A 144,179-nucleotide genomic window follows, 5' to 3' on the forward strand; every position below is an offset into this window, starting at 1 on the left:
TGAATTTTAAGCAACGTCCAAGGAGAGAAAATGATGAACTCTAGACAAAATGTTACTTTCGAGTGAGAAAAGGTATCAGGCATAATGGTATAGAGAACATTTAATAGCACACATGATAATTTTCTTTATATAGCTTTTATTGGTATATTCTTATTGTTCTAACAAAATATCTGAAACAGTTTATATTATAAAGAAAAGAGATTTGTTCACCTTAGAGCTTCGGATGTTCAAGGGCTTGATGTCAACTCTGCTAAGGACTTCATTGTAGATGAATCACAAAAGGTGACTCACATAGGAGAGGGACAGGTCATTTGTCCAGGTAGGAAACCAGCAAGCCATTCAGCAGTTCTGCTTGGTGTTATGACACCCTGCTTTTGTGCAAACCGCTTCAAAATCTCACAAGTTCTTTCTTACTCTCATTCAAGAAAGAGTTCAGTCAATGCCTAAAAAGGCCCCACTAAACCTCTGAGAAGTCCACATCACCTCCCAATATGCTCGCTGTAAGGCCTAGAGCTCCAACTTCTGAATCCTTGGGAGAAAGAGCCAAAACCCATCCAAGCCATTGTACCCTCTTTCTCAGAGAAACTATTCTGTAAACTACATAACACTGTGTTCTAGTAAGACTGTGAGTTATTAGGAAAAATAATGGACTTCAGTTACTGTGCCAAAACCAAGATTTTGCAATTATTTCATTCTTGTCATAAATTTTTAGTTAAAGCCTGGTATGTGACCCCTTCATTTTCCATAAAATTTTATAATTTTCCTAGATATGAAAATCATGGAAAAATAAAGTGTCCTGTGGTCTAATGCACATCCTGCTCAAAGATTAAGGGGTAACTGTTGGTAATTCATAGTATCTGTTATTTCCTTAAAGCGTAACAATATATTTTGAGTAGATTTTTTAAAGTACCATCAATAACATTTTGGGGGTTTGTTTGTTTATTTGTTTTTTGCTTTGGTTTGCTTTGGTTTTTTCGAGACAGGGTTTCTCTGTGTAGCCTTAGCTGTCTTGGACTTGCTTTGTAGACCAGGCTGGCCTTGAAGTCACAGAGATCCTCCTGCTTCTGCCTCCCAAGGGCTGGGTGAGATTCAAGGTGTGCACCACCACACTCAGCTGTATTTTTTTAACTACTTATGGTGGTAACCTACCTACTTAATGGTTTAGAAACACCTTCACTTATATCACTTTGCTCTGTCTCAAGAAAATAGAGCTTATTCTTATAAAATAAAACATATGATTAGGTATTGGTAAGGACTGTTTGGAACTAAGATTACTGGTCCATTAATTCAGGCAGTGATGAAAGGCCAGAGAGCAACTGCTGAGGGTAGCAGATTCTTGAGTCTCTGAACAAAAAATTTCAACCAGAGTCTGTGAACAGTGGTAGAAATTTAAGCCGTTTGTTACGGAAGAGAACAGACATGTGTAGAAGTGGAATAGAGAGCTGCCAAGGTCCTGGGTTCAAATGTCCTGAGCCACAGGAGTAATGACTGTTTATGGGTCACTTGCAGCCCCCTCCTTTGCCCACATTTGTGTGTTATGTGCTTTTCCTGCCCAAGAGTCCTGCCTTACATGCAAGCCTGCTAGGGAGGGGCTTTCAGATGTAATGTACACCACTGTAGCAAATTTCCATGTGCTGTTTGAGCTCACTGAGAAGCCAGCTCTGGAAGCACGCCTGTTCCCCTATTCCCATGTCAGACCAAATGCTTGCTTCAAAGAGTCTTTCAAGGACCACTTGTCCGGAGATGGGACAGCTCCCCTAAGTCTCTGATAGAAAGGATAAAACAGCCCAAGAGTCAAAAACATCATGTCCCTGAAAACAGCTGGAAGGTGAACAATTTCCAACGGATGTTTTCACTGTTTATTCCGTGTTATAAAAGTGTCTGCAGTGGGAAAGAGATGCTGAGAGTTCAGCCACAGGAAGCTCAGGCATGGAGAAAACTCAATGAGAAACTTTGTCAGACTGCCTCAGCTTCCCCAGGCAGTATCTGCTGGACGTGAGGCCCTGAGCCCACAGTGTAATCTCACTCTTGTCTGTTCTTTTCCCTGGAAGCTCTGCCTATAGGGACACAGAATGAGGAATTACACCTGGAACTCTACCTTGATGGGGTAGCCACAGACCGTTTCTGCTGCAAGATCCCATTCTGAAGATGCTACCTTTCTGCAGTCTGTTTGCTTATTCGTTTTTGGCTTGGACTCTTCATGTGAAGGAACATTCTATCTTGTCTTAGATTCTCTCCAGGGGCAGTCATAAAGAGGCTTCCCCAGTCAATTTCTGCTGGATATTTTGAGAACACAATTTGACAGTATTTTTCTATCTGTCTGTCTGTCTATCCATCTATTGCTTGTTATTTATTTTTTTGACTTGCTATATACTTAATAAACTCAAAACCAAAAATCAAAAATGGCTATCATAGACTATTCTTCAGACAGTACAGCATACCAGTCTTTCTACCAACAGGCTTCTTTTTAAATATTTTATTAATTTATTCATATTACATCTCAATTGTTATCCCATCCCTTGTATCTTCCCATTCCTCCCTCCCTCCCGTTTTCCCTCTACTGCCCTCCCCTATGACTGTGACTGAGGGGGACCTCCTCCTGTATATATACTCATAGGGTATCAATCTCTTCTTGGTAACCTGCTATCCTTCCTCTGAGTGTCACCAGGCCTCCCCATCCAGGGGACGTTCAACAGGCTTCTTTTATGCTCTAATCTTTTTGACAATTACATACATGTTTAAAAATGCATCGTGTCCATACTCATGGCCCACTATTCCCCAAGTCTTGCTAATTCCTTTCTTTTTCCAAAGCAGGAGTATTCTGTCTAGTGTATGTGTGCATGTGTATGTATTTGTGTGTGTGTGTGTGTGTGTGTGTGTGTGTGTGTGTAAGTGATTTTCCTTTTTGAAAGTGGATGATACAATGTCTTGTTTAGAGCTAGGTCTTAACAGTCACTTATTCTCCACACTTTGACCAGTTGGAGACTGCATTTTCCATCACTCTCTGAAAAAGACACTTCCCTGACCCAGGTCTATGGGTCTAAACATAAATGGTTAGGGTGAAGCTTGGCTATGTGTCCACTCTGTAACCCGTCAGTAGTATAGCCTTTCCCAGGGCCTGTGATTGCTCCAGCCATATGCTTTGGAGCAAGTTAAAAGTACAAGACACATATTCTTTCCCAATGAGCAGGCATCAAATATGACTAGAGAGCAGTTTATTAACCCCAAAATATTCTTGACAGTATTGTACCAGTGAGCACATCTTGCCTGATATGTTGGTAGTATAGCCTACAGGGTACATAGATGGGAAAGACCATCGGTGACTTTTTCCCCCATGTACCCAGGACAGCCCTTTCCAGCACCATGAGAGACAGCCATCAGGTAGGAAGCTTCCAAGACCAGTTCCAGGTTAGTTTCCCTGGTGTCCTGTATCCAGAGTGAATTATTCTGAAAGCAACAGTCTTAGCATCTAGTTCTGGTGAGTGACCAAGAGCAATGCCAATAGCCTGTTCATTAATCTTGATGTACTCCTTTCCCATCTCTGGTTGTACCTCTGTTCCTGTACTGTGAGGTGAGTAATGGTAACTAATCAGGCTTAACACAGTCTTGGTTAGAGGTGAAACTTGTGCCCACTTCCCCAGCCCTAACCAACAAGCTTTTTGCAACTGATACCTACTGGAAAAGGGAAAGCAAGTTTTCTCCAATGAAGTGACACTGGGTGTATAAACCACAGTCCAGTAAATTGCCAATAAAGAAACAGAATTGTTTGTTTGTTTGTTTGTTTGTTTTGTCTTGCTGGGTCTTTGTTCATCCATTTGTTTGTTTTAGTTTCCATTTTCTTTTCTTTTTGTTTTAGAGAGAAAATGAAAGAAAGATGGGACCTGAAGTTGGGTGTAGGAAGATGAGGAGAGCCAGGGCTACATTGAGATACCCTCTCTCCATAGATTAGAGCACTCAACCACTCACACTCTAAATGAGAATTAAAATTTCTGAGAAGCAAGTGTTCAGGGCTGGAATGTGATATAACCATGCTTTCCTTTCTCCTCTTCTCTCGTATAGGTAAGATCACATAGTGGCATCTGCTCCTAGTCCTATTATGACTCCTGCAGGAAGGTCAGTGATTCTTCACTCTAAATATAAATATTGTCAGAAACCATCACTATAAAGATGGTGGTCAAACTAGAAATAGGCTAAAGCACTTTGAAAACGGTAGACGGTTGTGATAGAGTCAAGAGGTTGGTTTTTCATTGTCTTTGCCTGTCTCTACTATAGCTCACTATAGAGTCTACTACTATGTTTCTGATGCCTTCTCCCACTTCTCCAAGGCTTGCCAGGTTGTCAAAAAGGCTGAGAAGCAATCCTATTCCTTTGATCTTGCTTCCTAAAACACACTCACTCAGATTCACTTGTCTCTGGGGTGCTTGATTCAACAGGCATCATCAGAGACTAAGAGATGAGTATAAGGATGGGAAGAGCATCCCTCTACAGTATGGGTGAGAATGAAAAGTTGAGTATCAAATATGCTTTTCCCTTGAAGAGTGCATTCGTTTTTTTCTCACCATGGCTCGCGGACACCCACAGTGACTTGAGACCTAGAGATGGGATATGCCAAGGAAATCTGTCAGTATGCAGTACTGCAGTCACTAAGCAGGTCTCTATCCAGGCTGGGTTTCCCAGGACTTAAATCATAAAACTAAGCAGTTTCTGCAGTGCTTCATGATTTAATTAGCTGTTTCCTCAGTACTGGACACAAATGTGTTTTTACTTAAAAGAAAAGCAAGAGTTTGTCAAATGAATGTGAGAACCCCTGCTGCTCTCTAATCCATTTAACTGTGGGGATTTTTAAACTGTAAAGGAATGTGGCTTAAAATGATATTTCCTAGTTATTCTCATTTATAACCAACATACTGAAAAAGAAAGAAAGAATGAATGAAGAAGAGGAAGAAACTGAGTTACAGAATACGGAGGTTTGGATAAGAATGTCCCCCACAGGCTCATATATTTGAATGATGGGTCATCAAGTACTGGTACTACTAAAGAGAGATGAGAAGGTGTGGCCTTGATGAAGGAAGTATGCCACTGGGAGTGGGCTTTGGGTTTCCAGGCAGGCCCAGTGTCTCTCTTCCTGCTGTCTGAGGATCTAGATGTACAACTCCTGCGTGTTGCCCTGCTTCCTGCCATGAGGATAATGATTAAACCTCTCAATGGTAAGCCGCCCCCACACACAATTAAATTCCTTTCTTCATATGAGTTGCTGTGGTCAGTGTATCTCATCACAGCAATAAAACACTGACTCAGACATGGAGCAACCCAAGAAGTTGAGGAAAGACTTTGTGTTCTCATTTCCATGTCCTCCAGGGACCGTACTTCTCCCTGGGGGTGGGGGGGGTGGGGGGAGAACATGACTTCACAGTAATGTCCTTCTCCCTCTTTCTGATTAATGAGGACTTGTGGTTAATTTAAAAGTAGGGCCTAATAAATGTCTATTATTGGCCCTATAAGTATTATTATGGTGGTATTTTCTAACCTTCTATTAGTCAATAAAAACACAGACACCTATTACATTTTAAAATGTCCTTGGTTCACCTAGGGCAGGGCAGATATTAATCCCCTAAACTACCTCCCATACCCTGCCCCAATCCCATGTCATCAGCTTCTAATAATTTCTGTGGAGCTATATCTCCTATCCATAATCCCAAATGCTTGCTAATGTTTGTTATCTGGGTTGACTCCTTTATCCGTACCGGCCATGTGCCTCCTACTCCACCTAACCCATGGCCGCCAGCTTCCTTTCTTCTTCCTCCTCTCTCTCCCATCCTCTTCTGGTCCCTGACCACTTCCTTTCCCAAGAGCCTCTCTGTCCGACTAGCCTGGGAACCTTAGCCATGCCTATCCCATTTGCCCTGCCCAGGTGTGATGGCTTTTTATCGATCAAACAGGAGTAGTAAGTTCTTAGGCAAGGTTACAAACATTTTGGAGTATGTGAGTCTGCTCATTTGGGCAGCAACCAAACTGCCCAATAGGGGCTTGACTTTGTGTTGGGGAAGTAAAATGTCCAAGATAAACCCCAAACGCATGCACACACAGTTTCCTGGGTCCCTTGTAACTCTAATCCTAGATGGACAAATGACACAGCTGTAATCAAGAAGTGGCTGTTGACAGGTGACTTGCTAGGAAACAGTTTAAGGGATCCGAATTCAGCTGGCCTCCACTGCTTTTCCGTTTCTTCCTCTTGGCATGTTTGGTAGTGTAGGAGCATCTTACAAACCTTAGGGAAAGAAGCTGAGCTAATTAATGGTAGCCAAGAAGAAAGACGGGGTCTTGGGGGCTGTTTCCTTTAAATTTTGTTTGCAATTGAGACAATGAAGGCTTGCATGGCTCAGCCAGTGTTATTCTGATAGTTTGAGCCAAAGGCAATCTCTGGCTGCTTTCATCTATAGCTAAGGGTACAATGCAGCTGAGCCAATCAGTCCCACTGCTGATAGGCAGAGTCGATTAAACCCATACCTGTTTCCAAAGCAACTTTGCCTTTTTTTAATTGGTCTTGAATTTTGTTTCACTGTAAAACTTGGGGTGTTTTCCTATAAACAAATCCTAGGCTAGAAGCCATGTCTGTCTGTCTGTCTGTCTGTCTGTCTGTCTGTCTGTCTGTCTATTTGTGTGCCTGTATATGCCCATGCATGTACATGTGGAGGTCAAAGGTCAGCCAGTGTTGCATCTCTTCCCCATCTCTCGTTACTTTATTTTTTGTTCTAGGATCTCCCACTGACCCTTTGGCTCTCCATTTCATCTAGACAGCCCTGCCCAGGGACCCACCTACATTCTCCCCAGTCCTGGGATTACAGGCATACACTGTCACACCAGTTTTTATCTGGATGGTAAGAATCGGAACACTAGCCCTCACGCTTGAGCAGCGAATACTTTTCCCACAAAATCACCTTCCCAGCATAGACATTCTTAGTATGAAATGACTGCACAATAACTTGTGACAGGCTTCCCTTCTGTTCAACCTCCTCATGCCCAGTGTGAGGCTCAGGGTACTTTTTCAGTCCCCAGGGCCATATAGAGAAAGTCATTCCAGACAAGCTTTGACTAGCCTTTGACCACGTTGTAAGGACCAGACAAACTCCATTTTGAAAAAGAAACTCCATTTTGTGTTAAACCTAGGCAAGGGCTGAACCCAGACTTTAGAAAAACTACAAACTAGCTAAACAGAAAAATATTCCCTAGCAACACAATCAGCTCACCTTGGGAAAATACAAAAATACTCTTTGCTGGTCAAGCTGACGAGCAGGTGGTCTGACACACAGCAACAACCAATTAGGAGAAGCCAGGCCAAAGTTCCTAACTCCCCATGACTGCTTCAACCAATCTTTTCTATAAGCCAACTAGCCCCTACACCTATTACCCAACCATGAAACATCAAGGCTTGTAACTCCCTGCTTGCAGCTTTTCTGCCCAAATGCCATCCAATCATATACTGTAAAACCCATTTCTTTGTCTAAAATCTATTTTTTAAAAAACCCTCTCAATTGAGACTCAAGGCCACTTCCTTGCGTCTGCTCTGTCACTGTGTTAGAGGTGTGTCCCAGGTTCAAAGCTGCAATAAAGACTTCCTTGCAATTGCATTTGGACTTGGCTCTTGGATGGTCTATTCAGGGAATCTCTCAAAATTTGGTCAAAACAGTGTCAGGATTTTTGGTGACTGAGGAATGGAAGGAAAAGCTTTTCAGGCAAAGGGAATCCTTCAGCAAGGTGTAAGAAAAGCAAAGGGTATGTGAAGGGCTGTATTTGCTTTTGAAAATGATTTGCTTTACTATTTCAAAATATTTGAGGAGGCATACAGGGAAATACAAAGATGAAATATAGAGTGTCAACTGGCAGAGCTGGTAAGAGAGACAAGGATAAAGTAATGAAGACTATCACAATTCAAATGCAAGACCGACTTTGAGTTTTCTGACGTCAGAAGCAAAGGCATTCCACCGTGTTTGTTATTATTAAAAGGGAACAAATGTTTCCCAACCATCCAGCTGAAACAGTTGAGTGTTGGCTGCAAAGCAACTCGATAGGTTATGGTTAAGCTGTTTGCAAAAGGTCGAGCCTGGAAATTCCACTTGGAGCAGGCTGGCCCTTATTCTACTGGGATAGTGAATAGAAAGCAAAGTTTACTTCTCTATCAGGAAACTGAGACAGGAGGAGAAACAAGATATGCAACTTCTAAGAATTCCAAGTCCTAGAGGATGGAAGCCATGCAATGGACATTTCTTTCCTACTTAATTACACTGGGTCCCTACAACACATCCCAAGACAAAGGTGTTATAGATAGTCTGGCCTTATAAATATATTAAAATGCTGAGTGGGTTGACAGCATGACAAGACACACAAAGAAAATAAGTGACAGCACTGAAAAATAATCTTAAAACCTCACAAGCTTGGGGTTTTGTTTGTTTGTTTTGTTTTGTTTTTCCGAGACAGGGTCTCTCCGTGCAGCCTTGGCTATCCTGGACTCGCTTTGTAGACCTGGCTAGGTTTGAACTCACAGCAATCTACCTGCCTCTGCCTCCCAAGTGCTGGGATTAAAGGCGTGCGCCACCACACCTGGCTCTCACAAGCTCTGTAACTCTGTGCTTGAAGTTTCTGGGTGTAAAGCCAGCAGTTGAGCCATTTTCTGAAGCGCAATGCAAAACCCATGTGTGTAGAGGAATTTTTTTTTTTTTTTTTTTTTTTTTGTGTGTGTGTGTGTGTAGAGGAATTTTAATTTAGAACATGGCTGCTCTGGCAAGAGATCACATCCTAAGACCTTCTAGGTCTGTGTGATGCAGCTGTAAATCAAACACACCTTTAATCCAGGAGACAGAGGCAAGCAGATCTGAGTTCAAGGCCAGCCTGATATAGAGCAAGTTTCAGATAAAGAAAAGCTTAGGTCCAGGCATGGTGGTCCATGCCTTTAATCACAAACAATGAAGGTAAAGTTAGTTTGTAGAAGGAAGCACCCATGTTTGAAAGTGATGCTTAATTGAGTGGCAGGAAAAGTGATGAATCAGAGAAAGATTTGACAAAATTGGATACATCCAACTCTCAGGAGAAGAGAGAGAAAAGGGAAACTACTTAAGGGGCAATGCAGAGAGAGAGGAAGGAGGAGGAAAAGAAAGAGGAGGCGGCAGTTTAACTGAGAAAGTTTTACAGAGAGAGGTTGAAGGCATAATGAGCCAGAGAATGAGAAGGAGCCAGATGATTACCAGCAGATTGCTAGAGTTAGTTTGAGGCCAAGCAGAGCAATTCAGAGGCCAAGAGAAAAATACAGATTGAATAAATCAGCTGGGAGAGGCGTTTGAGCCAGAACAGCTGTGTAAACATAACTTTTATTCTCCTTGCTCAGTTGTTATCTGGGAAGCTAATTGCCTCCTTCTACTAACCTAGGCCTAGTCCTGGAAGCTTCTCTGCTCCGTACAATCTAATCCAGGCCTAGAATGTTTTAGCTTCAGAGACTTACTGTTTAAGAAGCTCACTCTTACTTATTCTTTCTGTTCTGGGCTGGCTGGTTCAACTCAGCTGTTCAGGCTCAAACTCTTCTCCCAGCTGGTTTACTTAACCTGGCTTCTCTCTTTGCTCAGAACCAATTTGGCAGTCTGCTCTAATCTTCTGGCTTCCTCTCATTTTCAGCTGATTCCGTCTTCACCTGAGTTCTCTCTGCCATTCATCTCTCTATTGATGTCCTGGTTAAAAAAACAAAAAACAAAAAACAAAAAAAAACTGCCTCCCTTTCTGTAAAACTGCCTCTTAAGTAGTTTCCCTTTCCTCTCTCTTCTTGTGAGAGTTGGGACACTCCTATTCTGTCAAATCTTCTCTGATTCGTCACCTTTTTTACCACTCAATTAGACTTTACTTTCAAACATGGTGCTTCCTTCTTCTACAAACTAATTTTATCTTCATTTGTCATTAAAGGCATCACCACACCTAGATCTAAGTTTTTCTTTATCTAATTCTCGTTCTACACCAGGTTGGTCTTGAACTCAGATCTGCTTGCCGCTGTCTCCTGGATTAAAGGCATGTTTGTATTCCAGCTGGATTGCACAGATCTAGTTCTTTGGATGTGAGCTTTTGCCAGCTGGATCACATAGGCTTAGAAGGTTTTTGGATGTGATTTCTTGCCAGAGTAGCCATGTTCTGAATTAACATTCTTCAATACAGCTGAGTTGAACCAGCAAGCTATGATCTCAGAAAAGACAAGAAAGGGTGAGTTTATTAAGCAGCTATTCTCAGAGGCTGAAACCATTTTAGGCCCAGGCTAGAAGCTTCCAAGACTAGGCCTAGGTTAGCAGAAGGAGGCAGTAATCATCAGACAACAATTGAAACAGGTAAATAAAAGTTCCTTTTACACATGTGAACAGTGCTGCTCTGCTGGTGGGGGGGGTGGGTGACACATTCATTTGGCTTTAGGCTTCTTTTCCTGAAGACCCTTTTATGAGTAGCAGGAGACCCCGGAGTAGGCCCAGGGATGTTCAAAGAACAACTCAGAATCTGGGCACTAATGATAATGCTCTGGTCCAGGCTTTCTTGCCTCTGAGAGCTGAGGCGATGCACAGGAACCTTCAAGGGAAAGAAACTATAGATAGTGAAGACAGCACTTCAGCACTGATTCATTCGCCTGTGTGGGTTTCTTCATCCCGTGGCCACACACATTGACTTCCAAAAGCTAAGGACATCTCTTAAACCAGATATACATGGAAATGTGTATTGGAGAATAAGAGTCAATAAAAGTAGAATTGAATGTGCAGTTAACATGAGGTCAGATCTGTTTTCTCTGCTGAATGGACTTTGTCAGAATATGTAAAGTAGAAGTGAGGAGACTGAAGTCACTTGGAGAAGATGGCAGGCTTTCTATGGTTGATTGACAGTGGCTCAATAAGCTAAAGAGTCTGAGTTAAACTCAGAACACGTGATTTGACTTGTAGCTACGTCATGAGTACACGTGCCTGATCATCATTCAGTGCACCAGGTTTCTCCAAAGCTCTGATCCACAAACCTGGCCTGAAAACTGGGACTAAGAGTTAACAGATACAGCACAAAACCATATAAAGAGCCCCGAGGTGCACTCTCATTTTAGATAGGTGTATAAGCTCGGGTTTCTGTTACTGTGATGAACACCATGACCAAAAGCAACTTGTGAGTGAAAGGTTTATTTCACTTATACCTCCAGATAACAATGTGACACTGAGGGAAGTCAAGGCAGGAACTCACAAAGGGCGGAAAGCTAGAGGCAGGAAGTGAAACAGAGGCCAAGGAGGAATGTTGCTCGGTGGCTTGCTCTGCCTGCTTTCTTATAACATGGGACCAAAGCCCAGGGGTGGCACTGCCCACTGTGAGCTGCGTCCCTCCATGTACCCAGTCATCAGTCAAGAATATGCACCACTGGCTAATCTGGTGGGGGCATTTTGTCAATTGAGGTTTCTCTTCCAAAATGACTCTGTGTCAAATTAACCTAAAGCCAGCCAGCATGCCATTCCAGATGCAGGGCACGCTCTTCCATCTCTATAACCTCTCTCATCATAGATTTCATAGACTTCATGCAGGACAGGAGTCTCAATACCAAGGATATATTTTTCAAATTTGGGGAGAATCCACATAGCTCTACGTAGAAATACAGTTTAAAACATTTGCACAAAACGGTCATTCTTCTTAATCTCATCCTGATGGGAGATGGCGTTTTTAGTCAATGCCAGCGGCATAAAGCCAGAGGAAGGAGCCGCTGCTTTCTGACTGGTAGGAGCCTGTGATACCATCCTGGAAGCAGTCCCTGGGGGAACACTCACCTACTTTCTGATCAAGAGGACCCGACAAGTACACAGGGACTGTGCTTTTGGGGGACTGATGTCTTACTTCTGAGACTTCCTGGCAGTATAGTTCTCCTGAAAATTTAGAGGGGTCCCTTCAGAGAGTAGATGTCAGCTGGGAGAAGTGGTTTCTATAGCGGTGTGTCAGGGTGAATGTTTGCATACGAGTCCCAAGGCAAGGAAGAGAGGGAGATTATAACAATTCAGTTCAAAGGAAGATAAGACTTGGACTGAGATGACAAAATAAAAGCACTGGTGAGAATGGGGGATAAAATAGATATATTCAGGGACTGGGCAGAAGAAAGGAATTCTTAAGAATTTACAAAACTCCTCATTGCTGTGCCAATCATAAGTTATTAAAATTTAACATAATAATTGGTTTTAATGAGGAAATATAACAAGGCATAATAAGAAAATGATAAACAGTGACAAAGAAATAGGCAAGTAGCCTATGCCAAAACTCTAGAGCAACATTTAGTCACATTTCTGAAAACACCTGAAGTCAAAGCTCAGTCACAAAACCCAAGAGCCACTTCCTTCCCAGCCCACCTACTAGACTGTCTACACCTCTCTATTTTAGTGAAGTCATGGCTGCTGGCCTATGCAGGGTTTCCAGGAATCTAGAAGCATGCAAGGTAAGGCATGGTCTGCCCAGGGCTAGAAGGTCAGGAATGAGAAGAAAGACCTGTGCTGGGCATCCAACCCAAGGTGTGTCTTTGGGGAGGCCGAACATGGAGAGAGGGCAGGGCCTGAGCACCAGAGTAACAGATGTCAGAGAGAGTGGGTGGCCAGCCCTCAGGAAACACCCTGGGAGGCTTCCAGAGTATCTAAGACACTATCCTGAGTCACCTTACCAGCCCAACCACAGCTTCTTGACCTAAGAAAAGGAGTAGGCAGTCACTGAACACCCATGCGCTGTTCTCATCCTCCTCACCAAGCCTTGAAGGCCTCCAGTCACCACTGAAGAGCTACAGGAGGGACAGTGTACTCTATTTGCCATTGCACTGAAAGAAAGGCATTATCTGGGACCGAGATAGCAGAATGCTTTATATAAGCATGAATGTTTTACAGCATATGTCAGATAACAAGCTTGTAAGACGAATGTGCTTTGTAACACATGACAAGCTCACTGAGCTGTCCTCTTCTTGTGGGCTCTGTTACCGTCAGGCTTGAAAACACCTAAGGGAGCCACGTTTCCCAGCTCAAGGATGGAGGGTGTGGTTAGTTGTGCAATGCAATACTGTAAAAGACCCTGTTGTGGCTGGTTGATCAGTGGAATCGAATCGAAGACCCAGAGATGAATCCACAGACATAGGGTCACTTGATTTTTGACAAAGAAGCCAAATCCATTCAATGGAAAAAGGATAGCATCTTCAACAAATGGTGCTGGTCTAACTGGAGGTCTATGTGTAAAAAAAATGCAACTGGACCCATATTTGTCACCTTGCACAAAACTCAAATCCAAGTGGATTAAAGACCTCAACATAAAACCAGAGACACTAAGTCACTTAGAAGAAAAAGTGGGGAAGAGCCTGGAACATATTGGCACAGGAGACAACTTCCTGAACAGAACACCAACGGCCCAGGCTTTAATGTCAACCATTAATAAATGGGACCTCATGAGGCTGAGAAGCTTCTGTAAGGCAGGAGACACTGTCAAGAGAACAAAGCGACAGCCTACTGACTGGGAAAAGATCTTCACCAACCCTACATCTGACAAAGGGCTAATATCCAAAATATATAAAGAACTCAAGAAATTAAACACCACAAAACCAAATAACCCAATTGAGAAATGGGGCTTGGAACTAAACAGAGAATTCTCAACAGAGGAATATCAAATGGCTGAGAAACACTTAAAAAAATGCTCAACCTCCTTAGTCATCAGGGAAATGCAAATCAAAACAACTCTGAGATTCCATCTTACACCCATCAGAATGGCTAAGATCAAAAATTCAAGTGACACCACATGCTGGCGAGGATGTGGGGAGAGAGGAACACTCCTTCATTGCTGGTGGGAATGCAAACTAGTACAGCCACTTTGGAAATCTATCTGGTGCTATCTCAGAAAAATGGGAATAGGGCTTCCTCAAGACCCAGCTTTTCCACTCCTTGGAATATACCCAGAAGATGCTCCAGCACACAAGAAAATTTGCTCAACCATGTTCATAGCAGCCTTATTCGTAATAGCCAGAACATGGAAACAGCCTAAGTGTCCATCAGTAGAAGAATGGATAAAGAAACTGTGGTACATATACACTATAGAATACTACTCAGCTATTAAAAACAAGGAATTCCCGAAATTTGTGGATAAATGGATTGAGCTAGAAATGATCATAATGAGTGAGTTAACACAGAAGCAGAAAGACTCAAATGGTATATACTCACTTATATCTGCATACTAGCCCAAGGGGCATGTCCCACGAAAGCCTTCACTTACCAGGAAACTGGGACAGAGGGGAGGACATCCTATTGGGACTCTAAATGAGAGAAGCATGGGAGAATAGCAAAGTAGAAGGATCCAGAGGGTCCTAGAAACCTACAAGTAGAACATTATGATAGGCAGATTTGGGCCCAGGGGTCCCGCTCAAACTAAGGCACCAGCCAAGGACAATACAGGTGGTAAACTTTAAACCCCTACCCAGATCTAGCCAATGGTCAGAATATTCTCCACAGTTGAGTGGAGAGTGGGATCTGACTTCCTCACATACTCTGGTGCCTCACATTTGACCATGTCCCCTGGAGGGGGAGACCTGGTGGCACTCAGAGGAAGGACAGCAGGCTACCAAGAAGAGACTTGATACCCTATGAGCACATACAGGGGGAGGTAATTTCCCTCAGGAACAGTCATAGGGGAGGGGAATAAGGGGGAAATGGGAGGGAGGGAAGAATGGGAGGATACAAGGAATGAGATAACCATTGAGATGTAACAAGAATAAATTAATAAAAATAAAATAAAATAAAAAATAAATAAAAAAGAGACCCTGTTGTGACAGGAATCCCAGAAGGCCAGAGTATCTTTACTTGCCAGCCAGTAACCTCAGAAAGGCCATTAGCTAACATCCACTGCTATAAAATGGATTAACGCTAGTTTTATCATTTTCCTGGAGTGTTACCATTATGAGATATTAAAAATAACAAATATGGACATGTAAAAATCTATATCATAGCCGGGCATGGTGGCGCACACCTTTAATCCCAGCACTCGGGAGGCAGAGGCAGGCGGATCGCTGTGAGTTCGAGGCCAGCCTGGTCTACAAAGCAAGTCCAGGACAGCCAAGGCTACACAGAGAAGCCCTGTTTCGAAAAACCAAAAAATTAAAAAAAAAAAAAAAAAAAAAGGTAAAAAAAAAAACTATATCATTAAAACACCATATCAGGTAATGTTAAGAATTATTTACTGGGGGGATGGTAAAATGGCTCAGTGGGTACAGGTGTCGGCTACCAAGATGACAACCTGAGCTTAATCCCCAGGACGCACATGATAAAGGAACGAACCACTTCCCCCAAGTTTTCTATCTTCCACATGTATGCCATAGCAGCTGTATAAACACACACACACACACACACACACACACACACACACACACACACACACACCTATACTGGTTCAGGCATGGTGGCACTTTAATCTCAGCACTCAGAAGGCAGAGGCAGGTGGATCCATTTAAGTTCATGGCATCCTGGTATATAAAGTGAGTTCCAGGACAGCTAGGGCTATTTCACTCATAAACAAACAAAAAACAAAAAACAAAAACAAAAACCACAAAAGTGTACTGAAGTCTGTTCTTGTTCACAAACTCCTAAACACCCCGGTAGATCCCAGAGTCAAACAATTTAACATCTCAACAACGTGATTATTGAAATTACAGGACTATTGGAATGCTTCTGTTTTGCAAACCTACTGACTTCCCTCGCCTCCATTCGAAGTTTGAAGACTTACTTCAGTATTTCACACATGCTAAGCTCAGATGCTAAAGTTGTAACTCAAGTCAGTTCATCTTTCTGTTCTTTCCTTGTGAACGAAATCACCATGCATCCATGTCACAAATGAATAAGTTGGAAGTTACCTGCTTTGCCTCATCTGCTCACTCCCTAATTCCATTGCTGCAAACAGCACGTGCATCTGGCCCTCTCACTGTTGCCTTTGATTCTTGCTTCTTCTAACTAGTCCTCCAGTCTCTGTTTATTCCTCTCTGTTTTTTATTGTTGCTATTGCAAATATGTTGTTTTTCTAAAATTTAAATGCAATCAGGAGACGCTTAAATTCTTCACAGCGCTCAGTATAAAACCAAAGTCCTGAGGAACAGCTCAGAAGCGCTTCAAGATTTTTCTCACTCTCTTCTCCATAGCCCTGGCTTATTATTTAGTCTCTTGCTCCAAAATCCAGGCACACTGATTTGCATTTTCCCAAATACACAGCCACATCCTTGACTCCACGTGTTACCAGTGCTGTTCTCGATAGCATTGCTATTTGGCTCACACTTCCCATAGTTTGGTTTGGGTTCAGTGGTCCTGATGCTGGAACCATGGGCCTTGCAAAAGCCGGGCAAGTGCCCTACCACTGCATCACACACCTACCCTTAGACTTGATGTTGGTATCACTTCTTCCAGTAAACCGTCTCACACCACTCCCAACCCACAAAGCCCTTAGCATTCCATCTGCACAGCTGGGCTCTGCTAACACTCTGAACTTGAAGCCACTTTTCCACCATCTGTTTTCTTAACCAGATGTGCTCCCTGAGGGCAAATACTGAGATTTGCATTGTTTTTTTGTTTTTTTGTTTTTTTCCTCCAACAGGCCCCTTTCCCGCCTTGGAACAAGAGAGATTACTTCTGACCCTGATCAGGTAGTAAAAGCTGGGGAGACCCGTCCACGGAAGGAATTTTCTTTTGAATCCCTTCCCAGACAGGAAAAGGATCTCTTTAATTAGGCATGACCTTGAGGTTGGCCAACAGATGGATAAAAGCAGGTCAATGGTTTAATAATAGGTCTTCTCAAGACTGATGACATTTTAAAGGAATGTGCACAACTATCTGGGTATCCTCCGGTTTCGAGGCTGAAAAAAAACCACAGCATGCAGGAGACAGGCCCTCTCCTTCAACCAAGTGCCACGTGTCAATGAGGGTTTGTTCCCAAGGTCCAAGGCGTATCTTGCCCTTTGAGTATAACTCAGAAGAGAGACAGAGAGACTAAATCCTTTTGTAGTTATGATTTTGAATCTTCTACTGTATGGACGGTTCTCATGACTTTGATAACCAGAAGAGAAAAAAAAAGAAAGCCATTGCTCCCATGGTAACAGCATCTCCTTGCACTGACTCTAGACAAAAAAAGGACCAGAAGGAAAAAACCCTTAAACATTTTATTAGAAAACTCTTTCTTGCTTAGCAAATTTTAGAGATCCATTTGACCATCACTTTCCCCAGAAACAGTTATTATCATTGTTAAAGTGACGTCAACATACATGTATTACCTAGAAACCCCAGGCTGTGTTCCCTCCATCTTGTCTGACTAGCCATCCCAACCACAGTTGCTCTCTCTCACCCCTTGGCACAGCCAAAGCCCTCTGCCAAGGCAGAGTTCCCCACTGATGCAAGCGTCCTGGTGTCAATAAGAACATGGAGAATCCTTTGGAAAATCAATGGCAGCACTCCCATTTGGTCTCAGCAGAGATAACCTTCTCAGATTATCAGAAGCATAGGCAGGCAGGGAAATTTTCTCAACCTTTTGGCTGGAGGATATTCTCTGTCTCTCTCTGTCTCTCTGTCTGTCTCTCTGTCTGTCTGTCTCTCTCTCTCTCTCTCTCTCTCTCTCTCTCTCTCTCTCTCTCTCTCTCTCTCTCTCTCTCTCTCTTCAGTGAGATTTCCATCTGACAGAATGGGCACGTGCACCTACACAGGCAGATGCAGCTCCCGTATTGTGCCAGCTGCTAAGGCGGAAGGTAATAAGTTGTCTGTGGCCTGGATCACCTCATCAATATTTTAGCAAGTTCTTAGCTGCCTGGAAATCTATCATTCTGACTGTGCTTCTGGCTCACTTTGTTCTGGCCTTTGTTGGTACTCATTCCTCTTAACAAAATGGGGAAGGCAGGAAGACCCAAAGAAGCCAAAAATGCCACTACTTCTGAAACACTTTCATTCATGTTTGTATGAAAAACACCCAAATTAGTTCAAATTATTCATTCACAGGCTTACTGAATGAAGTGAGGACAGTAAGCACAAGGGAACTTAAAGTTCACATTTATTTTGTTTTCTATTTTTAAAAATATTGCTGTGATAGGCATCTATTTAGACTTGCCAGGCTTAACAAGCAAAAATAGGAGACTCCAGTTCAGTTCAATTTGGATTTCAGATAAACAATGAACTTTTCTGTCGTGAATGTAACATGATCTTTGGGATGGACAAAAAAACCAAAGGGGTATTTATCACTTATCTGAAATTCGCATTTATTGTGAGAGCTAAACAAAAGCCCCCTGCCCTGTACCATATCAGCTCAAGGCCAACTTCCTCTTTATCCCTTACTCAATTATGTGAAAAACCCACAATATAACAGCTACAGTAGATGGAAAATTTAGATAAGAGTTCCCCGGCAGCATGGCTCAAAGCCCCTCTGCCCCATACCTTATCAGCGCTAAAGCCATTTTCCCCTGTACCCCTTACCCAATTACTTAACATCAAGGCTTGGAAAGTTCCACTTCTGGTTTTTTGCCCTTATAAACCCTATATCCTAAGGAGTCGAGGCCGCCACCTTCCTTAGCTCCTGGGGAACATCCAGACGGTCCTTGCCCCGGAGCTTGCTCAATAAAAAGACCCCTGTGCGAATCGCATCTGGCTGGCCTCTGGAGGTCTAAGAGGGTTTTACAACTTGGACATAACATTTATCTAGACATCTCTGTTATATTCATGATACTGCATGTATTACTTATGGGTGAAGCAGATAAAGGAGAGAAAAACGGCACAGAATATGCAATGTGGTGGCAACAGTTCTCTCCAGAGTGCGATTTCTTCTGGCTTTATTTTTATTAAATGTGTATGAAATTTTCAATTCCCCAACCTAGCTTTTATAGTCAGAAAAGTAATGCAAGTTGTATGTTAAATGATCTGTATGTCAAGCTTATAGTTATGCAAATTTTACCCAAACAAAACTCAGTTATTTTGAAATAGAATCTGTGGTCCATTCTCCATGGCAGGCTAAAGGAATAACTGGCTCTGAGCATCCCTTGTCATCATCCTGACACCACAGGATCATCACTTTAGAAGAAGAAAATCAGCATTTCCATAGTGGACCACATCTACAAATGAAAGTGCTGGTATAGGCCACAGAAGGAAACAAGCTTAAGGGCTGCAGAACGGGGAAGAGTGTGCACTGCAGAAAGGAAACACAAATTGTCTTCAAAGTGATGGGTTTTTTTTTAACGCCTAAAGCACACACATTAGAAAAAGTAGGAATTAATAATTCTTGTCATATGATCCATTGATTCTTGTGATATCTTTTCTATAAAGCTGGACATTGCTGAGAAAATATTGAGCCAAAACAAAACAAATGTCACAGCCATAGGCAAAGCTCTCCTCACTGAAGTCTTACAGACCACAGACAGTCCCACTGGGGACTTTGTGAGCCGTTCAGAACCATGAATATTTGAGTGAATTTGCTGTATTATTAATAGTAATAAACCGAAGCTACTTTTCCACAACATAACAAACAACATCTAAGAATTTGCATTTCCAGTCCACTAGGGTCTCAATCAGATAGTACATTTGTTTACACGGACATTCATTTGAAGTTATTTTCACTCTGTGGAATAATTTGTTAAAATTTTGTGGTCTCTGTGGTTTTATAAATCACCCTAAGAAATGGTTCCTCATGGGTATGTTAGCATTCTTGGTGAATTTACATGATTAATGAAGATTAAAGGTTATTAAAAACTTACATGATAAATATTAAACATCCATTGTGATAATTACTGGCTCTTATTCAGAGTCATTCTGTAGTGACAGATGCTGTGAAGGGTCCCTGAAACAAAACAAAGGTGTTCACAAACGACCTGCCTCTTAACAGAAGCCTCCTTTCAACTTCTGATCTTAATGAATTCCTGGCCTTACTTCTATGTTCCCAGCCACAGACTGGAAGCTAACAGAGAACCAGCAGTCAGCATGGGGCGGGGATGGGGGTGGGGAGTTGGGGTGGGGGGGGGGTAAGACACTATTTTGTTTTTCAGCTTTCTTGTGCATTTCCCTTTTTATCTTTCCTGTGTTTTAGGGTCTTAATTCCAAAAACAAGACATAAGTGGTAATAAGGGCATAAACATTAAAGGGAAGAAAATCTGTTGCTGAGAATTTTTTTTTTTCAGGGAATCTAAAGCTCACCTCACTTCTCAAATGTCAAGTAGCTAGCCTGCTATGGCATTAAGTGATGCCTCTGTTCCTTGTGTAAAATCAAAACAGAACAAAAAGAAAAAAGCTGCCTCCTAGAGTTCGCAGTGCAACCAAAGCCAGTTTCTTTCAGCGTGCCAGTTAGCAGTCACCAAGCTGAGACAAGCCAAAGAGTCAGGAAAGCCAGGATAGGAGCAAGGGAAAACAGAGAACCAAAGGAAGGAAATGGAAGAGAAAGAGAAGGAGGGGAGGGGCGAGGGGAGGGAAGAGGGAAAGAGCATAGAAGGCAAAGAGGATGCAGGTAGAATAGTGAAGGGCAGTCACTTCCTGGGGAATGGTTTCAAAGGGAGGGAACAGGAGCATTTTTGACAACCCAAGGTGATTGAGAACAATCAAATTGTTTTGTTGGAGGCTGGGGAAATGGCTAGGTGCGAAAAGTGTGTGCAAACTTGAGAACATGGGTTCAGAGCCTGGGGATCCCAAGGGCTAGCTGACAAACTCCAGATTCCAGAAGAGACCCTGTCTCAACAAATTAAGGGGAGGGACTGAAAAGATGACTGAGCAGTCCAGAAATGAACCACTGGCCTCCATGGGCTCATTAATAAAACTCCTACTGCAGACACTTGCTTAAAAAAAGAAAACTACACACACACACACACACACACACACACACACACACACACACACACACACACGTTTTAACCAACCAAGACTTCTTGGAATATGTTTTACTCATTTGCAATTCAGATCCACAACTCGCACGCACATTTATGTTGACAAGACTGTCTATTGATGACTGCACCCTTGACCTTCATCTTGACTAAGTAAGGCTCTGTACCTCAGACAGGGCATCAGCATTTGGTGTAAGAATAAGAAAGGCAGATAAGAGATGCCTCAACTTTGAAAGCTGAATAAGCCCTGATCCTTTACATAGGGGAGAGGAGTAAGGGGAAAATGGGAGGGAGGGAAGAATGGGAGGATACAAGGGATGGGATAACCATTGAGATGTAACAAGAATAAATAAAAAAAAAAAAAAAAAAAAAAAGAATATTCCCGTGCTTCCTTGCAACTTAGCAACATTTTTCTTTTCTAAATATAATTGAAATATAATTACATCACTCGTGCACACCCAGTGTTTCCTGCATGTATATGCTTCTGAGCCAATGGGGTTCATTGCTAGAGAAGACTAATTCTCTTAATCTCTGCAATTAATAGTTGCTTGTAGCTCTTTTTCTAGGGGTGGGACCAAAAGGGTCCCTGGTTTAGGTTGCCATGTTGTGCTGGCTAGTTTTATGTGTATTTGACACAAGCTAGATCTATCTAAAAAGGGGGAACCTCAATTAAGAAAATGCCTGCATAGGATCCAGCTGTAGGGAATTTTCTTAATTATTGATTGATGGGGAGGGCTATCCTTGAGCTGGTAGTCTTGGGTTCTATAAGAAAGTGGGCTAAGCAAGCCATGCTGAGTAAACCAGTTGGCAGTACACCTCCATGGTCTCTGCATCAGCTCCTGTGTCCTACTTCCTGCCCTGTTTGATTTCCTGTCTTGACTCCCTTCAATGACCAACAATGATATCGAATTATAAGCCAAACAAACCATTTCCTTCCCAATTTGTTTTTGGTTATGTTGTTTCACCACAGCAGAGACCGATATCAACTGATGTTGGGATTGTTAGGTCTAGTTTAAGTATCCCTGTTGTTGCAATTTCATGGGTGCATCTCCCCTTTCATAGCTAGCAGGTGTAATGACGCAGAAGACTTCCCGGTGCTTTGGCTCTTACAATCTTCTTACACCCACTTCCACGATGTTTTCTGAGCTATAAGTATATGGGTTGTGTTGTTGATGATCATTTTTGGGGAGCCGGACACTCCACAGTCTCCTGTGCATTTTTGACCAGAGTGGCTTTCTATAATGGTTCCTTATCTGATGTTAAACTAGTTTATTTGATGAGGGATGAGATTTACACTTATCTGTGAGCATATAGATCAATATTTAGAATGCGTTTAGAAATTACCGTGCTGTAGGAATGTAGCAATAGTAAGTTCTCCTGTAAGATCCATGGCCTTGCTAACCAGATGCAGTTAGCTAGTTTTAAAACACCAGGCATGAGTCCCTCCTATTATCCAGGGATTGAGTGCAATTAGATAGCTATTGGTTAACTCCAGGATATAAGTGCCACTATTGCATCTTTAGGGATATCTTGCCATGCTGTTCATCATTATGTCCCATAGGCATCTCAGCTGGATAAGACTTTCTTTCCTCCCTTAGCAGGTTACATATCCTTGCAGTACAATGAAAGTTAGTCCTTAGAGAGCAGGCCTTCCAGCCAGTTATAGCTTAAATCTCCCAAGTCCTATGTCCAAAGGACATGGTGTCTTCAGCAATAGGAACTTGCCTTCAATTTCTAGAAGGCAACCAAGGAAAATAGCAATAGCTTATATTGTTTTGAGAGTCTCTTCGAGTCCTGTGACCAACAATTTGAAAGGTAGTTTCTCATGCCCAGTAATAGGGATTTTTGTTAGATAACTTATGACTTGGGCAGAATGTTATGATCCCATCCCATATGAAGAAAATGGGTGGAACAAAAATAGCCACAACAATGTAAAAACCCAGGTACAAAATGCCTAGAGTATGCCTGAACTCTAAAATTAAAATGTTTACATAAGGTTTATTTTAAATATATGCCTTTTCTATTGCTCATGGCAACCAACTTGTCTCTTTAATCATGAGGCCTTCTCACAAGAGACAGGTAGTGGCTTGACCTAATACAATGGGGGCCCACGAGCCCCATAAGAGGATATTTAGATCTACACATCACAATGGTACTATACATCCCCTTTGAGAGAAATCAAAATAAAACAGACTTAATGACCATGTTTCCTTGAAAGTCTTCATCTGGACTAATTTCAAAATGGCTATCAGTATCATCCAGCATCACAGATGTTCCAGTCAGGACTTTAGTTAAGCTCTGAACTTTCTCAGCATTCAAAGACTGGACAGCAAATGTTTCAGCCAGTTGTCTTAAGACTGGACAATATCCTAATTATTCTGAGCCCCCAAGGAAAAAAAAACTACATGCCATTCCCATGTGGGGGATGGATGGTTTTGGTTATTCTATGAGTAATAGATGTTGGTTATTGTTTAAAGGTGTTATTTATAGGAATGGTAAGTAAAAGAGTAGATTATTGAATCTATTTTTATACCAAAGAACATTAATAAGCCAAAAAATCTTATATTTATATATATCTTTGTATTATATTTTGTTACAACATGCTAAAGTATTGTACCTACATAATTCTCAAAACTGCAATGTTAAGTTCTAGTCATTTTGAAAGCTACTATCATTAACTATTTAGGATAATTAAGAAATGTATATTAGTGATACAATCAGACTCATGACCATGTTAGATACTGGTTTAGTTAATTACAAAAATATATTTCCTAGATCGACAGAGGGCAGCATCCCATTCTACTTCAAAAAGCATCACAGGCTTCTTCATATATGTCAAGCAAGCCACTGGGTGAGAAAATGACCTTGTGTCAACTACAGCAAAATATTGTCCAAACAGGACAAACTGGCTGCAGGAGCTTTGCAGGTACAAGGTAACCAAAGCCTTTATGATTCTCGCTTCACAGAAAAATCTGTCAAATATTCTGGGCCAGAAGGCTGAAGATGATGCTCCAATGCTATAGAAAAAATTTAAGGGACTGTCCAGGCAGATAAATATTTGTCATTTCTACACTTTTGGAAGCTGTATCAGATTGACTTGGAGTAGGGGTGGCAAAGGTAGACACTGCGTAAGTTCTGGGGACTTGTTCTGTGGCTGTTTTACCTGCTGCTATGGACTGTTGGGCTCCTTACTGGCACAGAGGTTCACTATGGAGACCTGGTATCTGGTTTCAAGAATGAGGCCTGAACTGAATTCCTTTTCTTTCCCCAGAGAGTAGTGTCTTTATCATCTGTTTGTAGTTGGGGAAGGTCTGACAGAGGAAATTGTCCTTCCTGTCTTCTTTAATTCATCTTTCCATTTTATCGTACTAAGACCAAACATGGGAGCTCACTTCTATCTATCTATCTATCTATCTATCTATCTATCTATCTATCTATCTATCTCTATCTCGTGTGTGTGTGTGTGTGTGTGTATGTATGTATGTATGTGTGTGTGTGCATTCATGTTCATGTGTGTATGTGTGACAATTATAGAAGAGTTCATTAATTCAAGGTGGGGAGAGACACAGTAGGAGTTGTAGGAGTTGAAAGGGAAGGAAAGAGACAGAAGTCATGTAAATCTAGTACTCACATATGAAATTTGAAAAAAATAAAAATTTAAATTAAAATGCATTAAATCTTCTTTTGTCTTCTGACTAAAACTTTGGATTGTCAGATGAGGAAACACACACACACACACACACACACATACACACACAGCACAAAGCACATGCAGACACACACTCAGTATTCTTGTCTCTGAAGGAAGCAGATTGTCTGGTTTTCTTCTCTATGCTACTCTTGGTGAGCTTCCTACGTTCTGAATCCCCTGGGCCACAGGCCTCACTTGCTCAAGTGTCAGCTCATCTGGCAGTGTTGTGTGGTTCTCCAGTTCCTGCCAATGTGTCACCGCAGATAGGCTTAGATGATTTGATGGGAAGCAAATAGTGTCTTACAAATAGCAACTCGACTCTCAGCTGTCTCCTGACCAACTACAAATCTGGTGAGAGGGTTTGGAATCCCAGGAATACAGCATGGCCTTCTTTTCTTGAGAAAAACATCTCAGGAGGGTGGCGGGATGGTGCAGCTGGTAAAGGACTTGCCACCAAATCTTTCAATCTGATTCTGATCCCAGGACTCACAAAAGGAAGAGACTTCAAACTGCCCTGAGTGTTGTCCTCTGACTTCTGCATGGGATCCATGGAATGTACACACACACACATACACACACACCACACACACACACACACAAGCGCACATGCACACATAATATATGTGTGGATATATATATGTTATACATACATATTGACGTAACAATATAATATACTCACTATTTTATAATTACAATAAAATATAAATGTGTACATAGAATAATAGTTATATAAGTTAAAACTGTGTTTGGATTTAAAATTATGAACATAGAAATATAATAAAGTATGTTTATTATTTAAATTATAAATATATATTCCTTATTCAATTTATTACAAATTATACATGAATCTCATTTCTGTAATTCCAAGTAGCTGCATTTATAGGCAGTAATTGAAATCTTCTGTTTGAACTAAGCATCCTCAAGGTAATTTGGTGTCATGAATGTATAGCTTTTTTCTTTTAGGAACCATCCTCTGAATACACTAACTTAAACATTTTATATTCTAAGTTCTGCCAAAGCTTTCTTGGCAGATATTTGAAATGACTTGGATTTAATAGTCACTCAAATGAAGTGGGCCTTTGGTTCTTATCAGAATTTGAAGACAGTTCTTCAGACAGGCCTAGTGAGCCAGCAGTGAAGCCACACACCAAAGAAGCTGCACTTTGAATCCCCAGGTGGCTTTATTCAAAGCAGGCTATTTTTACATTACCTAAAATGAGCACAAACACAGTAGCGTGTTCACAAAACAAGAGCCCACGTGTTCCTCCTCCACATGGTTTCATAATACTCTAATTAACCTGAAGTTGTGTGTTAGCTGATGTCTGTAATGGGGTTGTAATAGGAGCCTCCCACTACATCATAACTAGAAGTCACAGCTAATCATCCTGAAATACCATCTAGCTTCTCAACTTGATGCTCACTATAAAACCATCCAAAGAGTTCAAATAGATAGTCTATTCATCATCTATTCTTAGAGGAAATGCATTCCAGTTACAACTTTGGATAAGTGTTATAATTATTTTTCCAACTTTTGGCAAAAAAAAAATTCTAATCAAAGAAATGGAGGAAATGTCATAAAAGTAAAAAAAAAAAAAAAAAAAAAAAAGGTAAAGACAGAGTCAGTGAAGAATTGCTATGACTGACTTTAAATTAAATTTAGTCATAGTGAATGGTGCCATGAGTCAGAAAAAAAATAATGCATTTATCTTTGTCTTTTCTGTATTTAGGTAGAAAACTTAAATTTTTTTCTTTTGGCTAAAACTAGCTTTAAAAGACTCTAAATCCAGTTTCCTAATCCTTAACCTTCCAGCACAAGAAACAACTACCATGCTTAGCTTCTCAGACCCCATTTATGTACAGCAACATGTACAAACAACATCACAGCAAATCTTTAGAATTTGGTAGAGAAATTTACTTTGAGTTTTGTAAACTCATGAAGATAAAATGTAATTTTCCAAGAGCCTAAAAAAGATGAATTATTTTCTATAAAAGGGTAATGATTTAAGGACTTTAAAAAATTAGTGTATATTCGTTGAATAAAAATGTCATGACAGTGTTTTCACACACGTATATAATATACTTTGACAATATTTGTCACCTGATATTCTGTTCTGATTCCTCCTACTTCTTTCTGGTTTCCATCCTCTTCTCAAATAATCCCTCTTCTATTTGCACCTCTTATTTTGTTATAATTGAGACTGTACCTATGGGAAACCAACATGTGGTACTTGTCTCAGACTGGCTAATTTCATTTAACATGATGATCTCTAGCTCCATAATTTTTTTTTCTGAAGATGACATAATTTCATTCCTATGTTTGAATAAACTCCACTGTGTACATGTAATATACTTTATCTAGTCATCTGTTGGTGACCATCTGAGACAGTTTCATGACCTTCCCTCCATCTCAGAAAAGATTGCTCTTGAGCGCATGACTCAGAAAATAAAACAGCCATGTCTACTTCCCTTTCACCCGTGAGAAAAGTGTCTCTGTTCCTATGGTAACTCTCTTATTATTCTTGGGGAACGCATTACAAGGATGCCACTTTTGCAACTATTTATTTCCTCTATTTATTTTTCCCCTATCTTATCCCATCAGCTCCAGGACATGCTCATGTTGCTCATGCTTTCTCCCTGCACCCCCGCCCCCTGCCTCCCCGTTCCATTGGCACTCGATTGACGCAATGATGTCATTGGGAAGTTGATTTCTTTCCATCTCTGTATCCATTCATACTCTTAGTTTCATCCTTAAGGCAGTGTCCCTTATGGTGACAAAGTCACTGCAGCAGTTCTAATTCCATATCCACAAACCATGGCCTATGAGATGATTAAGAAGAGTGGTTTGGCAATTTTCTTGGTGTTCTCAGAAGGCCATGAAATACTTCTTTCCTTAGAAGCTTACAGAAAATGAAACTATAGTTATTTATGTTTGCCAAATATTTACAGACCTATTTCTAATCAAGTCTTTTGGATAAAGGAACATCAATATGGAGAGTGACTTAAATCTGTGTTATGTGAGTCAATGTCTGTGATAATCGAGAGGAAAGATTACCTGATTTGGATGCAACCATCAGAGCTCCAAGTGAGGAGCCAGACCCCTCCAAATATGACAGGTGATGCACATAGTGATGAGAAAGAAATGATGGATGGAAAGGGGGCCACTATCCCACACATCCTTTCCGAATTATATGTTTCATACCTCAATGTGAGATGGCCATACTAGAACTTTTACTCCCATCTACTGTCACTGGATCTGGTATATTCTCCAGGATCTCAGTAAATTCTAATACTTATCCCTTTGTTAATGACCAGAATTTAAAGACTATCTTAACTTGATTTGATTTCTACCATCTCACCATCAGCGGGGTCTATGAGTCCCATATCTCACATCTATACTAAAGCTATTGATTTCCTGATTCCAAGACCACTGTCTTGATGTTTCCACCCTGTAGATTTTACTCTGTTTTCTTGGGTCCTATAAAATATTTTAGAAAACATATCCTAACTATAATCAGAACCATTTACGCACAGAAGCATTAACAGCAACAGAATGAAAATTGCCAACACAGAAGAGGGTAAGCTTTAATATATTTTATCAAAATGTCAATATAAAATCCATGTTTATTAATCTTGATCTTAATTAAACAATTTAAGCAAATAAAAAATATGTCCAGAGATGCCTACAGAATGGGAGAAAACTCTTTGTCAGCTACACATCTGGGCAGTGATTAAAACTTATACCATACGAAGAACTCAAAAAACTCCCCAAATCAGTAAGCCCAATTAATAAATGCACAGATGAAATTATGCTGGCTGGTTTAATGGCAACTTGACATGGCTAGATTCATCTGAGAAGAGGGACCATTAGCTGAGAAAACGCTTCCATAAGATCTGCCTCCATGTAAGTCTGTGGTGCATTTTCTTGATTAATAATTGATATGAGTGGTCCCAGCTGTCCTGGGTTTGTGGCCTGGGATGTGTAAAAAAGCAGACTGAGCAAGCGTGTATGCAGCATCCATCCATGACCTTGCTTCAGTCTCTGCCTCCAGGTTCCTGCCTTGAGTGCCTGCTCTCGCTGTCCTCAGTGATCAAGTGAGACCTGAGAGTTGTTGGCTAAAATAAACCCTTTCCTCTTCAAGTTACTTGTCCTGATGATGTTTTATCGCAAGAGTAGAAACCTTAACTAAAGCAAAAATGGACAGACAATTCTCAAACGATAAAATACAAATGGGAAAAAAAAACCATGAAAAATGTTTATCATCATCAGCCATCATGTTAATGCAAGTGATGCAAAAAGACCCCAAAATAACCAATGTAATCCCACGCAAGAACAGCTATGCTGGTGATGTCTCTGTACTCTGACTTTAAATTACCCTACAGATCCATAGGAACAAAACAGAATACAGCTTGCACAAGCTCAGCCTCATGAACTGATGGAACAGAATGAAAAACCCAGAGACCAACCCACACAGCTACACTCATTTGACTTTGAACAAGGAAGCAAAAACCCACGTTGTAGAAAAGACAGCCTGTTAATAGTAAATGAACTCTTAGCAAAATTGTATTATAGTACAATCTACAAAAAAAAAAAAAAAATGGACAAGGAAAAGATTAGCTCTGATCTTTCACCATCTCGAAAGTGAATTCCTCTGCGACTGAGAAAGCGTTATCTTGTTATTTCTCACCTCACAGGTTTTTCCTGGTGGATGTCCCACTCTGGCAAATGATAGGATTTGTGTTCACAGGTTCCCTGGTTGAAGATGGTTTTATGGGGGGACAATTTGGGCAAAGGAAAAAAGAATACTCTTCCAGAGACCGATAACCATACTATCTAACTCATAAGCCACCCCAGAAGGGAGGGAGCCCACCATGCCCAAAGCCACTAAGCATCTTGCTTTCCTCTCTCTCCCATGTCAAGGAGAGATTTCTCATTGCTTGATGCCTTTCAAGGGTCCAGAGATGGAAAACAATAGGCAATATGACACTGTCAGCTACCCAAAGCCCCGGAAGCTCACAGCCTTGCATTATGATGATCCTTTCCTATTTTTGTTTTCAAAAGAGAGCAGAGAATTAGGATTATGTCATTAAAACATTAAACCATTGACTTAACCTTCTATTTGAGGCAGACGAGTGGTAGCAACGGAGACAGAAAGAGACATCTCTGGGGTATATTTTGGAAAGAGATGGACATATATTGTGGTTGAAGAAGTAGCAAATAAAAAAAGAACTAAGAATTACTGAGGTTTTTGTCTTTGAGTAACTGAGTTTCTTGGAGTGTTTGCCCCTGCTGGGAAAAAGACATATAGTCAAGAGATAGGTTTGTGGAGTAAAGAATAGAAATTAGAATGTTCTGATTTGGGCCACTTTAATTTTTGCAGTCTTTGATAAGCCATGTAAATGCGGACCCAGTCCCAGCACTAATCCGCGCTGGCAAACCCTGTGTCCAGAGGGGAAATGTCATTGTCACACTAAACCAGCCCCTTCATTTCTGTCAGCCATTTTCTCCCAAATCTTTCAAAGGTTTCTACATTTCGTTGTCCTGTTCCTAACTCTGAAATTTCGACGCCCAGGCCATTTCCACCCCACTTTTCACTACTTTGTGTCCTCTGTGGTTATTAGAACTAAAAGAACAAGATTGCATAAGTTCTGCTGGCTGTGTCCATCATAATGCAAGAAACAACTCAACTAACAATAAAAAATGCAGTCGTCTGAATATGGTAGAACTTGTGTCTTTAAGCCATTCCTGCTCACATCCTTCTCACATACTCAGGGACCAGCAGGCAGCAAAGATTATTGAGTAGTATGTGCCCTACAACATCTGATTCTCTTGACCATAGCAATAAGGATGATAGCCAGGTAACACTGCAAAAGCATTAACAGAATTCTGGTTACCAAATGCTCCAGTTGTAATATTAAAACTCATCTCAAAGTCTAACAACAATCTCAGTTCACAATGATTGCTCCTAATCAAGTATGTCTGTCTCAAAAAAGACTCCAGCTTTAACTAGTATCTTCTTCATCACTTCTTACTTTGTTCATGCTTTAAGATGGTAAAAGTCAAGATGGATGTGGTGGCACATGTCTTTAATCTAAGCATTTGGGAGGCAGAGCCAGGTGGATCTCTGGGTTCAAGGACAGCCTGGTGAGTTCCAGGACAGACAGGCCTATATAGAGAAACCCTGTCTAAAAAAAAAGAAAGAAAGAAAGAAAGAAAGAAAGAAAGAAAGAAAGAAAGAAAGAAAGAAAGAAAAGAAAGGAAAAATAGAAGTCAAATGAAGGAAGGCAGGGAGGGAGCAAGGGAGGCTGTGCCTGCATCATTTTATCTCCACCTTCTCAAACAGTACATCACTTTAACCCAGAGTGCTGTTCAGAGCAGTTTGATGTTCTAAGAACATCCAGTGAATGCCTTGGGTAGACTATACACATAATTCACATTGCTTACTCTGTGAAAAGAGAAGCAGTGGGGATGAATAAGTGCGTATTTCTTACATCTCTTCAGAAAAGGTTCTTGGGAGTAGATCATTCCCACTGATATTAGCAAGGGGTATGAAGGCACAAAACAGGAGAAGACAAAAATGATGCTAGTTAGTCCAAAAAGAAAATGCCTTGAGTTGAGGCAAAGCCCCAGTCAGACTGGCAACTCAGAAGGATACTTGCCTAAGGAGTGGACATGCTGAGGCTCTTATGCACGTTCAACAGAAGACATTAGAATCTGTGGGCAGGAATTTGATTTTCATACCTGAGAAATCCTCAGAGCAAGTGTTTTAGTTCCTTTTCTGATGCTGTGATAAACACTGACCAAAGGCTCCCTGGAGACACAAGGATTTCCTCCATCTTACACCTAGGAGTCTACGTGACTGGCACTTAGGGCAGGAACTCAGCAGGAACCTGGAGGCAGGAACTAAAGCAGAGGCCACAGAGGAATGCTGCTTCTTGGCTTGCTCCACATGGCTTGCATGATCCACATTTGTATACAACTCAGGAGGACCATGTGTCCAGGAGTGGCATCACCCGCAATGGACTGGCCCCCTCCTGTCCATCATTTTTCAAGTAAATGCCCTAGACCAACTTGATGGAGGAATTTTCTCAGTTGAGGTTCTCTCTTCCAGATGACTCCAGATTGGGTCAAGTTTTTAAAGAAATGAACAAAAAAAACAAACAAAAACCTAAGCATCATACCAAGTGACAGCAATTATAAGTAAAGCTAATCAGGCTAGCCAGTCAGAAACACCTCCATGTTGCTCTCCAGTGCTCACCTCCATAAGAAATTCATTTGTGTTGCACAACTCAGTCTTCTGGTGTAGACAGAAATATTTCGTTTTTTAGAAATTACTAAAAATATTTATAGCTTGACGAAGCTAATTTAAAACACACAGCAAAAGCATGCATGTCTTCGGTTCTCTGGGCTACAGCTGCAGGGATGGTGCCTTGTCCCTCAGCTGCGCTGGTTCAGACAGGAGCTCTCTGTGAAAGCGGTTCTGTACTCAAGATGACCCTTAGGCAGACAACAAGGTCTTTCTGCGCATTGGCCAACTGTCATGGGAGGAGATGCAATTGTCTCCTGCCTCGTTTTCCCCAAACTTTCTAGGCATTTGGGCATCAATATCCTCAATTCATCTGGCAGTGAGGTAGTCTTCTATTTGTTTGGGTTTTGTTTTGTTTTCTGACCCAGGAAAATATTTTCATAATCTATTTCCTAATCTAGGAAAAGCTAAATCTTAGCTCTGTTTATAAAGAAAAAAAAAAAAAAAAAAAAAAAAAACTAAAACTAAAACTTGTCCTAAAAAACAAGTGTGATTAAATAAAGCAGTTGGGAAAAAATATTTTCTTTATTCTGCTGAGAAAATTCAACAAAGCCTGAGGACTCCATGGCCATTAGCAATCCTGGCCAAGGTAGGAAGGTAGCCATGCTTACCCTGCCCAGCAGAAACAGCCATAAGACATTCCTGGTCTTTTTCTGCCCCTAGGATAGAACAGCTGCTATTAGCTTCTTTAATAGCTCTAGAGATTAACTCCCTCATCTCTCAGCAAACTAGAGGAATCTGTTTTTCTCTGATGGAACTAGTAATACTTCTTGTGGAAAAACTATTTTGCCATAAATGTTAAAGAGCACACAAGGAGAAACAATTCGCTAGCTCCAAAATGGACAAAGAAAAAAGAAAAAAAATCCAAAGGGAAGGGAAAGGAGAAGGGAAGGGCAGGGAGGCTGTCAGGAAACAGGAAGACCCACTAATCGTGTTTGTTCTGAGGACATGCTCAGCGGATGCTGATTTCACGCTCTGCATTTAAGGCACATATGTCTCCTGATAAAAGCAAAGGGAACGCAATTATAAAGCCTGACAATGTCATCACCATAAAGATCTCTGAAAGTTATTGTCTTAAAATAAGTGCCTGGGAGGCCTGGATAGTCTCACCCACACAAAAGTAATTTTTTTTGTCATCTTCATATTTAACAACGCTAATTCCCAGCGTGGGGCTCCGATGACGAGTGCAATGTTGTGAACCATGACATTTAACAGATGAGCAGGCTGTTCCCCCAAATGAGCCACTGCGCTGAGACTGGACCAAAAAAAAAAAAAAAAAAAAAAAAAAAAAAAAAAAAAAAGCCTGAAATGAATCACACACAGCGTACAATGGCACAAAAGATGATTCACCAGGTCCCAGGGCAAATAAGAAGGGGTGAATGGGAAGCACAGTCCCAGTGAGTAGAGTTTATTGGTCTGTATCACACTGAGCCTGCAGCCCAGGGGATGCTACAGAAAGTGCTGTGATGGACAGGGCAGGGCGTGAAGGAGTGAAGGAGCTACTGGGATGGTAGCACTGCTGCTGCCCGCTGCCGTGGCTGCACTCAAGCCTCCAAGTGGCTGCGGTGGGATGACTTATCCAGAAGGCTGCACAGCTGGCATCAGATAAAGCATTTGGGATCGTTTTACTTGTACGATACCTAGAGGCAGCATTCCCTCTCCAGTGCTAAATCTAAACCATTCCTGTCATTTCAGGCTCTAATGAAATCTGTCTCTCAACATATTTCTCACAGGATGTCTCCGTCTTGGAAACAGTATGTGATTCCCCTACCAAATAGGATCACCTAGTTTTATAGGGGGAGAAGGACTTCCTCTAACTTTTTTTTTTTTTTCATCCTGCAAGCGATAACGATAGGCTATCCAGCATGGTGAAGGTGTGGGGGAGGGGGCACACTAGCACTGGCAACTAGCTCACCCTAGAGGTGACTGCTCACTGACTCATAAAAACAAACAAACAACCAAAAACCCACAGATTGCTTCTCAAAGCTGTCGTTTAGAGAAAGAGGAACAGAAAAAAAAAATGTGGTATGATAAATATTCCCACAGAAGCACAGCCTTGGTGGATTCAGGGGAAACTGGAACTGCCTTTCTAGGGGTTCACCATACAAGAGTGTAAATAAGGGGCTAGCCCTTGCCTAATTGTAACTCTAATGTAAAATATTCCTAACACACCCCACACATACACACAAGGCCAAAGCCAATGGGAATATATGAATATATTGAATTGAAGCTTGATTGTTGAGTCAACTTTACTTCTTGATGCAATTTAAATCAATATTGTGACTATTGCATATCTCAACTGTAGGTTCCAAAACTATTTTAAGAAATTAGAAAGCAAGTTTAAGGGAGTCCCAGAAAGAGCTCCAGTTAGAAGCCCAAACACTAGCACTCTTTGCAACTGGTAAATGAGCATCTTGCTCACATCCATTATAACCCACAGGCATTACCACATCTTTAACTTTTCCCATATGTCCTGGATTTGCATGGTGACAATACTGCTGCTTAGCACAGTTTTTCACTTCATCCAGAAATAGCCAGAGAAGTGGATGCTATTTCTAGCATGCCAGGAAGGACGCCTAGGATTCTATGCAATTAGTTAACAGTACTCACAAGGGGCTGCAAGTGCAAGGAAGGGTTGGCAAGCCTTGTTTGGTCTGGGTGACCTCCTCTTGCTTTGCAATGAGGCTCAAAAAAAAAAAAAAAAAAAAAAAAAAGAAAGAAAGAAAGAAAGAAAGAAAGAAAAAAGAAAAAGAAAAAGAAAAAGAAGAAGAAAAAGAAAAAAAAAGCAGATGACCAAGCTCAAGTTCCCACAGTCCTCTGGTAAGTCAAGCAGTGTCCAGGTCACCAGAAGCCCTCATCAGTGAAACCTTGGGAGAACTAAGATATCTTTAGTTCTTCTATGTCCAAAGCAGAGAAGCCTCTAAAGTCACTGAGACCCCAAAAAAACCTCTTAAGTCATCAGTTTGAGTGGACTTTTACCAAACTGCTAGATCTGCTAGGAACGGTGGCATTATAGCATGTGAGTAGTTCATATTGCTTCCACTGGATAGCTTACGGAAGGTAGCAGAAGTCTCCGAGGAGGACGCTGGTTCTGGGCGGAAGTCCTGAAGTCCTACCTCACAGATCACTGTAGGTGTCAAGGTGGCTTTTTCTTAAACCTCAGAATTGATTAAAACAAAACAAAACGAAACACTCACAGTCCTATCAAAACGACTTTCGTGTTCCTGCAATTCTCCTGTGCTTTGTCAGTCACATTAACCACAGCTGAGACGTGGCAACCCCTCAAGACTCTTTTTGATGTAGTCCTTTCCTTCTAAAGGGCATTTTCTAAGGAGTCAAGCATTTATAGAAGCCTAGTGTGTGTGAGTTAGTTCTTGTGAGGGCAAATTCCTGTTTGGTATTATGTGCTATGTTTTATTACCTTGTGATGAGAGGCACCCAGGAAACAAAATCAATTGCACAAAGTCATCTATAGAATGCAGTTGCCTCTGTGGCAATAACGAAGATAACGCTAGATTACCAAACCAAACCTTCCCACACTTGTTCCATCCGAAGAACCGAACTAATCATAAACAGCTGCTGGGTGGATTTAATCAAGTAAAGGTTTTCTCAATGAAAACGTGTTAGCACAGCCTGCCTGTTGGCCTTTTTTTTTTTTTTTTTTTTTTCAGATTTACTTAAAGAAAGGTGTGGTAGCGCATGCCTTTAATCCCAGCACTTGGGAGGCAGAGGTAGGTGGATCACTGTGAGCTTGAGGCCAGCCTGGTCTACAAATCAAGTTCCAGGACAGCCAAGGCTACACAGAGACACCATGTCTAGGAAACAAAACAAAACTAAACTAAGAAACAAACAATCAAAAAAGATTTGCTTTATTCATACTTACGTGTATGGGTACTTTTGGAAGTCAGAAGAGAGCATCATATGTCCTGGGGCTGGAGCAACCAGGCAGTTTGTTGTGAGCCCTCTCATGTGGGTCCTGAAAATCAAACTCCTGGATCCTACAAATCAGCAAGCACTTTTTTTTTTTTTTGACAATACATCATTTTAATAGTGTTGTATACAATGGTGTAAAAGGGTAAAAGATATTCTACTACAGCAAGTCTGTCAGTCTGGAACTGGAGTAATATACTGTACAAAGGCATAGAAAGTAGACGTAAGTGTAACTTTAGTGACCCACAATTCATGGATATATGGTCACATAAAAGCTAATGCACCAGATATGACTTACCTGAGAAGACAAAAGTGAAAATAGAACATGGTCCAGAATTGAACAATAAATCGGAATGTGACACAGGATTGTGAAGCCTACAAAATGAACTCTTATAGCAGTGGGTTTGGATTTCAAACAGATAGCAGGAAAAAGTAGTTAAAATTGTGTTGTACTGTTGTCATCGATATAAAATTGCACATATTTAGTGCATTAATTCTACTCACATTACCACAAAAAATACAGTAAACTGTGTTCTCCACACACTCTCATTCTATCCATGTTTCTGTGTGTTTACAGTTGAAGAGATAGAAAAGTTGTTTTTCTACCCTGGCAACTCAGTACTTTCTGAAATAGCCTCAGGGCTGTTCTATATTTTCTGAGAAAAACCACACCCTCATACCTGTCCCAAACACCGGATAGCACGTGATGTCCCAAGCTGAGCTCTTGCCCCCTCAGGGATAAAATAACTAGTAACCAATCATTTTAAAGGGCATTCTTAAGAACCAATCATGGTCCACAACTCTGTTTAACCGCCAATTCTGCTTCTGTAGGGGTATGAAAGACCCAAGCTTCAGCAAGCACTCTTAACCAATGAACAATATCCCCAGACCCTTAAGTCCTTGATCAGATGTTCAGAACAGCTTGATTAGGATTTCTTGTTGATTTCTGCAAACAGAATTGACATTTTCTCTTTAGTTAAAACATGCTGTAGTTGGCAAACCCTGATATAACGCATCCTCAGTTACTGAGATGTTGTAGAAGTTGATTTGTAAGCAGATTGTGAAACAGGCCCATAAACGCCAAGTAGAAAACTAAGCCCTACTTTTAAATACATTCTCTTCCTCGTTAAAAAAAAAAAAAAAATTAATAAAAAGAAAACACCAATTCTGATCTCTTCTATCAGGGTGGAAATTTCAGTTCTTCTGACAGCAACTTGTTATACGGGATCGCTAGCTACAAACTAAACTTGCTTCCTTGAGCAGTGACACTCAGGGGTCGGGCCTGTAGGACATGCCTGGATCCTGTGGACTCTGCCTTCAGGATGGAAACACACCACTCACAGACTAATGGGTCATTGCAGGAGTGGCTTGTTTACACAAGTTGAGTTTTTGTCTGGCCTACTCTGCCTTACCCTGTGATATCCTCCACCATGTTAGCATCTGGCAAGAAGCCCTTACCAGAAGCCGTTCCTATGATGCTGCACTTCTCTGCCCCCAGAGAGGTCGACAGGCTTCTGTTTTTTATACCCACTCCTGGGGATTCCATTCTGGGAACAGAAACGGACTAAGGCAATCCTGACTTGCTGCAACTCATCAGAATAATCCTCTGAAATTCCTGTATTGAATGCTTGCTAATTAAAATCCTGACCTTTATGGTCTCTAGTATAATTATTAAAATAGATTCAGCCAGTATGATATGTACAAGCACAGAATTATATTCTAATGGAAATGTTCATAAAATAAATGCCAACTTTAAAACTCCTAAGTTCACTGACAACTCAATTTCTTATTAAATCTGTTTGCACTGATTGGCTTTTTTCTTGTGTCCAGTTTAATGCACTATGCACTACAGCGGTGTCCCCCATCAACCTACCATGTGGCCATACCACTTATGCAATAGCCAATGAATACTGTGAGGAAAATGACTGTTAACCAGATTTTATGCCCAGGAAGAAAAATAAATGCCCTGAGGCATTTGGGGAGCCTGCATCTATTCACAAGCTATCCCAATGGGCGCCCTTCATCTGAGGTGGACTTTACAGATTCAGTCTCAAAGCAGGGGAAAGAAGCAGCTGGACAGTAACAGGATTGCATCAGATCAGGTGCACAGAGCACATCAAACTGGGTCTGGTCGCCCTAGGCACAGAATAAAAACTGTGGTATCTGGACATCTTTTCTTCTGTGGACATACTTCTCCTTGGCTTCTGTGCCATGCAGCGAAGGGAGGCTGGGTACTGGACATTTCTAATACTGAAGGCAGAATCGAGCTTTGAGTTCCAGCTGTGTGGAAGAGGAACAACTGGGTTGTGTGCACCTGCTGAGCCACAGCGCTGCTTCTCCATGAGCACAAGGTGGAAAGGAAGGGACTCCGAACACAGCCATCAGCATTGCTCACATGCTGTTGCCTAACAGGGGGTGAATGTTCACAGTTACTAGACACACTGATTCGGCCACTAGTGCCCAGAATCCTGGGATAGAGGGAGAGACGAAGACAAAAGCCATTCACCTGGCTTCTACTGTCTGAAAAGGGAACTGGAGAGATACTCAGAAAAAGTTTAAGCCCCCATTACTTAAATATGTTGCCATAGCTTGGGTGGAGGGGCACTGGGGAATTATTTCACAAGCTTTCATCTTCCAAGAAAAAGCATACACAGTGGCCATGAAGGACACTGGCATTCAGTAACCACACACACACACACACACACACACACACACACACACACACACACACACACACACACACACACACACACACGGTCCTCAGAGGTCTAAAATGGGGCTGACCATAAGCCTGTGAAATAAGCAGTAAGCTGCAGTCAGGCATGGCTTCTGCCTCAGTTTCTGCTTCCAGGTTCCTTGAATTCCTGCCTTGACTTCCTTCAATGAAAGTGTAAGATGAAAGGGTTAATTTCACCCTTTCCTCCCCAAATTGCTTTTGGTCATGGCTTTTTACCATGGCAATAGATAACACTGCCTAACCCAAAGTTCACTCATGGGTCCCTTCAAAGTGGCCTTGTTTTCAGTACCCGGGCTGTACTCAGGCTGTCCTTTGGTATTTTCCATGAGTTTCCATGCACAGTGAGTCCTCTGCCCTCAAAGAGGCCATTAGTGGAGTTTATGGAAATGGGGCCTTGATGGTTCTTGCCAACCAAAACTGAGAACTTATTCCTGTCTCTGGTGTTCTCAACAGCATTATTTGGGACCAGGGCATTTCCTGGCTCTAGGATTCCATGTTCTTTTAGTCTCTGTACCACTGTGTCCTCTAAACCTGAGGGGCTATGTAGTCCATGGGCAAGATGACACAACAACTGTTATTATCTCACATATTTAAAAAACAAACAAGCAAAACACCTTTTAAGTTTGAAATAATTATAGTCACACAGAAATATTAAAGAAAAAACAAACAAACTACCATCCCAGATAACCACCAACTAACTTCCCGCACCTACATCCCAAGTTGAGCTACAGCATATCACAGACCTAGTGCAGTGCGCAGTGCACAGCACGCAAAGTCAAGCCAGGAAGTCTGTCACTGCTTTATTGTCTGCATTCATTTAGTGCACTTTTATATAATAGATATTTCCATGAAACCATCTCCATAATAGAGGCAGAGTACTTTTGTATTTTGGGCCCTGCCATAACTGACACCTGTCCCCCGGAAACCACTAATCTGTTTTCCTCTATAATTTTATTTTGATAATATTTTTTTTAAAAGAGTAAACAATATAAAATCTTTTGATTTGCTTTCTCAGCAGCCATACAGCCACTGAAGTCATGTACCAACAGCTCGTTACTCTTCACTGCTTATGCATCAAAGTTTGCTGAGCGCAGGAATGCTGGAGCTCTTCCATCTCAGAAGTCACATTCTCCTCCTCCAGTTATGTAAGTAAACAGTAAGAAGAGCTGAAAACAATCCACCCCCAATACAAGGGATGTAGGTTGAGGGAGATCTAGGTAGCTTCCAGTATCTTCCTACCACAGCTAAGCTAAGAACACCTACGTACAAGTTTTGTGTAAGTGAAAAAAAAGTAAACATTTTTTTTTTTTTCTCTAGGAAAAATACTCAAGTACAACTACTGGTCATAAGGGCAGTTTTCCAGAACAGCCATACCATTTTTCTTTCCCACCAGCAGATAAGAAACCCAGCTCTTGGTCCTCCTCAAACTAAGGCACCAGCCAAGGAGAATATAGGCAGTAAGCTTTGAACCCCTACCAGGACCTAGCCGACAAACAGGATATTCTCCACCGTTGAGTGGAGAGTGAGATCTGACTCTCACATGAACTCTGGTGCCCCTTTTCTGACCACGTCCCCTGGACGGGGAGGCCTGGCGGCACTCAGAGGAAGGATAGCAAGTTACCAAGAAGAGACTCGATATTCTAAGAGCATATATAGGGGGAGGAGGTCTCCCTCAATCACAGACATAGGGGAGGGGAGAAGGGGGTAAGTGGGAGGGAGGGAAGAATGGGAGGAAACAGGGGAAGGCCTAACAATCGAGATGTAATATGAATAAATTAATAAAATTAAAAAAAAAAGGAACCCAGTTCTTGTAGGTACACACCAACACTTGAGGTTTTTACTACTTTTTAAAACTTTATAAAAAAATTCTGTGTTTCACATCATGCACACCAATCCTACCCATCTCATCTGTCCTCCACCTTGCAACCTCCAGTTTTCACTGTTTCCTGTTTTGGTCACAGTAGTGGGTGTGCAATGGTATGCCACTGTGGCTTTATTTTTCCAGTAGCTAATGAGAAATTTTTCATGAGCTTACCTGACAACTCTACCCCTCACATTGTGAAATGGCAGTTGATTTTCTATTTATTGTTTTCTTTTCATTTTTAGGTAACTTTTAGAGGAAACAGAAGACACATTTCTACGTGCTTGATAAGGGAATCAGCCTTATGTGGCCACTGGGGAATTGGTAGATAAGAAAAATGTGAGCTCAGCAGTATTTTTATGAAAAATAAAGATAATTGTGAACCAAGCCAAATTTCCATTTTAATACAAGAGATCAAACTCTTTTCTTACACAGCAATCGTGGTCTAACATACTGCTGCTCTTCCAGGCTGGCCCTGCTGAAGAACTCCATTGCAGCATCTGAGATCTCTGCTTCACCAACTGCTGTGTTCTCTACATGAATCAGCAGTATTTCATACTCTGGTCAAGTAGGAATTATTATTGTACATCAAAGTTTGCGGAGTGTAGAAATGCAAGGACTAAGTCCCCACCTGGGAAGGCACACTCCTCCTCTGGCTATGTAAATAGTAGCAAAGACTGAAAATGATCCACCTAAGGATTTAGGCCGAGGAGGATCTAGGTAACTGGTATTTTTCTATTACAACCGAATCTAAGAACACCCATATACAAGTTGTGTGGGGGTATAAAATTTTATTTCTCTAGAAAAAAATACTCAACGTACAACTGCTGGTGACAAGTAACCCAAACCTTTAAGAGACAGAAGTATTACTAGTTTGACTAATTTTATAGCTTCTCCAGCTATAATGTCAGTGTGACCCAGAATCCACAGAGGGCTTTATTCCCAATGGAATACACAAATAAAAGGAAGAGTTTGTGACTGAACCGGCATTTTACAGTCCCAAGCATCATTGAAAACAGAACTCTTTACTCAACATAATATTCCACAAATTAACTTAACCATGGGGCTTTTGAGAAAAATAAATAGGTCCTCTTCATAACTAAGAGTCCATATTAAGAAGCCATACACTATGCAGGAACTGCTGTTTTAGAATGCTTGCCATTTCTGTAAACGATTTCTGATTTGAAGGTTACTAAAGTAGAATTCATGAGAAGTCAGTAATAAATGGTTTATTATATGCACTAGAGCATGTTATTAATGAGAAACCCTACTCAAACTTTGTAAATTAAATTATGCATATAATCCAATTATATATATATGCATTTATATATAGCAATTTACATATGTGTTGTGTATATTGCATAAAATATATAGTTGTCTTTGAACTCTGAAGTTCAATCCAAGGAAGCACTGAATTTGAGGGCAAATAAGATTAAATGGAACAAAAAACATCCTCCCCCCCCCCCCAAGACTGGGTTTCTCCCTGGCTGACCTGGACTTGCCTTGTAGACCTGGCTGGCCTCAAACTCACAGAGATCCATCTATATGCCTCTGCTTCCTGATTGCTGGGATTAAACGTGTGCGCCACCACGCCCAGCCTCAAAAATCTTAACATAAATCCTGATTTTCACTTTGAATGGCTTACTAACTTGAGAAGTTGAAGATATAAAAATACAAAGTAAATGTTAAACATCTATCACAGGATTCTGGTTTCCTTTAGGTCCTAGTGGCTTCTTTACCTCTAGTGTTTACAGCCTGCACAGCCTGAGAGGATGCTGTGACTTTCTCATATGTCCAATCTGACCATGAGACCCCCAAGCCCCCTTTTCTGTCCTTGACTGCTACCCTCTGTGGAATTTAAAGAAAGACATGTCAGGGACAGCGATGGCGAAAATCAACTATTAAGTACAGACATGGGCACCCACCTCACATGGAATCTCACTGCAAGCCTGCAAGCCACTCTTTTTCTAAGAGTTCTCTATTTCTACGATGATTGGAAAATTAATCAAGGGCACGATTCTATTTTATAGTAATAGCAGAGGAGCAAGAAACCATAAGTGTCTTGTGGAGGTTTTCCTTAAAAGAAAAAGGAAAATTCACTTTTTCTTTCCAACTCACTAATTTTTTTCATTTTGCTGGTCTGAAAATAAAATACTAGAATTATAAAATGTTTCTTACCGACTAATAATTTATGTTAAAGATATTTTCAAATCCCACACAGATCTTAGTTAAGGTTGAGGACACACATAGTAGCTAGCACTCGAGAGAAATTTTTTCTCTAAAACATAAAATCAAACAAAAGCTCAACTGAGTTAATAACTCAGACCATCCTGTGATATGTTTAGCAGAACTATCTGTTATTTCTAGTTTATGAAGTGCAGTGAAAGGACCCAGACATGCTGGTGAATGCCTGTAACCCCAGCACTTGGGAGGCAGAACCAGGTTCAAGATCAATCTAGACAGCAGACAACCTGGACAGAGACCATGGCTAAAATCTAAAAGGCTGAGCTAAAACTAACACAGGTACGTGTGGCAGGTACATGTGGTTTTATGAAGATGCTTTTCTATTTCATGTCTGTTTGTTTTTTAAATTTTGTTTGTACATATATTGTGGCTTTCTTCTCCTGATTTTTTTTTTTTTTTTTTTTTTTTTTTTTTTTTTGGTTTTGTTTTTTATTGTTTTTAACTTTCCAGTTTTTGGTTTTGCTGTTGTCAGTTTTTCTGGTGTAGTTCTTTTCAAACTGAAGGTCCACGTCCGTTGGCTGTAGTTCCACCCACCACACTGCAGTCCCAGTTGCAGTTCAGGAGAGGTGAGTGGCTCTGCTTTCATTCTGAACCTGTGGGTCCAGACACCTGTGCTGGGGCATGGACAACCCTCTTACAGGGGAAGGCCATGGGGAAACACGTAAAGTTACATTAAGACTCATTACAGTAGCAAAATTGGTTATGAGGCAGCAATGAAAATAATTTTACGGATGGGGCCACCACAACATGAGGAACTGTAGTAGTGTCCCAGTATTAGGAAGGCTGAGAACTACTGCCTTAAAGGATGAGAGTAATAAAGGGGACTTTATTAAGAAACTGAAAATGTTGGCATTTCTCTCTTGGCATCCTTACAGGATATTCCCACAATACATATGAACTGGTGGGTCTTCTAAGCCTGGGTGGAGTCAGCAGGTTAAGGGGCCCACAGAGCAGTCACAGGTCCAATGCCCCATGAACTAAAGGCTCTGATGCTATTCCTTACAGAAGCAGTCTCCGCAGCTCTTGCTGGCAGAAGGCTGGAAGGCAGAGGAAGCCTAACAGCTGCTTACACAGACTGTCAGAAGAGCCCTATTCAATGCCCATGGACATGTGGATGAGTCACAAAACGTGGCATACTTACACAGTAGAACAATACTCAGCTATTAAGAAAGTATGAAATTTATAAACAGATTCTGAATGAGGCAACCCATATCCAGAAAGATAAGCATCACATATTTGTCTCACTTGTGGGAATCTTTAGATATATTTGTTTCATTTAGAATACCCACAGAGGACCAGAAGTTACTAAGAAGTGGTGGACTGGAGTTTTTCGGGGTAGAGGACATAGAACACACTGGAATACGAGGTTGAAGGAGGAAGTATAGAGGAGGAAGGGATAAATTGGGGGGAGAGGACAGAGTAGAAGAGGGAAACTGGGAGAAATAAATAACACTAAAGACTTTCCCACAGCTGGAGAGATGGCTCAGTGGTTAAGAGTACTGGCTGTTCTTCCAGAAGACCGGGGTTCAATTCCCAGCACCTACATGATAGCTTACAACTGTCTATAACAACAATTTCCTGGGATCTGACATCATCACACAGACAAAACACCAATGCACATAAAATAAAAATAAATAAATAATTTTTTAAAGTAAGAAAGAATATCTTTAAAAAAAATGACTTTCCCATAAAGCTATAAGGAAACCTACTACTGCAAGCATTTCCTAAAATACACCTATACACAGTCCAAGAATGCTTCTGCTAGACACAAGAGGCTAACAAATAAAAAGCCTAGGCTCAGGAAAGAGCTGCATCTTTTGGAGTTGTTGACTACTGAGATGATGAAAGATGGAAAGATGGAAGGAAATCCCGTAGGATTTCCAGTTCAGACCAGAGGGGGGGGAAAAAAATCTTCTGACTTTAGCTGGGAAAATCATCACAGAACAAGGAAAACAGGAAGTGACTGGATTTTTGTCTTTTGAGTCCCAGCACCCACATGGTTGCTCAGAAACATCTAACTCTAGTTCTAGGGATCTGATGCCCTCTTCCGGCCTTTGTGAGCAATGCACAGTGTACACACATAGATGAGGGCAAAATATTAACATTGACAAATAAACAAATACTGTACAAAGGGGGTGGGGAATGGATCTGAGACAAAAGTTTGAGTTTGTTTTAAAGGATATAAAAATATAGTAAACACAGTGGAAGTAATAAGAAAAACACAGGAAAGACTAGCTAAAAGATAAGGATAAACCAAGGTGATAGGTACTGGAAACCACCAAGTGTATGGGTAGGGAAACAATGAAGAAGAAAAGGCCAGGAATGACCCACAGGCTTAGCTGAAGTGATCTGGGAAAGAATGGAACAAGGAAAGGATGGGAACAGGAGGATCTCACTTGCACACAAATCAAAGGCTGGCCAGTGAACCACAAGCAGTTAGGAAAACGAACCACAGCTAGAAAGTTTTGCCTTGGAGCCGAGGTACAGCTGGGTGGGTAACGGGCAGGTCCAAGAACGTGGCTTGGATGTCTGGCACAGCTTGGCATTGTCTTGGATGTCTGGCACAGCTTGGCATTGTCTTAAGAAAGAGTTCCTATGAAAAGTGGTCTTTTCATATTTCTTTTTCTTGGTAACCTGCTATAGATAAATGACCATTTCAGAGAGAGTCCACTATAGTCAGAGGGGAACCATAGTACAGAGACAGAAACATCATTTTATTGGTCACTTTCTGGAATTCACTTTCTTCGGTATAGAAAGCAAACTGCCTGAGGGAAACCAACAGGGCTTCTTTAGATCGAAAATTTAAGAAACAGCAGTCAGTCTCTTTGTCATAAAAACCAAACATGTCCCATGTCCTCCAGAAGAGCCACAGACAAGCTGGCCACCCAGGGCTGGCTGACCTTCAGAATGCAGTTGTTCCTAGGTAAAGCAGGATTTTCCTAAAAGACATGTTTTTAGAATTCAGAAGACTTGCCAGGCAGTAGGCAGAGGCCAGCTGGGTCTACAGAGTGAGTTCCAAGACATCCATGGCGACACAGAGAAACCCTGTCTCAACAACTACAACTAAAGCAGCAACAATAAAAGAAGAAGAGGAGAAGGAGGAGGAGAGGAGGAGGAGGAGGAGCAGGAAGAAAGAAACCTAAACCCTAGTATTCTGTCATTAAACTTCACTGATTTTCAAGTTTTCTTGGTCTCACAAACTGTAAGCACATTCCAGCGCGGGTGCTCATTCACACACATTTAGGTGAGTCTTAAAGGGGCCTCTCCAATTCAGCAATCACTTAAGTAGATGACTCATTGATTTTCTTCAGTCCTATTGGATTTTCTTAAAGCTGCACATCTAGAGATGGATGAGTGACCACAGGAAGAATGGACTGTTAGAAAAAGCTCGCACCATCCTCCTGGGTTTTCAAAGCAATATATCAGCTGTCATGTTCTTGGACTTATTCATCAAAACCACAGTTCACTGAAGGACTTACCTTTCACTTTTCTCGAAGAAGCAGTTCTTCCCATATGAAATTGTATACAGTAGCTCACTGTATGAAACAGTTATAAAGTACAAGGAATCTGGTCACGGTTTATAAACGAAGGATGAGAGTCCCACACTCAGTCAGCCCCAGCTCCCCTTCATGCTCTCTGACTGCAACAGGGGCTTCTGAGGGGACTTAAGAGGCAGAATGGAGGACAAGAAGCAAACCCTCATGGACAATGTCTTCAGCGCATCCAAGCCCATAAGCTAATGGCTCGGAAAGCATCTTTACTGATATAAAAAAGACATACATCGTAAAGTCCATTTTTTCTCAAATTACTCAAACATATAGAATATAAAACTTGGGATTTTTAGCAGAGTAAAAATATACAATTTACCATCAGTGTTGCAAATCAGGTGAAATAATTAAGAATATCTGGACATTCTCCCCTTAAGGTGTCAATATAGTGCTACACACAATGTCAAACACACAGCAGGGCTGAGTGGGTCAAGATTATTTTTTATTGCACACTTGCTTACATGTCTGCTGCTTGTGGGTGGAACTGAACTGGAATGCTGAGTTAGCTTCAGCCAATTTCCCATCAACTGCACTCGAGCAGCAAACTGCCCTCATATCCCCAGGGACTCTTCGCCAGAAGCTCAGCATTACATTTCTCATTTTGTCTACATATCGAAGCACACATTTTAACATTGTTTTTCTTTTAATTTTAAATACAGAAAACCAAACCAAACACCGTACTATAAAGAAAATAATCAAAATTTACAGGTACACATATAATCCAGGCTCACAGAACTTCTGGTTACGCAGTATTAAACAGTAACTATGAGCAACCATTCCGGCAAACTACTCAGTATTCCTATGCTTGTTTTAGAAAAATTTAACACCTTAAGAAACTGATTCTTTCACAATTAGATATTCATCTGTCCTCTCTTGCTATCTTCTCATCTCAATAAAAATCCATGAATCCAAGTCTCCCACAGAAGGCATGGTCTTTGACTAAATTGTCCTGGAGAGCTAAGAATCACACAGCATTTCATCAGGTCCAATGGCAAAGAGGCCTAAGAATGAACAGCCCAGTGAAAAAGCAACAATACAGACACACCTACTGTGCAAACTGAACATGCTGGCCATTAGTGAATCAGAAATAATGATGCCTTAAGCTCATCAATGTCTTATTTAAAAAATAAGCTCTTCTAAATTACCTCAAATTCTCAAGTGAAAAAAATTATTTTTAATGAATTATTCCTAAACTTTACACTTCACCCATATTTTCCTTTGTAAGGTAATTTAGAAAATACAATCCAACCAACCTTAGCCTAACATTTTTCCTGACAGACTTTCACATAAAAGTTACTAAAAATCACAATTCTGATAAATTTCTCATTAGTCATACAAACATTATAAAGTATGGGAAGAAATCATATCCACTCCTGCTGACTAGAACAATCTGTGACCAAATCTATAAGAATGCTTCTGCACAGGTTTTCTTCACATGACTGCAGTAATCGCAGCCTGGGAGCGGTCTCCTCTCTCCAGTGAGCTAGCACCCATGCTTGTTCCACATTGGCACTGCAAGAGGCCCCTGTGGTGTCCTTTCAACGACAACAAACTCATCAGGGTTGCCGAATGCCTCATAGAAAACCAGCAAGTCTTGTATTGCATGCTCCTCGACCTGGGAGAAGAGAAGGAGAGACGGTCTGCTTTGTTTTGAAGGAGAGCAGGTTAGCAGGATGCAGTGGTGTCTGGCTTTCCCTGGAGTCCCTGGGACTTTGCATAGATGCAACAAAGCAGAACTGAGTCAGACACCTTGCTGTCCCTTGGCCTTCTTAGAAATCTTGAGCCTGAGCTGGAATAATCGGGTATCTGCTCTCACTTCAACTCAGATCTCTTCTTACAATGTGTATGCGCATGCATGTGTGTCTGAGTGCATGTCTGCGCACCATGTATACCCAGTACCCTTGGAGGCCAGAAGAGAACTTCCAGATTCCTAGCGCTGAAGTTAAAGGTGGTTGTGAGGTAAGTGAGGGTAGTGCTGAGAACCAAGCCCAGGTCCTCTACAAGAGAAATACATGCCCTAAGGTGCTGAGCCATCTGCCAGCACCTCAATTTGAATCTTAAAGTTAAGAAGAAACTGAATGGCATTTCTGGGGTCCCCTCATGCTGGCGTTTCACCCTGTGAGGTACTTTTTGCTGCTGTACCACCTCTACATCTTGTTTTTGTACTCTCCAGAGTCATGGGGCTTGTCTTTCCTCAGCCTGTATCTCTAATCTTTTAAATGTGTCTGTGAAATCTCCCATCTCTCAAATAAATCCTCTTTTGTATAAGTTAAGGCAAAGATTGTCTCTGTTGTTTATAATCTAGGAGCTGAAGTATCTGCTGAGGGGAGCAGGAAAAATCATCCAATTGTTCAACTGGCTACTTTTAAAACCTAAAACAGCCCAAAGCATTGCTAATAGTAAAAATAGAAGAAACCTGATCACAATGTGCTAGCTCAAATTAATTGCCCTGAATATCTTCAATTAATTACTTGAGTTAATGGATATTCCAATCTTGTTTAACATGCATTTTTAAGTTTTAGTCTGAGAGATTTAGTCAGCTGCTCAAAGCCAAGCAATAAAATAAATACAATTTCCTACAGTCCTATTCATGAGCCGGGTGTGGTAGTCACATCAATAACAGAACATGTGGAAGACAGGCAGGAAGACTGTCCGGGCCAGCTTGGACTACAGAGTTAGACAAGGTCTCGAGCAAACAAATAACAACAAAGCCCACAGAGCTAGGGTCCTCGCTGAGCTGACGCTGAGTGAGCATGCCACTCACCTGAATGAGAGCCAAGGGTTTCTCCCGACTTCTGATGAGGGCAGCTTCTTGTTGCCGCTCTTCTTCTACAATAGATGCGAACGTGACTGGAGCAACCGCAGTAGAAGTGGCAAGTGAAGAAGATAGCCAGGGGCTGGAAGAATGACAATAATGGCTTTTATTCATGTCCTCAAAGTTTTCCATGTAAAACTTCCTATGGAATATTATTAAGCAATGCTGTTTCCCCCCTAGGAACTACTGCATAATGCAACCAGGAAGCTCTGCAGAAATTACGGAATGGTGAGGTGAAAACACAGCAAAGGAGAATCATTATTTTATTTAAGTAAGTGTTACAGGTAATATTTTAGAAAATTCTAAAAAGTCAAGGTGTAACAAATGATATAATTAACTCTTACTTTAGAAAAGAGAGTATTCAAGCAATACATTCTAGTACTTTCAACTACACAATTACTATATATATATACACACATACATACACGTGTGTGTGTGTGTGTGTGTGTGTGTGTGTGTGTGTATGTGTGTGTGTATTAATGTGAAACACCAGCTTAGCATTCGAGGCCCACAGGTAATCAATTAAGCTTACTTGGGACTGTCTAGAAGTGGAAAATCAGAAACATGATTGCTTTCTAGTCCTGGAGCTCCATGAGTTGAACATCTGTAAGACAAATTTCAAAATCAGGATTAAGAATTTCAGTAATGTTAGTAAAATGTCTTACTAATAGATACAGCAGAGCCTCCCCCGTCCTAGGAGACAGATTACTGTGTGTAGTCAGGCCTAGCTAAGAAGGACAAGCCAAGAAAGACTCTACAGAGAAATGAACAATGCAGGGAAAGCATCATAAGGAGCCATCTTTTTCTGCTGATGCTCATACATTGCTGTTGCTCATATATTGCTGTTATGTATGGTAATCAGGCATACGCGAAAAATACAAAGGCCTCTGCGAGTCACTAGCATTCGTATTTTGTGGGCAGCTAATGTGCTGTGTTATCTCTAGGTAACAGACAGAATGGAACATAAGATGCAATCTGCAAGAGTTTCTGTTTCTGGAACCATAATCCCAAATAGACCCCTCCTTCTTTAAACTACCTGGGTTGCAGCATTTTGTTACAGCAACACAAGAGTAACTGACACATGAAGTTGCTGCCTGTGTTTGTCCTTTAGATCTAATATTTTAACACCATAGCAACCTCTGGTCTCTAGCCCTGGTCTGACTTGTGAGACCTGCCCAAGGACTTAACCAAGGGAAGCTGCATTTGATCTCCATTTAAGTTAATCCTATCAGAATACAGAATAGTTTCCATATATGTTACACTCTTGGCTAGATTTCAAGGTTTAAGAGCCCATGATGGCAGAGCGGGGCAGTATGCACACTGGCTGTAATAGCAAGCTGAGAGCTCACATCTTCTTTCACAAACAGGAAGCAGAGCGAGTGCACTGGAAATGGCCTAAGTCACTCTCAAAGCTTGACCCCGGTGGCACACTCCCTCCACCAAGGCTGAACCTCATAAGCCTTCCCAAACACTACCACCAAGTGGGGACCAAGTATTCAAATACCAGAGTCTATCGGGGATAGCTTATTCAACAACTACACTGCAGGTGCTGAAAATTATCCTGGTGGTTCTGGGAACCAATTAAAATGTATCGATACTCTCAAAGACACACAAATAATGTAGAACTGATAATTACTTAGTTGCTAGACAACTACAGTAAGTCACTACATTGGGTATAACCAACATACACCAGAGCTATTTATGGCGATGTCACAAGGAAACCCATTATTTTCCACACTTAATATTAGCTAATAAGGAATTGGAAAATGGTAATAAAACTAAATTAACAGTTTAAGGAGGTTTCAAACTCAGAGCCTACTAAGTCGATGTAAACTAAAGATTTAAGATTAAGAATTCTATTTTATGAAGGTGCCTCAATAGGTCTATATGACCCTTACTTCATATACAGTGACGCCAAGGAAGGGCTACACTGTTACACTGAAACCTCAGTCTGGGATTGTAACTTTAACACAGTGGGGAGCTTGGCTAGCAAATACCCCCAAATTTTAAAATGACAAAAATTTGTCTCATGAGATTATAATTCCACATCTCTTTCCACTGATAAACTTTAATGGATAACTATATTAGTCATTTCTTTATCCCAAACAACTGGAACTCCATCAAAATTTCATCATAAAATACAGGAAAGCTATTAAATACAAACATTTTTAAGAGTTCTAAGCTTTCACATAACAAAGTTATTAAGATTTAGATACTAAAAACAAAACCAGATATTCTAATATACAACCTGTATACAGTCAGCCTTCTGAAAAAGAAAAATTTACCAAAAGGTTATGTTAAATATTTTTTACTTTTGCTTAAATTGAAAAATCCAGTCAATTTTAGATGTTAAAAGAACTAAGCTGTTTTTGCTTAGACAATATATTTTTATTTATAAGATTTTATACTGCTTTATTTTTAAAATTTACCTAATATTAAAACTTATACAATCCTAATAGTAACTTTGTTTCAGGAAGTTGTTCATGGTGATTAGAAACATGGCTTGCATTTCCCAGTCCAGAGCTGCAAAGACATTTAGGTGAAAGGAAAATGAAAAAACCACACTAAGAATAAAGAGCTAAAAGACCGCAAACCCTTCCCTTCTGCATTTTAACATCTCCAGATGACACTGCCTTTCTTTGCTTGCCGTTGCCTTGGGGGCAAAATATTTTAAAGTCACATTTTCTACAATCAAGATAAAAATGTGTGGGGTGCAGACTTTCTTCAGCTGGGGCCCTAACTTACACTCTACCCCAAGAACCACCAGCACGCCTGTCCTCCTACTTTTCCTCCACTATTTCCTGCTTGTGCTTCCCTCGCTATATTTTTATTTCTTTAAAAATCTCAGTCCACATTCCAAAGCCTTTAACAACAAAAAGGCTCAATAGTGACATGGCCTGTTTTCTGCTCCTCCCACGGTCACAGGAGGGTTGTGGAAGTCTCTTCTCCTCTCACACGTCTAGCCCGTGTGACTTCCTTCACCGTAACCTCTCCTGTGCTGCTGCATGGACTTGCCGTTTCACTCTGGGTGGCCACTTAACATCATGTATGCATATTTCCACTTATTAGCCAGACTTCAAATCCACCAGGGCTGGGCCTGCATACTGTGTTTTTACATACGCCCAACAGACGCCAGTATGACGCTACCTGGTATCCCCTAACTTGGTGATTATTTTGCTTGTCTGAAGTGTTTTATGTCCTTCTTTTAAAAAATTTACTTGTGAATTACATGTTTTCTATGATTAAATAAAATATAATCTATGCTTTTTCCATATCCTTATCAGTGAGAGCCATCTACTGACACATGATCTTTCAACTCAAACTTCCAGTCATATGACAGCAGATACTGCTCAGTTTAGTCTCAATGTGACAGCACACTCTAGTGACCAACTAGCAAACCACAGATCCTTAAGGTTTTCTGAGCTCCATGACCAACTTACTCAATGAAAAATTAAAATCTCAATTTATACTGCTAGTACTTAAAATGTACAGTACTATAAAAATAAACTATATTTTTATACTTTGAAATTTGTGCATCAGAGACACCCAATAAAAATTCACTATATTCAAAAATGTTATCTGAAAAGGAGGTACAGTTTTAATTCATATTATTTATTCAGTCCATCAGCAGATACTCATTAGATACCCATTTTAAGCATGTGTGTGCAATGACTAGCAAGAGAGACATCATCCTTGTTGTAACGACACTGATATGAAAAGATACAGCACACAAACACTAAACACTAGTACCAGGCATGGTTGCTCACACTTTTAATCCCATTCCTGGGGAAGGCGGAGGCAGAGATAGAGGTAGAGGTGGATTTCTGAGAGTTGAGATCTGCCTGGTTTACACAGAAAATTCCAGGCCAGCCAGAACTATACAGTAAGATCCTGGTTCCAAACAAACAGAAGAATCACTAGCAACAATTATACCCACATTACAGAAGCATGGCAGAAATACGTAACAGAAACCGACTAAAGGGAGTATGACGCCTCTAAAATACCCAACTGAATAGAATGAAATGTTGGAATCAAAGGCTAAGGTAATAGAAAGGACAGTTGTGAATAAGAGAAAGTCAAAGGCAATATCACTGGGATTATTTCCTAAGACAAAATGAAAGAGGCTGACAGAAACCAGGCAATGTAGATATTGAAGGCCATATTGAGAATTCTAGCATTTACTCTAAAGGCGGTAAGTTCTGTATTTCTTTTTTTTTTTTTTTTAAGATTTATTTATTTATTACATATACAGTGTTTGCCTGCGTGTATGTCTACACACCAGATGAGGGCACAGATCTCTTTATAAATGGCTGTGAACTACCACATGGTTGCTGGGAATTGAACTCAGGACCTCTGGAAGAGCAGACAGGGCTCTTAACCTCTGAGCCATTTCTCCAGCCTAGTTTTGTATTTCTAAAACGGAACACACTGGCTCAGTGTAGTGAAGGAAGAAGACTAGGCGCAGAGCCTCTTTTGTAACTAAGGTAAAAAGCTACAGAGACATGAGATGGGGGAGAGTCTTTGTTATGAAGTTTAGTGCATATATTAAATACCCAAGAGCTAAAATTAGCCAGATCCGGATGGTAGGCTATTACCGAGACAAGGACTCACAGGCACTGCTTACTAAAGAGTGAACAGCTGGGTATGGGGTGTGACGTATCTACAGCTTGCTTGACTTTGGCTTGATGAGAACATTAGATAGACTGTCATTTGGCTTCAGGCATAAGGTCTGACGTGTGTCTTGAAATCTAAGCAAGATGGACAAGTCAAGGACAAGCAAATCCAAAGCGTAGGTCATATGTCAAAGTAGTCTGCAGTATGCTATCTGATAATAGGACATATGCTCATGATATGGACAGTGCAGAAAGAACAGGGAAGAGAATAAGGAAATGACTCACACCTGCAGTTCTAGCACAAAGAGTCCTACAGCAGGGCACTATTAAGGCTAGCCAGATTGCTTTAGTTTTCCAGAATGGAATCAAGTGGTAACAGAAATATGGTTGTACAGTACGATGAGGCTGGCAATGGACAGGAAAAAGTTGAATCTGCATAAGAACTAAAAGGATTAATTAATAACTGAAGGCTTATGAAGCAGAAAGAAGTAAAAAAAGGGTAATGAACATTAAAATTTTAACTTGAAAATTTATAGGTGAAAGGGTTTTTTAAAAAATATTTGAGTTCTATTTAAAATAGCCTTCCCCTTCTAAAATTATTTTAAAAGCTAGGAAGATAGTAAGCAGATCCTTTCAATTCTAACTTTCTGTATTGTAACAAAATTCCTCAAAAACAGTGCTTCTAAATGTACCTATCTGCAATAAGAAAACCAACCACAATATCCATTAAAAAAAAAAAAAGTCTGTAAACATTTCACACACAACAGAAATCTCAGACACAACTGCTGTTGGAACTCTCCTATAGACCCTCCAGTTCCACAGAAGGGTAAGCTGAAGTCAAACACCTCTGGGGCTCTACTTGTTTTAACCAGAGCTTATATCGTCTGCTTGATAGACAGAAATTGAGCAGAACACTTCTGCTGCTGCTGGTGTAGTTGTTTGAGACATAGACTGCCTTAGAACTCACTACGAAGCCCAGACTGGCATTCACGGCAACCCTCCCTCAGTCTCTCAAACAACAGATGGCAGGTCTGAGTTCGTAAAAATGGATTTGTGGGAAGACAAACAATGGTTTAACAACAAAAATCTAAAATAAAGTGTTTGTCATTACATAAAACATTAATCTGACCACAAATGACAGTACCTTTTCTATTAACACTCTAGGCTTAACATTGTGGGGAGATGTGCATGTGATACCAAGTAACCCAAAACTTTTTCCTATTACTGCCCGCCCTTCCAGCAGTCAAAAACAAGTTCATTTGCAAGTACAATTGAGAACCCAGGTGTGATGACAGAGGCCTGTAATCCCTGTACTTGGGATGTAAAGGCAGGAAGATCAAGAGTTTAAGGTCACCTTCAGTTACATAGTAAGTTCAAGGCCAGCCACCCTGGACTACAGAAGACTCTGTTTAAAAAAGGGGGAAAAAATTATATATATATATATCTCCATATCCATATTGGAAAAGACATGTTAATTAAAATGCTGCTGTGGTCAGTAGGCACTGCCTCTCCCAGGAAGCCAGGAGTACTGACAGATAAACACGAGGTGTTCCCTGCTCAGCCTCACTTTTTGCACTTGCTACCTGGCTTCTCATCTCATAAACAAGTATGTCCTGTCTGTACTGAAATTTACCTACCCTACATTATCGCAAGGTGTACTGCCTGCATGTGTGGCTGCACCCCAGAAGAGGGAACCAGATCTCATTACAGATGGTTGTGAACCACCCTGAGGTTGCTGGGAATTGAACTCAGGACCTTTCTTTGGAAGAGCAGCCAATTCTCTTAACCTCTGAACCATCTCTCCAGTCGCCTGCCACTTCTTCTTGAGTGCTGGGATTAAAGGAGTGTGCAACCATGACTGGCAATAAATCATTTTTATAAAAAATATTTTACCATTAATAAATTATGTATAGATTTTAATGTATCATGTAAGCATTTAATATACGAAGCATCTCTAAAAATCAGTATAAAACATATCTAGAATAGCTGAGTTATAACTGTTGTGAAGCTAAGGCTGGAGGAACCCAAGTTGATGACAACTAAGGGAGTCCCAGGTTATCTGTGGCTAGGAGATCCTGACTCAAAAACAAGAACTAAATGAATAAATAAAGTAACTTGAGTTGAAACCAGAAACACCCAAATTCAGTAATAGATACACGGAGGTAGGCTGTTCTAGATGGACACAAAGAGTAAGTGGAATCAATCGCCGATACATAACAACACGGATGAGTTCCAAAATAACTACAGTAAGTAAGGTTCAGGTTTTATGCAAGGACGGTTCCACTGCATGGCTCCATTGACATGAAATGCTAAAATATACAAGATCTATATTGTCAAAAATCTGCGGGTGACCGATAGGGAAAAGGAGCATGAGAGATTCTGGGAGAAGTGATTATAGTCACTGCTTTGAGTATGTGACCATGTATGGGTGGAGACAGATTCCAAAACCCCACTGTGGTTTCAACATACAATTTTTTATAAGCAAATATCTCCAAAGCTGTTACAAAAGAAAGAAAGAAAGAAAGAAAGAAAGAAAGAAAGAAAGAAAGAAAGAAAGAAAGAAAGAGGAGCTAACTTTAATCCTGAGTGTATAAGAAGCTATAATGTCTGCCTTGTATACTTTTTTTTTGGCTTTTCAAGACAAGGTTTCTCTGTGTAGCCTTGGCTGTCCTGGACTCTCTTTGTAGACCAGGCTAGCCTTGAACTCACAGTTATCCACCTGCCTCTGTCTCCCGAGTACTGAGATTAAAGGTGTGCGCCACCATGTCCGGCTCTGCCTTGTATACTTTTAACATCATTTCAGAACATGAAACCAACACAGAATAGTTTAAAGTAAAAATGTATTAGCTTTAAATTTATTACCTCATAACATTTAGGGCCTGAGAGTTTTCAATTCCTTTAAAACAAACTTTTTTGGCATGATCTCCTACGCCATGGCCAGTAACAAGTTTTTTTTCTTCTAGTAAGAAATCCCGGAATGACGTAGATGAAGGTGAGTTTACAGATGCCCTGCAAAAGAAAGCAAAGCTCGTGTTAAAACACTCGGCAAAGGGGCATTACAAGAAGACAAACAATACAGTGTATGAAACCGTCAAAGAATAAAATAAAATAAAATAAAAGGAAAAACTGATTTCATAGATTTTTCAACAAAAACATTTGAAAATATGTTAGCTTCACAGATTTTTAATCCTACAACTGCTTATTCTAACAGAGTTTTAGTGTGCATGGTTGAATAGGACATGGTATACTGTTTTTTGTTTTGTTTTGTTTGCCAATTTGATACAAGCTAAGGTCATCTTAAGGAGAGAACCTCAACTGACAAAATGTCTCCATCAGACTGGCCTGTAGGAAAATCTGTGGACTACCCTGGTCCTAATTCACAGGGAGCCAGGCAGTAAGCAGCTTCCCCCACAGCCTCTGCCTTACCTCCGGCCTCCAGGTCCTGCTCTGACCCCCACATGATGGTGGGTTATGGGGAGTGCAAGTGAAACAAGCTCTTTCCTCCCCAAGTTGGTTCTGGTCATTGCTTTAACACACAAAAGAAAAGCAGCGGCAAACAAAGACACATGAAAACACTTCTGTGACATGGCTACTCAGTGTATGCCCAAAAATGGGAGGGGTCTACACTAAAATTTTTACAATGATTTAATTATCATTTTCCATGTGGCAATAGAAGTTTGTTGATTTTGAATCAACAATGAAAATTGTGCCATAAGAAAAAGGAATTACTAGATACCAACACTGAATATAAACTCTAGATGTTAAAAAATAGCTACTATAGTTCGGCAACAAATAAGAAAAAAATACATTTGGGGCGTGTGTTGGTTAGCTTTTTGTCAACTCAATAGAAGCTAGAGTTACTCAGAGAGGGACTTTTCATTGACAAAACGTCTCCATAAGACTGGCTGATAAGCAGGTCTGTCAGGCACTTCACTGATTAATGACTAAGGTGGGAGGGTGCAGCCCACTGTGGGTGATGCCAACCTGGGCCAATGGCCCTGGATTGTATAAAACACAGGCGGAACAAGCCAGTAAGCCGCATTTCTCATGGCTTCTGCATCTGCTCTTGTCTTGAGGTCCCGCCTTGACTTCTCTCAATGATGGACTGTGATGTGGAATTCTAACAAGAATAAGCCTTCTCCTCCCCGAATAGCTTTTAGTTGTGGTGTTTTATCACATCAAGAGAAACGGGGGGGGGGGGGGGGGGGTGGGTGGGGGGGAGGGGGGGGGGGGCTGTGAGGGGAAGAGGGAAGTGACGTAATAGATGCGTGAATAATAATAACAAAAGAAACCCTAACTCAGATAGAATGAAATGAGTGACAGGTAAATAACTCAGCAGAGAAAAAGAAATGAAAAAATAACAACGGTATTCCAAACCTTAAAATGTTTAAAACACTTTACTTAGATGGACTTGCAGACTGAAAGCCAGTAAAAGAGATAAATGAAATGCAAATTTTAAATGTGAAGAACAGACAGATGACTGACACTCATTTCTTAGCCTTGGTGAGTAATGTGACTTTAAATGGCCAACGGACGTAACTAGAGAAACCAGAGCCAGCAGAAGGATACAAAAGACAAGAATGTAAACCAAACCATGGCCAAAATCTCGCCACATTTTCCAAGAGACATAAATTTAAAGATTAAAAATGTTAGCAAGCCCAAAGACAAATTTTAAAAAACATCCTTAAGCAAACTAAATATTTGCTTTAACTATAGATAAAAGAAAAAGCTGAGGACTAGCACACTTTGCTTAATGGTATAGACTGCGTGGCATGCAAGAGGCCCCAAGTTTAATACCAAGATGTGTGTGTGTGTGTGTGTGTGTGTGTGTGTGTGTGTGTGTGTTTTAGAGGGGGTGGTGGTGACGTGAAAGCCAGAAGTGCATCACAATATGAGAATGTAGCTAGTTTGTTTCAGAAACAAGGGAAACCAGAAAGCAGTATAAAGAAATCATTAACACATCAATAAAAAGAAACATGTCAATCTAGCCTACATCTCCAAGAGAAGTCTGCAACCATTAACAGGCCTGGGCTCCATCAGAAGGGAGCCAGAGACACCTAGCTAAGATACCTGAAACCAGACAATAAACACTGAAGCTGCTTTACAGGAAAAAAACATTATGGAACAATAGATAACACAATGTCCACAGGAATTACAAAGTTAATGAGGAACTTCTGTAAACAACCAAAAGGAGAAAAGTGTGACAATTTACATGGTATGGGCAAATAATTAAAAAAAAACTTTTTTTAGGCAAAGACTAAGTGTTCATATACCCAACAGAGGTAAGTCTGGAGATCATGGTAAGTTGTAAAAGACAGAAATTGCACCTACTTCCACAGCTGAAGCTACATATTATATTCCAACTACATATATTCCAATTGCATTAGATTCTAGAGTAAATAAAACTAATCTACCAGCAACAAAGAAAATTACCAGTCACTGGGTCTGGTACAAGAGGGGACAATGATTAAAGATAATATTCCAGTAAGAATGCTCTAAGAGGACAGCAATGTTCTGTAATTCATAAAAACAACAATATACAATTAAAAAGAGGGGCTTGTTTATTTCAGGGACACTAAAATCACCGTAAAAAAAAAAAAAAGCCAATCAATACAACTCATCATATTAAGATGACAGGATGAGAAAAATCCTATGGAAAATCCCATTGACTGAGACAACAGAGGCATCACAAACAAAATAGTTAGCAATAAGTATATGTAAGATTTATATACTGAGCATTAGAAACATTGTTGAAAGAAACTCTAAGGTTTAGGATGCTCATCACTCAGAGAATACTAAATTGTCATGCCTCAAACTGATCTACAGATTTAAGATGATTACCAACAAAAGCCCATCAGTCTTTATTTTCTAATATGTATTTCGGACAAAAATCCAAGTAAGCATGGAAAAGATAAAATACATAATTTTGGAAAAAGTCTGAGAACTTAATAGTTGCTGATTTCTGTGCTGACAGACACTCCTCATGTCGGTGTAGAGAAGGCAAGAGGGGAACACAGGCCCAACAGAACTCAGTGAGGAGGGTAGAGCCAGGCTTCCAGCAGCACGCCCTTCAGAGGACTGCTGTATCCACAGTTAAGGTCACTTAGTCTAAGTAAGATCTCAAGCAGTAGGAGACAAAAAATGTTTCTTACAAATTTGTTTCAGAACCATGAACTACTAAAGTATTTGTGTTAAAAAAAAATCCCCCCCAAAAAATCTAAATTTGACTTTATCATAAAAATTTTGTCCATAAGACACACACAGAGAACACAAAAATTAAAAGTCCTTTTGGAAGAGCCACCTTCATTTCCTTTGCAGCCCTGGCCTTATCTGAAGGTAGGGATGACATGAAGGACAGAAGCCAGGGGCGGCTGGGAACCCCGCTGCAGACAGCCCTTACTAGGAAGAGAGCACAAGCCGCTGTGAATTTAGGAATTCCCATATGTGCTAAACGGCATACACCTTGCCAAGTCCTTTTCCTGAGAAAAACATTCTTTGCTTAGGATAAAACTCCTTAAAAATAGTAAGAACTGTAACTGTTCCTTACAAAATATCTTAACCTCACACACTCATTAGCTGCGCACAGCAACCACCTACGAAGCCTGACGCCGCAGCCCCAGCAAGCCCTGCCCTTTCCACTGGCTATGCCCAGATTTACAACTGTCTCGTTTCCCACAGCTTTCCTTTCCGAACTCGGGCTTTGGCTATTTTCTGTCCTAAAAGCCACAGAAACTTTATGGAGAAATATGTGCAGACGTGTATATCCATGCAAAATTCAGTCAGGATTCTGTTCCTTAGCCTCAGCAACTTTAGTGAATAAAACTTCTAGGTCAAAAAGGTTAAATAACTCCAATTATTTTACATAAGCTATCTCAAAGGAATGTACATTCAGACATCAAGCCAGGCCACAAAGACCATACACTGTCCACAAGATGAGAGTGAAAAATGTATTTCTCCAAGTAAAACATTTGAAAATGAAAAGTGCCCAGATCCCACATACACTTGAATGCTTCACATTAGTTTTAGAATTCAATTGGCTATAACTTCATCCTAATGCAAAGCCCCATTGTATTCAGTATTTTCCATGGCCACACCTAATTGTATGTAGCAAGGGTACAATCATAACTTGGGAACGTACATAGACTTAGTGCATGTCTGTGTGAACAGACTAGTAAAAACACTACCACAAACATGGTTTAAGGTTTAGTAGATTCACTTGTGCTTTAATTAACTGCATATTGAATATTAATAAAAAGGCAAATATAAAAACATCTGCAAACATAAATTTTCATTAGGTGATTCTATAGATAATAAATTATATGTAGCTTAAAATATCACTACCACCATAAGTACATTCTGTAAAGATAGCCTATAAATTAAAATGCTAATTTTATACTTATTTTCTACTTTTTATAACTAGAAAGTAATTGAAACATTGCCAATTATTTTTCAATTAATGTGTTAAAAGGATGGTGTCTGAGGAATAGTCACCATACATTACACATTTCACTGCACATGTGTCTGACTTAAAAATAAAATTATGTATTATACTGAATAATGTGATTAACTGTACTATTTTAAGTATGTATTTTGTACATAACTAATAATCATAATACAACAAAAGCAGCATATTATATTCATTACATTTTTGCCTCAAGCTCAATTTAAACTTTAGAGATATACTAATTCAAGAAAGAAAATCACTCCTCAACAAATAATAATATTTATTTCAATTTGTACTGAACATGCCTCAAAGCTCCTAAAAACTGCCCACTAACTATTCTATATAATGTATTCTTTAAATTTCTAACAAATATTTTCAGGTCTGTGCCAATAACATACGATAAAATGCATATAACCTCACAGCCTATTATATTCATATATTATATTATTCTAAATAGATATCTATACAAATATATTTGCATGTACATCCTTCCAAGTTGTTTCAGTTTACTATTTAATGAGTATAAATAAAAGCAACGTATGTATCATAAAGAGTTTCACAAAAAAGCAGTTTTGGAGGAGCACAGCTCTGTGGCAGAATGCTTGCCCTGCACACCTAAGGCCCTCAGTTCAATGTCGAGCAGTAAAGAAAAAAAATTTGTATGATGAGAATATAGGTAAGTCTAAAGTGATAAAAGAACATTAAGCATAAACATTAATTTATTTTTAATCATCAATAAATTAATTCAGAAACAACTTCCATTTACAAGTCAAAATAATCTATATTTGGTCAGTTATATTTGATCTCTTAAGATATATACAATTACTTACTTGTTTATTTGCTCTGAAGTTTTTCAGTTGTGTTTTCATAAAGAAAGGAGTGTATAATAAATATCACATACATTTGATCATGGCATGATTGTCTTTCAAAGAAAATATCCTCATGTTTCTACCAAGCTTAATGGCATTGTTCTCCCCACATTCACAGAATTTCCCTAAACAGGCAATACTAGATTTCTTTTCCATTTTAAGAAAATAGCGCCATCCACATGGGACTCAGCTCACGCTGCATATGACTAGGGAAAAGAGTTCACTAAATTTGAACATCAAAATGTGAGGTTTCAAGTGTTTGACTACCTTCCCCTAAGATCCCTAAGAAGTGAGCAGAAGAACAATCTGAATGAAGACGTAAGAAGAGCACAGCTATCCAGGCCCAGCAGACTGAGGCCAGCATGACTCTGCACCAGTACACAGCTACAGGGACAACCAGCAGGAGCAGACAGGAAGACAGAAACTGGATTGACAAGATGGAAAGAGCCCTAGGAACTCCTGTCTGCTGAAGACACTGTCAGGACCAGACCTTCTGTGGTGTGGCTGGGGACCAGATGTTAACTACCATAGCACAGGGAAAAATAAAGTCACAAGTCAAATGGAAAAGAAGAATAAGCTGTGAGCTGTGCGCCATGTCTAAATTGGAATGGAAAAAGCATATGAAAAAATCTGTACCAAACGTTGAGAACCAAGTACCAGCAGTAACCTCTTTATCACGATCGGCTTCCAGGACGATGGCACCTAAATACACAGAGCTTGTCAGTGGAAGCAGAAGTTGCTCATTAGAAAGCTAGGATCTCTGGAGATGAGGGGAAAGACACTAAAGAGATCACCAACGTACGTGGGATGCCAATGGGAGACTGCAAGACGTCATATAGCTACACGCATACAGGCATGCAGTATTTCCAACCAGAGCACAAAAGCAACATAAGCAAGAGACTACTGTAATAAGACATAAAAATAAACCAGAACAGAGACGACTGAAGCGAACAGCAGTGTCAATCAATCACTAGTTTCAATGTTTTATGAATGAATTAGATATTATGATTTTTGGACTTTCTTTATCAATAAACTGCTAAGATCCATCTACACGGTTATATTTAGTAACATTCTCTTCGTTACTCATTGTATTATACCTTTAAAGAGTGTTTAACCATTCATTAACAACAGATTATAAGGCTGTAGGTCAATTACTGAAGTAATGACAATATGGACAATCCTACAGTGTATATACACAGATTTCTGCTACATGCATACCGAACGGGAGAAACATTTAGAGTAAATAGATCCATCATAGTATCTGAACCTTGACCTCTACAAAAAGGCCAAGAGGCACCACAGCAAATGACACAGACCACAGAACACTAGCGCCAAGAAAGATACTGCAGGACAAAGCCTGGGACTCCCTTCCCTTGCTTACTGCTGGCTTCTAAAGTAAGCCAACGGCAACACAGTGAGATCCACATTATTACGCTCAAAGTACTCTGAAGTATTTGATTTATTCTCTCAGACTATAGTAACATCCAGAATGGCCATCCATGCCTGTGTTTAGAGAGAAAACCTCAGTGCTGTACCAGGCCCACTTCAAGTCTTCAACACCTCTCAGCTGCGTTTCCCCATTTCCTGTTCCTTTGCTTCCTCTCTCACTGACCACAATCCGCACCTACTGGCACTTAAACAACCCCTTCATTTTCAGGAACAGACTGACAGGCATGAACACTGCCAGAATGCCCTGGAATCCCGTGACAGAGGACCCTCCTGTCCCTTCCTTGCCTGACCCCCTATCCATGTACCTTACTCTTAAACTGGGTTCCAAGCATTATGACGAGTTTCCACGAAGGGAAACTGGAAGGTACCACAAACATTTTACACAACTCATCTTTAGAGATGATTCCTAGTAATGTGGCCTCCATGGGAAGACAGTGATGGCACAAACTCCCATGGTGAAACACCAAGTCAACAGCACTGCTCAGCCAACTGAGAGCGGCTTCAACTGTACTGTAGAAGACAACCAAGGATGCACAAAGGACAAGGGATTGAAATACTGAACATCAAGTTTACTTTTGTGAAATCTTAGTGTATTGATTCCTCATTTTAAAATGAAACACTAATTCCATTTCAACAGAAACTACAGAATAGCAAGAAGGACATCCAAAAATAAAAAGTAAATCCACTTTTGAGACCATGATGCCTGTTAATATATCTAATTATGAAACAAAAGGTTTTAAAGAGTCTGTACTTGTGAGCTCCCAGTCGAGATGAGGGATGGTTCAGCACTGACTGCCTATACCCACAAACATCTCTTCGAGAGCATAGCAGGAGTGGGGCCACTCCCTACTCCAATCAGGCTCAGGCCTACTCAACTCCATAGATATAAAGGCCACATCGTAATAAAGTCAGCTAAGCTTCTGTTTCCCTGGCTTCTCAGGAATCATATGGCCTTCAGCCTGCATATCTGACTGATAGGCTTGGAGAGTCCCTGCCCCTATTGGTGTGTTGTCATTACTTTTGCCTGTCTTCAATCAGGGCTGCATATGCAAATTAGGTGCATTTCTTCCCTTGTTCCTTTGTCCTCCCCTCTCCTGACTATACATATAAGCTAGCCTCCATTTCAATAAAGGCGCTGTCTGCTGACAGTCTCCCAGGTGTTCCTCCATCACATTCAGGATCCACTGCTCAGAATCCTTCTTCACCCAGGCCGGACTTGGCCCCACTTCCCTCTCCCCTAGATGGGACCAGTGTGCAAAAGTCCGACCATACCCAGACAAAGCTGGATTCGAGTCCAACATGTACTGCGTAAGTTCCAACATCTAAGTTAAAAGCCAACAGGGAAAATTAAGTATTTTAAAAGACTTTAGAAACAACTCAGAAGCCAAGCACCACCACTGAAGCCAAGGCAAGCCTCCTGCACTTTGAACAACTGGAGCATACCATGCATTCACCGGCTTGGGGGACTTGGAAGGAGCTGATAGAATTGGTTCCATGCTGCTTGTTCCTGAATTGTTTTCTTTGGTGGTCAATGCGATCATTTTCCGTTGCTTCTGAGAAAGTTTGATTCCATGAGAAATAATTTTTCTAAAAATTAAATTAGAGTAAACCAATTATTTTACTGGCTTCACTGCTTCTGAGAACTCTTAGTTTCCTAAAAAATCATTATACTAGAAACAAAACTAAACCACTCAGCATTAGTCTCTGCTAATCAAGACCATCGTAATATCTTTCCTATTAAGTTTCAACCATTAAAATATCAGTTTATACTGCTGAGGATCAAACAATGGCTACACATAGGCCCCCAAATAGCATACTTTTTAAAAGAACTTGTATCATTTCTTAGGAACAAAACATCTCAACATCCATGTCAGTAATAACTACACTCCAGCATGTACCTCTGTACCTTAGTGTGCTAATGCACCCACCTGACCCAATCATTAACACGTAGCTAGCAAACAGTACTGGGGCTATTACCTATCAAGGAGCTTTTAATTATTATATCAAATGCATAAAAATAACAGGAAAGATCCAGTATATCATTCCAATTCTGCAGGACAGAAATACAATACAACATAGTCTTTTGTCTGAACTTTTTTTTTTAACTAACCCTAAGCTTAACTTTGGTGCTGCGCCATATTTTTGTCTGCTTTCTTCTGTTTCCATGATGGTTCTGAGATCCACAACAGGAGGACTCACAGGACTAAAAGACATTAAAAAAAAAAAATTAAAAAAAAGTAATACAGCATTCATTACCTACAATACTCAACACAAAACTTAAAAGAACCTATAATTACAGATGATAACTACTTTATAGTCTAAGTAATAATTAAATTTATTTTGTTAGCTTCCGCCAGCCTCAAATGAGGTATTCTGAATGACAGCTACTCCCACAGATGCATATGTAACAACTAAATACTTTAAAGGTCTTCAAGTTGAATGATAACCTGAAATTATTCTACTAACAAAACAAAAACCCAAACAACAGAAGGAGCCTTGGGTCATCTAAATTAGGCAAAAGAACTCACTAAGGTTCTAATTAAAGTCTGTCCTTACAGATAAATGAAGCTTGACAATCATTTCATTTTTAAAAACAAACAAAACACTTACTACCAGTTACTCTTAACAAAAACATGCACTTTTCAGAAAATATGGGAATGCTCAACAATACTGGAGAGCCCCAGTGAAGGGTAGCTGCACTGCTAAGAATAAAAATAATTCTATAATCTCTGGAAATAAGTTTCTGATATAAGTGAAATCTATGACATAGCTAAGGATAATTCACATTATCATATATTAAAGGGTGATATATCGTTTATTTGCTTTCATCAAGAAACTCTGCTACTAAATATTTTAAGTCACAACAGGGAAGCTGTACTCATGAAATCTCAGTAAGGCCTGCATGGTGACACAACCAGGAGACATGATGCCACCATGGACAGAGGAACTTTCAGAAAGCCCCTCCCACAGATGAAGAGCTGTGGGCAATAAATATCTGCTGAGAGAAAGAGAGCCAGTTTCCTCCAAGGCCAAGCTCCATATAGGTTATCCAATCTCAAGTGGTCAGCTCTAATCACATGTACATGTGAGGCACACTAGATGAACTCAGTAGTGTGTGTGCGTGTACATATAAATATGAAGCAATCATAATTATAAAAGAAGAGATCATGAGTTTGAGAGTAGGAGGCAGGAGCTGGTGAGGAGCAGTAGGAATGATGTGTATGAAATTCTCAAAAGAATAACAATATAAATTTAAAAATAATTATGAAGTATCAATAGTAAAAATTCTTTTTAAAAAGTTTATTACTCTTCTCAGTAGGCAGTACTTGACCGTGCTGTAGAAATGCTGGTGCATACACTACACTGAGAATGCTGTGACTGCTAAGCACTTTGTGAATGTACAAGGTGATGAATGACATACAAAGGCAGTCTCACTGTCGACTTTACATCAGCTATTCATTAAATGTTTATTAAAACAATTAAAACATGGTTCTAGGTGTTCACACAAATTGTATGTCAATGATGACATTACAATGAATTACACCTAGAGGGGGGAAAGGCCTGTTATGGCTGGTTAGCAATTTTTATGCATGCAGATAATGTTCTATGTATTAGGATAAATTAGTATTCATTCATTAAAAATATTCATTTGGCTAAAAATTCATAGTAATCTTTCATAGAAATAGAGAATGGCTACACCAGGCTGAGATTCAGGTAGGCAACTGTCACTCTTTCCTGTCCTCCATTACAACTATCTGATAGGCCCACTCTGTGAGATAGAACCCATGCCTGACACTGCTTAAGTGGCCAAAAACATTAGACTAGATAGGCCACAGGCCTAGGGGAATCCAAAGCGAACAGAGCAATGAAATTACTTCTAATGGCATTCTGCAATACCCACAAATCAGTGTCTCACTCAGCTATCATCAGAGACACCCCCCTGCAGTACATGGGAACAAATACCGAGACCCACAACTGGACAATGTGCAGAGGAGAGACTCTGAAACAGTCTTAAATGGCGAATTTTAATCAAAGCCCTCTTCCTCTCAGGGCTAGAAAAATTATGTGGAAGAGGAGGCAAAGATATTTTAAGAGCTCGAGGAGATGGAGGACATTAAAGAAACAGTATCTTATAGACACAACAGGACTGATGCACAGACGAACTCAAGAGACTATGGCAGCAAACACAAGGATCCCATGGGTCTACGGCAGATGGGCTCCTATCCCTGAGAGGAGAAAGTGGATATGAGCTCCCATCCTTAATCCAGACGCTATCTCCAATTAAAAACTGCTTGCAAAAGGAAACTAGTTCTCTCCAATGAAGTCTTGTTGGGGAAACAAATCACTCTTAAGGGCAGACTTCATGCCTAACAGTAGATGGCCAGCAAAAAATGAACCCAATAGTATTTTTATATTGCTTTGCTTGACCTTTTTTTTTTTTCCTTTCTTTTGTTTTTTTGTCTTTTTTTTTCCTCCTTAATCTTACAGGTCTTTTGCTTGTATATTATAGTTTCCAATTTTGTGTTTTTATTGGTTTGGAATGTGTGTGTTTGTGTGTTTGTGTGTGAGTGTGTGCATTTCCTGTGACTTTTTTGTTAAATCTGGTGATTTGGTTGGTTAGTTTTTGCCTGTTTGTTTTCTAAAGAGAGAAAGAAAAGCCAGGCATGGAGTTGGATGGCCGGGGACTTGGGGAGGATCTGGGAGGAAATAAGGAAATGGAAACCACACGAGAATATATAGTATAAACTTTTTCAATTAAAATAATTAATTAGTTAAGAAAAGAAGAACATCCTACCTGCAAGAGCCAGCAGCCCAACTGGCAGAGCCTGCAGGGTCTGCCCTGTTACTGGGGATGAACTGGGGAGCAGATTTAGTTGTTGGTGATTTCTCCCATGGTTTTAAATCTTCCCTAGCACATGGATGAGGTGTTCCATTCACATATGGCTTAGATTTCCCCTGTGAAAAAAAAGGAAACTAAGTAGCAACAGCTGGCAGGGAACTCAGTAGCTTAAAGACCTACTTATTTCCGTATACAATGTTCTGCTTGTATACAGGCCTTCACACCAGAAGAGGGCACCAGATCTCATTATGGATGGTCATGAGCCACCATGTGATTGCTGGGATTTGAACTCAGAACCTCTGGAAGAGCAGCCCGTGCTCTTAACCTCTGAGTCATCTCTCCAGGACCAGAACTCAATAGCTTAGAGATGATGGTCAGTGACACCCAAGCAGCTACTACTTTCAGCTTTTTTGTCTCCAAGGGCACTGCTCAAGTAGGTCCCACCCACACCACTTACTATAAGCTAGCTGCTGTGGACACAGGAAAGTAAATGCACATGTTAAGCTTCTACTTAGACAAATAGCAAACAAAAATGAAAATAAAAGTAGTACACATAAGATATGAAGCAGTAATATTAAAATCTATATTTTAAGAGTAAAGTTAACTTTGGATTATCAAAATTTGGTACATATGTGTTATAATGCACACTACGATGTAGTATTTTAAATAAAATGGAAGTAGAGTAATATTGACACTTCATCAGAGGACCCTAAAGTCACTGCTAGTACAAAAGGCTCAGAGAGGTTTTATGTGGCACGCGCACTGTCAGGGCAGACTCTTCTGTTCTCACAAGACACTCACTGTGCCCCTTCCGTCTTCCTTACATCTCAGCTGTCCTTCAGATTAACCGTAGGAGACCAACCACCTCCCTCAAACTCCTGTATTAAACTTGAGCACTGTGTAAGACGAGTACAGTTATACTCTCGGAAACTCCTAGGTATGCTGTTGGTTAGGGGTGGTTCACGCCTTTAACCTAGCATTTGGGAGGCAGAGGCAGGTGGATGTCTAAGTTCAAGGCCAGCCTGGTCTACAGAGTGAGTTCCTGGACAGCCTGGGCTACATGAAGAAACTTTATCTAGAAAAAAAATGAAAAAGAAATTCCTAGATTATCCAATATGTATTGTGAATGTGGCAAAGGTTGTACAAAAATGATTTGGTTTTGAAAATATGGCACAGGTATTAAAGGAGGTCTAAAGAAAACCTCCTGGGAGCTAAGCAGAGGAGGAGCGCTGCAGCTGAGGCCAGTCAGCCAGCCAGCCCGTGGAAGAGCTCTCCAGATGGTTGTGTTCTAGTTAGCGCCATGAATGAGAAAGAGACCGCAGAATTTGAAACAAGGCTTACTTTCAAAAAACATTTATCTCTGATAAATTTTATCTCATTTTAATAGGCATTTGCTAAAATATTTCTGGAATTTGACTGCAAATAAACTTTTCAATGTGTCTATTCAATAATACTATATTATATATCATTATATTTGGCATCATTATATTTTACTTGTAAAAAGATTAGAAATGAACTTCATAAAGGATCCAAAGTTGCATTAAATTTCTATAATTAGAATAATTATACAACTCAGGAAAAAAACTAACTTTATAGATACTAGTGTTTTGGTTTGTTTTGTTTTTTAATACCAGGAGAGTATTTCAAAGTTTGAGACAATATAATGAAAACTAAGGTAAAATGTAGGCACATCCAACATGAAGGTGAGGAAGCAAGGCTTTCAGACCAACCTCAACCTTATCCAAATGGAATCCCGCTGTAAAATCAGGCGACTGTAAGTCTCTGGGACTACCCACTCCTGCATAGCTTCCTTCAGAGTCTGAGGTCAACAACTCCGGAAGAGACTCCACAGAATTGGTCTTACCAGACTTTAACAATCCTAAAATATAAAATAAAATAAGTAATCTTTAGCTATAGACATATTAAGTACATATGTGTTATACTCAGTGAGCCAAAGGTGAAGCTGATTGATCTAGATGTAATAAAACTTAGATTACACCCACCACACCAGCACACACTAAGGTGACAATGACATTGGTTAAGTACCTAACAACTACCTAATAAACCTCAATGACACAGAGCTCCATAAGATCTGCTTTGAAGAGACAGTTATCCTCCTTTCTCAGGAAGGGTATGAAGAAAGAAGGGACAACTGACTTCATATCAATGCAGACCCTGCCTGTCCCCTTTCTGCAGTCCCCATGCACAGAAGTCACTGTGCTCTGCAGGGAGGCAGCTTCGCTGTGAGACAAGTAGCAGCTCAGGGGAGCTGAGGGGGCAAGGGGTGGGGGCGTGGTGGGGGAAGGTGTGCCAGCAGACAGCCCAAGAGCATGGGCTGCCACTGACCCCAGCGGCAGGCAGCCTGTTGGAGGGATCTTCTGTTCCTTTGTTCTCTGAAAAAAATTTGCATCTGAGAACTTTAATTAGCTCACCCCCTGAGATAAGCTAAATGCTTGCCTCTGAAATCCCTAGTACTCAGATTTATCACAAACTAATACAAAGTAAATGCTACTTGATTTCAGGCGGTAATTCACACATTTTAAATTAACTAGAACCTACATAAAGTGTCAAAAGAAACTTGAAAATATCAACATTATCGGAGGTGTAAATGCTATACAACTAATTAAAGTTAATGAAGTGTGCTCTGCTCTCTCTTCCTCATTGAGATGTACTGTTTCCTTAAGGAAATCACCAGACAAATGGTGGTCCTTGTCAGCTGTCCACTTATAAAAACAGCCTGGAGATGGCATTCAGACTTTTTCTTATTATCATAGGTATTTTAAGCAAATTTTCATCTCAGATGTTACACTTAAAACTGTATGCCTTCAAACCCATTAAAATCAAGAGACTCAATTAAATGATTGGCACAGCAAGCAATTAATTTTGGTTAAAACAAAATATCTTGGCAGGACCACTTGTCTAACTTTCGGATTTACACCATGTTAGGTCTCCACACCACTGTTTCTGATAAAAATCTGCCATTCATTCAGTTTTCCTTTTGGTCCCCTGTAGGCTTAGATGTTTCAAAAACCCCAATTAAGTTTCCTCCTTTCACCATTATCTGCTTGGGCCACAGAAGTCATGCAGCATCAGGACTTACATGAAACCAGATTCAAGAGAGCAAATTCTATTCCTTTTGCCATTATCTCAGATAACGTTAAGTTTTTCAGGTTTATTTCATGAAATTTAAATGCAAAGTTTAAAGAAAGGGGCATAAAGTATATCTTTGCAAATCTCCAGCTTTGAATGTCGTTTGTGTGTGTGTGTGTGTGTGTGTGTGTGTGTGTGTGTGTTGGCATGACTGTGAGCATGACTGAACACGCCCTAACAGAGGTGTTAAAGATCAGGGTTATGATAACCTCGAAGAGCTCAGTCCTCACCTTGCACCTTGTGTGAAACAGGATTTCTTCGCTGTTTTCCTGTTGTGCATGGCAGACCAGGATAGCTGGCCTGTGTGATCCAATGGGTTTCTGTGTCTGCCTCCCATCTCCCAGTAGGTGCACTGGGATTACTTACGTACTCGCTATGTACCCAGCATTTTTTGGGTTCATAAGTCATTAGGTAATTGTACAATTCCCAGTTTCATAACTCTCTGCCCACTTAGCCATCCTTTTATCAAGCTACTTATATGCTTGTCTTTAGGCTAGACGTAAAGTATTCAACAGAGAATACAAAACCACAGAATTTTATACTTGGAGAGATCCTATGATGTGTCATTCTCAATTCTAGATCTACATTCAATGCTTCATAAGTCAATCTAGGCAAATAATCTCTCTTTTTAAGTTTCTTTTGTGCTACTTAAACCATTTAGTCTTGACATTATCTCCTTCAATTATAGGAAATCTATCAAATACCTCATTTGTAAAACTTAAAGAAAAAAATTATTTCTTTGCCTTTTATAAAAGTCATCTTTTCCTAAGAGACCCAAGTCAATACACAGGGCAGACTGCCCGTAAATGCTGTGATAAAAAGTATGTCAGATTATGTCTGACTGCCATAGGAAGACACGCCTAGCACCTCAAGAGCCATACTGTAGTCCCATTCATTATCTTTTGGACATACTTCACAGTTTTCTCTAAAGAAACCATTACAGCTTTGCACAGTTTAAATATAGGTAAGATGACTCTAGAATATGGGGCACTGTAGAAGACAACTAGCCTAATGCTTGAGAAAATATACAAAGCAGAAAGCACGCAGGACACAACAGGCAAAGGAAGGGCTGATTTTGACAGAGCACTAGACACTTTGGCAGCTAAACTGAAGCTCTGGAACACTGCTGAGTAGTCATGAAGATGTGGATACGATGCTAAGGATCAGTAAAGCTGACGGAACTGTGTTAGCATCAGATAGTGGTACTGATCTAGAGTGCGCCTACGAAAGTCACATTATGATATTTAAGAGAAACAGCGTATCTGCAAAGTATTCCAAGAGGGTGAGCTAAAGACAGCTTCTGTTAGAACACAGTCTGTGTAGAATGTTTAGGGGGCCAAGCAGGCAACAGGCAACTACACTCCTAAGAAGGCACAATCTGTACAGAACTGCAGTGCAGGGCATGAATGTGGCCCAGTGTCAGCCCTCAGAACCACAAAAAGGAAAGGGTAGGAGGGAAAGAAGGAAGAAAATGTGGCAATAAATTAAGAGTGACTCTAAATAGGGTATAAAGGTGTCCGTAATTTGTGTGTCTGAACATGTGTATGCCTGCATGCGTCTTTTACATTTTCAGTAAGTTATTAAAGATTTTCTAAGAAAGGCTGGCAGACAGAACAGCAAGTCAAGGCCTGCCACCAAGCATGATGTCCTAAACTTGATCCTGGAAACCCACATGTTAATAATGAAGGAAAGAAATTACTCCTCAGAGTTGTTCTCTGACCCCCAGACACAACTAGAAATAGGCTGAAACACTAACCTGCAGATGGAGGACTCTGAATAACATCTGAAAGGTTGTAGCCTCCTGAACTGTCTGAGCGCTTCCGTGGCTTCTTTTTAGCTCTTGTTTTCGCCTTCTTGAACATAGTTTCCCTAGGAAAAGCAAACATAGAATCAATAGCCTAAAGAGTGCGGTCAAGCAGAAGCCACGTAAGGACATGCAGGCACCAGTTACACACCCAGGTAGACCTGGGCAAATCACTAACCTTACTAGATGATACATCAGTGTCATCTATTCCTTGCTTTAGCCCCAGCATAGCTGTGAAAGTTAAAGAACCTGGTGTTGGCCACAATAGCCACCAAAGAGCAGCAGTCAGAGTTCTGTGCTACCATATCACCAAATGTCACTACAAGGGCTACCAAGTGTTGGAGAACACAAGCAGGTTGGGACACACCCACTTCCACAGACACTTCCCCAAGAACACCGAGTACACTACGACTTGACCTACAATGTGGGCCTAGTCACATACATGCATGCTACAGAGCCACTCAAGGACTCTAAGGACAAGGGGACCCTCAAGTTCATCAAGGCAAGAATGATGACACACATCTGTACCAAGAGAAAGTGACGAGAGCTGAACAACATCCTGGCTATGACAAGGAAAGCGGTTGCCAAGAAGGAATGAGCTTCCTTCTCCCTCTACTCATAATAACCCTTTACAGAACAGATACAACACTATACATATTTACATGAACTATAACCTTCAAATAGAAACATTTGGGAGGGTGTATGCTTATTTGTACAATGTGAGGGCATTGGGGGTCCTGCTCCATCACCTTTTACCTTATTCCCAGGAGACAAGATCTCTCACTAAATCTGGACCTCTCAATGTTTGCTCTTATTACTTCACACTAGCTTCCGAGGCCCCCTGCCCTGAGCCTGCAGCCTGGCTGGCCAGCAAGTCCCAGAGATCCTACTGTGTCTTACCTCCCAGTACTGCTGGACTTTTAGGCATGTGGCCAGAGCTGGGTTGTACCTGACTCAGCTCTCATGCTTGTGCAGCGGTGTTCTTTCCCGTGGAACCAAAAAAGAACAGTTCTTCTGTGAGGTACATAGTTGTTTTTCTAACATAAATGACCTCAGTGCCCAAAGATTTCACACAATACCAAGCTATTTGGCCCACAGAAATAAATAATTCTATAAGTAGCTGATGTAAGCCTAAAATACTAATTAAGTATTTACTCTATACAGAGGCTGTCAAAATCGTTAGACAGAATATTTTATTGAGGGACTCCCAAATGTCAATCTTTGTGGATCATTGTTGTGGTCTTAATTGGAAATGGACTTGGTCCTCCCAGACTCATGTATTCAAAACAGTCCTGGATGGAGTAAGATTCACAAGTAGGGTCACAGGAAAAGACTGGATATAAAGAGTCCAATTTCATCAACGAACTAGCAAATTTATGAGTTCGCATCTCAGTGGGCTATTCAGATGTAAGGTCCTAACTGGAGAAATGAGATCACTAGGGTATTCCTTGAAAGAGTGTGTTGTGTCTTGGTCTCTTGTTCTCGCTCTCTTTGGCCTTATGGGGTGAGCAGCCCTGCTCTGCCAGCACTGCTGTGACACCCTACCTTACGCCTCAACAGCAGAGGAGCCAGGTGGACAGGGACAGAACCTTGGAAGCTGGAGGTTAAAGCGAAGCAGTCCAGGTCTACAGAGAGGATGCTAAGAAAATACCACTCATGTATGGCTGCTGATTCCTGTCTGGACCCTCTGCAGCTCAGTCTCGCAGTACAGACCTGTTGTCTTCTACCACGATGGAGGGGAGGCAATCATTGGGTGAACAGGACTAAGAAAGGGATGGGATGCCCTTGTCCTGTTCTTCATGAGCCCGGCTGCTGTAACTGCCAGCATTCCCAGAGCTCTTCATTACTACAGAGCAGCAACTTCCCAGCCTCCAAGTCCAGCCTCATCCTGACCACTGCTAACACCTTCCTGCTCTTCTGGCTGAAGTGCAGCAGCCACATATTTTAAATGTCTTCACCGTCACCTCAGGTTTGGAGGGCATCACCAAGGCAAATGCACAAACTAACCTGTCCATCTACCTGAAGGCTATGTTATTTTTATACTTAAACGTTAAAATTTTTAGAATTAAAATATCAATTATGTATGTTATGTCAAAACTAAAGCTGCAAATTTATATTTCCTATGTCAGAACATCTCAACTGACAATAAAAGTGCAAGATGTCCAGTGGGGTAAGGAAGAGAAAGAGGGGAGGAAAAAAGAGAACAGGACTTACGAGTAATTTGGTTCCATACTTATTTCTTCTTTGAAAAAGACGTCTCCGTCCTCTGCTTGCACAGAGCTAATGTCTGGTCCATCCTGATAAGGCGTAATGACTCTTCTGTCCATTGCTGGAATCTACAGAATGAAAGACAGCACGTTTTAAATACAAAATCTGTAAAGATCTTCAAAACTTGATAAAATAATACCACTTTTAATTTCAGGTGGTAACAGTAAGTAGAAAAAGTCTAGGGTGCCTAATGACTCTCAAAATACAATGAGGAAAGAAAAATTTGAATAGATTCATTAAAAAACATATTATGTAAAATTTCTGGGGTGGGGGTGAGAAGCAGCTCTGCTTTTTTATCACATGCAGACGATCTATCTCTCAGGAGTCATTAGTCCATGCCCTGTACTGTCCTGACCTTTGTGACTAAAACTCTGAAAGAGCAGTTTTTATTATGAAAAACTTGTAAGAGATGTGTGAATTTTACCATGTCTTCAAATTTTGACTTTCACACTTACCTGTGGGATTTTAAGGAAATTTGATGTTCTAATTTCTAAAGGATAATGTTTTAAGTGGTCATATCATAGCTTACAAAATCTGTACTAAAAAAACAAAAAATCTTACCATTTTTCGGTAAAATATGGAAAGATCCTTCAAAACATCCTCACTTAAAACATCAAGAGACCTGAAAAACAGAAAATAAAATTTTAGCTTAAGACTCAAACGATTTAGCACCTATCAAGATTTTTAAAGCATGTTTATCTCAAATAACTAACAAACTTCATTTTCAAGTTTACTAGCTATTAAAGTTACTTTTGGAAATAGGTTAATATGCTATATAGAACCAAACCAACTTGTGTGTTATGGATTTCAGGAAACCAGCCAACATGTTACACAAATACCTTGATAAAACTGAAAAACACTCATTTCTTCACCTTCATCTTCCACAAACTACACTGCTTAAGTACTGTAGTGATAGAATGCTGGCTTAAGCATCAGAGTATACAGGTTCGACATAGCATCAAAAGTACTATCAATTACCTCCATGACAGTGAGCAGCTCACTTTGCTCCTGAGTCAATATAAAATGACGTTTGGATTACATCAACCATATACAACAGAAATTTCAAGTCTCAAAAGTCCCAACTAGTACTTTAGGTATCAGTGAAAATTTAAGACAAGGTTTATATCCATTTTTATGTATGTATATATATTTTTATATATAATTGTTTTATACATACAAAGTATGTGTACATATTCACATACAATTTGTTTTTTTTTTTAAGCTATTCTACACCTAGCAGGAAGCAACTTTCAAAGTCAAATCTGTGTCACATCAGTTTTCAACACCTGCAGCGTAATTAATTGCAACAGGTTACAATGCTAAGTCAGTCTACACATGCTGTTTTCACTTTCAGCAAACATATACCCAATTAAGAACAGTTACCTTTACATACAAAGTTATGTTTGTCTACTCAATATAAAACTGTCTCAACAAAAAAATAAAATAAAATCACTATTAGAAGCCCTGGAAGTATCCATGGCCCCTCTAATTCTGAACATGCTGACTCTTAAGCGTTTGCAAAACTCTTTCCATCCAGACAAACACATTATTCACTTTTAAAGTCTAGGTGCATCCTTTATTTACATATGGACATCTGTTTGTGCTAATCATACAGCCCAGGAACTCAACCAACCTTGCTTCAAGTAAAGCTGCCATATTCAGTCCTATGAACTGTAAACAGGACAGTTTCAGCTGACCAGCGTTGTACATTGCTGCAAACTCCAGCAGCATAGCAGCATTCTTCAGGGTGACTGCAGAGAAAAAGAGATTTACAAAATTAAATGGAAGTGAATTACTTTTATAAGTGATATACTTGCATTTCTAAAGTTACAAGAATTCAACATTTAAAACAAGGAAACTGTTATCTTAACAAATGAATGCTGTGGCAAATACAGAGATGAGTTTCATTACAGCATGCCAGAGTAAGCTTAACTAGTTGCTTTCAAGGGAAAAAAATAAGCTTGCACACACAAAAAATTTAGAGGAAAAAAAAAAATAACCTACAGAAGGGGATTAATGTTAGCTAAAAGCAGTATGTAAAAACTATGGTTCTTCCTCCCAACAGCCTTGTGTATTTCTCACTTTGACCAGTGAACACCTTTCCTTTTCATTCGTCTAGTAGAGTAGTTAGCTCTCCTTTAACACTAAAAATCAAGTTGGGCACGGTGGTGTGCGTCCTGTGATGCCAGCGCTTGGGGAGCTGAGGTGGGACTTCAGCACACCCACCAGGCTGGACTACACAGCAAGATCTTGCCTCAGAACAACAACAACAAGCTAAAAAGGCATTAAGTCTAGGAGAAACTGATGAATTATTTCTCAATGTTACACTAATCCGTACGTTAAAAGAGTATATATCTAAATCTTACTGTAGTATTGCCCATGCCAGTGCATAAGACTATACAAAAGCCCGGATTCATAGCATCTAGTAATGTTCTATGTCAAGTGTTGTTTTGCTAGAAACCCTCCAAGGATACTCCACCTGCTCATCACTACAGCTCTTAAAGCTCTGGCCTTCTTACTTATACAGAGCTCCAGGCAACAGAAGAACATACCTGCTTCCTGCCGTCTGTCTTCTCCCATTTCTTTTTTCTCCCCTAAACTCTGTCAAATGTTACTATTGCAGTCAGTCTCTGCCTCCCTCTGATTAAGCTACAACTGCAACTGATGATGAAATCATCTAGCAGAAGGAAGCACATCACACAAAAGCTTTCCTTCAACTGTTGAGCTGGGACTGAAGTATGCGATACCTAACCAGGCTTCTGTAGGACCTTCCTGCTGGGGAGTTATCCACCTGAGAAGGCAACTGTGCAGCAAAGATACTCTGGGAGGTCAGCAGAGCCCACTGAGCCAGAGGAAAAACCTATACCATGGCATGCAAGTCCTTTGCTTAGGCAAAGAAAATCAGGGCTGTTTTTGCTATTGCTAGCCAAGGAGAAGATAGCATATAGGCAAGCTTCGAGAGAAAGAAAGAAAGAAAGAAAAAAAAGAAAGAAAGAATTTCTTCCATATTTCCCAAAGCAGCCATGAAATGAAAATACAAAACTAGCCAAAAAGCTTGCACATCAGGTTATAAAAATCTACAACTTTCGTATTAGAATAAGCAAAATTATTTCCATGAAGAAAGGAGAACTGTCATTTAAAAAAAATCACTGGGCGATGAACAAGACAGTTACACAGAGCACAGTGTAAACGTGACAGTAAGAACCAAATGATGGAAAAATGAAAAACATGTGGCCATTTCTACAGCTTGAAGAATCGGGGTACAAGAGGAAAACCACAAATAAAAATTAGTATTTGATTTCTAAGATGAGTGTTTAGGAAAAACACTGAACAATTGACCAAAATAAAAAACAGTAAAAGCAAAAAAAAAAAAAAAAAAAAAAAAAAAACAGTAAAAGCTTTAAAAGAAAAACACGCAACCAAGAAAAAGGTAAGGGTAAAAGCCTACTTTCAAACCATCTCTACTAAAATCCCCAGACAGACTGGAGTCCCCTTTGTTATCTGTGGTTTCATGGCCTGTTAACTAAAATACTTCCTACATCTAAGGTGTGTGTATTTTCAATTATTTCTAAGAAAAGCATGTGTTTACAAATGATAGCATATAATAATCTAATGTCTTGCCCTTTTTCTGTGTTTTGTTTGTTTGTTTTTGATGCAGTCTCACTATGCAGCTCTGGAAGCTATGTGGAGCAGGAGCTCTGGCCTGGAACTCACTATGTAGACCAGGCTGGCCTCCAACTCACAAAGGTCCAGCTCCCTCTGCCCTCCAAGTGCTGGGACTAAAGTCATGAGCCACCATGCCCAACCGTCTTGACTTTATTTTTTAAGGGCACACACACAAAACAATGTTTTTTTCACTAAAATGGACTAATAAAACTTATACAACAAAGTCAATATACTGCAATAACATTAGATCAATCTGAAAACACAGTAATACTCTAATTTAAATTACTCACGTTTTTCAGTCAATGCTACTTCACACATCTCCTTTAACCTAGTTATGAGGAGCTGATCAGCTACTACAAGAACACTACAAATAAAATCCACATTTTGAGACTCTAACAAAAGAAAAAGAAAAAAATTACTGTTACTCTGTAACCATTATAACAAGTAAAATCAAAACAAGTTAAGAAGACATCAAGATAAAGAGGCTTATGACTCTTTTCTACATGTTAGAATGACAACTACAACAAACTGTGAACGCATTAAAATATCTGTACCTTTTGGATGGATAACTAGAAAAAATCTACCACCAAATGTCTTGGTGTTTAAACTTTTCTATTACTATGATTTTAAAAAAACAAAACAAAACAAAAAACCAAATAACAACAACAACAACAAAATCCAACTAAAGCAACTCAAGGAGAAGGTGTATTCCGGTGTATTCCGGCTCCCAGTTCCACGTCTAGTCTAGCACAGTCAGGGCAGCAGGAGCGTGAGGCAGCTGATAACATCACAACAGTGAGAAGAGAGCAACAGACACTGCTCAGCGCCCTTTTTCTATTCATATACAACCAAGGACCCCAACGTTTCCATCCACCCTGGGCGATTCTTCTTACCTCCATTACCATAACTAGGATGATCCCCAACAGGGGCATCTCCCTCCCAGCTAACCCTAGGCTCTGTCAAACTGACAGTTAACACTAACCACACTGGGCCATACATCTCACAATGGGAACCACAAAATGCTCAACTCAAGTGATTACTTCAGTGTGGACTTCTATTAGAATTTCTGACTTGTTTATAATTTCCCATTGCATTAAGAAATAGTCCAAAAACTATTAAGTAGTCAAGTCCCCCATGTGTGTGGAGGGCCACACACCTATCACCTGTGGAAAGCATTAACTGTCCTTAGTGGTCTATCAAACACAAACTTGGGAGAGGAACAGGTTGGGAGATACACAGGAGGGGTTGGAGGGTAGAAGCAAAATGGCTCAGGCCATAAAGGCCTTGCCACCAAGCATGACAATTTGAGTTCAATCTCCAAGACACACAAGGTGAAAGAAAAGAACCACATCCAGTTATTTATCTTGGACCTCTAGCACCAGGGTCTCCAACACCCTCATCTAGCCTCTATGGGTATCTGCATACACACAGCACGCGCACACACACACACAACTACACACACACACAGAGATGTGTGCGCACACACAAATTAAAATTTAAATAGTGGCAAAAAGAATTCTGAGAATAATTGTTTTGACAAAGGAATTGACTACAAAACCTGTATACAGAAATAATTAAAACTACGAAAGCACATCCCATGCTCTACACTCGTTGTTACTGTTAAAATGGCAGATTTCTCACATTACTTCACAGATGAAAATATTGTACAATTTGAAAATGGTGACCAGGGCACAATTTTAATTTTTGACAAATAACAGGTATGTACTAGACAATGTGAAACTTGATAGGTGTTTATATCTGAATTTTTATAAAGAAATATATATACTAACTATATTTTAAAGTCTCAGCTACACACTCAAGTACACAAATCTTCAGACCACCCAGACTCCCTTGGGTAGACTGGTACTTCCTACAAAATGCACCACTTTCAGAGAACTACCCTGCTTTACTACACTTCTCTTCTTCCCTAGCTTGATTCTCCACTAGGTGGTCATTTCTTACAGACAGACAGGGTTTGGTCACTTTTTAAAATAAATCCTCAATGTAATCTGTGCCTAAAAACTCACAGTATAGCAAACCCCATGCAAGGCTCAGCAGAAAACTGGAGCAAACCACACACTGCAACTACAAACCACCTCCTACATGAGCTTCCCTTGAAGACGACTGCTCCATTGCTCAGACTGTACCGGAAGAGACCCATCCCGCAGAGAACTTGTCAAAAACTACACTCCTTGTAGTCACTGATCTTAGTAACAGAGATGGACAGAGAGATGACACTTCTATCTAATGTCAACCATGACACACAACTCTAAAAAGAATAATGTAATTTTCCTGCTTGATTACTATTTGTAATAATCTCTTACCTATTTTGAATTAAGCCTCTAAGTATAGTTCATCTCAAGAGGAGACTGTGATTTATGTAGACTGTACAATTCTCCTATTAGAACAAGCCAGCTAACTGTCCTTTTGTCGGTACCTTTTATGGCCGCAGCTTCGTCCGTGTAGAGGTAGTCCAAAATAACTTTCAGAATCTCAGACTGCATTGGCATTTCCAGAGCTGCACAGCTGGAGGCCTATGTGCACATGAGACAAAGTAAGCCTGTTAATCCGAAACAACAAACACTATTGTAGTCTAACTGAGTTACGACTATGACAACTTTAGACAGGAAACTACACCAGAGACCCTTGGAAGGATTTATAAAACACAAACCCAGAAGGAGACATTTAATTTAAAACATTAAAAAGGGATCACACATAATTTACACAGATGAACCGAAGAGCTAGTTCAAGGCGCCAAGGAGCAGCCCTGAATGTCTTAATGTATAGCCCCGTTATATGCAAAGACGCCTACGCATTTTCTATTCCCACCTCACCTCAATCCACGAGCTGCTCAGCATGCTGTGGAAATACTCTGCAAGAAAAACAGTGGGTGAGAACAGGGAAGCAGGACCAGAGAAAGTACTCAGCAGCTAAGAGGTCCACCTACCAAGTCTTGCACAGAGCACACATTTATGACAGGGGAATTCCTTTCCATCTACAGACTTCATGGTAACATCATACAGAAACGAACTGAAAAAAAAGTTTAATCAAATAAAGATCAATTTCTTGTATATTTGCAGACAGGGTAGAAAGCCCAAGGACTGGCTTAACTTTAATCCTAGTCAAACGCTGGCAAGAATAAAACTATGGACATGAATGTGCTTCTTCTCTCCCTATCTCAGGACAGACAACAGTAGTCAAATCATTTTTTAAAAAATTTTTTGAAAAGGGAACTGAATATTAAACTTTAAGACCTTTCACTTGATTTTCTTTTTTTATTGCAGGCAATAGTGAAAGTCAGAGCATACTCAAAGCTCTTCACTTCTCCTGTTTGAACAGCCTCCTGCAGGCCAAGTAATGCACAGAAAAGCCCAGTTTCTCTTTCTCCAAGACTGCACCTGTAAAGCATCTAACACAAAGCTTCTAACACTATACAGAGAATACTCATTCTTGGGAAAGTATACTCAGCTAAACAGTCATCATCATGATGGCCATGCATAACAACCTGACGGGAGGTCTGCATAAAAGCCTACCTGTAAGATTCAGAACTGAAGAAAAAGCAACAATAAAACAGAAAAAACAGACAGAATGACCTCCTTCAATCACCTGAGCAGTTAATGCTTTAGTCAATGGCTCCTCCCACCCAAGAAGCAGGGAGGTAGGTGGCCGTGGGGTATCTTCCCTTCTCATGAGGGCTGTAAGCAGTCCTACTTCCATCTTGTGAACCAAAATCTAAATATGAAAGGCTGGTCCTCATTCACTAACTTACCATTTCTTCTGACTTAGCTTCAGTTTATTACCAGTTTTCTTCGCAATAACATTAATTTTTTCATTTTCAAATCTGACTCCATCTAACCTACCAAGGAAAAATACAAATTAACAAAAGGTGTATATAGTCTTCTCCTAAGACCGATACACAAGAAAATCGAACAGACAGGCTTACAGTTAAACACAGCTATGTCACCTCCTACAAAGTATCAAGAAACCTATTCCAAGTTATAATAAATCATAGCTTTAATTAGAATTGAAAACAGGTTTCATACTATTATTGACAATGCACAAGTCAGAGCTAAAAGGTAGTCTTCCTGTATTTTCCAGTGAGATTCACCACACGCATCCCCCCACCTGTGACAAAGGCTACAGTAGCACAAGCAGCTTCACATGAACGCCTTGTAAGAGAAACAAGAGTGTCAGTGCTGACTCATAACGTGACAGGTGCGGCCAAACACTTTAGGTAAGTCCACAGCTAGCCTTTATCTATAACACAAGGACTTTACATACGGAGAAACTGAGGTTCATAGAAACCTGCCCTGGCCCAGGTGAGTATAGAGCAACAAAGCCAACACTGTACAGGTCTTTCGGCCACCAGAGACCTTTCCAGCATGGGCCAGGACTTGCCACTCTTCCTGCTACACACACAGCACACAGCACTGGAACTTACCAGAACCCTTTCTGTTCTTTCATTTTAAATGAGGAAGCCCCTTAGTGATAACCACCAGATCCACGTCCCTCTTTCCCAAAGACAGAAGTAAAAGGGAGGACAGAGACGGGATGAAAGGGGAAAAAACAAAACAAAGCAGCAGATGCTTCAAAGAGGGCTGTAAGAGGGAAGCTTAGGGACACGGGATGAGGAACTGTACCTGCTACTCAAATTACTGAGGCCAAATTTCTTTGCAGCACTCTGCAGCTTCCGTACAGGATCTTCTTCCCCGGCACCTTTTCCCTTCTTGGAAGATTTGTGTTTGCTCTTCTGCCTTTCACTAATTGTGTGAGTCTGGTTGCTTCTGTAAACCTCAAACGCTGCCTTCTGTTCAATATCCTCATGACAATTCATTTTATGCAGATGAGAACCTGGGGAGCCCTTATACTCTTCCGGCTTCTTGTTCACGATCACTCTTGGTTTGAAGCCATGAGTTAAGAAGTCACAGGTATCTGTGTACATGAACTGTAAGAGGTATTCAAACAAGTCAGGATGAACTTTCTCCACCACAAAAAGATGGCACCCTGCAGCATCTTCGTCTTTGCGGTAAACATCTGTCAGTTCTAAAGGAGTGGCATTTGAAAGAAACAATTTCTGGAAGAAGTCAGAACGCACTGCCAAAACGTATTTATGTGCAGGAAAGAGTCTATTGCCAACTTGAAAGGTCACGTCGTGGATGCTGTCCATTTCATCTGCTTCCCTCAGGAGCCTGCCAAATTCTTCAAAAAAGGATGATGAAGACACAACTGGAATTTCATAAAGGCTAGAAATGAAGCAAAGATAATTACTGCAGTGAGCAAAACAAGGAGATGGATCCCAAGCTGGTTCTCTTCAAGAGAAATGGTTTACTTAAATTAAACTTAAGACATGTTCAATTCTAGCATTTTCTAAAATACAACATATCACCCAAAAAATGTTAACTAGTTTATCAACCTTTAATGGTTTTCTATTCATTTTTACATACTGTTAAACAACATATCTGAAAACAATAAAGTAAGAAAAGTTCCCAAGTTTTTCCTTTCTTGCATAATTTATTTTACAAATGAAGAAGAAGAAGAAGAAGAAAAACAGGAACTAAGCAAATAAAACTAAGGGCACAGATTAAAGAATAGTTACACAAGTGAAAATATATATACAATCAGTCTACAACCCTGAGTGCTGCATGCCTATAATCACACCTTGCTCATATCTACTTTCTCCCTACAAAGGAAAGTGATTAATGCTCCTATTCTGCCTTGGACTGGGGGGTTTCCCAGCTTACAACACTTTCAGTGCTAGATTGGGCACATGGGCAAACCAGAATGGATGGTGACCCAACTTCCAGGCCCTCCTCTCTCTGCCACTGATGCTTATCTTGTTTCTCTGCTGAAGCACTTAGAACATGGTCTCTGGGATTCTACCCAACATGTGACCACACCATCTCTCTTTTGTCAATTATCTTATTCAAGAGTCAGAAACTTTTACACACTTCCTAAGAAATAAACTTGAGACCCTCAAGTATAGCACATACTAAAGACAGACTCTATGCAGGCATATACATTTGTCTTGATATTTTTCAAAATCAGATATAAACTAAGGAGAACACACTACCCCCAGTGTAACCAACACTCCCTTCTGATCACCCTCATAACACACTCATTTATTGAAGGTATCTTTTGGTAACAGTTCCTCAATTAAATTTGCATCAGGAGCTACTGAAAAGAAAAGAAGGTCTAATGATTGCTCCCTCTAAAAATAAAATATATTAAAGACAATTATACCTTGTTTTAGGGTCTGACTGTAGGATTGCAAAGTTGCACCCACTTGCATCTGTGCTGACACTAACAGCTCTATGGGCAAAGGGAAGTTTCTCAAGTCGAATTCTTTCATACACACTATTTGTATCAGAGACACAAGACACATCGGATGAGGAATGATGTAGGTTTGGTAAAATGTCTGCTAAAAAGAAAATAAAATGAACTCTCGTTACTTAAGGCTGCAATGAAATTATTAGAGATTTAGGAGTAACTGGGATAAAAACTGATTCAAAAATATAAACCTATCTTCAATACACATGAAGTTCTAAAGAGTTTAGAACCTCTCCATCTTTAACACACTACGAGCTATGTACTTTCTATATACACAGAGAATTTTCAGAATTGGCCATAATGTCTTCTCCCAACAAACACACCTTCCACACTACAGCAGGAGTTAACCTTCAGAATGGCATGTCCACCTATAACAGCTTTGGATGAACTAAGTGTCACCACACACTCCCTCCTTCCTCTCACAGGCACTGACCACACTATTCTACTGCTGTTGAGTCAGTGATCACCAAAATAAACAATCAATAATCAGCAGGACTAAAGTACTCCTATTCTCAACAAGTCCAATCTACCAAGGAGCATGTACAAGAAACAGATGACAAAGAACTGGTCAAATTCAGTCTATAAAAACAAAAAAAAAGTATAAAATGTTTCCATTTGGACATGACACTTATAAAAAAAACTTATTCTGGCTACAGCAGAAAAAAACTTAAATCTGAGAACATACAAAGACTTTATTAATTACTTTGAGTCAACAGCAATAATAAAAGATGATACAGACTGGGACTGTGGCAATCAGGAGGGAGGAAAGGAATGATTTTTAAAAATTTAAGATAGGAGTAGCGAACTTGGTAATTGTTAGATGTAGGGGAAGGAGTATGGGTGTCAAGGATGGCCATTTACTAGGACAGAAAACACTTGAAAAGCAGCCGAGGGAGCAGAAGATCATGAATTCTGTGACAACCCTAAAAGAGCGATGCAAAGCTATAAAGATTTGCAAGGCTTCTTCAAGACAGGCTGTGCTCTGGTTATATTTTCACATGTAGCCTATTTCAGTCTCCTGGACTTTACCATGCTTCCTCTCACACCCAGTTATCCCATCCCTATGCCCTTAAGAAACTCACCGGGTGGTAGCACCTTTAATCCCAGCACTTGGGAGGCAGAGGCAGGCAGATCACTGTGAGTTTAAGACCAGCCTGGTCCATAAAGCAAGTCCAGGACAGCCAAAGCTATACAAAGAAACCCTGTCTCAAAAATCAAAAAATCAAAAAATAAATAAGAAACTCGTGTGCTCAGTATATTTTAGCTATCTGTCTCAAGAAACTTTAGTAAAAAGTATATTTTTCAGACTATAAGACACACCCAGTTTTTAGAGCAGTAAAACAAGAAAAATAGTAAAAACAACAATCAGACCATAATGTGCACCCTAATTTCCCCCTGACTTTTGGGGGAGGGGGGAAGTTTGTCTTATGGTCCAAAAAAGACAGTATCTTTTGGCTATGTAAGCTATGAGTCCCACATTTTAGTATTATTAAAACCCTGCCCAGTATCTAGCCCACAGTCAACACTCCTTACATGTTTATAGACTTGAGTCATCAATAAGAAAAAATAAAACACAGCAAATCAGTGTTATGTAAAATTCCTTGTTTTATGATTTTTAATTTTAAAGAATATTAACTCTCAGAGTAATCATAAATATTCTTAAGATAAACTGTAAGCACATAACAAGTAATTCCACAGTTCAAGAGAACATAACGAAGGACCACAATGCCTGAGAACGCATTCAATACTAATGACAGAGAGGGACACCCATGCCCTGTGCCATAAGTGACCTTACAGTCTATAGGATACAGACACTGAACTAACCACAAAGGCAAATACACAAGCTAGGGGTCAACCAAGCGGTACTAACACATTAAAGACTAAATAGAGGACTTATGTGCAGCCATTCAAACTGACCTTTCTTTTCAGAACTCTTTCTTTTGTCCTCAAACCATTTCCCTTTAAATCCTTCCCCATCCTGTGTGACGAAAAGAGTTTCATTTCTATTTAAAGCGATATCGGAGATTGACACCTGGCGTGGATAGGCCCATCGGCACTGCTTCAGAGAACTGCTGAGCGATCTCCAGCAAAACACCTAAAATGACACCAAGCCACAGCGCATCATAAAGCAACCCAGCATCAGGACAAGCAACATCTGAGTTTAGAAACAGTGCTGTCAAAATAAAAGCTGTAACTCGTGTGCTTCAATGATTATTCTTCCACAGAAAAGAGAAATACTACAAAAATCAAGAAAATGTTAGGGAACTGAGCCTTTCAGGGAAGTAGACTAAGCCACATGAAGTATTAAGATGTGTTTCACTCCTCCAAAGGAGATGCTATTTTCCATATGACTTGCTTGTAGTATCAGTGTAGCACACTAAAATGCTAGAGCCAATACTTCAATGCCAGATAATGCCCAAAGTCAAATCGACTCACTCTCAAGGATAAAAAGAAGATATGCTTAATTATAACTAAAAAACCCTTACATAAGGAAGTGATGCCAGCAATCCTGGGATTGGATAGGAGTCCTGCTAAACTACAGAGAGGACCTAGGGGAGGGTGCGGGGCTGCCCTGCACCTCACCTCTGTCTGGGCACCTGCCACACTCTCAGTCTGAAGCTGCTGATAGACAGGAAGAGGCGTTTTTACTTGTTTTAAGACAACACTTACTATACAGGCCAGACTAGCCTGAGAATTCATAACTCCTAGCCTGAGATTAAAGGAGTGTTCCACCATACCCAGTAAAAACTGGTGATTTCCAAAAGTATGACTCCTCATAACCAATTTTCTTTTTTAAAGTAAAGTACAAATAGTATCTGACAAAGTCATTTGCTTCAAGGGTCATGTTCCCACTGTGACACTAACAGCTACAACTTGTGCCTATGAACACCCAGCAGGTGGAGCTTTGAGATTGCATCATGCTGCTGTGTGAGAGGAACGGGGTTGAAACAGGTCTTCGAAGCAGCCCAGGCTTCACTGCAGTGTTCTATGTAGCCAACATGGCCTCAACCTCCAGCCAGCTAAGACGCAGAAAAGCAGCACTCCGCCTGCCTGAAGGCTGCGGTTTTCTGGGAGGAAATAGGCACTCTGTGGTACTGAGAAACATGCCCAGATGGAACTATTCAGTTTTTAAAATGTGAAGCTTCATATCACTATTTACACCTCACAAAATATTTTATATCGTTATTTTATGGAAAGAAAACTGTTTTCCTAACCAGTGTGTAAATGTATCAGTGATACTAATACATAATACACAGATATAATGTTAAGCTTAAAGATATTTTAATTTTACAATGCCATTCAAATTTAAAAGATGTCTATAGTTTATGATATAATTATAAGCCTGTATTATGCATATCTTTATATAATAATATATTTTAGGGCTGGTAAAATGAGTTCCCAGGTAAAGCTGCTTACTGCCAAGCCCAATGACCTGAGTTTAATACCTGCAGCTTGATTGGTATCAACAGAGAAGGAACTCCACCAACTTTTCATCTGGCCTCCACATAAGCACACCCAGAATTTGTATGTACGCGCATGCATGTACTCACACACACATATAATTTTAAAAGTCTAGCAATTTTATCAGAGAAATGCATTGATACATTTGTCCAAGGGATGAAAGTTCCATTTAAGAGATAAGGTCTGGAAGCACACTGTTGTTTACGCATGTAATAGAATAAAGGGCACCATAATCTCTGCATACAGAGATAATGTGCACATTTATATAAAACCATAATTGGGGACAATCTTTTCGATTTTAGCACAAATCTGTAATATGCTGCCTGTTTACTGCTACAAAACTACTCACATGACATTTTCTTCTATGTCTTTCAATATATTTTTTAAATTTTTTATTAATTTATTCTTGTTACATCTCAATGGTTATCCCATCCCTTGTATCCTCCCATTCTTCCCTCCCTCCCATTTCCCCCTTACTCCCCTCCCCTATGACTGTTCCTAAAGGGGACTTCCTCCCTCTGTATATGCTCATAGGGTATCAAGTCTCTTCTTGGTAGCCTGCTATCCTTTCTCTGAGTGCCACCAGGTCTCCTCCTCCAGGGGACATGGTCAAATATGAGGCACCAGAGTTCGTGTGAAAGTCATACCCCACTCTGCACTCAACTGTGGAGAATGTTCTGTCCATTGGCTCAATATTACTTATCAATACAGTTTGTATGCCAAATAATTCAAACTTCTAGTTTTCATTTTATGAATAAATAAAACTTTAGGATACGGTTTCACAGCAGAGGCAGTCCTGTGTCTCAGGAAGGCGAGTTCCACACTGAGATGTCAGAGAAGGGAAGGAGCATCAGTGGCAACCATCACACACCCGCACTACATGTTATCACAGTCTGCAGCCATCCCACACCCACACCACATGTTATCACGGTCCGCAGAAATCACATTACTAGCCTAACGTAAAACTATACTCACCCTTCCAGCTCCATCCAAAGCAAGAATGTATATTTTCTGACCCCCATTTTCTGTCAAATGTTCAGGATCAACCTTGTATTCCATACAACCTCCAGACACAAGAACCTTTTTCAAGTTTAGTTGTCTAAATGAAAAAAGTCATAAATTAACATAATGTGCCATGAAAGTCCTCCCTGGCTACTGCTAATAAACTCAACCCATCAGCCACACTGTTTGCCTGAGTGCCTGATGTGCAGGACACAGTGTAGAGCCTGCCAACTGCTACTCTATAACTGTCCTCTCTCTCAAGAAGTTTACTTGCTTTGAAAAAAATAATATTTTCAATATTACCATGTGGTAATTTAATCTGCATCAAAATAACTAGTGAAAATTTGAAAGGATGATATATTCTTACAACTTAATGTGTTAAGGGGAACTTTTTGTTTTCTGAATCTTAATTAAACAACATAAAACAACATAAACTTAACATTAAACTACAACTTAACATTCCACAAGTCAACTCACACCTATTTAATTGGTTCAAGGAAACATGTGAGATCACATTTTCATGATTCTGAAACTAAATGCAACCTACAATCAATGTCACACAGGGAAGATGAGCTGTGGTAACCGAATGTCTGGCACATTCAGCTCAGCTTCACGGTTAACAAACTGGCAAAGTCACCATCTCACCAACACCTTCACATGTGAGCAAGAACATGTTTGCTGCATTTACATTTAAATCCCTAATTGCCTCATAAACTAGGCAGTGTGTCCAAGAACTAAGTTATATTTTTCCAGCAATCAGTTATAGTTGCGCAAAGATATTCCCTGTTCCAATGAAATAGTAAAGAATTAAACATTGCTCAAACTTCTTAAAAGGTCTAAAAAGAAAAAGGGTTTCTATAAAATGTAAACACTTTCAAAGGACCTAAAACAATACACTGTTGTCAAATCAGATATGAGTTAATCAACTACTAAGGACTAAAATGTATCAGAAATACAAGATTAATTCCCAATTATTTCAAACTCCTGCTCTTTGTATCATTCTAAACAAAGTCTCAGGTGGAACCCTGAGTATGTGTATAAATGAAAGGCTGCAATGTCCTGTGCATCCATGCCTAAACTTGATTCTATATTCTTTCATATCCCAAGTAACAGCTGGTTTACTGTGTATTACTACAGCCTGGAAACAGAACAGGCCACACTGTACCAGGATAAGCATAGCAGTTAGATTAAAAAAAAAAAAAAAGTGAACCTGGATAGAGTGTCTATGGTAAACAATTGTTTTTAATAAATAGTATATAAGATGTCAAAGTCTACAGATGAGACAGTGACCACTTTATAAACCACAAATGAGGCTTAGTCTATTCTGCATACCAGATACATTGAGAAAGAAACTAAACCTTGTGGGACATATCTCACGTTAAATATGATTCAAAAATATTATTTTACAGTTTGCAAACAAAATTTTTATATGTTCACTGGGCCTCTGTCAAATCATCAAAGAAAATGATTCTTAGTTTCCCCTTCCATACTGTCTTCTCAAGGAGCACAGCTAGCAGCTGGCAGCTGGTGAGTGGCTGGAGACCTGAGTTCTTAGAGCTTATAACAAAAGTTTCTTTCCAGAAATGAACATACTTAGTTGCCATCTTCTTGCACTGATAGTCTGCAAGTAAGTAAATATCTCCCCTTGTGGTGACACAGACTGTGGCGCCATCACTTGCAGCTACCAAAGACATGACGATATCCTTATGATGAAGGGCAGAGACTTGGCGAGGGGTAGTGACATACTTCTCTCCGTTGGGATCCAGTAAGTGACCTGAAAGTTTACACAAATAAGCAAACCATAAAGTATCTACTCTCAGATCACACTGTAGTTTTTAGATACTGCTATGAAAGATTCCTTACCCAGCTGTCCACCATTCAGTCCCAGCGTGTAAACAGCTTCTCGCGTCCACAGCACCGTATGAAACCTGCCTGCAGCTACTCCAATGATGGTCCTTCCTTTCAGGTGTTTTGCCTGTATCTGTTCAAAATGACAAGACTACAGTCAACTACATATCTAAAATCTAGTGCAATTTTCTCTAAGATAGAGTACAACAGGTAGGAAACACCCCCCTCACTGCTTCTGCCTTTTCAACTTCTAACGCATCTCACCACTCATGGCAAGACCCAACTCCTCAGAACACACTGACACAGCCACTTTCAGTCATCAGTTTTTATAGACCGAATTAGCACTGTATAAAATCCAAATCATTAAGATTTTGGCAATAATAAGCAATATACAAAATAACCATTCTTAAAACAATATACAGTGACTTTTAAATCTGGCATATGCAGGGTCTTACAATGGCGGTGTGCTTGACATTTTGGCCCAGATGATATTCTTACATGACAGACTGCCTTATGCATACCTGGGCTCTACCTACTAGCTAGCTATCATTGGTCCCATCATCCACTCCTGCTAAACTGTCTCAAAATACTGTCATATAAGCCCTGAGAAACATAGCTTTTTATCAACTTAGGATTCCAAAGTGGCCATAAGTCTACAAAACAAAACAGCCACACGTTGACAGCAAGTTAGAGAATGCAGATCTTTCTGAAAGTATTCAAGTAGAGACTATACCCAAATATCCTGAGTAATATGGCTGATCTATTAGCAATCCAGAAAGGGAAAGAGAAGGACTTACATACTTAATTAAAAACATCAATTCAAATACAGTTTTAGAAACAGAAGATTAAATCAAAATGGAATTTAATAGATAAGGTGTAAAGTGATGCACTGAAAATATCTGTCATGGGTGACAAGTCTAATATCACATTAATTTAGAGTACTCCACATATGTACAAGGTTTCTATATTTGGGGAATGGGTACCTTCTGATGGTGGCCATGTGCTGATTGGAGTGGGAGAACGGTGGACTTTGAACCATATACCTTCATGCCAGCAGTGACATTTGAGCAGAGACACATTTAAGTAAGCAAAGGTTTTTTTTCTTAGTGCCCTTGTGCAGGTATGTTATATTGATAGATTTATTTTTAAGAAAAAAATTGTGTAAGTGTCAGACTATAAAATATGAGGCTGACAATAAATTTAAGCAGTAAAAATCGTGTCTAGCTTATAAGAATCTTGACTTCAATCCCTAGCACCAAAAAAGGAAAAACAAAAATGGAAAAAAAAAATTAAACCAGGCTCATCTGTGCTTCTACACACTTTAAAGTTAAATCTATGGGCTGGTAAGATGGCTCAGGGGTTAAGAACCTATTTGGCTCTTGCAGTGAGCCTGAGTTCAGTTCCTAGCACCATGTCGGGCAGTTCACCACCACCTGTCACTCCAGCACTAAGGGACTCTTCTTACATCCAAAAGTACCTGCCCTCAGGTGCACATACACACACAGAGACACACACATATAAACATTACTCTATGGTAATTTAGTAGGCAATTCCCCCAACTACACAATCACCATCACCCACGTGCTTTTATTTTTAACTTCAAATGAATGCTAATTTGTGTCATAATTTTCTTATGGGAAAAGAAAAATATAAGCAGCATAAGAAGCCCTGAGTGAGTGCAGACCTGAGTTAATGTGTACTGTTGACAGGGCACAGCCATGTGGAGGGCTCTAACCCTCCCCTGTGCTGTACCTAATAAACATGCTGAGGTTCCAGGGTACTACTGGTGGTAGGTGCCCTCCATCAGAGGAAGCACACCTCCACTTGATCCAAGCTTTCCTGTCCATGCCTGTCTGTCCTTCGTTCTCTCACTGCTGCTAGCCAGGGTTCTGGGACCCAAACCATATAGGTCTTATCAGAAAAGTGTGTCTTCCTGGAGATGAAGTGGACTAAGTAAATAGCTACTCCATTAGTAAGTTACACCTTTTATCCTTATAAATTTTATCCAAATAAATACCTTATTGGTTTAAAAGCAGAGGCTTACCTGTCTGGGGACATTAGAACTAGAAGGTGGAGGAATAATTCCTAATTGGTGAAACATGTTGAGACCAAATGTATAAACACATCCATCTTCAGTTAACACAACAGTATGATCCTTAGCAGCTGCCACTTGGGAGCAACTGTGACCAATCAATCCTTCCACAAGCCTAGGAACCTAAGAAGCAACATTAACTTTATAAGACTCCAAATGGTATGGCTGGAAGACTACTGTCCAGAGGAGATGTCTACATCTTATTAAAGAACTGGTAAGCTAATGAAATTATGTTCATGGTTTATAAGCAAAATAGATTTAAGGCCAGTAGGGAACGTTTATTACATATTCTCACTCCCCCCCACAAACCTGTCGGTCTGTCTGTCTCTGTCTGTCTGTCTCTGTCTCTGTCTGTCTCTGTCTCTGTCTCTCTCTCTCTGTGTATGTGTATGTGTGTATGTATGTGTGCGTGCACGCATGTGTATGTGCACATGTCTGGAGGTCAGAGCAAAACTTGTAGGATCTCCATCTGTGAATCCGAGTGATCAATCTTATTTTTTTTTTTTTTAGATTTATTTATTATTATGTATACAGTATGCATCAGATCACATTATAGATGGTTGTGAGCCACCATGTGGTTGCTGGGAATTGAACTCAGGACCTCTGGAAGCGCAGTCAGTGCTCTTAACCACTGAGCCATCTCTCCAGCTCCATGATCAATCTTATAATGTCAGTCCTAGAAGTACCTGCTTGGATCTCAGGTGATTTTTTAAGCTCTTACTGTATCTCAAATGCAAATTTAGTTGGCATGAATAAAAGAAAATGGAGCCCTTCACTATTGGATATTTTAGGAAGCAAAGGAAAAAATACAGCTTCCCTTCAAGAAATCCCCAAACATACACTCCTGTCCCTGCGGAGTTGCCCACCCTAGACTCAAAGCTCACCTCAGCTACTTACTGCCTACTTGATCTCAATCAAATTGTAACTTTTCAGTTCCTCATTTTCCTTATCTGAGAGCTAAGCAGTCAATAAATGACTGCTTTCTCACTGTTAGTGTAATACACAAAATGCAGGCAGAAGTACTTGCCGCTCACAGGACCACTGTGAGGAGGCTCACTAACGTAACAGCAGAACACCAAATCCTCAAGCAGTGGAAGCTAGTAATGACATAGCTTTATCCATTAATAAACAATAAACACTGGAGATTTCCTCTTTCAAAAAAGGAAAAAAAAAAAAGAATCAGCCTTTTCCTGGTATGTAATAAGCTAGGTTTCTTCCAATTACCTCTAAGCTTCAGTACCATTAAAAACTAACATTCTAATTATAGAGAAAATAAAGCTAGGCATAGTGGTGCACGCCTTTGATTCCAGGGAGGCAGAAGCAGGCAGATCACTCTGAATTCAAAGCCAGCCTCGTCTAGGACAGCCAAGGCTACACAGAGAAATTCTGTCTTAAAAAGAAAACAAAAACAAAAGAAAGCAACAACAAAGAGAAAATATTGTTCTGTTTTTTAGATCATGCATATTTTAATGAAATAGTATAAGGAAATAAAAAACTGTACTTCTTCAAAGAGTTATTATAATTATTCTGACCTTTAATTTCAACTCTCTAATTTATACATACATATATAGATAAATGTATATATATATGTATGATATATACACATACATATACACATATGCAATTATTATAAATACATATATTTTCTCAATATTTGCTGTAGGCCAAATATTTGAAATACTTTCACTTTGTGGCTAAATCTTTAATTTGTATGCTCTATATTAGAAAACAGATGTCTTACAACTATTACTAATTTTGTACATTATTTTGGCCTTACAGTTGGGATAAAAAATTAATTGACAATTCTAATTCACCACGGCTTTACTGACATCTACAATGTAATGACTCAATTACCAAGCATGTCTGCTCATCTCCATGGCCTAAGCGTCCTCCACGACCATGCCCACAAGTGTAAACTTGCCCTTTCTGGGACAGAAACACTGAATGAAATTTGCAAAGCACCACCTAAGGAAAAATAGAATTGTATTATTAAACTCTCCGAGTAGTCCTTTTATTTCATTCTTTAAAGTAGAATGTTATTAATTGCATAATTTAGATAATGGGTTTAAGAATAGTCACTATACTATTCTCTTTACAAGTGTTCTAAAATAAAAACTATATATGCCTCATTTTCATATCTATAAACACTCACAAGGGAAGGGAATGAAAGCAGTTAAGTATGAAATCAAGCAGTCCTGAATGACAAAAAGTAATTGTCCTTTGTTTTCCAATTTAATGAGTTATTAAAATGCAAGAACTGAGCACCATGAAAAATGGAGAACAAAGATTACCAAATAGAATCTATATTATTAATAAAAATAGTAGAAATATCAAAAGAGTATTTATAGACGGTAGTCATTTGACCGATGCACAGGTGGAAGAGTACTTTTTTCATCTGTTTTTATAGGTGTAATATCATTATATTGCCTTACAGAATTTTGTATGTGTTTTCAAGTCTTTCTCTTTCCCATTTCCCTTCTCAGTTCCCAACGCCCCGTCTGCTGCTGACACACACTCAGTACTCACATACTCCAGAAGCAAATACGCTCACATAGGCAGGCTGCATCGTCAGAAGGCAGAAACGGTAAACTGGCATGAGTTTTAACCATGCCTATGCGTACAGACTAGCACACAGCCGCACTTTGCGTACAGACGAGCACACAGCCAGCTTTGCCTACAGACTAGCACACAGCCACGCTTCGCATACAGACTAGCACACAGCTATGCTCTGCATACAGACTAGCACACAGCCACACTTTGTGTACAGACTAGCACACAGCTATGCTCTGCATACAGACTAGCACACAGCCACACTTTGTGTACAGACTAGCACACAGCCGCACTTTGTGTACAGACTAGCACACAGCCGCACTTTGTGTACAGACTAGCACACAGCCGCACTTTGTGTACAGACTAGCACACAGCCGCACTTTGTGTACAGACTAGCACACAGCCGCACTTTGTGTACAGACTAGCACACAGCCGCACTTTGTGTACAGACTAGCACACAGCCGCACTTTGTGTACAGACTAGCACACAGCCGCACTTTGTGTACAGACTAGCACACAGCCGCACTTTGTGTACAGACTAGCACACAGTCGCACTTTGCGTACAGACTAGCACACAGCCGCACTTTGTGTACTGACTAGCACACAGCCGCACTTTTCGTACAGACTAGCACACAGCCGCACTTTGTGTACAGACTAGCACACAGCCGCACTTTGTGTACTGACTAGCACACAGCCGCACTTTGTGTACAGACTAGCACACAGCCGCACTTTGTGTACAGACTAGCACACAGCCGCACTTTGTGTACAGACTAGCACACAGCCGCACTTTGTGTACTGACTAGCACACAGCCGCACTTTTCGTACAGACTAGCACACAGCCGCACTTTGTGTACAGACTAGCACACAGCCGCACTTTGTGTACAGACTAGCACACAGCCGCACTTTGTGTACTGACTAGCACACAGCCGCACTTTTCGTACAGACTAGCACACAGCCGCACTTTGTGTACAGACTAGCACACAGCCGCACTTTGTGTACTGACTAGCACACAGCCGCACTTTGTGTACAGACTAGCACACAGCCGCACTTTGTGTACAGACTAGCACACAGCCGCACTTTGTGTACAGACTAGTACACAGCCGCACTTTGTGTACAGACCAGCACACAGCCGCACTTTTCGTACAGACTAGCACACAGCCGCACTTTGTGTACAGACTAGCACACAGCCGCACTTTGTGTACAGACTAGTACACAGCCGCACTTTGTGTACAGACTAGCACACAGCCGCACTTTGTGTACAGACTAGCACACAGCCGCACTTTGTGTACAGACTAGCACACAGCCGCACTTTGTGTACAGACTAGCACACAGCCGCACTTTGTGTACAGACTAGCACACAGCCGCACTTTGTGTACTGACTAGCACACAGCCGCACTTTTCGTACAGACTAGCACACAGCCGCACTTTGTGTACAGACTAGCACACAGCCGCACTTTGTGTACTGACTAGCACACAGCCGCACTTTGTGTACAGACTAGCACACAGCCGCACTTTGTGTACAGACTAGCACACAGCCGCACTTTGTGTACAGACTAGTACACAGCCGCACTTTGTGTACAGACCAGCACACAGCCGCACTTTTCGTACAGACTAGCACACAGCCGCACTTTGTGTACAGACTAGCACACAGCCGCACTTTGTGTACAGACTAGTACACAGCCGCACTTTGTGTACAGACTAGCACACAGCCGCACTTTGTGTACAGACTAGCACACAGCCGCACTTTGTGTACAGACTAGCACACAGCCGCACTTTGTGTACAGACTAGTACACAGCCGCACTTTGTGTACAGACTAGCACACAGCCGCACTTTGTGTACTGACCAGCACACAGCCAGCTTTGCTCAGTGTAGCATTCCACTTTATCTTACTACTCAATAACCCCTTCCATCTTAAGACATAGACAGATGAGAAAGAAATCCTAGAATTATTCATTCTCCAGAAAGCCATGATCCTTTGAAAATTGGACTAATTTTCACAGTTGAAAATTTAAAAATCCTTGTAAACAGTTCCTTAAGATAATTATAAGCTGAGCTAGATAAATTCATTGACGGCTCAGAGTTCTAGAAACACATGCCTGTCCAAAAAGAGTAACATAAAATATTCATTTAGCTGTACCCCAAATGCCATAAAAGAAAGTCTAAAAACCAATCCCAAGGTTTTAAAATTAAAAATTTTTAAAGAAAATATTGTATGAGTCAAAACATATATATTTGGTTAAATTATACATTCATTATCTTTCCACTACTAAATGACCCATGATCCCAGAACTTAACACTTTGAATTTTTAAACCATTAGACATGGTTTGCACGTCAGTTCTCTAGGACATATAATGGTTTCATCTCTGCCCAGTGACAGGGAATTTGTTTGGGACTACACTACAGAGCCAGCTCTTTTTCAGTGAGTAATGAGATCTCCATCTAACTCCGCTCAGTAAACACTCCCATCCAGCTTCCTCTTCCTGGGCTGAAATCTACACTCCTTCCTTCCGTCACACCTGTCCACGGAGCTTGCCTTACTCATTCACTGTAGTAAATAAACCCCTTTAAGCCTCAATTTCTTCACAAATGCTATGTACTTTCATTAGTGAACATTTTTTAATGTAGTGTTCTAAACCTAACACCATCAAGAACAGACTCCATTTCTCGTACTGCATATAGTAGAACCAGAAGGCAGTTTACACTCTGGGTCCTTTAATGGTGGTGTTATTCCTTCACTTCTTGTGAAAGTTCCCAACTGCTCAAGGCCACAAAATCTAGCTCTACCACATAAAACCTAGGAAAGAAAAACATTTCTCTAATACTCTAAATCAATGGTTCTCAACCTGTGCACCGTGACTCCTCTGGGGTCTCATGTCCGATATCCCAAATATCAGATACTTACAATTCATAACAGTGGCAAAATTACAGCTATGAAGTAACAACCATAATGGAGTTGGGAGTCACCAGAGGGTGAAGAAATGATTTAAAGGGTTGCAGCATTAGGAAAGTTGAGAATCACTGCCCTAAATGGTCAGCCATCACCAACTCTCAATGGATTGCCATTTTGTGCTTAGACAAAAGCTGAGAAGGGATGGAATAGCATTGTAAAAAGCCCTTGTGGGCTTATTCAGGCTAACATATGCTCAGCACTGCCTGCCCACAACATGCTCAGCACTCCACGCTAGTGCACATACCCAACTCCTGCTGTGACAGCACATCAACCTCAGTTCACTGTTGACTGACACCAGGCTCATGGCTCCCACTCCTCTAAGTTCTTTCATTATCCTAAGTTTTTCCAGGGCTAGAGAGGCAGATTTTACTACACCACCATTCCATTCTTTCCATTCTTTAGTCTCTTCTCATTCTTATACAAGCTCCTATTCCTGGCCTTTCAAAATTGAATATTCTCTATAATTAACTTTTTTACCTTAAGGAAAAAAAAAAAAAAAACCTTGCTGGTTATGACCCATCAGATCATGCCTTTCAAATAAGAGTGTAAATGCTGTGGTGTTATACCAAAGCCTAATATAATATTCTTATCATTTACCATCCAAATATTTTTTAGCTAAAGGGGATAACAACAATTACACCAGAAAAAACATCAAAACCAGAACTGGAACTGTCATAGGCAAGCCAGGCATGCACAGTAATCTTAAACACTGAGAGTTCTATCTTCAAATATGAGCTAAGGGCTTGTAATGACACATGACCCATGACCTTAGGTGAAGTCAGAACATTACTAAAATCTCCAGGCTCCTATTCTAGGTTAAGCAAAAAAACAAACACACACACACACACACACACACACACACACACACACACACACAGAGAGAGAGAGAGAGAGAGAGAGAGAGAGAGAGAAGACAGAGTTGAGACAGAGAGACAGAGAGAAGGAAATGATGAGTAGAAAAGGCCTCACATTCTAAGCCATGTAGTCTGGATTTACCCAAATATCAATCGGCTAAATTATTTAGTTTAAAATAAAATAATAAGTAACAACAAGGAATAAAAGTGAATATAAACAAGGAAAAGCTAAGAAGTCAAGTGAGGACACTTAGCACTATCCAAGAAGAGCTGAAGAGCGGCTTGGCAGCTAACCTCATGATAGAGTCTGAATCTAGAATCTCCTCCAAAGACTCTTGTATAAAAGGCTTGGTCCTCAGATTAGCCCCAACAAGCAGGGGCTAGTAAAAGGAGATAAAGGGTCATCGGGGGACTATGGGATACTAGTCTCTCCTTCACACTCACTGTTTCCTGGTTGCTGTTAGGTGAGCAGTGTCTTCCACCACAGTCTCCAACAGGCTGTGCTCCCTCACCAGACCCAAAACAAGGCAAACCAACCACAGCTTTGATCCAAAATACATCCTTCCTCCTTTCAGGAAATCCCAGGCATTTTTCATAGTAACAGAAAAGATTAACAGAGCTTGTAAGACAAAGATGAGGACAAGTGATGTGATCTGAGGCTGAAAACGTAAATATCTTAGCATTAAAAGGAGTACAATGTGAATAGAAAAAATAAGACTTCAGATCTGTTAAATTTAAATACTTTACAAGACTGCCCATGGTAATATGAAAACAAAACAAAAGAGGAGTAACATTAAAAACAGTAAGCGCGCGTGTGCACGCACACACACACACATGGGGGGGGGGGGGGGGGAGTGAGAGAGGAATGAGAGAGGAGGAGCATGCCCACAGCGGCACGGTCTGTGCAAGCAGAACACTACATTCAACAGAAGGATGAATAGCACACAGCAAAGCACAAGTTACCAGCTCCAAGTGCACTCACATGTAAGAATTCAGGATCATACACACACACACACACACACACACACAATCACACTGACCTGCAACACATGCACCTGAGAAATAAATGCCCTAGCACCCCTTGCACAAACATTTCATATGTCTGGGGTCCTGATATCACTGAAGTTAATACAGTTAAAAACAAACAAAAGAACAACAAAACCAAAAGTAGCAAATTCCTAATGGATTTCATCATTACGGTGTTTTCAGTCCTTTAAAAAAGTAAAAATATACAAAATCCAAACTATCAAATACAAAGTTTTGATCTTGTCTCTCAAAATACAGAGATGATCCTTCAAAGCACCTGCTTAACGTAGACGCCGCTCCTGGAGAACAGGTCCAGCAGCTCCGGGTGATGCTTGCTATTCTGGCTTCCATGACCCAGAGTGAAGTTTGTATTATCTCCCCAAGTATAGACTTCTGTGGGATCTGAAATAAAAATTAAGATTTGATACTGTTATAGTTTAAGCAAATGACAATTTAGCCTAATTACAGAGACACAGTAATCATCAGTTTGCCCAAGGCAGGCTCAATACAAACTGATGGAGCTCCTATATTTAGAAAGATTGCAGTGCTGCATAAGAGCCTATTAACACAATATACAATCCTAGGGGATTTTAAAACTTAGAAAATCAAAATCATAGTGAAAGCCTGCATCCGACATGAGCAATCAGAGTAGCTGGTCCTCACTGAGAGCTAACATGTAACCTCAGCTCAGTGAACCACTACCTGCCACATCTATCCTGTTTAAGAAAATCTAAATTTAAGATTTATAGTTACATTCATATTATAAAAGTGAGCACAGTGTCACTGTTACTATGTGTGACTATACAAACATTAACTTTTTAGGGGAATCGAGGGACTGAGATAGGATTTCCAGAGCACAGGATGGCCTCTGGACTCATTACGTAACAGAGCATGGCCTTGGCCTCCTCAGTCTGACACCACCTTGCAAGTCCTGGGATTACAGATGTGAATTAGCACACACAGCCTAACATTAGCCTTCACAGTTCAGTCCTGATACACAAAATCACAACAACTAAGTTTTAATTGTCGTAAACAATGCAGTGTAAATGCATGTGTGTGGAGTGACTGCGTTCTCACTTAGCTTACGTACAAACTATGCAATGCCCCCATTTAATCCTCTCCTTTAATTTTTCCTCCTTTCCTTTCCAAAACTAAAAGGTCAAAGAACTGGAAGAAGAGACACACGTATGTGAAAGTAGGACTGGGGAGATGGTCAGTGGGCAAAGGTGCTTGCCACACATGTGAGGACCTAAGTTCAAATCCCCAGAACCCATGTAAAGGCTGACATGGGGTGAGCACCTGCAACCCCAGCACTCCCACAAGGTGGTAGGAGGCAAAGCCAAGAGAATCCCAGAAGCTTGCAAAACACCTCTTCTAGCAGATGTCATAGAAAACAAAAGGTACTACCTGAAACCAGGTGAAAGGTAGAAGTAGCATCCAGGGCCACCCTCTGGCCACTCCACGCGCACTGTGTCATACAAGCATGCCCATACTCACACCCAAATGCAGACGCACATACCCACATGAAGACACTTACAAAAGAAACTGATTGATTTATTTTTTTATGTTTTAAAATGTGTGGGTAAGATAGTTACTTCTCCTCTTTTCTTTTTTCAGTTACTCCAGATGCTGAAATTATTTCCTGGATGCACATTATGACTTTAAACTAGTTAAATTATAAACTGCTAACTCTTTGGGTTGTGTTTTAACTCTTACAGACAATTTTAAAAAGACAAAACAAATTGTTCTGGTACAAAAATAAAAATAATCAACAGCCATTAAAGTACAAGTTCTTTGCACATGTTCAAACAAACAAATCTTCAAAATTTTAATCAGAATACAATTCTGTTAGGAGTTTCGCAAGCTGGGCTGCTGGACTTATTTGTGGAGCTGTTCTTACCGGTGTTCTTGAACACAACATGAGTTGGCCTGTCCTTCATCAGCAGATCCAAAGGTGACAATCCTTCTCTATCTTGCATATACAAGCTAACACCATGCTAGGAAAAAGAAAAGTACATATTATCAATTTACTCTAAATCAGCAACTTCTATTCTTAAATATCAAAACCAAATGATGAACCTCATAAAAGCACATTGAAAACAGAAAAATAACTGTCTAATAATCATCTCTCATATATACATATATTTTTCTGTGATATACAAGAGAACTAAAGAATAGCAAACACTCAATTATTGGTAGAACAAGGAAAAAAAACAACATTTTAAAATTTTAGTTTTGGATTGTGTGTATGTGTGTGTGTCACACTGACACCAGAGGTGGACATCAGATCCCCTAGTTTTGGAGAGAGAGAGAGAGAGAGAGAGAGAGAGAGAGAGAGAGAGAGAGAGAGAGAGAGAGAGAGAGAGTGTGTGTGTGTGTGTGTGTGTGTGTGTGTGTGTGTGTAGGTGCCCACTGACACCAGAAGTGGACATCAGATCTAGAGCTGGAATTACACATACTTGGGAGCCATCAATGTGAGTGCTATGAAATGAACTCTGTCCCCTAAAAAGCAGCAAGTACTCTTTACTGCTGAGCTATTTCTCCAACCCTGAAGTAACATTTTACATCAAAGTAAAGTAGACAGGACAGTTCTTCAAGGTAAATACTTCTCCACTATGAGATACCATGTCTCCACATGTGGCACTACTGGGAGGTGGAAGAACGTTTGACAAGCAGGGCCTATGGGTAGCTTCCCATCACAGGACCTGTACTACAGAAGGCACTACAGAATATTGTCTTCCTCTTTGTTGCTTTGTAACTATGACGAGGTGAGTAGAGTGCTCCACCGGAGCCAAAAAATGCTTTAACTTTAGCTTTCCCTCCATGGAGAGACAATGGATCAATGACGTCCCTTACAGAAGTGGGGGCAAGTATGAAGAATGATTGTTACTACCCCTTCTGTAGACATAACCAGGGTGCTATGCTGAAGGATATTTGATCACACTGTGAACCCCGAAATAGTGTTATTGACCAGAAAAACCTGTTCCTAGTTGTAGTGTGTCTCAGCCTAGCAAACACCTATAATCCAAGACATGATTGAACAAGGTCAACCATAGGTCAAGAAGCAGAGCAAGCAACCAGTTGACAGAAATTGATCATAGGAAAAAAAAAAACCGGAGAGTAAGAGGAAGTCCGGGGGACAGATCGAGCTGCACAGGAAGTAGAAGGGAGGGACACTGAGTTTGAGGTTTTTTTGTTTTTTTTGTTTGTTTGTTTTTTTGTTTTTTGAGACATCATAGAGAAGGAGGCCTCCTTTTGCTTTTGGGACATCAGCTGAGGAGGAAGATAACTGGGTGCTTTCTCTGCCTCTCTGAGCTAGCAAACTTTCACCCCAGCATCTGTTTCCCAGAGTCTTTATTGGTAAAATCAAAAGATTGAGATTTTGTTAAAAACAACAGTTCTGTGTTTGGCAATTTATCCAATATGACTTGGTAAGTAGGGCACTTAAACAATTTAGATATAGAAAAAGGATACTGCACTACCAATGTACATTAGAAATTATTTTGATGATCATATGGCATAAAAAACTTATGAAATAAGTTTTTTAATCAAACAGATGAAAATATTAATGGTGCTCATCATCTTCTTTGAGGTCAGCTGGGTAATGTCAGGAGTTAACTTGTCTTGTTGTCAAAGAGACTTCAGGATTATAAAAACATCTTTAAATGCCTTATTCTGTATGTCTCTGAGGCTTTGAAGACCTTATTTAACTATCCTACCTTATATATTGTTGGGTCCTATCTTCAAATGTGGCAAACCAGCCACTGGGCAAAATGTCCTCATTCCTACCACAAACAGAATTCTGCCTAAAAACGGGCAGCTTAGACGCAGGCAGAGTCGAAGGCCGCACTCTGCCAAGGCAGGGTAAGCAAGTACTCAATAGTTCCTGCCTTGCGCATAAGTCTGGCTGAGATACTGGGCCTGAGGGCCGCAGATGAGGCTCCAACGTTATAGAGAGTGTTGGGTAACTGTTCAGGCAGTGAACTGTCCTGCTGGTTCAGTCAGGAATTTAAGTTTTATTCCTTCTCAAGTCTCTGAAAGGGGGCAGGGGGTTGAAGACCAGATAGTTTAGTTTTGCAATCAAGTTTAGTTGATTAGGGGATAGGATCTTTTAAGACCAAGATAAAGGAGTTAAATTATTAGAGTTGAAATAGGATAGATATTGAATTTCATTCAGAAATTTAGACCCAACAAGACAGGAAAGACATTTACTTCAAGCTTAACAAATACAAATAGCCAAACCACTATGAATGTAACATTTATAGAGCTCATGATTGTCACATGGTTCTCCCTGCTGTATGTAGTTTGTTTTATACATGTGTAATAAAACAAACATATTTGAAAAGAAAAAGGAAATACTAATGGTAAGAATCCTAACTTAGCTACAAGTAGGTTGAAGATTGAAAGACTTGTTTTCTATTTTCTGTGCCTGTACAAAATGCCTATCAACAAACAAAACTTCATATTTAATGCATGACTCAGGCTGGAGAGATGGCTCAGTGGTTAAGAACGCTATCTACTCTTCCAGAGGTCCTGAGTTCAATTCCCAGCAACCACATGGCAGAATACAACTATCTATAATGGGATCTGGTGCCCTTTTCCTGGCATGGAGGGGTGTATGTATGTATGTATATATATATATATATATATATATATATATTTTTTTTTTTTTTAAATAAACATTCTTAAAAAATAAAATGCATGACTCAGTGTTCATTAGCACAATGACACTGCATATTTCTCAAAACACTTTATGATTTGGCTATTCACAAAACAAACCCAGATAGAATCTACTGAAGTCAGAAATTTCATATGAATTAAGCTGACTTTAACTATCAAATTTTTAAACCAAAAATAATTTATTCTAGTTAAACAAGAAGTGGACATATTATTCAAAACCATAATTCCTATCCCTAACTGATGTTCAACAGCAGTAAAGCAGTCAATGGTAACTTACAAGTCTTGTTTTAAATACTTGAAGAGAAGATTTTATTTAATTTTTTTTCTTTTTCAAGACAGGGTTTCTCTGTGTAGCCTCAGCTGTCCTGGACTCACTTTGTAGACTAGGCTGGCCTCGAACTCACAGAGATCTGCCTGCTTCTTCCTCCCAGAGTGAAAGGCGTGTACCATCACGCCTAACTTAGATTTTCTTCCAATGGAATTATATTACATTGGACTAACTTCAACAGTAAGTTTTAGTATAAGCAAGCAGAAGTCTAACATTAAAGGAGAAACAGACTGAAGACCCAACCAGTCACAGACACTAATTAACCTCTAATTAGGGTTTCTAACACAGCTCTCAAAGCCTCTCTGGGGTGAGCTGGGGGGTGAGCAGGGTACTAGAGGTGGAAAGCTGAGCCTTGAGAATATCAGGCAAGTATTCTGCCCCCCAAGCTACATCCCCATAGGATACCTCTCTGGTTTTAGGTGCTACCAATTCATAAATCATTCTTTGTTCAAATCAATTCTAAGGTTTTTTTCTTCCAGTGACATACAGAGCACACAGCACAAAACTGTACAATAGCTCATTATACACTGTGAGCTTTGATGTGTATTTGAAGTTTTACATGAAATGTGTAAATAAGATTTATGGGATTTTAAATCTAAAGTTGAGTTATAAGAGTATCAAACAAATATAAGCCTCTCTTAGAAAATACAACCTGAGATAGATTAAGAAAAGCACACATCTAAAGTTTAGCCAGGGAGGCAGTTAAGTGCCTTGCTCAGCCAGCATCAGAGAGACACTCTCATGCAACAGATGGAAACAAATACAGAGACCCACAGGCAGACAATGTATAGAGAGTAAGAGACCTTAGAACACTCAGCCCTAAACAGGATGTCTCCATCAAATCCCTCTCCTTGGGGCTCAGGAAACCTCTCAGAAGAGAAGGGAGATAGAGTGCAAGAGCCAGAAGGGATGGAAGATACACATGAAACAAGGCCTTCTAAACGACAAGACCAAAACACATATGAACTCACAAAGGAAGGAGCATGCACAGGGCCTGCTCGGGTCTGCACAAGATGGGGTCTGAGAGCTAAAAGCAGACACACATCCCTAACCCAGCATCTATCTCCAATTGATAGCTACTCGCAAATGACAATTTAGTTTTCTCCAAGGGAGTCTCACTAGGGAAACAAGCTACTCTTAAGGGCAGGCTGCATGTCCCGCAGTAGATGCCAACAGAAAATCAACTCAACAACTTCACTGGAGGGCCCTTGACTCACAATGTAATGTCTGGACTCTTTTTTTTTTTTTTTTAATTTTACTTTATTTGTATCTATTTTATTTGTATCTATATTTTATTACTTTTACCCTAGAGCTCCTTTGTGTATATATCCAATTTAGCGTTTTTTATAGGATTCCTGAGTGTGTAAACAGTAGGTCTGTCTCTTGTGTCTTCTCTTGGGCACTTTTCCTTTCGTTTGTTTGTTTTGTCCAACTTCAATGTACTAGTTTTTGTTTTACCTTATTATATTTTATTTTATTATAATCACAGAGAAATCTTTTTTTTTTTTTTTTTTTCCTTCTTAGTTTTTTCAGGACAGGTTCTCAATACACAGTCCTGGCTGTCCTGAAACTCACAATGTAGACCAGGCTGGCCTCAAATTCACAGAGGTCTGTCTGCCTCTGTCTCCCGTGCTGGGATCAAGGCATGGCTTGTTTGTTTTCTAATGAGACAGAAGGGGTGTAGCTCTTGATGGGAGCAGAGGTGGGAAGGAAGTAGAAGGAGGGGAAACCATAAGCAGGATACATAATGTGAGAAAGGAAGATATATTTTCAGTAAGAGGAAGAGGAAAAAAGAAAAGCACATACCTAAATAAATAAGTTTTAAAGAAATTAATGACACTTACCTTCAACAGAGACCAAACACAATCAATATGTCCGTAAAAAATGCTTCTGTGCAACGCTGTCCAGCCCGACTCCTTGTCTTTCACCAGCAAATCCACTCCTTTCTCAATAAGCCAATCTAATACTCCTTTCTTCCCACAGGAGGAAGCCAGGTGGAGGGCGCTCCTGCCAAAGGCATCCTTGACAGTTGCAGCATTGTAACAGTGGCTGGAGAGGAAGGCCTTGACCTGGTTCTCACTCCCCTTAGTTACCACAGAAAGGACATCCAAAGCATGCCTCAGCGATCTGCATTTTGATGTGCAGTCAGGGGTGGCGGAATCCATCCTAATGCTTTTATATTGCTTACTCCTTCACAACAGTCACTTAAGTAAATTTTAAAAATGAAAAAGCCAGGACACAAAGATACTATCCAGGAAGAATTATCAAGAAAAGATGACCCTTTGGGGGTTATAATTTAAACAGTCACAACGATTATATAAAACTATATATCTTTGTATAATCTTTTGGCACTTACATCAAAATTTTATAAATAGGTCTATAAAGTTCATATCAAATACAAGTTCTTCATTGAAAATAAAAATCCCAGTTTATAAATTATTCCTGAAGCCAAGCACCAAGGGAGAGTGAGGAGGGGAACTCCCCCTCCACACTGTCGCAGCTTCTCAAATATCCATAATTGCAAGGGTGACCTGTAGGGAGACAAAGTAAAAGTAAAAGTACAAATCTAACTCTCTTGAAGTACTTGACAGTATAAGTAACTCCACATTGAAATATCCGTAAGTCATAAAAAAAGAAAGAAAGAAAAGAAAAAGCTTTCAACTTTTCACACTGGCCTCTTCCCTTCCACATTCTTCATTCTTCTGGATTTTTACACTCCAGAAGCTATGTCTCCAGAAGCTATGTCTCCAGAAGCTATAAACACATTCAAATCTTCAGGAGAATCTTCTCCCAAATGGCCATCACCTAAAACTACCTCATAACCATTAGCAGAACAATTTACAGTTAACCCATTGCAGCGCGGTAGGCAACATCTCTCCTCACCTTGTTACAGGGAAACAATTAAACTAAAGGATATCAGAACAACTAGACAGGAAAGCAACTGGAAAGGAATAATTTTTTTACACTCTATACCTATATTAATATAAATTCTAAATGGCTCAGAGACAAAGATAAAAAATGAAGCCATGAAAAACATAAGAGGGTTTTCTTTTATGATCACCACGTACAAAAAGTATCACCTGAACTCTCAAAGGATAAAATAATGATGAGGGTCAATATAACTCTGAAAGTCATAGAAAATTTTTAAAGACAAAAGAAGGGAAAGCCTTCCCTAATACACAGTGTGTAAACCTTTCCTTTACCATCTGATCTTTAGGAACTAAAAAAAGCAGTTAGAAGACTCTTTAGAGACAGGCATGACTCCACTGTGTGTACAGTGAAAACTCAGAGATGTGTGTGTGTGTGTGTGTGTGTGTGTTATTCCCACACCCACTTGGATCACAATGTAGTAGCAGTTAGCATCTAACTAGCTTTCTGATACTGACTATTATGCCCCACTTTTCTGAAATGAGAGCAATGCACTACTTGACCTGCACTTCTCTCTGACTCCAGGCCTGTTTCTGAAAACCTATACAGTTTTTAACTGAATACAGGCCCACAAAAGCAAACAAACAAAAATCAAAAACCTCACCCACTTCAAAACATTAATTTGAACCTGAAAGAAAAGAAAAAAAAAAAAAAAAAAACTATGGCACTTAACTGGCACAAAGAAAAGGAACCTCAAGTTGTTTAAAATGTTAAAACTAAAAACACAACATATAGCAAAATGGTCAAATCATTCATTTTACTCTTTCAAGGCCTAAAACTTACACCACTCTTGCTTTTCCTGATCATGATGGGATGGATGTTAAACAGCCTTTTATGCTTGAAATACACAATTCCGTTATATTCAGAACTCTAAAGTAAGGTATTACTATAAGGTATTAATTCAAGGCTTCTGGCTTAGCTGATGGAATAAGAAAAAAAATGGCAGGTGGGGTGGTAACTACTTTGAGAATCAGGGTAGGGAGGATACATAATTATACTGGTTTGAATGAGAATGGTCCCTTAGGTTCATATTTTTGAATACTTGGTCCCCAGTTGGTGGAAACATTTCGGGAGAGTCTATGAGATATGGCCTTGGAGAAAACATGTCAGTGGGAGCCAGCTTTAAAGTTTCAAGACTCTATTCTCTCTCTCCTCTCTCCTCCTCTCCTCTCTCTCCTCTCTCCTCTCTCCTCTCTCTCTCCTCTCTCTCTCTCTCTCTCCTCTCTCTCTCTCTCTCCCACCCTCCCTCCCTCCCTCCCTCCTTCCCCTCTCCTCTCCTCTCAGCTGTTCTTGCCATGGTGCTTTAGCTCTGCCATGACCATGAACTCTAACCTTCTGAAGCCATAGCCCTACATAAGCTCTTTCTTTTACAAGTTGTGTTGGTCTTCCAGCAGTAAAAGACAAAACAAAACAACAACAACAAAACTAATACAGAAGCCTAAACCAAGCAACAAATAAGTTACAAATAAAACTTTGCCTTATATATGACAGATACTGAGAGGCCAGGTTAAATAAGTCTAGCAACAGGCTTCAGTCTCTGGTAGTTCAGAGCGGGCCTGGGTCTCCATTCTTCAGAGGTAGGTTCAGCAGTCACTGAAAATGCTGCAGAGTGGGCAGCCGACTAGAGACAGCCATAACCTGGCCAGAGAAAAATAAATTTAAAAATGATTTTTACTGCTGGTATAATTGGTTAAGAAAGATATACTGCCAGCCTACCAATCTTCTGCCTCATGATAAACTCATGACCTGGCCAGAGTAGCCCTGTGTTTACTCAGTTTGCCAGGCTTTCTAGTTTAAATGATTACTTAACCCCTTTTTGGAATGTAAACGCTTGTAAAAAGAGGCAGGGAGCTCACCAGGGGTTGCCACCCTGACTGAGTGGTGATCCCAACAAGGTAATGATTACCTACACCACCCCCTTAGGAATTCCCCTAAGCCTTTAAGAAGAGCCTACAAGCTCACTTGAGGTCGCCATCATGTCTGAATGGTGACCCCAACATGTTGGTCCTACAGAATAAACGTTCTTTGTTGTTTGCACACTATTTGAGTCTGGGGTCTTTTCTTCAGCGTGTTTTGGACACTAACAATTAGAAACACTGGAGAGAAACTGAGCAAAATATAGCTACTAGCTTAGCTACTGGCAACAGTTCAACCCCAGCTACTGCTCCACCAGCTACAGCAGGTTGGCATTGAGTCCTAAACAATGGTTCACAGGCCTTATGATCATCCATAGTTAATCACCTACTCCCCTAATGCCTGATTTATCCAATCCCTTAAAAAAATTTTTTTTAAATGTTAAACAGCTTTATCCAGTAGTAGAGAAATGTAATGTACAGTCTTACCCAACTGTGACCCCTGTGAATTACACCAACCACCCTGACAATGCATGCTCCCTGTTGTAACAGTATAACAAACGTCACAGAGTAAAGGCATTCTGATTGGACTATAGGCTTGCTCCATAAGACAGAACTCACATTTAGCACCATTAAGAGGCCAAGATGGTTGGATAGGTCACAGGCCCCAGCAGACAGTTCTGCTAATGAGCATAGCATTTAACCACTTCTAAGGACTTTTCATTTTAACCACAGATTCCTGCATCTCTCAGCCCTCGATGGTGATTTAACACAGCGACCCACACCTGGTCAGCCTGCAGACTAAGAGACTGTGGACATCTGTATCACACCCTATCCTCCCAAGGCTCAGGGATCACTGTGGAAACACATGCTGGCGGCATTAAATGGTCCAAGTGGATGTTTTGAGGTTTTGTTGTGTTTTGTTTTGTTTTGTTTTTTAAAGAACATACTAAAGAGGAGGGGTAGGAAGGAATACTTTTGGTAAATAAGTCAGAAAACATCAATACTATTTTAGGGCCCTTTCTACTTCAAACACTTCTCATCCAAATCTTTAAAAGGCTACTTCTCAGTGCTTATAAGCATAGTGCCTACCGTCTTTTGCACTTTCATGGGGGCATGTATGTACAGAGCTTTATCTAAATTAACTGTGTCTCATTTCAACTCCATTATTGCCTCTAAAAATATGACTCCCTTCACCTTATCATGAGGAAACAAGAAGCTTATCTTAAAAAAAAATCAATCTATGAGAAGAGTCCTCTAGATGCCACCTGTCAATCAAAGTGCTCTTTCAAAACACTAATGCCAATAGGAGATAATACCAGTGTAGTCAAGAAAGACTGTCACTTGAGGTCATAAGAACTTGAGCTCTCCATTCCTTTGTGAACTAGTGGCAATAACCTCCCTTGAAAACACACACACACACACACACACACACACACACACACACACACGTCTTGCCCACATGTAAGGACTTTAAGCTACTTATGGTAAGACAGAGGGAAGAATTCTATACTTCATAATTTTCACAATCAGTAACCAAAACACCTCCCCTGTATACTTGTATCTGTGCTAATTTAAATGCTGTAAGTCACAGATTATGAGTCATAATGAAAGAGGTCTAATAATCCCTAAAAAACATTTTTAATAAGCACTTATTAGGACATTAAGTAACTTAACACTACTAATATGGCATTTTAATGTTTTTCTCAAATATTCGCTGTGTAAAGGACCTAGAAACTTAAGTTTCATGCAATACTTGTCTCATTTTCATAAAGGAAAATTTGCCCAGAATTTAAGGAGTGAGTAAGTACACCTCTGGATGAGGCAAAGAATTATCCCCCTGTAGTACGAAAATCGTGTGTGTCATTGGAAGTAACAAATCATACTGACATCCTTTAGCAGGTGTGCTCATTCGGTCTCGAACTGTGTAATGCAGAAACATTTTGAAAGTAAAAAATGAAATAAAATCATTACACAAAAATTAGCATAATGAAAGATCTTCAAATAAGTTTTGCTGAAAAATGAAAAAAGCGAAAATAAACATATCCATTTTTTGTTTGTTTGTTTGTTTTTCGACACAGGGTTTCTCTATGTAGCCTTGGCTGTCCTGGACTCACTTTGTAGACCAGGCTGGCCGCAAATTCAAAAAGATCCACCTGCCTCTGCTCCAATTAAAAAAATGTTTAAAGCTGCCATGTGACTGAAATTTTGCAAACATTTTCTTTAGAAAACAGGTTTAAAAAAAAGTTCTATCTTCACGTTTGGTCAAGTAGGTCTCTAAAACAAACAAACAAAAAACAAATGAAAATAACTCAACAGAGAAGTAAGGACCTGGGCAAAACTGCTTGTGAATTTGCATATTAGGGAGGAAGCCACACATGGGGGGGGGGGGGCACAGACAACCTTCACGCTTTCAGTATTTCTGACAATCTTCTGCTTCAAATGTCCTACTTAGTGGTAAAGGCAAACAGGTGCTACTCAACTTCCGATGCTTGAAAAATATCCCCTCTGGCAAACACAACTCAAGTTTTATGACGACGTTAGATAACAGAATCAAAGATGGCTTATGTCTGGGTTGGCCATTTTCCCCTCTGAACTAAAATTATTCCCTTGCAACCCGATAGCTATGAACAAAAGGCCCCCTCTACCCTGTCCCTGCAGAACAGACCCCAGCCCCTCTCCACACAGCAGCAAACGTCCACGTAAGACCTGCTTTTTCTGCCAACTCAGCAAGGCCCACGAGAACTCAAAAACTCTGCAAACTCCACCAAGGGTTTAAGGGAGTCAGGACGCCTCTAAGAAAGGGCTCCGGGGGGAAGTGACACCGGACAACTCTCGGAACTAAAACTGCAACGTCGCTGGAGGGCGTGTCGGGCAGCCTGGCGACGTAGCACTTCTTCGAGGGGACAAGGCCATTCATTAGCTGGAAGGGGCGGCGGGGCTTGCGCTCCCAGGCCACCCCGCCGGTGCCACGCGGCGGCGACAGCCCAGCAGCTTCCCCTCCGCTAGTCCCCTCCCCGCGCCCTGCTGCCCCGCGGGGCTGGCAGGACGCCGTCGCCCCTGCCCTCACCAGTCGCTAGATGAATATGCGCCGGCGGTCTCCGCGGGGAAGGCGCGTGGCCGCGCGGGGACTCATTCTCAGTGAAGGCGACCGGGGACAACGAAGGGAGCCAGGAGCCGGGATGGCCCGAGTCACCTCCTGTGGTGGCCGCAGAGACAGCCGCGACTGCCGGTGCCGGGACCGGGGTGGGGTGGGGGGAAACCTGGGCTAGCGCGGGCGGGACTCGGGAATAAGATGGGCGCTGATTGGCTTAAATTCGCGTATGCCCCACAGTGATTGGTCAGGGCCGGACCATAAGGCCTAGCGTGGCGTGGCTTTTCCCTGGCGTCCCAGAGGAGCTTGACCCTGCTGGCCTTGGAGAGGTAGACCCTGACTGCCGCCCTAGGCTCAGATCCAGTAATGTCCCTCTTGGTGCTAGCTGCCATCCTACTAGATCTGTCTCCTCTCCGCAGGTGAAGACTCGGAAGGGAGGTTAAGGCCGGGATGGAAGAAACAAGGACCTGGCTGGTCTCCACTCAGTAGAAACATAGGCACCTTAGAAAAGTTGCCTCCCGGATCCCTAGTAGTGGGGTAACTGGAAAACCAGAGGTACCCTCTCCGCAAGACTCAGCCCTGCTGCTCTGTGGCACCCCCCCCCCGTTGTACCCCGATTGTTTGAGTGTCACTCCTTTAGTCAGAAGGCACCATAGCTTTTGCAAATCGCCACTGTGCGACCAGCTGCTGACTTGGGTCACATTGACTCCATTTGGTTCCTGAGGCGGGACTTGCAGTAGCTTTTCTCCCTTTAACTCTAAAACTGAAGGCCGTTTTAAAAGTTGAGAACTGTTAGGGAGGAAAGCAAGCCAATGATCAGTCCAGAGTGGGAAACACGCCGCTGCTAAAGTCTGATATTGAGGCGCCTTAGTAAACATGTATTCAGGGAGGAGTAGCATGAGTCAGAGAAAAACAGCACCAGGAGCCCGGAGTTAGGTGACCCTCTGCCCCCTGTCTGTGTTACTGTATGAGCCATTAGCTCTATTAAAGGGAGTTAAAAGCAATATCTTCTTATTCTGGTTCAGCCTGATTGCCCGTTTTGTAGACTTTGTAGGAAGGTAAGTTGCTAGATCAAAATAAAAGAGAAATGAAAACTGAGTCCTAGCTCTCCGGCTCTTCCAGTATAAAGACTTTCTTTCATTTCCTACTTCCTACTTTGACGTGTAACAAAAACTACTCTGTAGTGTATAAACAATGACTTGAAAAGAAGCTATATATGATAACCCATTGACGAACAAAGAAGCTCAGTGATCCAGGCGCTAGTGAGGTAAATAAATGTATTGACCTGAATTCACATCTTTTATCTTTCTCTTCCTTGTATCTGGGTAAGTCACTTAGGTTTTCTGAAGCCCTAATTTCCTCATCTGCAAAGTGGGAACAAAATGGCATTTTGCTGTAACAAAAATGTATTGACAGACATACGATACCATACTACATAGAGTTTAGCAGAGTGCCAAGCACACAGTAACACTTCACAAAACAGTGGTTAACTTGTATACATAAAGCATGTCCTTAGCTGAATTGTTCTAAGTATTCATTCATCTGAAGTTGCCATATCCTAAACCCTTGTAGACACTAGGAGTACAAAATGTTCATATAGCCATAATTGTATACACAAGAATTAATTGCAGCTTTAACAGATGTGTGAAAGGTTATACTGCAGTTTTCACCTGACTTCCCAAAGAAATGGCAAGCTAGGTAAGAAGTAGAAGATAACTAGATGAAGTAGGAAAAAAAAAAAAAAAAAAAAAGAAAGAACATAATCATGTCAAGGAATGCCTTTCGGGTAGGGGACAGAACTGGTCCTGCAAGAAGTAAAGGAGATAATGTTGGAATACCTCTTACAAAGTAAAAATTATGTGCCACATTTGTCATGGTGCTGACTGAATTGAGAGATGCTCTGATTTAACGTTATTGTCCATGGCACAAAAGCATGCATTTCATATTTTTATTGTTGTTGGTTTGTTGTTTTTTGAGACAGGGTTTCTCTGTGTATCCTTGGCTATCCTGGACTCACTTTGTTGACCAGGCTGGCCTCGAATTCGCAGAAATCTGCCTGCCACTGCCTCCCTGAGTGCTGGGATTACAGGTGTGTGCCACCGTGCCTGGTTCATGAGTTTGATAGTTTTATACACTGTTGAACCTAAAAGCAGTGCTCATTGGTGGTACTAATAGGTATCATAAATGCAGCAGTTTTAAGTGGTCACGTCAATTAAGAAACTCCAAGCCAATGAAAACTTAACCTTTTACTCTAGACCAAAAGCAAACTGTCCTACTTTTACCCCAAACTGAAAATTAACCACATTATATCAGAAAGTAAATAGCCAGGGTTATCTTTAAATGAGACAAAAAGACACGGCTCCAACTCATTTTGTTCTTCTCCCATCACTTTTGCTCACCCCTTTTTATTTTACTATATGTTTGGCAATATTTGTAAGTCATTATATTTTCAAGCATTTTTTCTTTTTTCCTCTTCATGCCTTTGCCTAAAAATTTTATGCATTTTTTTGTCTCTGGGTAATCTTTTCCTTTTTGATCTTCCTTTCCTACTTACTTTCTGTGTTGCTCCCCTCTTCCTTTCTAGTATACCTTTAGTAATATTTGAGACTTTATCTCCTTAGTTGTAAAACCTTATGTTTTCTGTTTTTATTTCCCTTCTTCTGTTTATCTAATTTTATTTTTGAGCCTTCTCATTATTGAGGAATTCTTTTCCTTTTTTCTCTTGTTAACTGCTTGTTCATCTTCTTTCCTTCCATAATATTCTTCTCCCCTCCTTTTTCAGTTTTCTGAGTCTTGACTCCTTTATCTATTACAATATTAACCATAACTAACTGTTTATCTCACACTTGACTCCACATTGGTTTTGCCACTTTCTATTTTATGTCACTGATGAGACTTGATACGCTGTGACCATATGGTGGGGGAGGAGGTCCCCTTCTGTCACAGACCTAGGGGATGGGAATAGGTTGAAAGAGGGAGGGAGGAAGAAATGAGAGGATACAAGCAAGGGGATAAAAATTTAGATGTAATCTGAATAATTAATTTTTAAAAGGGAAAAAAGAATCTCCTGTGAGACTGATTCCTTGACTACTGAATCCAAAGATACTGAAATAGGTACAATATCAGCTTAAGATATTGAAAGTTTACTAGTCAAGCCTATCCGTGAACATAAAGAGGGTTCAAACAAGCAGATGAATTCCATCTAGGGCCTAGAAAAGAAAGTAAGGAGCACAGGGGGTGGGGAGAAAGTTCAGCAAAAGAGATAAGAAAGAAATCTGGATTAAAAATAGAAGAAAGAAATGTTGAAGAATAATTCTCACCAATAGGCTTAACCAAGCAGAAGAAAGGAATCAGCGATGGAGGACAAAGTGGAGGATATACTACATTTGAACATCAATAAAGCAAAAATAAATATGCATGACCACAACATTCCAGGGCTGTGGAATATAATCAAGCGACCAATCCTGAGACAGAAAGTTTAAAAATAAAATAATAATAAAGAAGAAATAATAGTTTGAATACATATGTCTAAAACATTGAGGTTCCAAATGTCATAAAACAAATTCTTATAGACATAAAAGACCCACCAGGTCCTGACACAACAATAGGAGATGATGTTAATACCTCACTCTCATCTCTAGATAAGTCATACAAAATAAAAACTCAACAAAGAAGCCCCAGATTTACATCATCAATCGAATGGACTCAACAGACGTTCAGGATGTTTCATCTAAAAGATGCAGAATAGACGTTTTTCTGAGCAGCTGGTGGACTCGCCTCTTAAACAGACCACACTGTCAGCCATAAACAGATCTTAATAAATACAACATAGTTGGAAGAGGTGATTTTTTTTTCTTATATAGTATCAGATAATCGTGCAATAAAAATAGAAATCAATGTCTGGAGAAATTATTCAAAGGTCAGAGAGTGAATGCCCTTTTGAAGAGCCAAGAGGTCTTCTAAGAAACCAGGAGTGGGGGCAGGGGGCAGGGTGAAAATTCTGAGATCAAATAAAAATGAATGCACGACCGTCCTAGTTACTTTTCAATTGCAGTGATAGAATACCAGGGCCAAGGCAACTTATAAAAGAAAGAGTTTAACCTGGGACTTGTGATTTCAGAGGGTTAGAAACCATGATGAAAGGATAAAGGCATAGTGACATGAACAGCTGAGAGCTTGCATCTTGCTCTGAAAGCAGAGTGTAGAAAGAAACGCTGGGAATAAGTTTGTCTTCTGTAACCTCCGTGTCCACCATGCAGTGACACACCTCCTCCATCAAGGCCACACCTTCCAATTTTTCCCCAACAGTTCCATCAACTGGGAACCAAGAATTCAAACATTTGAGCTTATTGGAGCCATTCTCATTAAAATAACTCATTAAACCAACCACAAAAACTTTCCAGACTATTCTGGACAAATCTAAAGCAGTTGCAGGGGGTGGGGTGTTTATAGCTATAAGTTCTTACAATAAAAAAATATACAAACAAAAACCCCACAAAGATACGTCAAAGCATTACCTATTGATATACTCAAGGAAAAAAAAAAAAAAAAAAAAAAAGGAGGCACGACAACCCAAAGGCTGCAGATGGAAAGAAACAACAAAGATCAAGGCAGAAGCTGGAAATTAAAAGAATGATTATGAAGCTCAATTAGAGTCCATGTGAAAAACATAACCAAGATAGAAAAAGTCACCAAAGTTTAAAAAACAAAAAACAAGAATGAAGACCTAAATTAATAAAGTCAGAGATTAAAAGTGGGAAGTTATTACAATCGAGAGAATTGTTGAGGAGTATTTTGAAATTTAAATTCCAGGAAAATTGAAAAATCACCCTTGGTGGTTGTGGTGGGGAACACCTTTAATCCCAGCAACACTCAGGAGACAGGGGCAGGCATATTTCTGAGAGTGTGAGGCCAGCCTATTCTATAGAGCAAGTTTTAGGACAGCCAAGGCTACACAAAGAAACCTTATTTCAGAGAGAGAGAGAGAGGAAAAGGAAGGAAGGGAAAGCTAGAAAAAATAAATTCCTCATGCATATGATCCACCAAAATAATAAAAAGGATATAAGCAACGTAAACACATCAACAATAAACAAGATTTGAGCAGCAATAAAAAGCCTGCTAACAAACAAGAAAAGATGAATTCCTATTAAATTCTACCAAGTCTCTAAGAAAGACTAACACCAAGGCACCTTAAATTGTCCCAACAATGCTGTCAGTATTACCCTGCATCCCTCCTGGGACAAGCATATGACAGAAAAAGAAAACCTACAGATCAGTTTCTTTCATGATCATAGTTTCAGAAACTATAAACAAAATTCTTATAAACTGAATTCAAGGACACAAGAAGACCCAATGCTATAATAGCATTGCTTTTATTCCAGAGATGCAAGGTCAATTTAACATATCAAAATTAATAAATGTAATACTGGCATTGACAACACAAACATCGCATGAGCATCTCAATTGATGCAGAAAATACTTTTAACAAAGTTCAACATCTTTTAATGATAGAACCTCTAAGAAGTTAAGAAGAAAAAAAATATCTTAATGTAATGAAAATTATATTTGACAAACTTGTGGCTAACCTCACACTGAGTGAGAGAAACCTGAGCATCTCCTTTAAAATCAGGAATGAGACCATTGTGCCGGAATAGTTCATTTGTTGTTAATTTCACACAGAGTGGAATACCTGGGAAGAGACGTCAAAGGGGAATTATGTAAATCAGATGGGCCTTTTGGGATCTGTACGGGATTATCATGGATGCCTTGGCAGATGTGGGAAAACCCAGCAGGAAAGCTGGGGGGGCAGGGCATCCTTCCCTGGCTTTGCCCTGTGATGTAGAAAAGCAGAGAAAGCCAGCTGAGCATCGACTGTGTGTGCATCTATCTTTCTCTGTTTTTGACTGTGATGCCACTAGCAGTTTGGAGTCTCAGCCTTGACCTCCTTGCAAAAATGAACTGTAAGAGCCCAGTGTGGTGGGGGCAAGCCTGTAATCCTAGAACTCAGGGAGGCAGAGGCAGGGGGATCATTGTGAGTTCAAGGCTAGCATGGTCTACAAAGTGAGTCCAGGACAGCCAAGGCTACACTAAGAAACCCTGTCTCGAAAAGCACACCCTCCTCCAGCCACCTCCCCCCCCCAAAAAAAAGCATGTAAGGTCAAAACAAAACCCTTTCCCCCCTGAATTCCTTTCTGTCCAGATATCACAGCAACAGAAATAAAACTAGAAAAGGCACCCACTCTCTTCTCTTATTTGACACAGTGCTCAAAGCCTTAACTAGAAGAGAAAGAGAGAGAGAGAGAGGAGGAAATGAAAGGAATACACATAGGAGAGGAAGAAATCAAATCAATCCATTAAGACTCTTAGAACTACTAAACACTTTCAGCAAAGTAGCAGGATATAAAATTAACAATTAAAAATCAGATTTTCTGTATGCCAATAACCTACTTGTAGAGAAAAAAAAACCAGAAAACACCATACTTAAAATATCTTCAAAATAATATAGACATTAATATTAAAATTAAACCAATACGTAATTATTTGACATGTCTCTGTGTTGTTCTGTTTTAATAAGCCATTCATTGCTATAAACCTAACCAAGGAGGAAGAGATGGGTACACTGTTCACTTCAAGAATTTGAAGAGGAGCTGAAGAAATAGCCCAGTGGTTAAGAGCACTCACTTCTCCAGCAGAGGATCCAGGTTGTGTTTTGAGTAGCGTGGAGATTTAAATAAAAATGGCCTCCATACTCTTAGTCATCAGGAAGTGGCAATATTTGAGAAAGATTAGGAGGTGTGGCTTAGTTGGGGTAGGTGTGCCGTTGTTGTAGGAAGTTTGTCATGGGGGGGGTGGGCTTTGAGGTTTCAAAAGCCTGCAACAGGCCCAACATCTCTGCCTCTAGAGTAGCAGGTAGCTCTCCACTACTGCTCCAGTCCTTACCTGCATGCTACCATGCTCCTGTCCATGATTACAATGGATGATACCTCGGAAATTGTAAGCAAGCTCCCAATCAGATGCTTTCCTCCATCTTTTGCCTTGGTCATGGCAAACTCATATTCAATCAAAACGCTCGTACACATAAAATGAAAATGAAATAAGCCTTTGTTAAAAAAAAAAAAAAAAAAAAAAACTTTAAAGAAACAAATGCAGTACAGTAGAAGAGAGAGACCTCGCATGCCCTCAGCAAATTTCTCAGAAAACTAAACTAGCGCTGTTATATAAGGCGGCTATACAGTTCTTCCATATGCACCCACATGACCTAATTCAGCATACTACAGAGGTACTTGCATATTCATGCACATTATTAAGTTTAAAATTTTTTAAATGAACTACTAAAGAATGATTTTTAAAATGGCAAACATTGTGACTTGAAAAAAAAAAAAAAATTATGGCGGCCGCCAGGTGTGATGGTGCAAACCTTTAATCCCAGCACTCAGGAGGCAGAGGCAGGTAGATCTCTGTGAGTTCGAGCCCAGCCTGGTCTACAAAGCTAGTCCAGGACATCCAGGGCTACATAGAGAAAGCCTGTCTAGAAAAACTGGGGGGAAAATTATGACATTTTATTTAAGGCACCCATGCTAAAGGACAACGGGATACCTACAACTTTCTATGAAATACATCTAGAAATCCAAGAGGGATGGAAGAATAAGTAGATGGATAAGTGATGATGGTGTAACCTTGATGGGTACCCAATTCCATATAGTAGAATTATAAATTTCTTCTATGTTTCAAAATTTTAACATAGAAAAAATAAAAAAGAAACTTGGAAAAGCTTGGAAGTAGTTTTTAATGCATGGATGTCCTTTCAATCCTGATTTGTATACACCAAGTATAAACTATTTTGAACTGGTGGAGTCCTATGGGCGTGTGTGCTAGTTCCTGACTTTTAGTGTGGGATGTGTTGATCTCCAGGCACTACCATCTTCACCTCAGGCTTGTGCTTGAGAGTGGGCAACTCTGAGCTCAGCCACCTCCAACTGCATTTCTTTCCCAAAAAGGCATTCTCTGCCTACTGAAGTCTGTTTGTCTGGTCACATGATTCTCTTTACAGGCCAAGGAGACATTCCTGTGAAGAGCCATCCTCTTCCAAACAGTTCCTTTGGGCCCAGGAGTTCCACAGGAGCTACACTCTCCCTTTCTTGTCTTAGAACCCTCCCTGTCCTCACCTGGTTCGCTTCCTCTCTGATAGACTATTGACATTGAAACCTCCCCCCCCCCACCTCATTTCCATTGCTAAAGAAAGACAATTTGTGGAATTCTGATAACGGCATTTCCTTATTATTTTTAAGGCTAGTTTTTGGAGATATGCACTGAAGTGTTTACAGATAAAATTGCACTATCTAGCTATTTGTCTCAAAATGCAAGAGTTGGTAGGGAGAGTGGGTGGATCTATGAAAACAGCGACAGATGGTGAGACTCCCTGAAGCTCAGTGCTAGACATGGGGACCCATCATACGCTTCTCTGTCCACCCTTTATACGTCAGACAATCTTTCAGAATGACTTAGGCACCAAAGAGGACAAAAGATTCACGAGAACAAGCCTTTACCGCATGGGCCGTGCTGAGCAACTCAGTCAAAAAGGCACTGCTTCTAAAAACGTCCCAAGCTGGGTGTTGCAGCATGCCAGTAATTCCAGCATTAGGGAGGCCGAGGCAAGAGCACCAGGAGATCAAAGCCAACCTGATCTAGCTGTTCAAATCTAGCTGGAGGCACTCCCTACCTCTTATAACAAGAAAATCTCCCAGAATGGAACAGCACTAAAAGCTGGGCACATATTCCCAGCAGACTGTTGCTCACTGGATACTCAGGTGTGTCCGTTCCAAGGAATGCGACTCAGCCTAGAAAGAAACTCACTATCAATACACTGGACTTGTTCAATGGGCTTCACAGGTAACATGCTGAGTCCGAAATTGAATTTCCAAAGGTCATGTGACTCCGCAGGGTGGAAAGTGAAATGAAGACTGACTAATGATTGCTAGTGGTGAGTGAGGAGATAAGTTAGTTGACTATAAAGGAGAAGTGTGAAGCAGACCGCTGTGGCAATAGACCACTGTGATCTCTGATTGTGTTGTGGCTTTTTGAACCTGTGCAGTTGCTCAGAACTTCTCTCTCTCTCTCTGTCTCTCTGTCTCTCTGTCTCTCTGTCTCTCTCTGTCTCTCTCTCTCTCTCTCTCTCTCTCTCTCTCTCTCTCTCTCTCTCTCACACACACACACACACACACATACACACACACAAACACATGCACACCAAAACACAAGTTTTCTTCTTTTAAACCTGTACCACATTTATGTAAGACGTTACCACTAGGGAACACATTGAAAGGACTTCTCTGAGCTATTTTGGCAACTTCCTGGGAATCTGCACTTATGCCAAAGAACATAGTAAAGAAGTACATATAATTTTTAAAGGCCTCAGAATTTAACTGGCCCCTGAATCCAGTGCTGAAAGTATGAGGACGAGATCTTCCCTTCTCCTGTCTAGAAGCTGGGGCGGAGTGCTTCACTCAAAGCCCTCTAGCCTAATCATTACAGGCCCTCTACCCTCTGTGAGGCCTTCTTGGAGATGTGATATGCTTTCCATATCTTAATTAGTTACTTTTCTAATGTGGACAATGTGGGTTCTTGTTTGCTGATTTGAATGCTGACTGATTTTTATTCTGATAGCTTCAATTAGCTGTCATTATATCCTAAGAGATTTAGGACAGCGATAAGTAAAGCTAATTTATCTTCATACACTGAAGCCACTGATGAAGTTGATACAAGCAAGGAATTAATTAATGGATAGTTAATCTGCCTCAGGAACATCTTTTCTATGAGCCTGATTATAGCAGCTTTGTTAACACTCGCAGCGAAATGGGCAGGAGCCTACATTGACTTGTGGGTATTGATGGCTCTCATTCTATCAGCCTTTCGTGTTATTCTGAAAGTCTTAGGAGACTGGGATGTTTATGCGTACATGTGTGTCCAGCCCACTCATTTATTCTCACTAATGTAATAATATAAAGCATTCGTCTAACCTCATTCCCATGCTTGGAAATAGGTAAAGACTATGGTCTGCTCTCCCGATGGAACAAGGGCATGCGGAACATAGCGTCATTCTTGCCCTTGGTAGTAGGATAAGGTATGGTGTACAGGATAGGCAAAGCACTAGTACAGAAAGCAAAAGGGAAAAATGAAACATGGAGTTCAGAAAGGGAATAGAATTTCTAGAAAATATTTTAGGGTGAGAGAAAAAAAAAAAACTCAGAGCAGAATTTAAGAGGGTACCTCAATCCACATCTTGCTGATTTCTTTCATTACAACTTTGTGTTAATGTTTATGTGAATAGGACTCTGTCCTAGTTAGATTTTTGTTGCTGTGACAAAGTGCTCTAAACACCAGGAAGATTGGGAAGAAAGTATTTATTTGGCCTAAGTAAGACCATCATTTTGGAGAGGTCAAGGCAGAAATGAAAACATCTAATCAAATCACATCCACAGTCAACAGCAGAGTGACCGTAATGTCATGGACTGTGGGCTTCCACATGGCTTCCGGAGGCAGCACAGACCACGGACATCAACATGGCCTCCAGCAGCTGCATGGATCACAGATAGCAACGTGTCTTCCCGTGGCACCACGGAGCACAGAAATCTTTCGGTGAACCATCCTTCATCCTGGATATCTTGTTGTTGCTCAGAGCCAGGTTGACCATGTGGCTGTATGAGCTCCACCCTGCTGGCCTTCCTCAGCAACGACATGCTCCTTTGTCTACCACAGCTGTGATCCCGCACCTGTCACCTTGGAGATATTTAGATATTTTTTAAAAAGACAACAGAAAAGTAGAGACAGCTCTTTGTGAGCCAAAGGCCACCACTTGTTATGATTCTAGGTTTCTCTTTAGTACCTTCCGTTTATGACCTTCTCGAACCCGTCTGCTTCCTGTTTATTGTTCTGGGTTTCTACAATAACTACAGGAAAGAAGTGTGGCCTTGACATATTTTCAGAAGGATTTAAATGAGGTCAGTCATTTGTGAAACCTCCAACTTCCTCTCTTTTACTGAAATCGCTTTAACTATTCCGCATCCTATGACTTGTTTGTTTTTCTGTCCTTTGAAATTAGTGATTTAAAAAAAAAAATCCTATAAAATCACTTGTTAGTCCTTTAATGAGAATTACATAGAAACTATAAATCACTTTGTGTACGGTGGACAATTTGAAAGCATACCATAAATCCATAGCAAGTAAAACAGCATGCGTCCAGAATAAAACCCAGCATATGGATCATTTGGCTAGAGCAGATATAAACCCATAAAGCCATAATTACCTGACCTGTGACAGTAGCACACGCAAAATAACAACAAAAACCATACACTGGCAAAAGGATGGTCTTATCAATTTACAGTGCTGGAGAAAATGGATGTAAAAGCAGGCTCCTATCTCTCACTATATCAAGATACAACTCAAAGTAGGTTAAAGCACTGTAGATAAGACATGATGAAGCTACGAAACCACTGTGAAAAAACAAACCAGAGAACACTTCAGTTATAACTATGGACAATGCTTATTTTATGAGACCCTAAAAAAACTAGGCAATAGAAGTAAAAATACTAATCATAGCATTCAAGAGGCTGAGGCAGAAGGATTCTGAGTTCTTATCTGGGCTATATGGTGAAACTTTATCTCTCAAGGGAAAAATGGGAAATGGAGGAGGATAGGAGGGAGGGAAGGAGGAAAGGAGGGAAGGCAGACAAATGGGATTACATTAAATACGATTATGCATGACAAATGAAATAACACAGAGAGAAGAGATAATGTACAACAGGATATGGGAGAAAGTATTTGTAAACAGTTCATGTTACCAATGATTAACATGCTGAGTATATAAGGAACTAAAAAAAAAAAAAAAAAAAAAAAAAAAAAAAAAAAAAAAAAAAAACAGAATAGTAAGAAGAAATGTAACTAAAAATGAACAAGTAGTTACAACAGGTATCTCCCAAAAGAAGACACAAGCAGCCAGAAAGTTTATGAAAAAATTTCCAGCATTAGCAATTCCTGGGAAGAGGGAAATCAAAACCATGAGATAGCACCTTAGCCCACTTAAAGTGACCATAGTTAAAAAAAAAAAAAAAAAAATGATACCCAACAACAGGTGCTAGTGGGAATGTAGATAAAGGAATAAATAAATGCTATTCTCCAACAGGCAACAGAAGTGCTGTACAGTCTAGCTGAAGTCATTGAAATCACTGTATCAAAAGATACCTGCACCCCAGTGCTTACTAAACCGCTATTCACAGTAGTACACAGCCAAGCAAGGCGATGGATGCAGTATAGCTTATTTAGCCATGAAAGGCTGAAATCCAATAACTTGCAGCAACATGGACTGAAGACCGAAAGACCATGATGGTAAGTGAAATAAGCCTGGAATCCAAATACAAATACTGTATCTTATCCCTCTCCTGTGCAATCTACAAAAGTCTACATCATAGACAAGAAGAAACACCTCTAGTCTCTAGGAAATGGAGAAGAAGGGTAGGGGACAGAGTAAGGCTGCATAAAAGACATCGAAACCCAGAGAACAGGTTCAAGTGTTCTACAACACAGTGAGGTGACTATAGTTAACAATTATTTATTGTGTTATGACGAAGGTGCATTACTGTGTATCCATAAATTTTAGAATAAAAATATTTTAAATGAAAAGATGAAGTTTCAAGAGGTTAAATGGCTTCCTTATAAGGTCACAGAGATTAGCAGAGAAAAAGAAACAGCCCAGGAGGATTTTCTATAATTGCTCCATATTAGCTGACTGGCAAATTGCCTTCTATCTCACAAACCCTATTGCATTTGCTATTTGACAAGTTCATTAGGCTTTCCTTACAGTTTGCCTTTTCTTAAATTGTTTAATATATAAATAGAGGAGGGATGGGGGATTGAAGAGAGAGAGAGAGAGAGAGAGAGAGAGAGAGAGGAAGGGACCTAGTCTCTGGTTATGTGAGTATTGGAAGTTAAAAAAAAAATATCTCATCCATCTGTCTGCTGATGGACATCTTGCTTGATTCTGTAATTTAGTGATTGTAGGCCAGGTCCTCCTCTGTCTATTGAACCTGTCACCATCTCTTAATCATTCTGTTTATTGTCTTTATTTGTTGCATTTTATCTTTGAGTGTGCATGTGTGTGTGCATGCGTGTGTCTATGCATATGGAGGCCAGAGATTACCTTTCAGTTGTTCTCTTCTTTCATCAAGTAGGTCCCAGGGATTGAACAAATAAGTTTCTTTTACTAACATGTCCTTGAAACTCCTTACTTCCTCATGTTGAGACGCTTCCCTGTTGCAATGAGCAATCTTTAGTTGTTCAACTTAAGTACAGTTTCGGTGGGTCTTGCCAGAAGTACTACTGTAGTCCTTACTGCGTCTACGTACTGTCTGAAATCCAGAGCTATGTCTTTTACTCCTTTTCTGAATTATTCAAATATTTACAAAATGCTTTTCCTCTTACCCAGATTTATTTCCTCCAAGCCCTGCCCTAGAGTCCTTGCCAGAACTATATTTCTGAGACTCAGGTCTGACAGCACTGTCTCATGCCCTGATTGCCTCAGAGCATGTTCTTGCCTGTGATGTCTTCTGGTTTGTTCTTCAGGTGTCCCTGAGGCATCAACTCTGTAACACTAGTTTCACTGACCAGCTCTGAGGAGTTTGACAAGTTGTCTGAACCTTCCTCTATCTTCCCAGCCTCTTCTGAGTCTGGAAATCTTTGTCTAGATAACTTTTATTTGTTCTTCAAGACTTGATTCAGTTTCTCGCTCAAGTGTATCTTCTTCTGAGGAGCCATTTTGACATTCCTTGGGAGTCGGTCCTTTGTCCTGTGGGTTGTCTTATGTCACCCTGCAGCATGTTCAGTTATTTGCTTTCCCAGCCAGGTTCCTGCAGTTCAGAATTTCGTTTTATCATCCTGAAACCTTCCTGCAGCGGACCTCACCCAGTGTTTCCCTGCAAATGTTTGGAAATGCAAACTGTAGAGTGAATTGTTCTGTAATTTCTGGAGAAGAAAGGAGGGTAAAGGGGCCAGCTTGTTGAGGAATTGAGAGCTGTTTTGTGGAGGAGGCCATGGCTACATCATGGTAGTGGGCACCGAGTCCTCTTTCAGGTCTTTATCTCCTTGATAAAAGAATTTAGAAAGAAGTTTTTAGGTTGCTAGAGATGAGATATTATAGATATTGATTTACATTCGGAGTTGTAGACTCACCAAGATAGGAAAGATGTTTTCTCCAAGGTTGCCAAATAGAAATAGGCAAAACACTATGAAGGTAACATTTATATAATTTCTGCTTGTTTTGTGGTCCTCCTTGCTATATGTAGTTTCTTGTATGTATGTGTAATAATATAAATGTATATGCAAAAGTAAAAATTAAAGAAAAAAGACACAGAAGGAAACCCAAGGACAATTTGTTGAAACTAAGAGGTTAAAAACAGCAAGGCATATAAGCTGGAGATATGGACAGGTTCTAGGGGAAAGGAGATGGAAAACTGACAAAGAGAGTACAAGGTGAAAGATAGACCTTGGAAAGTCGGACAAAGTGAGAAAAAGGAAAACAAAGGTACCTGGGGACATTGTTCCTAGGAGTTGGTATTGAAGGAGCACAGTTGCTCTCTTCTTCTGGCACTTGAGTTTTCAATGAAAAATCTGCACCCTATAGCATTATTTAGCCTTGGTTGTAAGCTAGAAGTTGCTTCCTATAATTCAAGGGTGATAACTAACTAAGCAGTTATGTTTATTGCGTCAGCCAAAGGCCCTGTACCTTTCAGGCTGCCGCTGGCGGCTTGCAGGGTTTCATCACTCACTAAACAGCCAGGCCTGCTCTACTTCTCATCTATGAAGGCTAGAGCCTGAAAGGAGTTACCAGCTGCATGGAGAGTTTCCTTTATAGTACTTGAACTCTGCCTGCTTTTTGAATGTTTTAATTTCCTCTCCGCTGTGTATCACTAACCAAAGAATCGACCCTTTGTCTCAGAAATTGACATGTTGGTGTTCACGTGTCCCGAATGGTGCCAGGAAAGGAGGGAGCCAAAGCGGCACTTTGATTTGCTTTCTTCCTCACTAGTACCCCGTGTGTCAACTTGAAATTTAGCAGACTGTTGTTTAATACCAAGGATTCTCCTCCACAAAATACCAGCATCATAGGCATTAAAAAACCAATGGGGCTCAATAGTTGCTTGTTTAGAAATGAATAACAGTCTAAACAGTAAGTACAATAAAGAAAAAAATTTAGAAATGGGAGTAAACAAACAGGGGAATTGGCCTAACATTGTACTTGAAGATCAAAGTGTAACCTAAAGGGGGGGGGTGCCATTGATGGGAAATCCATGTTTTGGCAATACCAAAATACTGTATTTCTGTCCTCTCCGTAAGAGGCTGTGAGCACCAACCTTAGCTGCAAGAATTAAAATGCAAACACACACACACACACACACACACACACACACACACACAATGACATCTGTGGCGGGGGCTGGAAACCAGTCTACAAATTAGGAGAAGGGTTTCTATGAAGCTTCTCAGGCCACGTGGCCTATGACATTTACCTCACCTTTTGTCAAGGCACCTTTTTATCCCACTTCTGACTTGAACTTTATGTTCAACCATTTAACCTAAGGCCCATTACTTGCAGTTTATTGTTGCTGCAAATTAAAATCTGCAGGGAGCAGATATGCACTGCGGTTTTATTGGCTAATGTGACTACAAAGTGACTCACATCTTCCCTTCAGGGAAAGCTTAGGTGGGAAAAAACTTTTCCAGTGTTTGACTTTTCCTGGAATAATTTTGTCATTAAAGATATAGGCATTGAATCAAAACCTAATTGACTCAAACTGTGAATAATTTAATCTGGAATTCTAGATCCATGTACTGCACAAATAATTGACACCAAGCATCTTTTTTTGCAAGGATGCCAACCACTTCTGAATAGCAATGCACTTATTTCTAGTTTTGAAGGAAATATCTCAAACTCCCCCATCTATTCACATTGCTAATGATATCAAGGAAACATCAGCGTAAGGGCAGGGAGATGACTCAGTAGGTAAGAGCTCTTGCTGTGAAAGCCTGAGTTTGAGTCCTAGCAGCCATGTACGAAGCTGGGCATGTGCACATGCCTGGCCTGTAGACTCAGTGTTGTTGTTGGTATAGACAGGAAGGTTGCTAGGGCTTGCTGGCCAGTGGGTCAGGCCAACAGGGCAAGGTTTGGGGTCCTAGGAGACCTTGTCTTATGGGATTAAGGTGGAACGTGATGGAGCCAGACGTTCAGCACCCTCACTGCAACTCAACATCCAGCATTCGCCTCTGGCCTCAGAGCACACGTAGGTGCGTACACTTGTGTAACACACACACACACACAGACAGACAGACAGACAGAGAGACAGTGTAATATCAACTCACACCTGTTAGTGATGCTCATGATCTGAATTGTGTTTCAAAACATTAAGAGGTATCCTTAAAATGAGGCTTAAAAATTGTAAACACAGCGGCTGGTAGATAAAAGGCTCTGTAAGGCTCTATAGTTAAAAGTTCCTGTAGCTCCTCCAGAATTCTGGAGTGTGATTCCTAGTATCTACACTAGGCAGCTCATAACCTCCAGCTCCAAAGGATCTGATGCCTTCTTCTAACCTCTATGGGCCCCCGGCACATATGTGGAACACACACATATGCATGCATAAATAAAAGTAAAAAACAAAGATAAAATTATTTTAATAGTTTAAAACTTTTTCATTTATATGTATTTAATTAAAATATAATTACACCATTTCTCCCCTTCTCTTCTGTCCCAAGGACCCTCACTCCATCTCCTTCCATGTCCTCCATCTCTCTTCACCAATTATTATTGTTTCATGGATGCATGGATTTATATATATATATATATATATATATATATATATATATATATATATATATATATATATATATATATCCATGCACAAATATATAGATACAACTTGTGAGTCTATCTTTGTTGTGTGTGTGTGTGTGTGGCTTCAGAGCTGACTACTTTGTATTAGATAACCAACTAGGAGGCTCATTCCTGGGAGAAGCTAATTCTCTCTTAACAGTCACCAGTTGCCCAGAGTTCCTTGCCCTGGGGTGTGGCCCTGGGAAATCTATTCCTGCAGAGTCAACATGTCTAGTGGGGTTGCCATTGTTTAGATCTCATAATGCCGCTAGTTCTAGGAAAGGCTGCTTCACAGAAGACTTCCTGGTACTCTGGCAGTGTCTTCAGCAACAGAGGCTTACCTTCAACTACTGAGAAGCAAAGGCTACAACAGTAATCTATATGTTTTGTGAGTCACTTGAACTACCCAGACCAACCATTCTAAAGGAGATTTCTCATGCCTGGTACTAGAGGGTTTTGTTTTTGTTTGTTTGTTTGTCTGTTAGTCTACAGTTCTTGTAGGGAACATTGTCAGCCCTAGTGGCACAAATCCCTTTAATGTGTGTGTGTGTGTGTGTGTGTGTGTGTGTGTGTGTGTGTGTGTGAATAACATATATTCACATACTTATTTTATATGATTTTATTTAAATATAAAGTAGTAAGATTCCTTGAGGCTTTATCAAAAACCTGGCTGTTATTTGTCCCTCCTCCGTCCTTCCCTCTTTCCCTCTAGTATTGACCTCCCTCCTTACTCCCCAGTTGGAGATCTCCCTCCCCAGTTTTTTATTCCTAGCTTCATATTACCTATATCTCACTGCTCCACCTCTCATTGTCCCTTACACGTTCCTGGTTTCTGTGGTTGCTACTTGTTTTATACACATAGCTGAAGATTTGGAGCTAGGATCTTCAGATAAGAGAGAGCAGAGAGAGTCTGGCCACTCTGGACATCACTATGGAGAACTCTGAAATAAAAAAAAAAAGCAAAAATAAATCTCCCATATGACCTAGCTATTTTACTCCTTGGCCCAAAGGACTCAACATGCTACTCCACAGTCAGCTGCTCAGCCATGTTCCATTGCTGGTCTATTCACAATAGCTAGGAAACGGAAATGACCTAAATGTCTTTCAACAGATGCATGGATAGTGAAAATGTAGTACAGACCCATAATGGGAAACTATTCAGCTGTAAAGAAAAACGAAATCATGAAACTTGCAGGTCAATGGATGGACCTTGAAAATATGATATCAGGTGAGGTAACCAAGACACAGAAAAAAAAACCACCCATATGTTCTCTCTTTGATAAATTTAATATATGTTATCAATGATTTTTTTCCCTAAACATCTAAACTCAATGGAGAAAATAGTACTACAAGATCTCTCATTGATGACCACAAAGTAGTCCTGTTCATCTTCGTGTGATGTTGACACAGCACACCTGCTGCCCCATGTCCTCTTCTCCCCTCAGGGTATCCAGGCTCACTGGGCACCAAGCTGGACTGGAGAGAGTGAAGCTTAGCCAGGGCGGGTGGATGGTGCAATGCAGAATCTCAGTTGGCAGTGAGTGCGAGAGAAACAGCCTTCTTCAGTGTGACAGTGCATTTAACTGGGAAGAACAAAGGCTATTTAAACCTTTGGGGGAGTGGGTAGAGGCTTTGGGGGTGACTGGATATCATCATTGTCCAGGGTCAAGGTGTTAGGAAGGTCTTATTTGCATGAAGATGATGTCCAGGAGCTTGTTGGACGTGACCTTGCAAGAAGAGAGGACTTTTAACCTGTATTCTGGCTGCCAGCTATGTGACCACCTTATGGGTGGCAGAGGTTGGAGCCGTAAGGCTACACATGTGCAGGGACAGGCAGGCCCAGGGAGGGAATAGTTCTACTACTGACAGTCTCAAGATGATATTTTTAGCGTTTGGACATGCCTCAACCTCATTCTTGCTTCAGGCCAGCTGCTGTGGTCTCATGGCTCTCTGTGGCCCCCACATCCCCTTAAATCCAAGTGTTCTGCCTCTTCATTCCTTCTTTGAAACAAGAATCTACTTCCTATTCTTCACGATTGTTCCCCTGGACCTATCAAGCTGGTCAACTTCTGAATGCTGAAATTAACATTGGTGAGGCCCTCATGTAGTCTCTTCCTAATGATGCTTTGAATCTCAAAATTCACTTCTAAATATGGGGGTAGAATTGTCTCCAGTCATAGTGGCAGAGAGAGGGGAGGGAGGGGGAGATGGAGAGAGAGAGAATTTGGAGAATACACTAGATCTAAAACAACTATTGCTCACAGTTGGAATTTATATGGATATGGAGAAAGAGATTCCAAGGTCTCACCTAGTGGGAATCTGCTATCTTTAGTTGCAAGCAAAGCTCATGATATCTAACTGAATTAATATACAAGTAACATTAAATTGAATGAAATGTACCTATTGAACACATAAGAAGGAATTCTGATAATCAGTGCAAAGGGTCACAGGCCACTTACTTTTCTCTATGTGGAATAAGACATATACATAAGTATACTGTTAAAAGTAAAAAGAAACACTCCCATAAACGACAATGGAGTTGTCAAGGTACAAATGATGATCATAGTTATCAGAGTGGGGTTGGAAAATTTTTCTAATTATATTTATTTGTGAACACCTGGGGCTTGAAAATATTTTTGAACATCTGCAAACAGTCTACAATTTCAATGTCTTCAACATAGAGAAAAAAAATTTTTAACAGATTTAACAATTTTAACTATTTAATTTTGTATTGGACCAAAAATAGGACTAAACGGCTACCAAGGCAAACCAGGCAGTTTGACCAGATTCTTTGAGGTCACTGGTCTTTCATCCTCTTAAATCTACTTTACAGCTCTGTAAATTGCAGAAACTGTAGATGACTAAGATGCTGATGGTTATCAATTCTCATTGACAGATGTGGAATTTTTCACGTTCCAAGTGGCAGTAGGACTTGTTTTTCCACCTAGCATTTCCTTACCTAATAAGGTAAGGTTTTGTGATACTATAACATAATACCTGATACTGAGTAATTTATAGAAGATAAGAATCGATTTCTTGTGGCCAGCCAGAGGTGGCACATACCTCTAATCCTAGTACTTGGGAGGCAGAGGCAAGTGAATCTCTATGAGTTCGAGGCCAGCCTGGTCTACAGAGCTAGCTCAGGACAGCCAAGACTACATTAAAAAAAACCCTCTCCCTCCAAAAAAAAATCCTTAAAAGCTGATAAGCCCCTGAATGAAAGGAATCTTCATGTGGTAAGGGGTTCCTTGTGTTGTGTTGTGCCATCTAATAGGGAAAGGAGAGAGGAAAGAGGGAGAGAGAGAGGGAAGAAGGGAGGCAATGGGAGGAGAGAGAGAAACTCAACTTTATAACAAATCACTGATCTACTGTTCTGATAACACAATCCTGACATAATGACATAAACTCATTAATAATGACAGAGGCCTAGTAACCTGGTCACCTTTGAAGTCTTAGCTCTCGACATTGTTATATTGAGGGTTAGGTTTCTACTTTAGTCACTGTTCTAGTCCTTTGAGGAGACACCATGACCAAGGCAACTTCCATAAAAGAAAACATTTTATTGGGAGCTTTGCTTACAGTTCCAGAGGGTTGGTTCATGATCTTCACGGTGGGAGGCAGACAGGCGTGTGCTAGAGTGGCAGCTGAGAGCTTTACATCCTGATCTGCAGGCAGAAAGCAGAAAGAAGGAGAAATTGTGCCCGTGTGTGTGTGTGTGTGTGTGTGTGTGTGTGAGAGAGAGGGGGGGGGAGGGAGACAGAAAGAGCGGCAGAGAGAGAGAGAGAGAGGAGAGAGAGAGTGAGAAAGAAAAGGAAGACAGAAAGAGAGGCAGAGGAGAGAGAGAGAGAGAGAGAGAGAGAGAGAGAGAGAGAGAGAGAGAGAGAGAAAAGGAAGACAGGCAGAGAGAGAGGCGGAGAGAGAGAGAGAGAGAAAGAAAAGGAAGACAGAAAGAGAGGCAGAGAGAGAGAGAGAGAGAGAGAGAGAGAGAGAGAGAGAGAGAGAGAGAGACCGACCCAGTGGCACATCACTTACAATAATGCCGTACCTCCTAATCCTTCCCAAACACCTCCACTAACAGTGGACCAAGCATTGAAATAGATGAGCTTATGGGGGACATTCTCATTCAAACCACCACAGTTTCCATCTCATGTAGTTTAAGGAACACATTCACTATACGTGTAGCAATTTAATTCTCCTATGATTCAGCTATAGGATCTTTTTGCTTCCATGATTAGCATAAGCTGTATAAACTTTGTGATGTCAATTTTATACTTGTATGAGAGTCATGATTGTATCATGTTTTAAAAAATTCTTCTTTAACGTTAGTGCATTTTGTCTGGACTTATTTCTCAGGTAACTTTTACTCTATCTTTCCATTTTTGCCTTTATTTGACATTTTAATACACACCTTAAGCTTTAGGGTATGAATGAGTCTAGTCCTTCATCAGCTCCTGCTCAGATTCTCTTTCAGCAGAGTCCTTGTACACAGAGGTCAAGCCCCACGCCGGAGACTCCCACCAGGGTCTCTCCTTGCAGAGATGTTATCCAGTCTAGTTCATTTCTTCTCATGATGAAGCCCATAGTCCCAGGTTCATGATCCTGATCATTTCTTTTACCATAAGCCATGGGAATCACGTCGTCCCTTTCCTAAAATATTCAGTCCTATTGAAGGTGCAAGCATCCATTTATCTTGATCTCTATTAGTCAAGTGCTCTTTAACACCCCCAAATAATAATACTTGTAAGTTAAGAAGTGTGATACAAGGCATGATTTGTCCCTTAGAGGTGTCAGACTTTTGAGTTTGTCTCTTAAGGTGGATGTCCTTTCCCCCTTAACTCTATCCACAAACTATAAAATTTTATTAAAAATATAAATACTTTATAAATAGCTTTTGAACTCCACAGAGACATTTGTGTTCTTTTGAAGAGGGGAGAAGATGCAAAGCCCCACCTTAGACCTCTGTTTGTGTCCCTTCTCCGTTCAGCCAACAAGAACAGAGGTCAGCCATGGGCAGAGCAGATGGAGTATAGGAAAGGAGAAGAAAGGTTCTTTCAAATAAAGTTATGCCCTTTCCTCGCTACTGAGTCTCATCAGCTGCTTTTAAGAGCCTTGCAACGTAGCTTCTGTCTTAGTTTGTTTTCTAGTGCAGTGACACCATGACCAAAAGCAATGGGATGCATGCAGAAAGGATTTACTTGGCTTATACATCTTTATAACAATGGTTCATTGAGGAAATTTATGGCTGGAACTCAGGCAGAAATGATGGAGCAGCATTTATTAGTGACTTGCTCTCCATGGCTTGCCCGCTTGCTTTTTATACACTGGCCCAGGGGAGGCACTATCCACAGTGGTCTGGATCCTTCCATATCCATCATTAAGGAAAAAAAAAATGCTCCACAGACCTACTCACTGGCCAATCTGAAGGAGACTTCTCAGTTGAGATTCTTTCATCTCAAATGCTTCTGGTTTGTGTAGAGTTGACAAAAAGTAGCCAGTACAGTATCTTATAGGTTCCTAGAAAGCCCCAGAAGTAGATAGCCTGGAACAACATAGAAAAGAAAGTACCTTTCTCTTAAAAATATGTGTATATATATATTATATTTATTATATTAATTGTATTATATTATATGCCCACCCCTAAGAAAAGTTTGAGTGAATGGTCACTCAAATTGGAGAGATATCAAATGAAAGGATTACATTAAATAAATTTCTACTTGTAGTTTAAGTGTATGTGGGGGGAGCAGGGGAGAGAGAGAGAGTTTTGCCATAGGTAAGGTTGCAAAACAGTCATGATCTTCTATCATAACAGGGTCTGTTTCTACAATTATAAAATAATTAAACTGCCTTCAGATCTTGATGTGAAAATTAAATGGCTACATTCTAGAAACATGCTGCCTAATCCTGTTTCATTTCCAACGTACTATAAACTCGGTACGAGCAGAGAAGGCTGGAAGTGAATAGTGCCTGGCGTTCTTCCACAGAAGACCTTCCTGCTGTGGAAGATTGGTCCTTTCAAATAATGTGAGAACTGAGCTGGTGTTTAATTTAAAAGTCTCTAATCAACAAGGATCCCAACAACCATTTAAACTCCACCGCTTGTCAGTTCTAACCACCAATTATGAAATCACCGCTAATGCCATCTACAGAATAAGAGCCTTTCTGGGGGCGGGGTTAGAAGATGTGGAGAGTTCACCATGCCACTTCTGAAAGGAGAAAGCTAGAGTAGTACAGCTGAGATAAAGAACAAGGTGTTGGAGTCCTTTTCTGGATGGTACCTCGTCCATCTACTTCCATTCTAATCATCACAACAAATGTGTTTGAAAATCTGCCACTCTGAAACAAATACTTATTTTTGTATCTTAGTGATGAAAAAAAAAAAAAAAAAAACAAACCACACACAAAGAAGCTTTTTCCTGGGTGTCAAAGAACCCTGAGAAGAATATTAAATTGACTGAGGAAGATTCCAGCTAATGGGTTATACTAGGAAGTTCAGCAGACATCACGTGAAGTCTAAAAGTTATGCCTTTAATTTTTCTATTAGCCAAAACATTTAAGACTTTTCTCAGCATCTTTTATGTTTGAATTGCCTTCATGCCTATCAGGTTATATGCAAGACCACGGCAGTGTTAGAAGGCATAAGAGGATGAAAGAGATCCTGAGAGAGCCTAGCCCTCCAGAGGCAGAGGGCACATAGGGGTGGGGGGTTTGGGGGCAGGCAGGTGGCATTGACACTTATATGTTTGGGGCTGGTGAGGACCAAGTTAAGTGAGGCCTTAGAAAAGGTGGAAGGGCTGTGGAAATCCTGCAGCTGGGGAGGTGGGAACAGGACTGGTAGATCTCATCCTGGAAGTAACTTATAGTCAAAGCAGAGCCATCCTCTAGGACAAGAGAGCCAACTCTGAAAGGGCAAATAGACTCTGAGAAGCACAAATCATATATATCAGAAGTTTCTGGGACTAGAGAGATGGCTCAGTGGTTAGGAGCACCGCCTGCTCTTCTAGAGGTCCTGAGTTCAATTCCCATGGTGGCTCACAAACATCTGTAATAAAGCAGAAGTTTCTGATCTGTGTAGGCTATTCGATATCTTCTTTCTATGTGAACAGAAAGAAGATTGTTACTGGTTCTTAATATCTCTAGTAGTAAGCCACCTCCTAAGACCTGGTTATCATTCTCACAGACGCATCTCTTTAATGAGTATAAGTGAGACAACTTTTAAAGACTCAGACGCGTGTAAAAATTAAGAAGGACAAATTTAAGTGAGATGGGTTTAAAAGGGAGAACAGAGCTGTGATGGTCTTTGTTTTGTTGGATCACTAACATATCCCTCATCTCAGCAAAATATGTCTTTTATTTTCTGGTGACAGGCAGGGACGAAAGAGTGAAGAAAAATATTACAAGGCAGTTCTTCTAAATATTGAAATAGATGGTAGTTTTTCTGTGCTCCACAAAGCAAATTAGACTTTCAAATTCCTGATAATAGCAAAAGAGAGCACGAGATGAAAGGGGAAAGTGAAAAGCAATCCCCACCAAAGCAACCAAACCAAACCAATGAACCTTTTCCCCAAAGCCCTGGAATTAACACCTGGAGATTCTAAACCAGACCCAGGGACAGGTTTTTAAATGTATCTGGCACTAGATGGCGCTGTACAAACACAAATCACAAGAAGGCACTCCGTGTCATCTTTTTGAAATTGGTGGTTTGTTAATTTAAATAAATCTTTAATAATCTAATCACCTTACAAAGCAATACATCAATACTCTACGTCTCTATCAATGAATACTGCCTGACTTTGAGAATGGTTCAAAGGCAGCTTTAGGGGTATTATAGGACATAGGACTCTGAATAGCTAAAAGGTAAAAAAAAAAAAAAAAAGTTGATAATACAGCAGACAGAAGACAGGAGACAGGAAAGAAATAAATTCATGAGAGAATGTATAATTTGAATTTTCTTTGGTTCCCATTAAAACTGCTGGAGCCTCAGGAGACCACAGGCTTAGTGTTCCATCAGTAATACCATAATTCATTCTTTCTTACATCATGAGGGTTGCAGATGAAAAGGCACAGGATAGCAAAGACTCAGGAAGAGATTACATATGCAAATAATCCCTTAGCTCCTGGACCAGGACAAGGTTTGTCTTGTAATATTTCTTTTAAGTCACACACAGAAATCTTTGGTGGACCACTGAAAAGCAAAATTGTAAGATTAAAAAGGACAGAGAAAGGAAGAGGATGCTTGAAAGGGGCACTCAAAGCTGTAATGAAAAGCAAGAATATGGATAACTTCAGAGAGTCTGTATAATTTCTATTTTTTATGTTAAGGGATGGGTAAGGAATTTATAACAGTTCAAGAAAGAAAGGTTAAGTGTATTTGGAACCCAGGAATGGAGAGCATCTGGTTATATTCACACAAAATAGTATGGTTACGACTTGGTGGTACATAGGGGTAACCCAGATCACCTACCTTCCTGAAGAAGGCTGACTCCATGCAAGCCAGTTTCCCAAAAGTAATGGGGCTGTATCCCACATAGCTGGTGTGCCATCTACTGCTTGCTATCTGCACCTCTTCTCCAGGAGATGAGCACACATACACACACACACACACACACACAGAGAGAGAGAGAGAGTGAGAGAGAGAGAGAGAGAGAGAGAGAGAGAGAGAGAGAGAGAGAATTTTAGGATGTCTAAGAGCTTGAGAAGACCATCCCAATTCCTGCAGGAGCCAACACACACACACACACACACACACACACACACACACAATTTTAAGATGTCTAAGAGCTTGAGAAGACCGTCCCAGTTCCTACAGGAGCCAGTATGACCAGTCTAGCAATGCCAGGGAGGAATGGAGAAATGGGAAGGATGCCTGGGGCTGCTGGTTTAATGAGCTTTCTTCCTGCACACAGTCACTCAATAAACTCCTTCCTCTGCTTTTGTATTTTAGCAGACAACACTGGTTCCTTTCTGAAAAGGTCATCCTGCTTTTCAGACAGGATGTGTGCCTCTCAGCAGCTGGGAATACTTTGGTACCAAAAGCATCTATTAGGAAAGGCAAAAAGAAAACCAAAACAAAAGATAGATTAACCTCCACATTTATTTTTGATGACAAGAACTTAATTTTCACTTCCCATCTGCAATAATTCTGTGATGTTCTGAAAATGCATTTACATTAGAAAAGGGCCTCATAATCATTTGAATTACTTTAGAGAAAAATGGCTGCCACTAATACTATGGAAAAATACAGAGCATAACATTTTTTTTTTACTCCCACTAATTAAGAAAGAATCTAATAAGGAATGGTGAATTTCAGAGATTGGGGAATTGTGTTTATACCCACAATAAAATGTTAGGCTACTACTTTAGAAAAGCGTTGGCTCATTAATTGTGACAGAAGTATTTAAAATAATTTAGTTTCCTTGGTAAATGGTCTGTAGACTCTTCAAAGTGCTGTTAGCTAAAATATTATTAATGTGAAAATATACTCAACATATCTCATAATTTTGTTGAGAAATGAGACGTGAATGCTGTGTTTTATTGTAGGGAGAGTGGGCGGGTGGGGGGATGAGGAGCATGGCTGAACAGTGTGACTCAATTGATGGGCGTTCTGAGTGACACCGAGGGGGCAGACCACTGGAAAAACACACAATTTCAACTTTGCTATGGATTCCCACTCAGCTCATATCTCAGTTACTTTTCTATTCCTGTGACAAAACACTACAACCAATGCAACTTAGAAAAGAAAGCACTTAATAGGGCTTATGGTTTCAAAGAGTTAGAGTCTGCGATCACTGAAGCGAAGGCATGGCTGCAGAAATAGGCAGGACTCACCTTTGACAGGGAGCAGGAGGCAGAGAGGGAACTGCTGAGAATGGTGAGAACCTTCCAAAATGTCGACGCCCTCCTCCCACAATGCATCCTTCTCCAACGAGGCCACAACTCCTAATTCTTCCCAGACAGCTCCACTGACTGGAGGCCAACTGTCAAACCTATGAGCTTATGGCGCCATTCTCATTCAAGCCACCACACTTTGACCTGAAAAACAAATGTTGTGGAGAATAAACACCCTGAAAATGGCCGGCTCAGCTAATGCTAGCACTGTGAAGACTAAAGACAACAACAACAACAAAAAAAAAAAAAGAACTAGTGACTCTAGTTACAAAGAAAGAGAAGTATAGGCCATTTGAATTAATTCGAACAGAGTATATACATACATACATACACACACACATATATATATACACATACACACACACACACACACACACACACACACACATACAGAACCTCAGGGAAATATTTGATGGAAGTGAAATTTTGAGGGAGAAGAGTCAAATTGGAGCAATGACTCACTCTCCATCATAACTTCAGCTGTTCTGCCAGAGCGTGAGGTGCCAGGTGTAATTTCTGTTTCTCCCCTGGAGAGCAGAGCTGGCTTTCCACTCAGCTCCCTCTCTGCATTCTCCTGTGGTTCTCCTTCATTTTCACTCCCAGCTTATTTACCCCATAAAATCATCTCAAGGTCCTCAAGAACACCTTCCTTCAGGCCAGCCCCGTAACATCTTCCTCCAAATCCCCTGACCTTCATTTGAGCTGCTCTCACGTTGTGTCTATGGCTTCCCCTACAGTGATGTGTGAAGGTCCTCGTAGGCAGTAATCTTGTCAGCCTTCTCTCTCCATATGCCAAACTCCCAGATCTATTTGCAGCACTTCAACTTCAAACAGCTCTGGGAACTATGTTTTACAAGCACCATGGTGGTTCTTAATCTTTCTGTGTAACCAAACCCCCGCATAACAAGTGTTGCCAAGGTCTTGCTTCATCCAGGATCTCATTACTTTTATGCTATCCCCCCCCCCCCTTCCCCAGGTTGCATTCGCTAGCCTGCTCTGTGTCCCAGAGCTAGGGAGAACAATTGCTCTGTTTTTGTAGAACTGAGAACTTTCCAACGAAGGTTTTTTGGGACCATACACCATGTAAACTAAGATCATTGGTCAACCCAACAGTTCTCCCGCTCTCCATGAGCACCCTGGTGTCAGAACTCTCCTAGGGGTAGTGTGCTCTTCAATTTTCTTGTTTATCTTTATCAATAGAGCAGCAATTCACAACCTGTGGGTCAAGACCCCTCAGGGGGTCATATGTTAGACATCCTGCATATCAGATGTTTACATTATGATTCATAACAGTGGCAAAATTACAATTATGAATTTAGCAACAGAGTAATTTTATGGCTGGTGGTCACCACAACATGAGAAACTGCATTAAAGTGTAGCTATAATAGGAAGGTTGAGGACCACTGAAGTAGAGTGTCTTGTCTGTCTGTGTATCTGGTGACCAGTACTCTTTTTTACAATACAGATCTTCCTAAGTTCATTTTTTCTATCTATCCATCTATCTATCTATCTATCCATCCATCCATCTATCTATCTATCTATCTATCTATCTATCTATCTATCTTCCTCTTTTCTTCCTTTTTTGCTTGTTTCCTTTATTCCTTTTTAGGAGGCTTCTCTTATTGACTCTTATTTTGGGGGCAGAATAAATGGCTTCTGGGCTTCCGTAGCCTCTGCCTTCTCAGTTACTCTGATGGCAGTTCGAACACTCTTTATTTCATTCACTGTTAGATGACCAGAAGCTGCAGTTCTTGTCTGGTCACCTACAGGGTGAGTAACAAGGGAATAAGGGAACATGCTGGAAGCGCAAGGTACTTACTTACCAGTGTTTCACAGATCAGACGCAGACCTGAGAAGGTTAGATCTAAGGAGGAACTTACAGCAACTCTAAGGCGCTGACTCACCACGCTGCAATTATTATTTTGTGTAACCCTCCAGCAAACTTCTTCAAGTTTTGATCATCTCTGTTTTCTGAAGCGGAAAATTAATGGTCAGAACGATAAAATATTGCTTAAGGACACTTCTTTCACACATGGTATAGATCAGTTCTTTTACACATGTTCTCTCACTGGGTTCAGTTGAGTCTCTGGATTTTATAACTTGGATAGTTATAACCCTTCAAGAGGAGAAAACAAAGGCTTATGGAACTATTTCTAAGTATGCCTCAAGATGGTGAGGCAGGGAACAAAAACCAAACTGTCAGCAGAATGAGTTCCCCAAATCCTTGCTTTCTCAGGCATACCAGGTATAAGATGCATCGACAGGACACACTAGTACACAGGCTTAATTTTCTCTTGATATTTACTAGTTACATATGAGTGGATTTGATCATACAGTCTGTAGGGACTTAGGAGAGAAACCTTTCATCCCAGATCACATCAGAAACCCACAATAGTTCACTTACTTAGATATTTAAAGAGTCGTTTCCATGTGCTTGCTATGTAACTCTTGCTCACTATCTACCTGGGAATTGTGCTTAGAAAGTAGAGGAAAACCCCAATGTGAGTTATAATACCATATGCACAAACATACATATAACATTCACACATGCACACAACATGTGTACTCACAATTCGATTAGAAACAACATGTATTTTATCTAGTTATGATTTTTTAAAAAACAGAGAAATAATGGGGCCTGCAATTACTCGATAGCCTTTGGTTCACCGCCATAGACTGCATAGTCTTTATTTCTGTAGAAAAACTTTGAAAGATGAAAGAAACATCTTACTTCAATAGCCCTTAGGATAATTTTGAAAGTTCAACTTGTTTCAGAAAACAATGCTGGATTACATATAGAGTTATTGCCTGTAGCACTTTCCACAAAAGCTTCTCTGACAATGCTTTAATGATTAAAAAAAACCCCACTAGTATTGTGCATTTGATGATTGCATACTGATATGTTTTAATAAATGTAGTAAATGATTCTTCAGTGCTTAATATCTGCTTTTATATTTTTGTCTGTTTTGGAATGAATTACTATGAACTGAAGATAGTAATAAATTTAATTAAACTGTAATGTGGCAGATTTAAAAAATAGATTACTTGGGCATCAATATTTTGGGCATATATGTTTAATTTTCATTAATATCGAAAGAAAAATTCAAAAACATTTTTATTTGTGATTCTTCAGGAGGTGTTTAATATGAAAAAGTAAAATAATTCAAAAGTTTATAAAAGTCATTAGTTGTAAAAAGACTAGATGCACAGAGATGTGGCTAACACCACAGATACTGAACCACAGTGCATGGAATAGTCTAACTCAACCCTTTCCTC

General features: G+C 40.4%; 1 protein-coding gene and 1 pseudogene across 2 annotated transcripts; both read right to left on the bottom strand.

Annotated features, from left to right (window-relative positions):
* The window catches only part of LOC127183868 (60S ribosomal protein L11-like), a 9,868-nt pseudogene extending 2,806 nt beyond the window's left edge, over positions 1 to 7,062 (bottom strand).
* A 40,546-nt stretch (positions 7,063 to 47,608) lies between these two features.
* Ibtk (inhibitor of Bruton tyrosine kinase) lies at positions 47,609 to 114,249 on the bottom strand. 2 transcript variants are annotated; one of them, XM_051140568.1, is made up of 29 exons: positions 114,080 to 114,249; positions 108,073 to 108,759; positions 103,121 to 103,217; positions 101,498 to 101,622; positions 95,694 to 95,804; positions 93,792 to 93,962; positions 91,763 to 91,880; positions 91,493 to 91,673; positions 89,873 to 89,996; positions 87,353 to 87,530; positions 85,349 to 85,526; positions 83,749 to 84,351; positions 82,878 to 82,964; positions 82,056 to 82,138; positions 81,943 to 81,980; positions 81,546 to 81,642; positions 79,399 to 79,500; positions 77,076 to 77,193; positions 76,004 to 76,064; positions 75,389 to 75,510; positions 73,127 to 73,239; positions 69,951 to 70,099; positions 68,176 to 68,336; positions 65,491 to 65,583; positions 64,824 to 64,967; positions 56,481 to 56,627; positions 49,538 to 49,609; positions 48,955 to 49,087; positions 47,609 to 47,805 (listed from the first exon to the last, which is right to left on the bottom strand). In XM_051140568.1, the coding sequence occupies exons 2-29, from the start codon at positions 108,391 to 108,393 to the stop codon at positions 47,674 to 47,676; spliced, it is 4,059 nt and encodes a 1,352-aa protein (XP_050996525.1). In that variant the 5' UTR covers positions 108,394 to 108,759; positions 114,080 to 114,249; the 3' UTR covers positions 47,609 to 47,673. The 2 variants fall into 2 exon arrangements, with proteins under 2 accessions (XP_050996525.1, XP_050996524.1); XM_051140567.1 differs by lacking the exons at positions 47,609 to 47,805; positions 48,955 to 49,087; positions 49,538 to 49,609; positions 56,481 to 56,627; positions 114,080 to 114,249 and adding an exon at positions 113,719 to 113,956 and having other exon boundaries at positions 64,486 to 64,967.
* Positions 114,250 to 144,179: the final 29,930 nt, after the last annotated feature.

The sequence above is a fragment of the Acomys russatus genome, chromosome 32, assembly GCF_903995435.1.
Source record: "Acomys russatus chromosome 32, mAcoRus1.1, whole genome shotgun sequence".
Lineage (NCBI taxonomy): Eukaryota > Metazoa > Chordata > Mammalia > Rodentia > Muridae > Acomys > Acomys russatus.

What these genes read in the sequence shown, in the direction of transcription:
- Ibtk (XM_051140568.1), bottom strand. Translation starts at nt 108,393, where the DNA reads ATGGATTCCGCCACCCCTGACTGCACATCAAAATGCAGATCGCTGAGG. An exon ending in GTGTTTGGTCTCTGTTGAAG is followed by an intron (nt 103,218 to 108,072) that starts GTAAGTGTCATT and finishes TCTTTTTCCTAG; the next exon opens with CATGGTGTTAGCTTGTATAT. An exon ending in AAGCTAAGTCAGAAGAAATG is followed by an intron (nt 82,139 to 82,877) that starts GTAAGTTAGTGA and finishes CTTTTTTTTCAG; the next exon opens with TTCGTTTCTGTATGATGTTA.